This window comes from Neolamprologus brichardi, chromosome 17 (genome assembly GCF_056152115.1).
Source record: "Neolamprologus brichardi isolate AB-2024 chromosome 17, ASM5615211v1, whole genome shotgun sequence".
Classification (NCBI taxonomy): Eukaryota; Metazoa; Chordata; class Actinopteri; order Cichliformes; family Cichlidae; genus Neolamprologus; species Neolamprologus brichardi.
In genome coordinates, this window is record NC_142120.1 from 4612076 (window position 1) to 4754811 (window position 142736).

At 38.9% G+C, this 142736-nt stretch overlaps 5 protein-coding genes across 8 annotated transcripts in view; all 5 read right to left on the bottom strand.

Annotated features, from left to right (window-relative positions):
* Positions 1-893: 893 nt before the first annotated feature.
* Positions 894-34052, bottom strand: LOC102793104 (uncharacterized). Its single transcript, XM_087830865.1, has 45 exons — positions 33817-34052; positions 33503-33544; positions 32966-33191; positions 28219-28348; positions 28067-28130; positions 27783-27865; positions 27358-27553; positions 26340-26465; positions 26101-26221; positions 25860-25995; positions 25685-25762; positions 25525-25594; positions 24293-24424; positions 24070-24219; positions 23782-23876; positions 23539-23671; positions 22960-23203; positions 22839-22879; positions 22426-22514; positions 22169-22323; positions 21945-22083; positions 20529-20633; positions 19670-19864; positions 19356-19428; positions 19100-19269; positions 17846-18002; positions 17386-17496; positions 17071-17212; positions 16898-16926; positions 13347-16634; positions 8067-9908; positions 7751-7951; positions 6886-7127; positions 6553-6739; positions 5299-5518; positions 4745-4917; positions 4524-4593; positions 4281-4390; positions 4152-4183; positions 3900-4053; positions 2334-2371; positions 2116-2223; positions 1753-1792; positions 1441-1549; positions 894-1202 (listed from the first exon to the last, which is right to left on the bottom strand). The coding sequence occupies exons 1-45, from the start codon at positions 33881-33883 to the stop codon at positions 1034-1036; spliced, it is 10482 nt and encodes a 3493-aa protein (XP_087686991.1). The 5' UTR covers positions 33884-34052; the 3' UTR covers positions 894-1033.
* A 3935-nt stretch (positions 34053-37987) lies between these two features.
* On the bottom strand, positions 37988-58601 carry LOC102793699 (mucin-6-like). 4 transcript variants are annotated; one of them, XM_087830861.1, is made up of 45 exons: positions 57995-58601; positions 57877-57921; positions 57477-57702; positions 56854-56983; positions 56700-56763; positions 56007-56089; positions 54337-54532; positions 54085-54210; positions 53869-53989; positions 51934-52069; positions 51765-51842; positions 51603-51672; positions 51373-51510; positions 51149-51298; positions 50624-50718; positions 50403-50532; positions 50045-50288; positions 49920-49960; positions 49254-49342; positions 48093-48247; positions 47864-48002; positions 47651-47755; positions 47292-47486; positions 47081-47153; positions 46806-46975; positions 46546-46702; positions 46144-46254; positions 44627-44768; positions 44475-44503; positions 44127-44265; positions 43675-44069; positions 43370-43570; positions 41932-42173; positions 41631-41817; positions 41335-41557; positions 40932-41104; positions 40723-40792; positions 40483-40592; positions 40327-40358; positions 40089-40236; positions 39764-39801; positions 39533-39640; positions 39295-39334; positions 38408-38516; positions 37988-38300 (listed from the first exon to the last, which is right to left on the bottom strand). In XM_087830861.1, the coding sequence occupies exons 1-45, from the start codon at positions 58176-58178 to the stop codon at positions 38123-38125; spliced, it is 6015 nt and encodes a 2004-aa protein (XP_087686987.1). In that variant the 5' UTR covers positions 58179-58601; the 3' UTR covers positions 37988-38122. The 4 variants fall into 4 exon arrangements, with proteins under 4 accessions (XP_087686987.1, XP_087686986.1, XP_087686990.1 ...); XM_087830860.1 differs by having other exon boundaries at positions 43675-44265; positions 57995-58600; XM_087830864.1 differs by lacking the exons at positions 54337-54532; positions 56007-56089; positions 56700-56763; ... (2 more) ...; positions 57877-57921; positions 57995-58601 and having other exon boundaries at positions 43675-44265; positions 53869-53955.
* Positions 58602-66822: 8221 nt separating this feature from the next.
* LOC102793984 (uncharacterized) lies at positions 66823-88546 on the bottom strand. Its single transcript, XM_087831022.1, has 42 exons — positions 88425-88546; positions 87846-88071; positions 87361-87490; positions 87190-87253; positions 86954-87036; positions 86609-86804; positions 86341-86466; positions 86140-86260; positions 85917-86052; positions 85745-85822; positions 85575-85644; positions 85356-85493; positions 85125-85274; positions 84864-84958; positions 84651-84783; positions 84259-84502; positions 84113-84153; positions 83661-83749; positions 83387-83541; positions 83164-83302; positions 82709-82813; positions 82226-82420; positions 81985-82057; positions 81735-81904; positions 81390-81546; positions 80879-80986; positions 80219-80360; positions 80065-80093; positions 72781-79836; positions 72445-72645; positions 70506-70744; positions 69915-70330; positions 69595-69767; positions 69406-69475; positions 69173-69282; positions 69031-69062; positions 68769-68922; positions 68171-68208; positions 67920-68027; positions 67677-67716; positions 67270-67378; positions 66823-67140 (listed from the first exon to the last, which is right to left on the bottom strand). The coding sequence occupies exons 1-42, from the start codon at positions 88516-88518 to the stop codon at positions 66966-66968; spliced, it is 12408 nt and encodes a 4135-aa protein (XP_087687148.1). The 5' UTR covers positions 88519-88546; the 3' UTR covers positions 66823-66965.
* A 6149-nt stretch (positions 88547-94695) lies between these two features.
* Positions 94696-119735, bottom strand: LOC102794274 (mucin-6-like). The gene is made up of 44 exons (XM_087831038.1): positions 119687-119735; positions 118831-119056; positions 117029-117158; positions 116874-116937; positions 114917-114999; positions 114525-114720; positions 114297-114422; positions 114069-114189; positions 113841-113973; positions 113670-113747; positions 113507-113576; positions 113274-113411; positions 113042-113191; positions 112690-112784; positions 112471-112603; positions 111902-112145; positions 111776-111816; positions 111549-111637; positions 111150-111304; positions 110937-111075; positions 110705-110809; positions 110324-110518; positions 110101-110173; positions 109852-110021; positions 109549-109705; positions 109216-109326; positions 107448-107589; positions 107305-107333; positions 106986-107219; positions 106560-106880; positions 106234-106434; positions 104022-104263; positions 103680-103866; positions 103089-103308; positions 101537-101709; positions 101304-101373; positions 101069-101178; positions 100940-100971; positions 100698-100851; positions 99040-99077; positions 98825-98932; positions 97477-97516; positions 96133-96241; positions 94696-96021 (listed from the first exon to the last, which is right to left on the bottom strand). The coding sequence occupies exons 1-44, from the start codon at positions 119733-119735 to the stop codon at positions 95859-95861; spliced, it is 5844 nt and encodes a 1947-aa protein (XP_087687164.1). The 3' UTR covers positions 94696-95858.
* Positions 119736-125618: 5883 nt separating this feature from the next.
* The window catches only part of muc5e (mucin 5e), a 23352-nt gene continuing 6234 nt past the window's right edge, over positions 125619-142736 (bottom strand). The window contains exons 10-45 of the mRNA XM_087830866.1: positions 142695-142736; positions 142531-142608; positions 142377-142446; positions 142137-142274; positions 140422-140571; positions 140185-140279; positions 139822-139954; positions 139438-139681; positions 139264-139304; positions 139053-139141; positions 138781-138935; positions 138568-138706; positions 138313-138417; positions 137871-138065; positions 137293-137365; positions 137018-137187; positions 136065-136221; positions 135656-135760; positions 135431-135572; positions 135278-135306; positions 133201-134706; positions 133040-133114; positions 132693-132893; positions 132308-132549; positions 132014-132200; positions 131708-131930; positions 130757-130929; positions 130552-130621; positions 129668-129777; positions 129531-129562; positions 129235-129388; positions 126823-126860; positions 126595-126702; positions 126257-126296; positions 126034-126142; positions 125619-125834 (exon numbers count right to left, since the gene is read on the bottom strand). The exon at positions 142695-142736 is cut by the window's right edge and continues 94 nt beyond it. Coding sequence (XP_087686992.1) covers positions 125672-125834; positions 126034-126142; positions 126257-126296; positions 126595-126702; positions 126823-126860; positions 129235-129388; positions 129531-129562; positions 129668-129777; positions 130552-130621; positions 130757-130929; positions 131708-131930; positions 132014-132200; positions 132308-132549; positions 132693-132893; positions 133040-133114; positions 133201-134706; positions 135278-135306; positions 135431-135572; positions 135656-135760; positions 136065-136221; positions 137018-137187; positions 137293-137365; positions 137871-138065; positions 138313-138417; positions 138568-138706; positions 138781-138935; positions 139053-139141; positions 139264-139304; positions 139438-139681; positions 139822-139954; positions 140185-140279; positions 140422-140571; positions 142137-142274; positions 142377-142446; positions 142531-142608; positions 142695-142736 — 5781 coding nt within the window. The 3' untranslated portion in view covers positions 125619-125671. The remainder of the gene's footprint in view (positions 125835-126033; positions 126143-126256; positions 126297-126594; positions 126703-126822; positions 126861-129234; positions 129389-129530; positions 129563-129667; positions 129778-130551; positions 130622-130756; positions 130930-131707; positions 131931-132013; positions 132201-132307; positions 132550-132692; positions 132894-133039; positions 133115-133200; positions 134707-135277; positions 135307-135430; positions 135573-135655; positions 135761-136064; positions 136222-137017; positions 137188-137292; positions 137366-137870; positions 138066-138312; positions 138418-138567; positions 138707-138780; positions 138936-139052; positions 139142-139263; positions 139305-139437; positions 139682-139821; positions 139955-140184; positions 140280-140421; positions 140572-142136; positions 142275-142376; positions 142447-142530; positions 142609-142694) is intronic.

Here is a 142736-nt window from a genome sequence, read left to right on the forward strand (position 1 = left end):
TTTCTTGGTTTCATATTACAGGTTTTTCGTGTTGTTTGTTTTAGTTCTATTTAGGTGTCTTTGTTTTTTATGTTTAAGGAGAAAACCAGTCCAAAGAGTGTTGCTATAATCATCACAATTTAATATATGTGTAAAGGTCACATATATGTAAGTTTCTGTAATAAAATGTTTAATTTAACACTACTTCACTGTGTGCGGTCTTTTGAGAACACAAAGACTAGTTTATACACCCATTCATGTACTCCTTGCTTGCTTTGCCTTTCCTTTAAATAAAGATGGTCCTATTATCACTAGAGAGATGGCTGAGCTGAAAGAGTGGTTACATTTTCCAGTGGCTCCATCTGTTGGCCTTAGCCTGCCTTTCCCTGTTAGCAGTCGGACCACCACCCTAGAAACCCTGCCTGCGTGCCTCACAATCTCTTTTTTCCATGTTTTTTTTGCCCAGCAGAACCTTCTTACACCAGAACAAACAGGAGTAAAGGAAACAATAATTTGTTAACAGTGCTAGCAGAAGCAGGACATTGCCACACAATAGCCAGAAAACCAGGCCACAGCCAACATGACTCTATGCTAAAATTGAAGCCCAGGGATGTTGCAAAAAGAAAGACTGTCTACCCTCCCCAGTATGTGCACATCATATTTTCTTGTATTATATACTATTATATGAAAATATGTATCAAAATATCAGAGACTATATCAGATTGGTATTAGCAATACTGCCCTGTATTTACTTGGTATCAATACCAAAATCGGCAGTATCGCACAGCACTAACTAAAATGTACCTGCAAGGCTAGATACAACTGTTGAGCAACTCTTTTTGTAATTTCCAGGAAATGTTTAATAAATGCAGAAGCAATTAAGGTCAAATCAGAGTCTTTTGGTGATTGTCAGATGTGTTTATTTGGCAGAAAACAGATTCAGTACCTTCTTTAAACACAGAAGAAAACCATCCAGTACTGCTGAATTAGATTTGAATTCTATTTAATCTAATGATTTCAAATGGCTTCATCTTGGTTTTGCTAGCTCTACATTTCAGATCCTGCTGCAAGATTCACACACACAGCTGGTGATGTGCTTGTAAGCGTATTGTCTGGTAGTCAGGTCAGAGCAGTGCAGGGTCATCGATTTCTTCTCTGAGTTCTGCTCCACGCAGCATTTGCGCTCCTGCTGCAACATCAAGTCACCATTTAACACCAGCACCCTGTGGCAGTTGGAGGATGAGAGAATGAAGAGAAAGCGGTGAGGGGGAAGGATTAAAAAGGACAGAGGAAGGTAATGGTATTTTTAATGCATTAATGCATTCAAGTAGATTAAAATCCATCTAAATGTCTACAATTCAAGCTTCACTTACACTTATGCCCTAGTTTTCATTTTCCTTTTATATGATGGCATGCCTGTGAACCTGTATTTTTACTTAAACAGTGAAGATTTCCTCTAACCTCAATTGAGACGAACATTGTCCCTGGCACGCGGGTATCTGTATTACAGTAGAACAGTTTTCTATGGTGATGTTGAAGCTGGACACCCTGGGAGCACAGCCCCTTTTACCTGAAAGTGGCAGAAGTATAACAGAAGATGAAGCACAGTGAGCAAATCCTTTCAAAAATGAATGACATTAAACATTTTGGATGATTATTAGCTATCTTTAGTTACAAGTTTGACTTCTGTAAAAATAAAGGAAGTGAAAGCAGTCTATTAGACAAAGTTCAGAGTTATAAATAACTCATGGTTTTCCTTTTGTCTTCACTTACATGTATAACAGCAGTGTTGGTCATCCCAAATTCTGTCCTCCTGGAAAAAAACAGAAGCTTGTTCTTCCATGCATACTGTACTTTTGTAGTAAAATAACCATTTCGACCATAGTTTTTACCATATTTTAAGACAAAATGGTTGAATATTTAAAACTAGTCTAATTACATATGACATGCATACATTTTATTACAATTTTGAATAGAAGTAAACATTTAAAATATAAGTCTAAGGAGCTTGGAAGGAAAAGTGTCCTAACTTCTTCAGTTCTAAGAGCAAGTTCTAAAATATAAGTTTATTGTTTTAAAATCCATATTCTTAGACACGGGTTACAGTTTCAGGATCACTGTGTAGGTTTTCAGTACCTCGGGGCAGCTTTCTTTGAGACAGACTTTAGTCTCAGTCTGAATCCCTTCTTTGCTGCAGCTAAATGACTTGCAGGGATGGGCAGGATCTGTCCATTTGTCCCCTGCCTACACACATATAAACCAGACAACACAAGATATTTTGTTATCATTTTGTTTCAGTCAAATTCAAACTGATCTCCAAGGAAAAAGAAACACAGAGCACAGACACAACACACCTTGTATGTCTGTTCATTATAGCTGCATGTCTTCTCAACTGAAAAACAAAACAAATGTTCAAAAAAATGAACTTTTTTGAACTTTTTTGATTTTATATATTTTATTGATTAGCATTCAAATATCTCAATGAATAGAGAACAAAGATCTACCACAAAGCAAGAAAGCATGAGACAAGGCTAATCAAAAGGTATTGGCTGAAGCATTTGCTTATTACGCCAACCCTTTTAACAAAAGATCTTTTTGCATGCAGGTCCTGTACACAGGGCTCGAAGCAAAGAATAAAACAAAGCAAAAACAAACAAACAAACAAAACAAAAAAAACCCTTTCCACCTTAGAAAAGTAACTACATCAAAGCAAAACAATCAAGAGTTTCATTATTATTATTTTTGCTCTTTTCATTCTTGATTTATACATTTTTCTAATACTCTATTTTTAAACATGTTTTTAAACAAGGAAAATGAACTACACCTTTATAAATCACTGTCATAACTATTCCACAGGTTAACTCCTCTAACAGAAACACATCTCTGCTTTATATTTGTCCTTATCTTGTTTTTTTTTTTTAAAGAAATCTGTTCCCCTTAAGTCATATTGACTCTCTCTGACTTTAAACAGCTTCTGAGTCCTGGGACAAAGCAAGTTATTTTGTGCTTTATACATTATCTGTGTGTCAATGGAAAATTGTACTTAGTAGTCAGTATAATCTTTTAATGATATAAGTTTGAATATGGTAGAATACTGCATGTAATCATTTGTGTTTAGAAGTATGTAGTTGGTCTCATCTTAGGAAGTCTGTAACATTCCAGGGTGTTCTGGCATTCACCCCCACATCCTAGGAGCATGGGAAAAGGTCGTACCTTGTTTTATTGTTTTATTGTTTTACGGTAGGATTAACGTAGTTATATCTGTTTCCAGTCTAAGTGGTTTTGGTTTGATGAACTGCTGGACTTTGAGTCCAGCAGGTTTAGGGAAGTCATTTATGGGGTCACACTCTGACACACACACACACACACGTACACCTCCACATTCCAATGTAAGGAACAAACGCTCACTGAAGTGTATAAATAAAAGACCAGGGCAGTCCTCAGGGTCAGTCTCTGAGACTCACTCTTGGGATGTGAGTTCTGGGGGCTGCCCTTGCTAGCAAGAAATTCTGTGTGTTTCTTCTCTCTGATTCTCTACTGAAGAAGTGTTTTAGAATATATCTCTTAACACTGTGCCATTATATATTCAACCAAATCATAAAATTTCAGGGAATTCAGATTAATAAACAAAATGTTAGTTGGTTCTACATTACTTGAATATTACTTGAATAATAAGTAAAACAACAGCATTTTTCAGATGACGCACAAACACAGCCAGAGGTACAAAAATTTGAAATTTTCCTAATATATGTGTCACTTAAATCACTTAAAAGTCTCTCAAGTGACTCCAAAATGCAATGGCACTTTGGGATCATGACAATGTGTTGCCATGCAGAAGTGAAAGTAAGTGTGTGTCAAACAGTGTCAAAAATGCATAAAGTAAAAATGGATAAATAAAAATAGGAAGTGCCAGTTCTTACCACAAATCTGATCACCACAGCAAGTTCTGTTTACCAAAACAGCATTGGGTCCACAGACAGGAGCTGGTTCAGGAGGTTTACGAAAACACTCCTCAGTATGCGTCTGGTTGTTACATGTACAAAGGTAACAATTGGACTGCCACACTTCACCGGGCTAAAAGAAGTGCACAGGAAGTTTTTTTTTAGTTTAATAGTCCAAATGAAATTAGAGCAATGAAACCTTTTTTGGAACGAGGAGGGAAAAATACTTACTAGTTTAGGCTCTCCGGTTGGCCCTTTGCAAACTGGGGGAAAAAAAGAAAGATCTCACACATTTCTCTGCATAAGAATTTAAATAAAGTTAAAGGTGTCATTGTAAGCCTTGTAGACAAAATTACTCACAGGAACAGTCAGCCACACAGATGTTTGAGTGATTTCCTGCTCTGAGCAAGTTGCTGGGACAGAAACAACCTGCTGTGTTCTTTTTAAGCGAGTCTCCTGGATATCGCAGTCTGAAGCAAAGGAAAAACACAAATGCTGAAAACAACTTGACAACAAGTCTAAATTGAATGTGGCAGAATGTGAGCACAATAAGTACAAATATTATTTGGTAAAAAAACAAAACAAACAAAAACAAAACAAAACCCTGCATAGCAGAAGTCGTCCGTCTTCTCATAACATTCTCTATAAACCAGTCCACCTGGACATGCCACATCTGAAATACGATCATGGACACTAAAGTTAATTACACAAGATTTAGTTTTATGACAAAATTAACACATTAGGCAACTTATGTCTGCACAATGTAGATAAGTGAGTAATAAATTACTGCTTTATTGACTTTGCTCAAAGAAAATCCCACATACCACAGGTTCCATTGGTTAGTTTTCTCCAGTCAACACAGAAACCAGCATTTCTACACTCTTCTGCAGCTTGCTCCACAGCAGCACAAGAAGCATTTGGGTTAGAGCACGAATCAAACTTACAATTCGTCTTTTGAAGAGTTAGATTCACATACTTGCTGCAATTTGCAAAGACTCTGAAGACACAGAAAAGATTAATTTTTTCAAATTCAGATATTTTCACAGTCAAATAAGACAGGTGGCATAGCAATAGTAAAACATAACACCAGTAAAATAAAAAGAAATACAGCTTGGAAGGCACAAGTGAGCTACATAAGCTGATGACCTTTTATAGTCAGTCAGCTTTCACTGAGAGTAGGCCAGAACTTCACTAGAGAGCATGGGAGTCGTGTCAGAGTATACATAACATCATATCTTATCTTTAAATGATTTTGTGGGCACAAAGCTTTACTTTTATGCTATATCAGAGTGATGGCAGTAGCCATTTATCTACAGGTGCACTTATTATTACAGAATCTGATACCAATGAGGATAGTATGTTAGTGTATGTAGCTTACACGTTGTCTAGAAGCGCACACAGCGGACTTGGAAGACAGGTAGTGATTATTTTACTGATTAGTGAAGCTTGCTCAGCATGACAGGATACATTGTTTGGTGCAGAAAAACAGGCTGGCTTCTGAGGATCTGGATACACCCAGTCAAAGGCTGTCTTATCACAACAGCTGTCATCCTCAATCTGCCCTCTTTTACGAATACACGATGCACCACCACACACACCTGGAGAAGGTAGAGAAAAGTGATGTATATGGATGTAGATTTACGTTAAATGCAATGAGAATATTCTGCATTGCTCTGTATTGTGATGGATAGGTCCTGTTCAGTAGAATTTCCATTTACACTGTTAAAGATACACATAAACATGTATACACTATGCTAGAACAGACTTAAATTACAAAAAGTAACAAATAAAAAAACATGGGACACTGTAAAAGGATTAACAAATCAACACCTGATCTACAAATCTGATTAATGCATATTTTACTCACAGTAGAACATAGAAAATGTTAAATGGTTAAAATGAGAGAATCTACAATTTTTGTAAGACAAAAATAAAGTTATTTTGAATTTGTTATGTGGAACATGACTTAGACAAGTTGTTGCAGGGGAATGTTTACCACTTTGTTCAGCAGGGGTAAATATGGCACAAACCAGAGTTTTAAACGGAGTGCTGATAACAAATCAGATGGTCTCTCTCCTCTCTAATCTCTGAAATTTCCTCTAAAACAAATTTCATTTAATTCACATATGGCTTTTTCCCCCCTTTTGAGCTGTAACCTGCAGTTAATTGTGTTCACAGATATTTATTTCTGAAAGCATTCCTAAGTTCTTCAAATTCTTTGCAATTTTTAATGAGGAAAAAGAATAATTTTTTCTTCTGAGAAACTTTTATACACCAAATTATCCTTCTTATTTGTTGCCAGTTAACCTAGCTGCACAAATATAATATAAAAATATTCCTTCAGCTGTTTCTCTGCACCACTTCCTTTTTCATGACGATTTTTCCCATACCTCACTTTTTAAAGATGTGTTTTGGGCATTAAAGTTCAAGATACAGTGAAATGCCTCAGTTAATAAATTTGACATATTTTTATGTTCTATTGTGAATAAAAGCTGAATTGTTGGACTTGCTTCTATGAGACTTGCTAATCATTGCCTCCTGTTTTTATTTACATTTTATACAGTGCCCCAAAGTTATTTGGAACAGTTTTCAATCACAGATGTGTTCTAGCACTTTTCCCTCCAATACCCACCACATTGTCCCTCGGTGTTGTTGTAGAAATTTTCCATAGCCAGACTGATCAGTAGGTTGTAATACGGGGTGAGGGAAATATAAGAGCGGATATCCGGAAGCTGGATGATAACTTTGTGTTTGACGGTCTGAAATCTCAACCCATGCTCTTCATATGGTGGTTGTATGATCACATTGTTCAGAGTCGCCTAAGGTCAATTAGATCAGTGTCAAACCAATGTCTTAGTCTTACTATTGGCCAGTGTTGGCCTTAAATAAATACAGACTTGAAATAAAGTTATTCTATACTTGTGTAAATAACTGAGATCTGTACTATATTTGTGTTATTACCTACCTGTACTTCAGACAAATGCGGGACAATACTGAGTTTAGCTACATTGCTCTGATATCTCAGGATGATGTCTTTAGCACAAGACTCTTGGAGGCCAGGTACACAATTAAAGTTGTCTACTGCAATGGTTAGATTATGACGTGGTGTACGCTCCTCCACCAAGACGTAGGTGCATTGATTGAGGAAATTAAAAGTTACTCCTTGGAAAGAAATGTAGTGGCTCTGTCCGGACAAGTCACATTGACCTGGGAATGGCACATGAAAAGGTAACTGCAGTAGATACTGGTAGAACATAAATCTATAAAGAAATTCCTACATAAACTAACCTCATTACTTAAGGAAAGTTTCAATGTGTTACTTGAGCCTGTTTCAGTTTATGCATTGTTTTAAATAAATTGCATGCTCAAAAAATGTTTTGTCACACTCATGTTTCTTCTTATTGCACGTTAAAGCTCTACTTGGAACCTTGTTAAACTCCAACCATGCAAAACACAAATTTTGCCATTTTTTAGTTGGTCTTAATCTTTTATTTGGGACTGTATCTAGATCTGAAGATCTACGGTCTAAAAACAGTTATCCTACATGATCCAGTGAAATATTTTTTTTTTAAATTAAGGAAGTATGCCACTTTATCATCTAAGTCTTACATTGACCAGCATTTGATTGAAACATGGTTGGATTTTAAATTGTAGGCATAATTCTTACATTTTTCAAACAATGGCCAAACCAAATAGAATAAGGACAAATAAATGTAACAGCAAATCTTACTGTTAATAAACAAAACAAGATAAAAAAGGATAAAATAGAGAGATAACTTCAGTCTAGAAAAATCCCTGGGAAAAACATGAAAGGAAGAAAATAGACTTACAGTCACATTTCCATGTTTCACAGCATCCATCTGAGACTTTTGTGACCCGACCTCTGGGACACTGGGGAACTGTTGCCTCTGGACATACCAAAGGTGTCAATACAATCTTCCCATTTATGCAGTTCTTGTTCAAGCAATCATCAGTCCACATCTCACCACAAGCCCAGATTTTTGTCTTGTTCAGCTCTTTACACTCACACACTGGTGGTGGGGTAGAAACAATTGTGGGGGACAGTGTCTGGTTTAGTTTAAATAATTTAAAGACTAATTTCTTGAAAAAGAAAATAACGTCCAAAAGAAGATAATAAGCACTCACCCTGGGATGTGGAGTTTTGTATTTGTGGTGTCCTCATTATATTAGTAGATGTTGTGGTGAGTATGCTGGCACTGGCTGTTGTGTTTGTTTCTTCAGGGCTTTCTGAGGTTAGTGGGGCACTTGACCAATTTTCAGTGATTGTTGAGACATTGGTCATAGTTGTCATTGGTACAGAGATTGTAGTAGGAATTTCTGACCAAGCTTGTGCAGAGGTAGACAAAGTAGCTGTACTAGGTTGTGAAAAATTGGTAGGCATTGAGGCATATGTTTCAGTAGCAGATGAAATACTTGTGTTGGTGGCTGTTGTTGACCAGGTTTCAGTGGTTGGTGAAACAGCTGAAGTGTTTTGATTAGAGGTAGTGATGGACACATTTGACACAATTTCTGCAGGAGTTAAAGTGCCTGTAACAGGTGCTATAGAGGTTATACTGTGCACTGGTGATGTTGTTTCAGTGGTTGGTTTAGAGGGGCTGTTTGAATTTAGTGACTGTGTACTAACACCTGAAGCAACTGTAGGTGTTGACAAAGTGGAAGTGGTAGAAGTTGATAATTGTTCAGTGATAGCTGAGGCAGATATAGTTACTGCTGCAGAGGAGGTGATAGATGTAGTTTCCACACTTTTATCAGTACTTGAAGAAGCAGGAGTAATCAGTAGTTGTGGGAAAGTAGTTGTGGGCATTGATGCATAGGCGTCAGTCTTAAATGAAGAATCCGTAGATGCTGATGTAGATTTGGTATTTGGTTTTGTTGACCAGGTTTCAGTGATACTTGACATGTCTCCAGTTGTTGGTGTAGAGGTTGTAACAAGTGTTGTTGACATTATTCCACTGGAAAATAAGGTGGTGTTTGGGTTTAGTGACCATGTTTTAGTAGTAGCTGAAGTAGCTGTAGGTGTCAGTAAGGAGGTAGTGGTAGATGTTGATGATTGTTCAGTGATAGCTGAGGTAGCCGTAATTACTGCTGCAGAGAGGGTAGTGGATAGTGCTTCAAAATTTTTGTCAGTACTTGAAGAAGCAGGAGTCGTCAGTATGAAAGTAGTTGTGGGCATTGATGAATGGGCTCCAGTCATGAATGAAGAATCTGTAGATTCTGATGTAGAGTTGGTGATTGGTTTTGTTGACCAGGTTTCAGTGATACTTGACATTTCTCCAGTTGTTGGTGCAGAGGTAGTAGTGAGTGTTGTTGACAGTGTCCTACTGGAAACTGAGGTAATTGTAGTGTTTGATGCGGGGGTGGTAGTGGTCTTTATTGACTGTGTTTCAGTGTTACCTGAATCAGTTTTTTGGGTTGGTGTGAAAGTGGTGGTCAGCACTGTTTCAGTCATAGTTGTTGTCATTGGTGCAGAGGTACTGATAGGTATTGTTGACCATTTTTCAGTAGTAGATGAAGTACTTGTACGGGTTGTCTTAGAGGTGGTGTTTGGGTTTAGTGACCATGTTTTAGTAGTAGCTGAAGTAGCTGTAGGTGTCAGTAAGGAGGTAGTGGTAGATGTTGATGATTGTTCAGTGATAGCTGAGGTAGCCGTAGTTACTGCTGCAGAGAGGGTAGTGGATAGTGCTTCAAAATTTTTGCCAGTACTTGAAGAAGCAGGAGTCATCATTATGAAAGTAGTTGTGGGCATTGATGAATGGGCTCCAGTCATGAATGAAGAATCTGTAGATTCTGATGTAGAGTTGGTGATTGGTTTTGTTGACCAGGTTTCAGTGATACTTGACATTTCTCCAGTTGTTGGTGCAGAGGTAGTAGTGAGTGTTGTTGACAGTGTCCTACTGGAAACTGAGTTAATTGTAGTGTTTGATGCGGGGGTGGTAGTGGTCTTTATTGACTGTGTTTCAGTGTTACCTGAAGCAGTTTTTTGGGTTGGTGTGAAAGTGGTGGTCAGCACTGTTTCAGTCATAGTTGTTGTCATTGGTGCAGAGGTACTGATAGGTATTGTTGACCATTTTTCAGTAGTAGATGAAGTACTTGTACGGGTTGTCTTAGAGGTGGTGTTTGGGTTTAGTGACCATGTTTTAGTAGTAGCTGAAGTAGCTGTAGGTGTCAGTAAGGAGGTAGTGGTAGATGTTGATGATTGTTCAGTGATAGCTGAGGTAGCCGTAGTTACTGCTGCAGAGAGGGTAGTGGATAGTGCTTCAAAATTTTTGCCAGTACTTGAAGAAGCAGGAGTCGTCATTTTGATCGTAGTTGTGGGCATTGATGAATGGGCTCCAGTCATGAATGAAGAATCTGTAGATTCTGATGTAGAGTTGGTGATTGGTTTTGTTGACCAGGTTTCAGTGATACTTGACATTTCTCCAGTTGTTGGTGCAGAGGTAGTAGTGAGTGTTGTTGACAGTGTTCTACTGGAAACTGAGGTAATTGTAGTGTTTGATGTGGGGGTGGTAGTGGTCTTTATTGACTGTGTTTCAGTGTTACCTGAAGCAGTTTTTTGGGTTTGTGTGAAAGTGGTGGTCAGCACTGTTTCAGTCATAGTTGTTGTCATTGTTGTAGAGGTACTGGTAGGTATTGTTGACCATTTTTCAGTAGTAGATGAAGTACTTGTACGGGTTGTCTTAGAGGTGGTGTTTGGGTTTAGTGACCATGTTTTAGTAGTAGCTGAAGTAGCTGTAGGTGTCAGTAAGGAGGTAGTGGTAGATGTTGATGATTGTTCAGTGATAGCTGAGGTAGCCGTAGTTACTGCTGCAGAGAGGGTAGTGGATAGTGCTTCAAAATTTTTGCCAGTACTTGAAGAAGCAGGAGTCATCATTATGAAAGTAGTTGTGGGCATTGATGAATGGGCTCCAGTCATGAATGAAGAATCTGTAGATTCTGATGTAGAGTTGGTGATTGGTTTTGTTGACCAGGTTTCAGTGATACTTGACATTTCTCCAGTTGTTGGTGCAGAGGTAGTAGTGAGTGTTGTTAACAGTGTCCTACTGGAAACTGAGTTAATTGTAGTGTTTGATGCGGGGATGGTAGTGGTCTTTATTGACTGTGTTTCAGTGTTACCTGAAGCAGTTTTTTGGGTTGGTGTGAAAGTGGTGGTCAGCACTGTTTCAGTCATAGTTGTTGTCATTGGTGCAGAGGTACTGATAGGTATTGTTGACCATTTTTCAGTAGTAGATGAAGTACTTGTACGGGTTGTCTTAGAGGTGGTGTTTGGGTTTAGTGACCATGTTTTAGTAGTAGCTGAAGTAGCTGTAGGTGTCAGTAAGGAGGTAGTGGTAGATGTTGATGATTGTTCAGTGATAGCTGAGGTAGCCGTAGTTACTGCTGCAGAGAGGGTAGTGGATAGTGCTTCAAAATTTTTGCCATTACTTGAAGAAGCAGGAGTCGTCAGTATGAAAGTAGTTGTGGGCATTGATGAATGGGCTCCAGTCATGAATGAAGAATCTGTAGATTCTGATGTAGAGTTGGTGATTTGTTTTGTTGACCAGGTTTCAGTGATACTTGACATTTCTCCAGTTGTTGGTGCAGAGGTAGTAGTGAGTGTTGTTGACAGTGTCCTACTGGAAACTGAGGTAATTGTAGTGTTTGATGCGGGGGTGGTAGTGGTCTTTATTGACTGTGTTTCAGTGTTACCTGAAGCAGTTTTTTGGGTTGGTGTGAAAGTGGTGGTCAGCACTGTTTCAGTCATAGTTGTTGTCATTGGTGCAGAGGTACTGATAGGTATTGTTGACCATTTTTCAGTAGTAGATGAAGTACTTGTACGGGTTGTCTTAGAGGTGGTGTTTGGGTTTAGTGACCATGTTTTAGTAGTAGCTGAAGCAGCTGTAGGTGTCAGTAAGGAGGTAGTGGTAGATGTTGATGATTGTTCAGTGATAGCTGAGGTAGCCGTAGTTACTGCTGCAGAGAGGGTAGTGGATAGTGCTTCAAAATTTTTGTCAGTACTTGAAGAAGCAGGAGTCATCATTTTGATCGTAGTTGTGGGCATTGATGAATGGGCTCCAGTCATGAATGAAGAATCTGTAGATTCTGATGTAGAGTTGGTGATTGGTTTTGTTGACCAGGTTTCAGTGATACTTGACATTTCTCCAGTTGTTGGTGCAGAGGTAGTAGTGAGTGTTGTTGACAGTGTTCTACTGGAAACTGAGGTAATGGTAGTGTTTGATGCGGGGATGGTAGTGGTCTTTATTGACTGTGTTTCAGTGTTACCTGAAGCAGTTTTTTGGGTTGGTGTGAAAGTGGTGGTCAGCACTGTTTCAGTCATAGTTGTTGTCATTGGTGCAGAGGTACTGATAGGTATTGTTGACCATTTTTCAGTAGTAGATGAAGTACTTGTACGGGTTGTCTTAGAGGTGGTGTTTGGGTTTAGTGACCATGTTTTAGTAGTAGCTGAAGCAGCTGTAGGTGTCAGTAAGGAGGTAGTGGTAGATGTTGATGATTGTTCAGTGATAGCTGAGGTAGCCGTAGTTACTGCTGCAGAGAGGGTAGTGGATAGTGCTTCAAAATTTTTGCCAGTACTTGAAGAAGCAGGAGTCGTCAGTATGAAAGTAGTTGTGGGCATTGATGAATGGGCTCCAGTCATGAATGAAGAATCTGTAGATTCTGATGTAGAGTTGGTGATTTGTTTTGTTGACCAGGTTTCAGTGATACTTGACATTTCTCCAGTTGTTGGTGCAGAGGTAGTAGTGAGTGTTGTTGACAGTGTCCTACTGGAAACTGAGGTAATTGTAGTGTTTGATGCGGGGGTGGTAGTGGTCTTTATTGACTGTGTTTCAGTGTTACCTGAAGCAGTTTTTTGGGTTGGTGTGAAAGTGGTGGTCAGCACTGTTTCAGTCATAGTTGTTGTCATTGGTGCAGAGGTACTGATAGGTATTGTTGACCATTTTTCAGTAGTAGATGAAGTACTTGTACGGGTTGTCTTAGAGGTGGTGTTTGGGTTTAGTGACCATGTTTTAGTAGTAGCTGAAGCAGCTGTAGGTGTCAGTAAGGAGGTAGTGGTAGATGTTGATGATTGTTCAGTGATAGCTGAGGTAGCCGTAGTTACTGCTGCAGAGAGGGTAGTGGATAGTGCTTCAAAATTTTTGTCAGTACTTGAAGAAGCAGGAGTCATCATTTTGATCGTAGTTTTGGGCACTGATGAATGGGCTCCAGTCATGAATGAAGAATCTGTAGATTCTGATGTAGAGTTGGTGATTGGTTTTGTTGACCAGGTTTCAGTGATACTTGACATTTCTCCAGTTGTTGGTGCAGAGGTAGTAGTGAGTGTTGTTGACAGTGTTCTACTGGAAACTGAGGTAATGGTAGTGTTTGATGCGGGGATGGTAGTGGTCTTTATTGACTGTGTTTCAGTGTTACCTGAAGCAGTTTTTTGGGTTGGTGTGAAAGTAGTGGTCAGCACTGTTTCAGTTGTACGGGTTGTCATTGGTGCAGAGGTACTGATAGGTATTGTTGACCATTTTTCAGTAGTAGATGAAGTACTTGTACGGGTTGTCTTAGAGGTGGTGTTTGGGTTTAGTGACCATGTTTTAGTAGTAGCTGAAGTAGCTGTAGGTGTCAGTAAGGAGGTAGTGGTAGATGTTGATGATTGTTCAGTGATAGCTGAGGTAGCCGTAGTTACTGCTGCAGAGAGGGTAGTGGATAGTGCTTCAAAATTTTTGCCAGTACTTGAAGAAGCAGGAGTCGTCAGTATGAAAGTAGTTGTGGGCATTGTTGAATGGGCTCCAGTCATGAATGAAGAATCTGTAGATTCTGATGTAGAGTTGGTGATTGGTTTTGTTGACCAGGTTTCAGTGATACTTGACATTTCTCCAGTTGTTGGTGCAGAGGTAGTAGTGAGTGTTGTTGACAGTGTCCTACTGGAAACTGAGGTAATTGTAGTGTTTGATGCGGGGGTGGTAGTGGTCTTTATTGACTGTGTTTCAGTGTTACCTGAATCAGTTTTTTGGGTTGGTGTGAAAGTGGTGGTCAGCACTGTTTCAGTCATAGTTGTTGTCATTGGTGCAGAGGTACTGATAGGTATTGTTGACCATTTTTCAGTAGTAGATGAAGTACTTGTACGGGTTGTCTTAGAGGTGGTGTTTGGGTTTAGTGACCATGTTTTAGTAGTAGCTGAAGTAGCTGTAGGTGTCAGTAAGGAGGTAGTGGTAGATGTTGATGATTGTTCAGTGATAGCTGAGGTAGCCGTAGTTACTGCTGCAGAGAGGGTAGTGGATAGTGCTTCAAAATTTTTGTCAGTACTTGAAGAAGCAGGAGTCGTCATTTTGATCGTAGTTGTGGGCATTGATGAATGGGCTCCAGTCATGAATGAAGAATCTGTAGATTCTGATGTAGAGTTGGTGATTGGTTTTGTTGACCAGGTTTCAGTGATACTTGACATTTCTCCAGTTGTTGGTGCAGAGGTAGTAGTGAGTGTTGTTGACAGTGTTCTACTGGAAACTGAGGTAATGGTAGTGTTTGATGCGGGGGTGGTAGTGGTCTTTATTGACTGTGTTTCAGTGTTACCTGAAGCAGTTTTTTGGGTTGGTGTGAAAGTGGTGGTCAGCACTGTTTCAGTCATAGTTGTTGTCATTGGTGCAGAGGTACTGATAGGTATTGTTGACCATTTTTCAGTAGTAGATGAAGTACTTGTACGGGTTGTCTTAGAGGTGGTGTTTGGGTTTAGTGACCATGTTTTAGTAGTAGCTGAAGTAGCTGTAGGTGTCAGTAAGGAGGTAGTGGTAGATGTTGATGATTGTTCAGTGATAGCTGAGGTAGCCGTAGTTACTGCTGCAGAGAGGGTAGTGGATAGTGCTTCAAAATTTTTGTCAGTACTTGAAGAAGCAGGAGTCGTCATTTTGATCGTAGTTGTGGGCATTGATGAATGGGCTCCAGTCATGAATGAAGAATCTGTAGATTCTGATGTAGAGAAGGTGATTGGTTTTGTTGACCAGGTTTCAGTGATACTTGACATTTCTCCAGTTGTTGGTGCAGAGGTAGTAGTGAGTGTTGTTAACAGTGTCCTACTGGAAACTGAGGTAATTGTAGTGTTTGATGCGGGGGTGGTAGTGGTCTTTATTAACTGTGTTTCAGTGTTACCTGAAGCAGTTTTTTGGGTTGGTGTGAAAGTGGTGGTCAGCACTGTTTCAGTTGTATGGGTTGTCATTGGTGCAGAGGTACTGATAGGTATTGTTGACCATTTTTCAGTAGTATATGAAGTACTTGTACGGGTTGTCTTAGAGGTGGTGTTTGGGTTTAGTGGCCATGTTTTAGTAGTAGCTGAAGTAGCTGTAGGTGTCAGTAAGGAGGAAGTCGTAGATGTTGATGATTGTTCAGTGATAGCTGAGGTAGCCGTAGTTACTGCTGCAGAAGGGTTGCTGGATGTATTTTCCTCAACTTTGGCAGTACTTGAAGAAGCAGCAGTCGTCAATATGAAAGTAGTTGTGGGCATGGATGCATAGGCTTCAGTCATAAATAAAGAATCTGTAGATGCTGATGTGGAGTTGGCGTTTGGTTTTGTTGACCAAGTTTCAGTGATACTTGACATTTCTCCAGTTGTTGGTGTAGAGGTGGTAGCGAGTGTTGTTGACAGTGTTCCAGGGGAAACTGAGGAAATTGTAGTGTTTGATGTGGGAGTGGCAGTGGATTTTACTGACTTTCTTTCATTTGTAGTGGAAGCATTTCCTGTCACTCGTGTGAAGAAGGTGATGGGCATTCTTTCAATTACAGTGGTTTTTGTCGGTGTAGAGGCGCTAGTAGGTTTTTTTGACCAATTTTCAGTTATATCAATTCCTGTAATTATATTATTGGTGGCTAAAATAGCTGAAGGGATGTGGGTAATGGTTGTACTAGGACGGGCATAAAATGTTTCATTTGTAACTGAACCATTTGTTGGGATTGATGTAGAGGCAGAAGTTTTTTTTGTTGACTTAGTTTTAGAAGTAGTTAAAATAGCTGTATTTGTTCGTAATAAGGAAGTACTTGGTATTGCTGACCATGCTTCAGTTGTAGATGAATATGCTGCAGTTGTTAATGTAGAGGTAGGAACTGGTATTCTTGAAAATTTCTTAATTGTAGTTTTAGCTGTAGAGGTGTGTTTAAAGTTTATTGCAGGAGTCTCTGAATGAGAGTCTGTTTCAGTAGTAGCTAAAGTGGTTATAGTGGTTGGTAAAGAGGTAGGAGTTGTTTTTCCTGTCCATGTTTCAGTCGAAGTTGAAACAGCTGTACTTTTGGGCATAGAGATGGTTGTGAATATTTTTGACCATGTTTCAGTTGCAGCTGAAGTACTCGCCCTGGTTATTGAAGAGGTGTTAGTGGTGGGCATCATTGTCAATATTACACTTGTTAATGAAGCAGTTGTACGAAGTGTGTGGGGTGTTTTTGACCATGTGTGAGTGGTAGTTGGGGGCACTGTAGGTGTTATTATTGACTTGTTTGTGTCCACTTTTGACCATGTTTCAGTCAAAGCTGAAGTAGCTGGTGTTGGTGGTGCAGAGGTGGTGTTGAGCATTGTTGACCACAATTCACTGGTAGCTGAGATATCTACACTGATTGTCCTCAGGGTAGTAGAAGTAACAACTACAGTTGTTTCACTGGTAGTTGAAACAGTTTTGGGAGTACTTGTTCTCAAGCTGGCAGATATAGATGTGGGTACAGGTGCTGGATACCCTGTTGGAGTAGATACATTGATAAGTGAAGTTATTTTGAACAGATGTTTTAGAGGTACCTGTAATAAAACAGTATTATAACATTATTCCTTTACCTTTTTTGAATAAAATACTTTTTATATTGTTTTTTCAGATTTCATTTACATTTATAGCTACCTATGATGATATTCATTAGATAACACTCCAATAAAATTCTAGATTCATTCAATGTTCATGCAATTTACCACATATTTAGTGGAAATGCAGTATTAAATGAATACTTACGACAAGTAAGTGTTCCATTTTCACAGGGGCTGAAATACAAAGTGCAAAACATCCACTTGTCAGTATTAGTAGTAATGTAATGTGCAAGTGTTGTGACAGATGAGGATCCAATGTGATGACCCAGAAAGGGAGCAGCCAAAGTAGAAAAAGCAGAAGAAGAAAACTCAACTTACCACTCAAAAGAGTTTATCATGACTATTTCTCCAGGTTGAACCATAGTGTCATTGAAATAGCAAGAGCATTTCCTCAGTGTTGTGCATTCTTCTGTATTTTCATCATAGTATGGTGTCTCCTTTGGACATTTGGGATAACAGCCTTTTCCAAGAAGAAATGTAGTTTGTCATTTAATGTTCTCAGTGTTTAAGCATTTGTAAAAGCAAGGAAGTAATAAAAAGAAACACTCAACATATTTTAAGTATGATGAAAAATTACCAATATTTTCAAAAAACACATCTTTTGGAACAGTATGTTAATCAAGGTTTGGTTACCTTCTAGCTTGTTAGTGAAATAGTGTTCTTTGCCACAGGTTTGGGTCTTACCACAGGCTTCATAATGCCAAATGGTTTGACCAGGCTTGTTGTAGTAGTCACAGTAAATTGCTAAAAATTCAAATACCACAGATTAAATTATTGCAGTCTGAAAAATAGTTTGTTTTTATAATGTTTCAATAATAATAAATATTATTTATTGAATATATTGCATATCTTCAAAATTTCCGATTTTAATAAAATAGCATAGAAAATGCTGAAATACTAAAATCTGATAATTATTTTAAAAAAATGTAAAATAGTAAATAATGCGTTTTACATCTAAATTATCTGTAATTTGGACATATAATTCAGCTTTTACCAATAAATTTGTGTTGCATTACAGTTACATCCTTTTCAACTACCAAAACAAATGCAGCTTTATGGTTTCTATAAAATTTATGTTTGCGTCGTAACTTACGACACAAATCAGGTGTCCTCCAATTAATGCAGACATCTTGATCATTGCAGGCCTCTGCATAAGCTGCCACTGCTGTGCAAAACCCCAGGAACTTCCCTTCAAACTCACAGGAGCACGACTCAAGAAGGCAGGCCTGGTAGTAAGGATTTGGGTCAACCTAGGAATTTGAGAACATGCAAACCAGAGTTTTTATTTTGTCATTTTCAAATGCTGTCATTGGTATATGGTTACATTTGGATGAAAAAGTTCAGTTGTGACAATAAGGGATCATTGATTTGCAATAAATTCGCGATTCACTTCCAAGACGGACAGCAAGTGTATTCTTAAATGCAATTATATTTTCACATATAACTTAACTTATAGCTCATTTATCTACATGTGCTGTTGGTTTCAAGCGAGTGTTACTACCAGAGATTAACTGTAATCTGATTACTTTTTCAAGTAACGAGTAAATTAAGGGATTACTATTGCAAAAAAGGTAATTAGATTACTGTAACTTTCCCGTAAGCATGCTGCGTTACTAAACCGTGATTTCATTTGCGAGAGTGTCTCATGACAATGACATAAGCGAGTGCTACGTTTGTGGCAACAGCTGAATGCAGATAAAAAATGGATAATATAACGAGTGCGGGAGAGAGTATGGGAAATTCACAGAGAAACTCCGCATGCCCAACTCCTGCTAAACAGGTGAAAATAGAGGAGCTGGACCGCTGAGTCTTTGATTTTATTTATTTTCCGCTGTGTTTTACTTGCATCTATTTGAAAGAGTGAGTGTAAACGCAAAAAACAGTTTTATTTTATAAGTTGGAATGTGCAGAAAATAGGTTTTCTTCCAGTCAGAGAATGTTGCATATAATAACATTTTCTGCTTGATGCATAAAGTTTAAAGATTAAAACCAATACAACTAGTTTTAAAAATAGACTTTTTCATTTGATTACATTTTATGTGATAGATTATGCAGAAAATCTGCATTTTTCAATAAAATCTATGTGGCTTTGCGTGGGCCGCATGGATTATTGCATAGATTTTTTTTTATAAATTTTTCTATTAGTACAACTTGCTTTCTGAAGATGAGTTTTAATGTATTTCTATCTATTTGACCTGCTCAGGGACCGCACATGGAAACTAGCTAGTAGCTAAATCTGGTACAACCTGTTAGGTGATTAATGTTTTCTTTTGTTTGTACGTGGTCCTTGACAAATAAAGTGTAAATGAAGTTGTAAATCACTTTTCAAATTCTGAAAAGTGCATACTTTCAAGTGACAGTCTTTGAAAGTGTCTCCTTTAACAATCATACAGCGCCGCTGGGCCCAGGATGAGCAGTAGGAGTTGCGATCACATGGAAATATATCAGTGGTCACATCAGAACAAGGAGGAGTGGCTGCCTTCCAGCTGTTGCCAAAGGCCATTGGACTGGACGCCACTAGAGGGGGAAAAAAACACGATTTATAAAAATTGTTGCATGACTAGAGCATTATTGGATTACAAAAAAAGAATAAACTGATTTACCAGCAGAGCCACTTATCTGCATGTCATTCATTTCATTGGAGTCAAAATTTCCACACAGGCCGCAAACTTTGTACTAGAAGCAAGATTATTGAAAACATATTATTGCACATGCATTTAGTTTATAACTAGCTAGTTTATAACTTAATCAAGGATATTTATAGCTTATATATCAGTTTTTATTTGTATTGTCCTGTGGTTTTATGTTTAATTTAAACACCATATTGGAACTGCATTCCTAATTTCATAGTTTCCTTTGCTTACAGTTACATAAAGTTATTCTAATTCTGATCACTCTTAATATTCCCATTCCTCACCCTCCAGTTTTCATGCAGCTTTATGGTGAGCCGTGTGTGTTTGTCCCAAATGAGAGTTATCCCGCTGCTCGGCACTGACACTATGATATAAAGTCCCACAGTGTCAATACTGTAAAGAGAATGTTCCTGCATTGTAGAGTTTCGTTGTAGCTGTTTGGTCACCTTCATGTCACTTAATGTCAGGATGACTTTTCCCTAATGGATTAAAAAAAGAGCAGTTAGATCCACCAGTATTACTTCTCAAGGTCTTACTGATACTTTCTACTGTGGTCTTCAGAGGTCTGAGTGTCGTAAATTTCATCCTCACACTGTGAGTGCCAACGCCCATGTTGATGTCTGTCTGCCTCCTAATTTTTTGTCACTACATGGCTTGTGCATGCAATACAGACAGCAGACTTCACAGAAGTAAAAGCCTAATAAAAAACTTCACTGAACTCACACTGATAAAAAAAAAAATGTTGCCTTAGCATTTCATTACACATGAGCGATTTAAGTGAATGAAAGATATGGTAAAGTCTAGGGCTGTGCGATATGACAAAAATCTCATATCCCAATATAAGACATTTATCATCCTGACAACGGTATAAATCACAAAAATGTAATATTTTCTGTAAATTCTGTGAATTTACAGAAAATATTGGTTAGTGGTTAGTTGCCTGGATCCAGCCACTCTTACTAGATTGTATCATGTCATCGCAACAAGAACAAATTAAGTTGCTGAATTTCATGCAGATGCTACATGATTTAATTACGTTCACCATAGAAACATGAAATTATTTAGTTCAAATTACAAGTTTGGATCTTCTGCATGTAGCAACCACCCAATTTCATTTTTTTTAGTGTAGATGGAGTCACAAACCTGAAGGTCCAAGACAATGGATCGAGAGCAGGTGAGTACCTCATCACAGCAGGGTATACTTTCCGCTCTGACAGAAAATGTGCCACTTGTATTTCCACAGTAATCCTAAAGTCAACAAAAACGTTGGAGTAAAAGTACTTATATACTAAATAGTACTATTTATAGTACTGTCAACAGTACACAAACATGTATGTATGCTTAATTAAAAAAGGTTCTAATTATTATAATTATTATTATCATTATTATTACAAAGCATGTATTAATTTTGTACATGTAAATGGAGAGTCCTCTTCACACACTAAGATCAGTTATGGAGTTCCACAGGGTTCAGTGCTAGGACCAATTCTGTTTACATTATACATGCTTCCCCTAGTCAGTATTATTAGAAGACATAGCATACATTTTCACTGCTTGCAGATGACACCCAGCTCTATCTGTCCATGACGCCAGATAACACACACCAATTAGTTAAACTGCAGGAATGTCTTAAAGACATAAAGACCTGGATGGCCGCTAACTTTCTGTTTCTTAATTCAGATAAAACTGAGGTTATTGTACTCGGCCCTGAAAATCTTACAAATATGGTATCTAACCAGATTCTTACTCTGGATGGCATTACCTTGGCCTCCAGTAATACTTTGAGGAACCTTGGAGTCATTTTTGACCAGGATATGTCCTTCAACGCACATATTAAACAAATATGTAAGACTGCTTTCTTCCATTTACGCAACATCTCTAAAGTTAGAAATATCCCGTCTCTTAGTGACGCTGAAAAACTAGTTCATGCATTTATTACTTCCAGGCTGGACGACTGTAAGTCAATAGACATAGGCTGCCGGGGATTCCCATGATGCATTGAGTTTTTCCTTTCCAGTCACCTTTCTCACTCAGTATGTATTAACAGACCTCTCTGCATTGAATCATATCTGTTATTAACCTCTGTCTCTCTTCCACAGCATGTCTTTATCCTGTCTTCCTTCTCTCACCCCAACCGGTTGCAGCAGATGGCCCCGCCCCTCCCTGAGCCTGGTTCTGCTGGAGGTTTCTTCCTGTTAAAAGGGAGTTTTTCCTTCCCACTGTCGCCAAAGTGCTGCTCATAGGGGGTCATATGATTGTTGGGTTTTTCTCTGTATCTATGAAGCGCCTTGAGGTGACTTTTGTTGTGATTTGACGCTATATAAATAAAATTGAATTGCATTGAATTGAATTGAATTGAATTGAATTGAATTGAATTGAATTTTGATCACTATACAAAGGTTTTTGTACAGTTGCTTCATATGTTGTTTGGTATGTAGTACAAGACTTTAGCTGACATATATACTGACTCTACAATTGTGTTTCCACGTGTGATATCTATTCATGTTTTCTACATTGTGTCTTATCAATGTTGATTTTTTTTTGTTTGTTTGGTCTCACCTCTACTAGCGTGTACTGGCAGTGTCCACTAAATCGATACCATTTAGAGTCAAAGGTCTGATAATGTCCGTTTCCATAAACTTGGCATGTTCCTTGACATGGTTCATCTTTGCAGTCCCACTGACCCTGACCACAGCCACTGAAAGACAGTCATGACACTATGACAGTTTATGGGTCAATAAAAACTGCGTGAACCATTAAAGTGGCACTTATAAAAGTATTACCATTTTTTACAGCTGGTTCTGACATGCTGTCCTGCACTGAAGACTTTACCACTGTACACGCAGGTGCAATTGTCCCTAGAAACACAGTTTCCATGGTGATCTTCATATTTATCATCTGGGCAGTAACAGCCACTCTCACATGTCATGTTGGCACCCTGCAAATGAAGCAAAACAGAGCTTAACAAAACTGTAATGGTACAACCAACCAAACCTCTTTTGCATTACATCTACAATTCAAAGACTGGGAAATAACTTACCAGTGGTTTGTTGAGACTGTCGCACGTTTTCTGAGCAGTGTTAACCAAATTCTCTGAACAGTGCACACAAACTGTACCATTTTTGCAGCCTGATAAAATTATTGAGAAAAAATAAACCATAATGTTATGTTTTATTTTAACAATATTCTAATTATATACTTGCTAGATGTGTTGTTCTATTTTGTTAATACTTTTCTAAATGTGTTTAAATCACAGTCATTTGGTTAATATATTGTGTGGTGCTATATGTTTATACTACAATGGCAGATACAGTCTGAGTGTGTTGTAATAAAAGAGGATATACTCAACAGAAGTGAAAAATAGTTGAACTAAAATTAACGAATTAGGTTGTAAAAGTGGGTAAAGACTGAATTATTATTTTTGAAATTGACAATAGAAAATTATGAACTTACCGCAATCCTTAGAACACGTCAGTTGGCCATTCTCACAGAGGCTGCAATAAAAAAATTAAGTAAACCAACATTTTTATAAACTATATTGGTACATTTTAAAGGGTCTAAATAATCCACTCACCATTCTCGTCCTTCAATGACAGTGGGACCTGGTAGCGTTATGCCGCCATGATGATGGCACACACAGTCTGCTTTTAGAGTGCAGGTGTTTTCTAGATTCAGGTATGTTCCTTCTGGGCAGCCACAACCCTCCACGGGACCATCGTTCAAGCTGCAGAAAGGATCAGTTCCAGAGAGGGAGCGGCATGTACGATTGCAAGCCCGAATGTCGTAGAAGAACTCTTGGTTTTTTGGACAACTGAGAGCTGTGACACAGAATGAAAACTAATATTTTTACTATTTCTCCTTCAGATTTTAATATTTGTAGACATTTTAATTTGGGAAATGATCATTTATATAAGCTTCCACTTTACATTTACTGCTGAAAACACGTGAGGTCTAAAATGTTATTATAACAATAGTGGAAAATCATATATTTGAGAAAATGATTCAATCCTTACAAACAAGTTTTGTTTTTCAGTTTTGTAATGATTTTTAATTATTTTCAATAATTATGTAATGTCTCTTTTCAGAGAACTATAAACAAAATGGGAAAAGGTAAATAATTCCTCAGTGGTATATTTATAGAAGGTGAACTCACTACAGTTGGTCGCTTTCCTCCAGTCACCAACTAAAACTCCAAGACTCGCACAAGCTTTGGCATAGTTGTCTAGAGCAACGCACAAGCACGTGTTTATATTGCTGCCACAGTTACAGGTTCTTTGGATACAAGCCTGTGAACAAAAGTTATATCCGTTTGATCTTAAGATGGATATTTCAACATCAGTGAACTCCTGAAAAGTCAGAAATTATTAAGGGTTTGGTTTGTGCCTGAAAGACTTACCGCGTGATATTGATCAGGTGGCAAATGACCATGGCACTTAGAAAATGTCCCAGTTGGCTTGTTCAATATAGAGCACTTTTCATCAGCAAATATTTCTAGAAAAAAAATTCAAAAAACTTCTTCATAAAGAATTTTATACTTTTACATACAACTTATATAAAAAGAAAACACATTGTTATATAAATCTATGCAGCATATTGCTCAAAATAAAAAAGAATACTATCTTTCTCATCATCTTCATCATCATGGTCGTTTAGCTTTAGATCAATTTGTATCTTTCATCAGTACCATTGTGAGTGTTGATGCATGTGTTGGGTATGTTCCCTGCACAAGTGCCCAGACTCCACGACAACGCAAAAGGCTCAGCTGAGTTCTCGACGATCCCACCGCTACTGCTGAAGTCGTCTGTGCTGTCACCGTTACTGTTGCCACAAAGACCTGAAGGCCAGACTGACTGATCAAACTGGATCATTCAAGAAATTTCTGAAAATTTCACTGGTGTGTTTCCTACCTGTAATCATGTGATTTGCAGGAGCAGAGATGTAAAGCTGAATTTCAGGAGACATCTGGATTTGGAGCTTAATGTCAGAGGATGTCTTGACTTGAACATACATGGAGGACTGCCAGAAAACCTGGGCGTTATCTAAAGGGTAACAGGTAAGAGTGCTGGTAAATGTGGCAATGCATTACAAGCAGTGCTGGCTGTATGCAATCCGAACTAACGTACAACTGGAATCCCAAAAGGTTGATTCTGTTCATCTGGACGTAGGGTTTCCAGTGGGAGAAATGTTTTGTCACTTGATGATGTACACATCCTGGACAGGCAGGGACGCTGGTTTGAGTGCGGCGTTAAGGAGGCCATTTACGTGAAAAGGGAAAGACCATCTCTGAATCGAGGAGGGGGCCTAAGGGTGCATCTTTCACCATCTTACAATGCTGTGATTGCAGCCACTCCCCAAATCTCCGTGAATGCTACTCATGGCCATTGATCAGTGGTCATGAGAATTTGAATATTAATGACCAAGGAACTGACCTCCCAGCCCATTTTTCCTTCATTGGTGCTAGTTTCAGTCTTTATGTAAATGTACTGTTTATAAGATTGGGGAAACCTGCAGTCAGCCTAGACTGAAGAAGTCACTTGGATGAGTGACGAAATGTTTCTCCCTCTGAAAATGCTACATCCAGATGAACAGAATCAAGATTTGGGGATTTATGTACTTGGATGATTGAGCATGCATCAAGACATACAAATGGAATCACATTACAGTTTTCAGAAATGCAGCAACGTAGCACCCTACTGTTCAGTAGCACGCTATGTTCAATTTCAGTAACTACACAATAGCTACAATTATGTTGTTAGAAAACTAGAAAGCTGGAAAAATTACTGAGTAACAGAGTCACAACCATCTACAAAGATTCTAACTGGCTCATTAGCACACCTGTGCTACAATCAGCAGATCTGAGTTTGTGTGCTGGGTGAAGGAAAATGGTGTTATAGAGCTTTTCAGGAGAGAAGATGTTTACATTACTCTTACATTTATTGCACAAAAAAAATACACGAGTGAGATGTGATTGTCAAGAGTGAAATTCAAACGGCGGTGGACAGAAACAAATGTGTTAAGCTGCTGCAGTAACACAACATCAGGAACCCAGAATCAAGTAAAATAAAGCCGAAAGCATGCTGATGCCAGCCAATCACTGAACTTCAACAGGTAACAAAGGCAACCAACTTCTTCTACTTACCAGACTTATGAAATTCAGTAATCTCTTGGTCTCCAAATGTAACCATGTTGTTTGTAAATGTATAAACTTCCTGCAAACAAGAAGGGTACATTCAGGTAAGTTTCCTCCCCTTGTTTATCATTTAGATAGTTTTGAAGTCAATGTTCAAGACTGACTGGACCTGGAAGTGCTGAAGCACAACTTTTTTCAATGACGCATCCTTTTCAGAATACTGAATTATCACCATCCAGTTAAGGCCCTGCACAAAGTCATAAATAAATTCAGCAGGAGTTAGTAGAAACAACAAAATGAGCACATATGTTCAGGCTACAAGACAGGTGAGGAGGTTAAATTACCTGTAATGCTGCATATGCACATTTACCCGGGACAGTGTATTGCTTGCCATCAAATGTTGTCACAAACTGCCCTTCAATTATACATTTTGTTGGACACAGGTTTTTGGAGCAACGCCACTTCCCACCCTCACATAAACTGAGGACAGATTTAAGATAAAACATATTGTTCTGTGAACCAAATGGATAGGCAGGATCCATCAAATATGTCATAAAGATAAAACCTTTCTTTCTGGCCACTCACCATGACTGACACTTGGTGTTATGTATATGTCCAGTTGAATAGGTCCTCCCAGTGAACACACATGGGCAGCTGGTCAGATTTATGCAGTGGAATCCATCTGATTGATCATTAAGCACTTCTCCTAGACATATTTTCAGATAAGTCTTAACCCATGGTAAAAAAAAAACAAAAAAACAACAACAACCCAAATATAAATGCATTATAATCCCAAATGTCTGTTGAAATCTGGCAGTGCTCACCCTTTGGGCAGACACAGGAGCTGGTAATATCCTGACTGGAAAATTGGGGGTTTGGTTTGGAGCAGCTAGGAACAAAGGCAATACCCCGTTCCTGATAAATGAGGTCTCCAGGACAAGCTGGATAAGCTTCATTCACCCATTAAAGAAAGGACAACAGCATTAAGTGACTAAAGTAATCAAATGATCTCTAAAGTCAAGTCCTTGTTAAAAGAAATAAACATTGAAAAGACACATTTTGACCGAAACTGAACATTTCTACACTGGAATTTATAATTAACATGTATGTCCAGCAGGCCACTCTGTCTTTTAAACAAAGCTTGATGACATAAATGGCAGGAAGGATCTGTCAAGCTGACAGAGCACTAAAGCCAGGTTTAAACAAGTTAATGGAAGGATGCAGGTAGTTAGTGTGTCTGAGCTGGAGGCTAAGGTTAGCAGCCACTGTGACACAATCATGCCAGTGACACAAAAACAAAGAACTAGCTACAGTGACAAGATAGATGTCAGTGAGGAAGTTTGTGATCATGTGAAACTTGTGTCTTTATTTGTGTCCAGCAGTGTATGAGTCTTGACAACTTCCTGACCCTAGAATGGGCGCACTGCATTTACTCTTTTCTATATGTGTGACCCTAATCCATTCATTCATTTTTTGTAGTTTCAAAAGAGGCATCAATAACAACTCATAAAGCTGAAGTCATAGCCTTCTCTTTACTTGCTAGAAACCTAATACTTTTTACAAAACAATGCCACTACCTCACAGACACTTGGACAAGATAACACTGCATGTTGAACTGAAATAAATTAAACACCCTGCTGTGGTGTCCACCTAGAAAATCCATGTTTCCGACGTTCATTGATATTGTGATTATTTTTGTAATACATTTTGTAATTTGTAATACAATGTAGCTACCTCATAGGACCTCAACTCACATTTTTTCTTTTTTTTCTTTTGATTGGTTATTGTTGTTCCTCTCATTGAGTACCTTTGTGTACATTTGAGTAAGAATTGATCACTTACCACACTGGGTTAGAGATCTCCAGTTGTCCCACACAGTACTGTTTTTCCCACATTGCAGAGCAATCTCTTTGAAGAAAGCACAGCCGATGTATTTGCTTTTCTCGTAGTTATAAAGGTTCTTTTGACAGAGTTGGAAGTAATTAGGCCAACTTGACTGCAGACAATCCAAGGTGTATGAGAAGAATAGCTTGCATGTCTGAAAATATCATCAGAAGAACCATCTGAGCATTTCAAACTAGACGCAAGATTCAAACTGTAGTATGGCATCTACAAGATTAAAATTAATAATGCAGAAACATAATATTGACAAATTGATTAACTTTGAAAAATGAAAAACACATTTGTAACTAAATAATTTCACTTTATCACTACTCAGTCACTACTTTATAAGTAGACACAGAGAAAACAAAAAAATGTAAACCTACTGGATTAGGAACAAAGGCAGGATCTTGAATTTGGCATGTGCTGTCAGCTATCACACTCTCTGTAATCAGCTGCTGCTCATTACCTAATTAAAAAAAATATACCCACAAACAACAACCCCCAACATAAAAAAAACCCTTGACATCAAGAAACATTTACCAGTCAAACACGTTATATAATCATCAACAGTAATAAGAGCTATTTATACATAGTTTGTAACCATCAAGACTTTTACTAGTAATAATTATTCAAGTGTACTATGTGAACTGTGAGGTAGCTATCATACCCGTTACATTGTGTTTTCCACACAGTCCAGTCATGTCAGTGCTCAGCTCCTGCTCTAGCTCCACCTTAACAGCAAATGATGCAGAAGCTTCAGGAATTTTTCTTGACTGATTTATGAAAATGTAAGAATGCGCAGTATATAAGAGCTCTCACCCAAAGTGTGTCTATTCCTCCAGGTACACTGTGCCAGGTTACAGACAGAGGAAGCAAGGAGCTCCTTAGTCTAGTGTAGATGCCATACTGGAAAATATGCTGATAGGTGTGGTCATATGGAAGTGAAACACTGTCAACAAACAGACATGCAGAGGCATCTGTTTAGAGGTTGTATATTCCCATATGGAAAAGATATATATAAATCTTATAAAGTTTGTATCTGTCTTGTGTGAAACTTGTATAAAAGGATACAAGAGTGAAAACAGATATAAGATCCCATGAAATATTATATAAATGAAACTTGTATGTTTTGGATACTTACTAAAACAATATATGAAAGTAATGAGAAAGTGGCCACTTTCATGAGTAAATCATATAAGCCTTATATGATTCACTATATGAAGCAAGCCAAATCTGATGCAAGTCTTTTTGTCATGGTCCGCGGCCCGGTGTCCGAGGAGCTGATGGGATGCCCACGCCCACGGGTGTGGCTGTTAACTCCACACCTACATCCCATCTCAGGCAATTATCAGGTGGACTATTTGATCCAGCCCAGCCAGCTGCTCCACGCCAGTCCGTTAGTCGTCTCACAGCGGTAACGTACACCCACGGGAAGGCAGTTGTGAAAACCCTCATTTACCTGAACAAATGCTAATCTTTTCCTTTGCGCTCAGGTAACAGCTCGGTGTGTTTTTGAGCCACTTGCCCGTCTGGAGTTTGGATCGCCTCCGGTACCAATCGCCTCTACTTTCCTGGAGCTCCCCCGCAGATTCTCACCCCTCCCCCCGGCTCCCACGGCCCCGCTTTGACTGTAAGACTGATACTCTCCCCCACGTATGCTGCTATTTCCCCGCTCCCCAGTAACTCTCTTCCTCTTTCTGTTGCAGCCTCCCACAGTCCCGATTACGGCGTTCCTGCGTAACTCATCCCCCGGTCCCTTGGTTTTTCTAGTTTCTCGCGTGTTTTCCTTTGACCCTTCCGGGACACCTTTAGTTGAAATAAAGTTTATTTTTCGTACTCCTGTGTGTATTGTCTCTGCTTCTGGGTCCAGCTTGTGTACTGAACTTCGGTTCATGACACTTTTATAAGTTTTTTCTATTTCTTTTCCATATGGGTTACAGTCACTGAAACAGCTGCCAGAGGTGGTGGCTTAAAAGTAAAAATCAATCACATTTCATTATCAGAAAAATATTTAGGTTCCTCGTTTGTGCACTAAAAAGCAACATCTGTTGTTCAAAAATCTTACTTTCCATTCCAATCCAAAAACCTCCACTAAAATAGGAAAATCCCTTTACAGGGCTTGACAATATAGAGCATTAAAGAACAAATGGCAACTAGATTAAGATCTCTGGAAAATTTTAGTGTAGCTGAAGGGTAATAATAATGATAATAATAATGATAATGATAAATGACTTTTATAATAATATAGGAGCCCATTTAGAGAGAAAGAGCATTTCTGCTAGATTACATGGTCACATGTAAAATGTAAACTAGATCATTATTAAATTCATTAAAACCAACTTTTTCTTTTGTTTTCCTGTTTTTTCACCTGTTGTTTTCCTAAACAGCATGGACTACCACGACTATTTAAATAATCAAAATTGCAATGATGGGCACAACTATATACGTTTTTGAGCAATTCAACATCAATCTTTAATTAATGTGGTGGAGGCCATTTATCATTAATTTATTAAGCTTACATCATTAAATTGCAATCTAAATGCTTATCTGTTTGCAGGCTGCAGGTATTAGCGATTCATTGCCATGTTCTCTGTTCCTGCATTAACTGATGAAACTGAATAGTGTGGCAGGTCTGCCAAGTTTTGCCATGTGTTAATTAAATGCTCTACTTCAGTCATTTGTACTTACACTTTCTATGTAGATTTTATGGTTTGTGAACAACCTTTAAGCAAATATCTAATGTAATTTAAAAGACATGTTTTATATTTATTTATATGTTTTAATTTAAACTTCATTTAACCCTTTCATGCATGAACTATGACAACCTCAATCTGGATTTTCTTTCTTGCGTATTTTTATACATGAAAAAAAGATTTTTGAACTTTTTTTTGTTTTACACGTCCACCTAGGCAGACAACCACTTAGGTAGACAACTGATGGTATGGAGTGACACATCATTGTCCAATGTAGTGGTTTATGTGCAAGTATACCATCAACACTGACAAAAATACAATAAAAGCCTTTGAATAGCTGTCCCCTGTACTGACCACTATGCGTGACAGAGCTTTATGAATAAAGTCGGCTTGGCTTATTGCCCATATATTCTAGTTTTTCTATCACAGCAGGCAAACCTCAAGTTAGCTAATAAAGAATGTCCACTACTCTCCTCCAATATAAATATGTGGAACTGTAAATAGGTCAATGGAAAGCCCCAAGTCTTACTAGTAGAAGAACTGGGAAGTACTCCCCTCATGTTATTAAAACCTAACACAAAAGACAAGGACTGAAAACAGTGACAATGACTAAACATAAAAGTAAGTCTCCAGTTGTTCAAAAGGTTTAGAGAAGCTATTCTATCAGCTGCCAGGGTTGAGTTACCCACAGAAAGTGATCCATGCATAAATGGACTGCCCCAAATACTAAATCCCAGTTACTAAAAGTAATGCGATACGCTAAGTAGCCTACATAGCCAAATGTAAGAACCCACACAAGCACAAAGTAGAAGTTCTTACTGCCCAGCAGAGCACCTATGGCTGGAATTGTCAGCATAAGTGATCCAGATTCCCTAAGACCAAAATTTTGGATTTGACGTACATACTGAGGACGTCAAATCGGACTTTTATGGCATTACGTAGATGAGAATTCAAGCTTTTGTAGACTTTATAGTTATTGTATTATCTCTTTATAAGAGTGCAAAAACAATATTTCTTGGTGTGACCATCACATGTGTCAAAGGGCTGCAGCAACGGACCTCGCACACCCAAACGCAGATGCTCAAGGGAGGTAATGGGTTTAACACACATGCAAAACAAAGGGCAAAAGGCCAAGAACTAAACTAACTAAAACCAAGACTGGGAAAAACTCAACTAAGACCAAAGCACATGAATGTAGGAAAAATCTAAGAGCAGAAACACAGGGAGACGAACAGATGACCTTACAATGGACGACGACACAATGGTCGTGTCCAAATTCATGGGCTGCATCCTCCTGAGGCCGCATTTGTAGACCAATCCGTCACAGCGACGCGCCAAAGGCTGTCCAAAGTCGTAGACTCCTCCAAATGCAGCCGACAAATGCGTCCTCCTTTTCCCCGAATTTGAAGGATGGGTCGGGTGTGTCCTTCGTGGCCTACCATATCCCAGAATTCATAGCGCGGCCCAGCCAAACTCCAGTTTCCAATAATGGCGGCCGCTACTAAGTTTTAAAATTACTCTTACTAATCTTTCTGGGTCACAAAATAAACTTTTAACATATTTTCAGGCGAGAAAGTAGCTGTGTAAACTTCAAATATCTGCTCGGTTAATCAAGATATCGCATATTTGCAAAAGTGCGCCGACGTTTTCGGAGCATCTGCTACCCACCAGCTCGATAGCAAGCCGGCAGCTCGAGGGTCACTGAAGCCGCCGAGAACGGCACAACTCCCGGCACATCATTTTCAGATCACCGCGGAGTTTCGCTACTCAGGTTAAACGTAATATATAAGTCACTTAGACAACGTAAAAATGATATTGTTGGGCTTTTTTCAGTGTTTTATTTATTTCCAGTGTCCAATTTCCCCAGCTGTTTACTTCCAGCCTACCCGACCTTCTGACGACCCGGCCCACGTAGACCGCGAAGGCCGGGTCCTCAGGAGGATGCAGTCCATAAATTTGGACACGACCAATAAATGGAAACAAGAGTAATTAGGGAGAGTCAAAAACACATGGGCACACAGCTGAAACCAATAGACCTAATGACACAGAGGAAGCAAAACTAAACATGCTGCACACAGGACACAATACTGTCAAAGTAAAACAGGAAACACTGACACACGGACTAATTCACACAACTTGACACAGGAGCCAGACTTGGGAGACAACGGGAGTAGACATAGATGAGAAAGCAGAAACAATCAAGAAAAACAATACACAGAAAGAGAGCGAGAGAGGGAGACATGACAGGCTGCGAAGGACACACATGAAAGCACAACACAGGGGAAACACAAGGAGGGGAACATGTAAACAGGAAAGAGAGACGAGACACAACAACACGACACGACATGACAGACTCAGACAAGAAACAGGGAATGACACAGGGACAAGAAAACACAGGCTGTGAATATAATTAACTTGGCAGAAAAAACATGACTAAACTAAAGGATAGAAAACTAAAATATTACAAAGAAACCAGAAAAATATCATAAACTCAAACTGCTGAGTCGAATGACCCAGAACCACGACAGTATGATATTCTGCTGTGAATAAGGTAACCATTGTATTTGAATTAAAGGTAGAATTTACAGTAAAATATAACCTGCGTTGTTCATTTTATGCTTCTTAAATTGTTTACATGTTGATGAGACAGATTTAAAGGATTTCAATACTATAATATGTCATTTTCGGTATTCTAGGAAACAAATAGTTGCCTACTTAAACTTTATGTTATGACATAAAAGTGACTCTGGTCATAATTGTAGCACAGCTGACTCAGATGCTGTGATAATATAAGGCATAAGATACTATTTGGCTTTCTTTACGGCTGTGTTTTCTTTTAATGTACGAGCATCTGGGTGTATTTGGATCCATACCTTTTCTTCTCCACCAGAATGATTCCATTCTGAAGAACAGTGCTGACTTTGTTGACGATGATCTCCACTTGGACCAGCAGCCCGCTGTTCCCTCGTTGTATGGTGATGTCACATTCCACCCGGTTGTGGGTGAAGCGTGTGAGAGTGAAGGGGCAATCGGACCGCACATAAAAACCTGATCCAATGAAAGGCTCGAGGACACCGCTGCCGAATGTCCTGCAAGTGTCTGAATACAACAAAAGTCTGAGCCAAACAACTTTTACTGTATTCAATAATAGAATAGAATCAAACAATTTATTATGGTAGGTTTAAGATTAAACTGTTATCAGTTTAATCAAACCCATTTAATTATTATTTCAGAATTTAGTGACAAAATGACTCTTTACTACTCTTTCAATCTGCCTACATTTCCAAAAGTCAATATTCTATAGTTTAGCAAACATTTATATTCAGTAAAAATACTATTATAATTAATAATGCACATGATTAAGGCATTTAAATTCTAAATAAAAATTAAGTGGAATGCTAAGTACTCACATTTTTGAATTTCACTTGTCACAGTTCCTCCCTTCCCAAAAACTAGGATGAAAATACAATGTTAATTGTAATATAGTCACAGAAAATACATTTTTTAATTTTGTTTCTTATTGCATCTTTTGCTGTTTATAAATTGTTTAACATTTGTTTTGTTTGTTATATTTTAATACCTAGAATAAAGAAGAGATATTCACATATTTTAATATCTGCTCTACTAATATCTACTTTGCACTTTTGTGATTGTTTTTCTCTTTATAATGTTTAAAATGTATACAAATGTAAATAAAAATGATGAATTAAAGGTTGTATGATACCTGAGGCTAGTAACAAGCAGAAAGCTGGTGTCCATCGCTGCAAAGTCATGCCGCCTGATGCTCCCATGCTGCAGTTGCAACCAGGAGGAAGTGCACTGACAGCTCACTACATGCCTTTTATATGCAGTGACAATACACGGCACAAAATAATTACCATGTGCACATACCGCAACGCATGCACACACCAGTTCCCACACAGTTTCCATCACTTCAGGGCATATTGCGTTGACCTACACTGATTCCTTGGAGACCCAGCTTTAACCTTTAGACCAATCTGAAAGCGTGTCTTTGAAAAAATGTAATTACCTTTTGAGGATTAAATGAACTGCTAATCCACTTCTTCTTAGAACAGTAAACAGATATGCCCTGCACTATGCCTCTAACCAGGTCAAAAAAAATATCATCTGATGACCGCCCTATCTGCAGACGTCCCCTCTATCATGTTTTCTGATTGTGGTCTTCCTTATGGCAGAGTAGAGTAAGGAGCAAATTTCTCTTCTTCTTACTGGTTGCATAGCTGAAATCACACAACAGCATGTATGATATGGGTCAATCCACATGAAGAGAAAGAAAGAGCTGATTTTTGTGTACATTAATTTTTAGCCAATAAATTACATTCACGCCAAATTTAGCTACACACCTTAAAAGTACATAGTCTTAACAATTTTGACTTGTTTTTCCTTATGTGTCAAAATAATTTTCTAATATCTATTTTTCACACCGGCACTTCCAATTTCTGCTCTGATAATGATAAGTTCTCATTCTGTCAGTTGTATGTATGATTTCTCTGTTTCTGTTCTCAAACTCTGAACAGCAGTCACATTATCTGCTAATCGTGTATAATGAGGACAAAATAATTATCTAATATAGTCAGTAAAATAATAAAATCCTGACTTTCACAGACCAATTTGTTTGCTGGGTCATATCAACTAAACTTTAATTTGTGAAACATAACCCATGATGGAAACAGTAGCACCTTACCTCCAATCACTTTCTGTCACTGTAACTTTATATAACCTGGACTATATCCCTGGCTGGGTCAAGAAAACAGCTCCCATATTATTCTCTCTCTCCTTTTACCTCTTTTTCCTTTGATGACTCTCTGAAGGCAGAACAAAGAAATATACTCAGGAGCACACCCATCATACACACACACACACCCAGGCATAGACACAAACAGAACACACACTTTCTGTACTTTTTTAGTAAATTAAAGTTAGCTAGATTGTTTTTAAAAAGTAACTATTTCAAAAATATTTGCTTTTCTGTTGTATATTTCTCAGGAGTGAATGCTGTCATCCTCATTCTGGACTTATCTCCTGTATACATTCATCTTCACAATTTTCAAGTCAAGTTAATCTCATCTTTTTTTTTTTTTTGCCTGTCCTGTTTGGTTCTTTTGCCATCAGAATTATTGTTTAAAGGTGAAGAAAGATGCCCAACGGATTTACTTTACCAAATTGACCATCCCAGCCTTGCCGTAATGGTCTATTTGATTCACCTTTTATTGTTTATTTTATTTATTTTTTATTTTACGGGACAGACTTGAATGAGGAAAAGAAAAGGGAGAAAGGAAGAGGGGGGGAAAACAGCGGAGAAGAGGGACGGGGATAAAGGGCAAAAAAACAAAAACCAACTAGATAAGCAGACAAAAAAATAAATAAAAAATACATATATCATAATCTCATCTTTTCTTAACAAAAAAATCTTTCACATTCTCATTTGACTTTTTAAAACATATTTTTATGTTTATGTCTTTGTGATCACAAATGTGGGAGTAATAGTGGAATGCATCTTGAGGTAAACACTGTATTTGCGTTCAGTGATGACGATGCTAAACTTCGACTATAAAATGCTTCCCTCCTCAATAAATAAATCAAATTTATTTATATAGCACTTTTTCAAAATAAAAATCACAAACTGCTTCACAAATACTTCAGTTTTAAGTGTCAGTGGAGCCTGTACAATGTAAACATAGTGGAAGAGAATTTGACAACTTTGGTACTACTGCCTGAAAAGCCTGATTCCCACATGATTTGAACCAAGTGTATGTAGCTAGCTACCAGCAATGGCCAGTGTTGGGAAGGTTACTTTAAAAATGTATTCCATTACAGATTACAGAATACATGCCCCAAAATGTATTCTGTAACGTATTCCGTTACGTTACTCAATGAGAGTAACGTATTCTGAATACTTTGGATTACTTAATATATTATCATGCTGTTTACAACTACGTAAATGTACTATTGCTGTGATTTATTACTGTTACTGAAGGTCCGCGGCTCCGAACCGTAGTAAAGGGACCTCTGGCTAATATAGTGGGTTCTGTGTCGGGCTCGTAGCCGAAAACTAGCTTTACTTTGTTGTCTGGGTCAACTTTGCTAGCGAGAGACAGAGAGAGGCGTTGAAAGGCTGCTCCAACGGAACTTATTGTTTTTGGAGGAAAACAGGAACACAGCGTACAGTCGAGTCTTAATAGCTTACTTACAACTGGGCTCGTCAGGCACTCTTCTTGGCTGCAGTGGTTATTATTATATTTACATGCTTCAGCTCCCGTTTCTGCTCCGTGACAGCGTGTACTTTTCCTTTTTCTCCCTCCCTCGCTCACAGACACATAACGTGTATGGCAGTCCATTCTCCCTGCAGCACGGGCTACACAGCCTATGATGCTACATTCTTTAGAGCTATACCTGTAGCATTCTGCCTATTAGCTTAGCACAACAACAACAGGCGCTCTCTCACCCAGGAAACACGCAGAGAGAGAGCGTCACCCTGTAACCATGGCAACCGTAACGCTGCCGCCTGGAACAACAGAACGTAGCTGTCAAACAAAACCCAAACAGTCCTGACCCGCCACAATATGAAACAGGGAAGTACCGCCGTGTAATCCATTTATTTCAACAAAGTAACTGTATTCTAAATACCACCTTTTTAAACGGTAACTGTAACGGAATACAGTTACTCATATTTTGTATTTTAAATGCGTAACGGCGGTACACGTATTCCATTACTCCCCAACACTGGCAACGGCTGATCAGATGACGTAAGAGCTCAGGAAGAGGAATGAGATTTCAGCAGGCCAGAGACTACAGATGAGCTTGACCATTAGGGCCCTAAAATCTAAAGCAAAGTTTAGGAAAGTCTATAGGACATTCTAAAATTTTCAAACAAATTCTAAAGTTTACCAGCAACCAGTGATGAAATAATGTATCCTCTTTTTAAAGAAAAGAAAGAGGGTGGGGGGTTGTGAACTTGGTGCTTATCCTTTGGTTTTCCATTTTGGGAGCAGGCTCAGTGAGATTAAAGAAGTAAGAGGAGTACATTGGACGTGTTTATAGAGTGAGTGCTCATGAAGCAGTTTAGGAAGACTTTATTATAAGAGATAAAACAGAAACATTGCAGGTACCAGTTGGTTCACGTGTTTAGTGATGAGTTCGTCCTCTTCTCAGTACATCAAAATGTCCAATTTTCACATGTTCTGTGAGAATCTGGACAAAGTCAGGGAGTTCATGACTGGGCTCAGAGTCGCTGCTCATTTTGTGTAACCTGCTTAGCTCAGAGCTTCCTGATGGATTTCCAGACAAAGATCACCTTCACAAGAAAACAGATACTGTTGCAGCATTTAAATCCATAATGGCATCAGTGGCCATGTGTCGCTCCTGTTTTATTGTTTTCAATCTCTGTTTGGTTTCAAGAGAAATAAATTAATCAATTCAGAGTTTTACGTTCAACACATTTCCCATGACAACTGATACTTGTATGATTTGTAATTTTTGGGATTTGTAATCTTTTTGTATTTCCACCATGTTGTCAAAATTCTTATTCACCATTCTTAAACTTTGTTATGAAGGAGAGAGAGCTTGTGGCTACAATTTGATGCCTATTTCAGGTTGATGAGATCATTTTTGAGCCGTTTAGACTTTTCTTCCTGGTTTCATGAAATTTTGAATGCTTCGTCAGATTGAGACTCCAGACTCCAGGTACCAAGTTTACTTTGAACACCAATAAAGTTCATCTTGATCTTGGCCTGGGCCCAGTTTGCCCTTTAACTTCACATTTATTTAATTTTTTCCTTTGGTGGAGGCATCTGCCAACAAAAAAAAAATGTTTTTTACCCATTGACAAAGAAGAAAACTGCATACTTTGGAGGTTATTATAATATTTTCTTTATTTGATAGAAAGCACATTCATCACTTGATTTCTATGAAGAACAAAAAACTATTTTAATTAATAACCCACCATAATTGAACACCAAATGTTTTTGATCTGCAAATCAAACGGATACAAAGCAAAAGTCTGAAAATCTTTAGCTTTCATCTGTGATGCACATTTCTATACCTCTGCACCCACAGCTGGTGATGTGCTTGTAGGTGTGCTGTACAGTAGAGAGGTCAGAACAATGCAGGGTCACTGTTCTCTTCACTGAGCTCTGCTCCACACAGCATGCGCTATGCTGCACTAGCAAGTCACCGTGTAACACCACCCTGTTTCAAGAGACCAAGGGACGTATAGGAGGAGAGTGAGATGGGATGGAGGAGGCAGGAAAGAAAAACTCACAGGTCTTGCTCTTGACAGCTTGATTTAGTCTCACCTTGGCTGAGAGGAACACTGGCCCTGACACAAAGGCATCTGTATGACAGTGCGGCAGTTGTCAATGGTGATGTTGATACTGGACATCTTGGGAGCGCATCTCTGCTCGCCTTGAGGTGGAAGTGATGTCGTACAGGAGGCCATGATAATGAAAATCAAGGAGTACATGGAGACAGAAGGGGAGGAAAAAAAACATTCAGGACACAATTTATCAGGATCATTTTTTGTGGAGCACCCAAACGCTACTTGGTGCACACAAATTGTAACTCATGCTCATGTTGTCATTGTGTGTCTGCAATATACAAAAAGCTTTGTTTAACTCTCAGGACAGCTTGGGCTTTAAGACATGGACTCTTCTAAAATCTTCATGTGTATCGAATTGTAAGACTATGAGTCATGCTAAAATTAGAGATTTATGGTTTTGTAACCCAGATCATAAAGTGTAAAGTTCACAGTCTAAGCCCCAAGGGGTGTGGCTAAGAAGGTCATCCCATCCCCTTGCACTAAATATGTGCATGTAATCCATGAGCATATCACCAAGATTAGGAAGGCAGATTAAAATAGTATTTCTATCATATTAATTTATCCATTTTTAGAGAACCTCAGAAATGTACAAAAAAAAAAAAAAGAGTTTGGTCTCATCAAGAGGAGTCAAATGTCGAATGCTTCCCCTGCAGTGACTTCCTGTTCTGCTGCTGGCTCTTTGTATATTGATCACATGCTAAGAAATCATAGCATGCACAAATTCATTTAATCAAATCAAAGGTGCCCTCTGGAAGGTAGAATGCTTAAATGTGTGTTCAATTTAAAAAAAACTGAAAGGAAAAAAATGTGTTTCAAGTATGTAACAAAGCTAGTTGTTACATTTTTTTCCTTAGCTTTACTTACATGTATAGCAGCAGTGTTGATCATCCCAAATTCTGCCCTCCTGGAAAATAAATTCCAACATTTAAGCTGTTCGCTGAGTTTCTTCTTTCAAACCTTTAACTATGGTCTGACACCAGTGCATCAGATTTTATGGGTGTTTGTAAACACTGCAATATTGCTGTAGTCATTATCACATTATCAAAGTAAATGCCCTTGATGCAGTATTTAGTTTAGGGATCACCGTGTGGATTTTCAATACCTCAGAGCAGCTTTGACTGGGACAGACTTTACTCTCTGTCTGAATGCCCTCTCTGCTGCAAGTAAATGTCATGCAGGGGTGGGCAACATCTGTCCATCTGTCACCCATCTACACAAAGAAAACATAGAAAACGCAGCAAAACAATGTTAACTTGGCTGATCAGATCTGTGAGAAAGAACTCTTTGCTTTGCCGAATAAACAAAGAAAAAGACCAGAAAGAAGATAGCATACCTCGTACATTTGTCCATTATAGTTGCATATCTTCTTGGCTGGAAAACAACAAATAACAACAAGCTCTGAGTTCAGCTTAAGAAAAACAAATATCTGAGTCAGGTAACAGAAAAAAATTCACTTTAGATCAGTGCAAGCATGGATTTCGCTGTTAAAAAAAAAAAGTATAATAACACTTTAACATCTGATAGCTTTGGAGTCTACAGTATGATTTAAAATAGAAAAAATGAAGAAAAACATATGAATGAGAAGGTGCCTTTGATATCTTTTGACCAGCACTGTGACCCTTATACCATACATTAGAATTGAGAAAAGATGTTCTTACCACACAACTGATCACCACAGCAGGAGGTGGTTACTAAAACCTCACTGGGGCCACAGAGAGGAACTGGAGGTTTTGGAAAACACTCCTCAGTCTGAGTCTGGTTGTTACATGTGCACAGGTTGCAGTTGGACTGCCACACTTCACCAGGCTGGGAAGACAAGATCAGGGAATATATTTCTGAATCTACATCCCTATACAGACGAGACTGAATTTTTTTCACTCTTGAAAAGATACTTACAAATTTAGGCTCTCCTCTTGGTCCTTTGCAATCTGTGGGGGAATAAAAAGATCAAAGAAACTCACTTCACTCACTAAATTCCACACTTGTGAGTTTCATGAAGAAATAAAATCTTCTAGCTGTCACTGTAACCCCCCTGTAGTGCAAGTTACTCACAGGCACAGTCAGATACACAGATATGTGAGTGTGGTCCAGCTCTAAACAGGTTGCTGGGGCAGAAACAACCTGCAGTGTTCATTTCAAGGGAGGCTCCTGGATAACGCACTCTGAACAGTCAAACCCAAGAAAATACATAAAGGTGAAAAGCCAACCTACAGTGGTTTTATTCAGACGAGAGTAATTGTTTAATTGTTCTGGAATTATTTATTAAAAGTGCTTTTCTTTTTGTTTTTTTACCCTCTATTGCAAAAATCATCCTGCTTGTCATGACATTCTCTGTAGACCAGCCCATGTGGACAAGGCACATCTGAAAAGTGATGGAGGACACTAAAGTTAATAATACAAGTATTATTTTCAGGAAGAACTTGAGAAACACTGGTCTATTAGACAACTAGAGTTAAGCTGATTCACCAAGATTGTAAGTGTAAGAGATAAAAGTTGCATACCACATGATCCATTAGTCAGTCCTCTCCAGTCAATACAGAAACCTGCATTTTTACATTCTTCAGCAGCTTGTGCCAAAATATTACAAGAACCATTAGGATTCAGGCAGGAATCAAAGTGGCAGTTCTTCTTTTTAAGTTTTAGATCCACATGCTTGCTGCAAGTGTCAAAAACGCTGAGAAAAAATACATTACACCGGTGTTTCATTAAAATATGCTGAGATAAGGCAGCTAAAATTACACATTATTAACATCAAGCCAACAACAAAGAGAACATGCTACAGCTAACTACAGGAAAAGCATCATTCTGTTTCCTGTCTCAGATTTACGCCTTAAACATGTATCAGTGAGCAGTATGTATTCCAGCACAATCTGGCCAGTAGTATGTTAGCGAAGTGCAACTTACGGGTGGAGTAGAAGTTCACATAATGGGCTCAGAGGGCAGGGGGGAACAGGTGGTGTAGGCGGTGCTGAAGTTGGCCCAGAAAGACAGGGTACATCACTTGGTGCAGGATTACAGGCAGGCTTTAGAGGATCTGGATACACCCAGTCATAGGCCGTCTTATCGCAGCATCCGTCATCCTCAATCTGCCCTCCTTTGCGAATACATGATGCTCCACCACACACACCTGGAGGGAGAATTGAGAAAAGTGCAGATAAAACACACACACACACACACACAGCTTTCTATCTAGTACCCACCACATTGTCCCTGAGTGTTGTTGAAGAAGTGCTCCATGGCCAGATTGACCACCAGGTTATGAGACGGGCTGATGGAGACATAAGAACGGATCTTTGGGAGATGAACTGACACCATGTACCCCGTGGTCTCAAATCTTAACCCATGCTCTTCATATGGTGGTTGTATCGTCACATCGTTCAGAGAGGCCTAAGGCACATCAGATCTTTGCTAAAACATCTTGAAATACTTTCTGCAGAAGAATGTAAGCTTAAATAGACACATGTGGCATTTAATGCAAATACGAGTTGTGTTATATTCTACCTTTACTGTAAACAAATGTGGGTCGATACCGAGTATGACGATATTGTTTTGATATCTTAGGATGATGTCTTTAGCACAGGAGCCATTGTTGCCTGGCACGCAATAGGAGTTGTCCACAGCGACAGTAAGATTATGGCGTGGTGAACGCTCCTCCGCCAAGATGTAGGTGCACGGATCCAGGAAATCAAAATAGACTCCTTGAAAAGAAATATAGTGAGGCTCCCCGTACAGCTCACACTGGCCTGGAAATAGAACAGGAAAAGAATAACACGTGATTTGAAAGGTAGGGGCTGAAAATATATCTGTAAAATTATATTTTAGATAAGCAGGATCGCATGTTTGTCATGATTTTCTATCAAGACAAAGGAAGAACATTTAGAAAATGACACAGGGCATATTTTTTGCAGACTGATGACCAGTCATGCATTAAGCATTGAGTCATTGCCCAACTGGGAGCACTGTTCTCTAGTTAACTGATTACACATGCTTTTGCAGGCCTTATTAATATGTTGAGTGCTTATTTTTCTATTAGTCAATTTTCAGTTCATTCCTCTTATATATATATATATATATGTACACCGTGTGCAGAGAAATGGCTGGTTTGTTAGAGGTTATCTCCTGTTACAAGATTTTTAAGTTTTTCTCCCTCACTGTTGCCAAGTGGTGCTTTTAGGAAACACCGGGCTTTCTTTCTGTAGTATTCCAAGTCTTTCAAGTACCTGAAAATAAGTACTTTTTGTGAACTGGTACTATATCAATGGAATCTCCAAAAGTTGATTCTGTTCATCTGGACGTAGCGTATTCTGGGAGAAACGTTTCGTCACTCATCCAAGTGACTTCTTCAGTCTCAGCTGACTGCAGGTTTCCCCAATCTTATAAACAGTACATTTGCATAATGACTGAAACCAGCCCAGCGAAGGAACAATGGGCTGTGAGGTCAGTTCCTTAATCATAATTATGCAAATTCTCATGACCATTGATCAACAACCACTGACCAAAACCCACTGATCAAAGCCCACTGATCATTGGCCATAAGTACCATTCACAGAGAGTTGGGGAATGGCTGCAATCACAGCATTGTAAGATGGCAAAAGATGTACCCTTAGGCCCCCTCCTCGATTCAGAGATGGTCTTTCCCTTTTCACGTAAATGGCCTCCTTGACTCCGCGCTCAAACCAGCGTTCTTCCCTGTCCAGGATGTGGGCTGGTTTCAGTCATTATGCAAATGTACTGTTTATAAGATTGGGGAATCCTGCAGTCAGCTGAGACTGAAGAAGTCACTTGGATGAGTGACGAAATGTTTCTCCCAGAATACACTACGTCCAGATGAACAGAATCAACTTTTGGAGATTTATTTTCCTGGATGATTGAGAATGCATTAAGACATATCAATGGAATGAAAAACAAAACATCAAAAAACAAAAGCAGAATCACTTACAGTCACACTTCCATGTTTCACAGCATCCATCAGAGACCTTTGTGGCCTGGCCTCTTGGACAGTTGGGAATTATAGGCTCTGGACAAGCCACTGATGCCAAAATGATCTTTCCATTTACACAGCTCTTATAGAAGCAGTCTTCTGTCCATGTCTCACCACAAGCCCAGCGTTTTCTATTCTTCAGGTCTACACATTCACACACTGGTGGTATGATTGTAGACATTGAAGACATGGAAAAAACACAGAAATGTAGTTGCATGTACAGAAAGGACATCTAGGACCAATGAAGAACAGAGAAACCTCACCCTGGGATGTGGACCCTTGTGTTTGTGTTGGTCCTGTGCCTACAGTTGTAGACTCTGATGTGGTAATCTGTACCGTGGTGTGTTCACTGACATTTATTTTTGTTGTCAGTTGTGTCGAAACAGCAGTTGTCAGTGAAGAAGTGGAACTCGTTATAGTTGAAAATGAGGTGGTGCGTGACCAGGTAGTTTCTAATGTTTGGTTAGCTTCTGTAGAGGTTATTAAGGTTACTATGGTAGGTGAGGGAGTTGTCAGTGTAGTAACAGGTGAAGTAGGTGTAGGCTGAGAGGTGGTAGTGGGCATTGCTGACCATGTTTCTTTACTAGTGGCAGTATTAGTCGTTACTGACACTGTTGACCATTGAGCAGTGGTAGTTGCTGAAGCTGTTGGTGTAGAGGTGGTGGCCATAGTTGACCATGCATCCGTGGTAGTTGCAGTATTTGCTGGTGTAGAGGTGGACACTGTTGACATTGCTTCAGCAGTAGTTGAGACATTGTTAGTGGTAAATGTTGGTGTAATGACAGTGGTCGAAGCAGTTGTTTTGGGAGTACTTGTTGCAGGTGTGGTAACAGGTGTAGCTGTGGGTGGAGGTGCTGTAATAATAGAAGTGGTAACAGATACAGAAGCCTTAATTGAAGACTTTCTACAGGGCTAAAAAATAATCTTCAGTAGTTACAGTAGTTCACTGCAGTAGATCTTTTTATGTTACCCACATCAAAGCAGTTGCAATTCTAACGTCATTTAAAAATATATTTAGTAACAATGTAATAGTAAAGGAATCCAAATTGTCACTCAAACTTACCACAATAAATTCTTCCATTTTCACACAAGCTGGAAAATACACAGAACATCCAGCAGTGTCACCTCAAATGTAACACTTGATTTGACATTTGATGATTACACTGAAAATGTTGATATTTAGATACCATATATACTATGAATAGGTCAACGTACCACTCAGTAGAGTTGATTTTCACCACTTGTCTAGGTTGTACAATTGTGTCATTGAAGTAACAAGAGCAGTCCTTCAGTGTGGTGCATTCTCCACTATTCTCATCATAGTATGGAGTGTCTTTTGGACATCTGGGGTAACAGCCTTTTCCAAAAATAAACAACAGTAAAGTATTTTACTTTAGAGGATCTAGTGAGTTAAACAGGCTTCACATTAGGGATGCACTGATACCGATACTGGTATCGGGTATCGGGGCCGATACTGTAAAATGTGCGTGTACTCATACTCGTGAAAGTTAACCGATACCATGAACCGATACTAACTTATTTCATTAATCAGAGGGTGGCTTGTCATTTCTGTTGTAGTTTTTAGATTGGCCACTAGGGGGACATCCCGCACTAAACAGGCACTGGGTTAGGCGAGTGAGACTGGCGGCTCCAGATAAAAAAGAGAAACTGGAGGCTGCTGTAGCTAGGCTAAACAAAATGTCAGCAGTGTGGACCGGAACAGCCAACTTTAACTCAGGTTTTGGAAAAGCGATGAAAAATGTCAAGAGAAAATCCACGGGCAGTTAAAATAACAGAGGCTCTGACTCATTTTATCGCTCTGGATGACCAGCCAATGCCGGTCGTGGAAAACAGAGGATTGCACCGTCTTCTCAGCATACTCGAGCTGCAATATGAAATTGCGATAATGGTGCCAAAACTTTCTGAAGAGGTAAAGACAAACAGTGTATGCGCGATGTCAGTCCTTGGTTTAATGGCACAGTCGACTGATGATCCACGGGCAGATGAGGAGTTTGTTCGCCAATGCCAAAAACTTTCGTTATTTTGTTTGTTTGTTTACAATATGGACACTCTGCAACAATTTAAAAGTTTATTTTATTTTCAAATCTAATTTGTATTTATTTTATTCCAAACAGAAGTGTTTATTTATTATTCTGAAAGCTCGAGTTAGTGCCAATAGTTCAGTGATATTTTGTTAAATTACAGTGCAATAATTTAACAAAAGTGCTTATTTTTCACTTGAAATTTTTTTGTGGTCATTTTTAATAAGATGCTATTTATTATCGGCAGAGAATAAAATAAAACATGTCTTCCAATTCATTGCATTTGTGTGTGTGTGTTGTGTGTGTGTGTTAGAAGTATCGGTGTTTGTACTCTGTATCGGCAAGTACTCAGATCCAAGTATCGGTATCGTATTGGTTTGAAAAAATTGGTATCGTTGCATCCCTACTTCACATCTCAGTACATGTCAATAAAATGTGGTTTGATGGCCTTTAGATGGCCCTTAGTTTCCATGGTTTTTTTTTAAAGCTTAAAGTAAATGAGTCACATTAATTTAATATAAATTTATGAATACTCTCCTTCAACTGTGGGGGAAATCCTGAAGTTTAAAAAGTACAGCATCCACGATTGTTAATTTAGAGTGATAATCAAAACAAAGCTCATACCAGTAGCTCACATACTGTATCTTACGTGTATTTCAGTAGTATTTTAGCAGAAGAATATTTGGTTACCTTCCAGTTTGTGACTGAGGTTGTTTCTTTTACCGCAGGTTCTCCTCTTACCACAGGCTTCATAGTGCCAAATACTCTGTCCAGGCTTGTTGTAGTAGTCACAGTAAATTGCTGGTATTTAGAGAGGTGAAATATAACAGATTAATTATATTTTTGACACTTTTAAATTTTTTTCCCATAATGATCATTACATATTGTGACTGATTACCTCTTAATGATAAGCATTAAGAAGTACAAAAATATGTAAACAGGTAATATTTTTAGTTTCTGGAATGTATGTGCCATAAAAATTAAATCTATGTCGAGAAAATGTATCATAGTTCAGCTAAATCTTAGCTAACTAGAAAATAGGTTCGAGGTTATGTAAAACTAACTGCATATGTAAAAAAGGCCCCAACTCACGACACAGGTCAGGTGTTCTCCACTTTACACAGACATCCTGGCCACTGCAGGCCTCTGCATAAGCTGCCACAGCTGTGCAGTAGCCCAGGAACTTCCCTTCAAACTCACAGGAGCAGGACTCAAGCAAGCAAGCCTGATAGTAAGGATTTGGGTCCACCTGGGGATTTGAGAACATCCAAAGGTGTTCTTAACATGTTTTATGTATGGTATGATATTGCAAAAAAGTTGGATAAAACTTTAAAAAAGAAAAAACCACATACTTTCAAGTGACAGTCTTTGAAAGTGTCTCCTTTAATAATCATACAGCGCCGCTGGGCCCAGGCTGAGCAGTAGGAGTTGCGATCACATGGAAATATATCAGCAGTTACATCAGAACAAGGAGGAGTGGCTGCCTTCCAGCTGTTTCCAAAGGCCATCGGACTGGATGCCACTGAAAACAGATTTTTGTAAGTCATTTATTTGTTTATTTATTTTTGCAAAGCTTGACTTTTTGATTTATGACTGTATGATGAAACAAAAAATGAGTTTTACTCACCTGCTGAGCCACTTATCTGCAGGTCGTTCATCTCATTGGTGTCAAAATTCCCACACAGGCCACAAACTTTGCTCTGCAGGCGTTCCACAATACAGAGGTGATTAAAATGTCAACAAAGTATGCATAAAATCTTCATCATTATAACAGCAAATATGCAACTTCCAGCTGAATATTTTGTCAATAGAGAAGTGTGCAGATTTCCATTGCTCACCCTCCAGTTTTCATGCAGCTTTATGGTGAGCCGTGTGTGTTTGTCCCAGATGAGAGTGATCCCGCTGCTCGGCACTGACACTATGACGTAGAGTCCCACAGTGTCGATACTGTAAAGTGAATCCTCCTGCAGGGTCCAGCCTTGCTGTAGGTTTTTGGTCACCTTCATGTCACTCAGAGTCAGCGTGGCTTTGCCCTTGTTGGATCAAAGCAAAAGAATTAAAATCCATATCTTGTAACTGACAAACTAGTATTAAGCATCTTCTACTTTATGACAGCCATTACCATCAAAGTAAAGCTTGAAAATTCAATCATTAATGCCACTTGGTCAGCAAATTCATCGCAGAAAGAGATACAAACCTGCAGGTCCAGGACAATGGAGCGAGAACAGGTGAGTACTTCTTCACAGCAGGGTACGCTCTCCACTCTGACAGAGAAGCTGCCGTTTGGTTTTCCACAGTAATCCTAAAAAAATAAAATAATGATAAGACAGGTAAAGTGATGTGTAACTGTGATGCAAACAATTCTACACACTACTGAGCTTTTTATGTCAGTTTTCGTGCTTGGCCTCACCTCTACAAGTGTGTACTGACAGTGTCCACTAAATTGATACCATTTAGAGTCAAAGGTCTGATAATGTCCATTTCCATAGACTTGACATGTCCCGGGACACGGCTCATCTGTGCAGTCCCACTGACCCCAACCACAGACACTGCAAGACAGAGACACAAAACCATGATAGTTTGAGGATGAACTAAATGTTGTCAGTTAAATAGTAAAGTGCCACTTATGAGTGTGTTACCAGTTTTTACAGTTGGTTTTAACAGTCTCTCCTGCCCTGAAGACTTTACCACTGTACACACAGGTGCAGTTGTCCCTTGATACACAGTTTCCATGGTGATCTTCATATTGATCATGTGGGCAGTAACAACCATTCTCGCAGACTTTATCATCAACCTGAGAATAAACCGAAGAACGTTTTATCACAGCCTAATCATAACTCCAAATCCATCTTAGACAAAGTGGTATACATTCGAGCTGCAATCCAGTGACAGCTATATAAAAACTACAATGAGAAATATTAATAGAACCAGATTTGAATTGTTTGATCAATGGATAATCATCCTGTACTAAAAAAACTGTCACAGTCTGGCGAGGGCAGACTGTAGGGGTTGACAAAAGGACCCAAAACGCAGACTCCAAGGAACAGGGAACAGAACTTGAAATGTTAACAAAAAGCGAGCCGTTTAATATGGCTGGTAAAAAAAGGTACAAACAAAGGGCAAGGCAAACTGAAGCAAAAATAACACAAACCTAAACTGGGAAATCTAAACAAACAATAAGAAAAACCTAGACAAGAAACTTGGAAGCGAAGCGAAGCATAGCATAGCATAGCATAGCATAGCATAGCATAGCATAGCATAGCATAGCATAGCATAGCATAGGAAACATGGCGTGGACAACAGACGACCTGACAATGACACACTGAAAACAGAGGACTTAAATACACAGGAGGTGATTAGGGGAAGTGGGAACACATGGAGGAACAGCTGACTGACATGAGCCTAATGACAGGACAAAGGAAGTGAAACTAAATACAATGAACAAAGTACACACGACTCCTTCAAAATAAAACAGGAAACATGAGACAGACATGATAATACAAACTTGATAACATAAGACACGCAGCATGAAACACAAAGGGTGAGGGAAACTTAAATACAGGGAAAGAAAACACAAGGAGTCTAATAACCAAATGAACTTCGCTAATCTAATGAACTTAAACATAAACAACATCCAAATATACTAAAACTTAAAACGCTGGGTCAACAGACCATGACAAAAACAAATAATAATAATACATGTCAGCCGTCTAAACACAAAAATTATGAAGGAAGAATCCAACAACAACAATAATAATAATAATGATAGAAAGCCATAAAATGATGATCCTTTGACCTACCAGTGGTTTGCTGAGGCTGTCACAAGTTTTCTGAACTGTTTTAATGGGGTTCTCAGAGCAGTGTACACAAACTTTCCCATTTTTGCATCCTGGTCATTAACACAAAACATAATATTGTGCTATGTATTATATGACACGTGGTTGTTTACAATGGCATTTTATGCATATTCACACTATTGACATCACAGAGGATACTAAAACTGTGGATAAATTGATGATTATTATTTGTTATAATTATGTTTCATGTGACATGTGCGCTGCTGTTATTGTGTATATATATATATTTATATTTCTTCATACATTCTTATATATTTCTATACTGTGTATTGTGTATTTTGTTGTACAGTTATTTTATTTTCAACTTTAATTTATATATTTTATCTTATTCTTTCCCAGTTAAATTTACCCTTCATTCTAATTTGTGTTGTACAGTTATTTCATTTTTAACTTATATTAACTTATATTTTATTTTATTCATTCCTAGTTAAATTTACCCTTTTTAATTTTCATATTTATTTCCTATCTTATTCATAGCCTTTTCTTTTTTTCTTTAGGTCACGAGCAGTTGTCTAAGCTTTTCACTGCATATTGTACTGTGTATGACTGTGTATGTGACAAATAAAATTTGAATTTGAATTTGACTACAGCAGAAAAATATGGATTTACCGCAATCCTTAGAACAGGTCAGCTTTCCATTCTTACAGAGGCTGCAACACACCAAAGCAAAATGTTTACATAATTGACATTGTAGCATTTTTAAATGGCTTTATGCATTGAAAGAAACAGCTCACCACTGCCGTCCATTGATTAAAACAGGCCCTGGAGGAGCTATACCACCATGGTGATGGCACACACAGTCTGCCTTTGGAGTGCAGGTGTTTTCTTGGTTCAGGTATGTTCCTTTTGGGCAGCCACAGCCCTCCACAGGAGAGTCATCCACCTCGCAGGCAGGGCTAGGTTCAGACAGGGAGCGGCATGTACGGTTGAAAGGTTGTATGTCATAGAAGAACTCTTGGTTCTTTGGACATTCTGGAGCTGTAATACAACACTATGATTAGCAATCAATTATTCTTCAATAAAGTGTCATCTAAAGAGTGGACAGATTGTGACAAAATGAAGTGAACAGTATAGTGTAGAACATGAACTTACTGCAGCTGGTAGCTTTCCTCCAGTCACCAACTAAAACCCCGATACCGGCACAAGCTTTGGCATAGCTGCCCAGAGCAACGCATAAGCAGCTCTCCACATTCCTGCAGTTACAGGTTCTTTGGATACAAGCCTACAAATAAACATTAGTTTCATCTTGATATTAATCTTTCAACCTCAGTTAACTCTTGACCATTTATCAACAAGGCCAAATTTCTTCTTACTGTGTAGTACTGGTCAGGTGGCACATGTCCATGGCACTTGGCAAATATTCCAGTTGGGTTGTTTAACAGAGAGCACTTTTCATTAGCAAACATTTCTAGAAAAATGAAAATGAATTAGATATAAAAAATAATAATAATTCCCTTATTTGTCAACTTGTTACAAAACCTAAAGGGTTTACCTATAAATAATTATGCCTACTGAAAGCAGTGACACTGGTCTGTTAAATGTAGACAATACATTAGAAATCCAAATCTGACTATAACCTGGAACTTCTTCCAGTATCACAGTATATTATGGGATGTTACCCCAGCCTCTTTGGTTTGTTAGAACCATGTATGTAGTTTCAACTCTGTGTGATATAATATAATATTGGACTAAACATTTTCTAGCAATAAGATTAGACGAATGTAGGAAAAATAAAAAATAAATGGTTGTTGTTAGTATAGACATTAACTGTCAGCTTTGTATTTAAGCTAGATGCCAGTGTGAACAATACAGGATTTATTTGAATCATTAAGTGGTACCATTGTGAGTGTTGATGCAGGTGGTGGGAATATTCACTGCACAAGTGCCCAGACTCCAGGACAGAGCAAAATGTTTAGCAGAGTTCTCGATGATGCCGCTGCTGCTGGTGAAGTCGTCTGTGCTGTCCCCGTTGTTGTTGCCACAGAGACCTGAAGGAAACCCTGAGTGATCAAGCTGGATCATGCCACCAATGGTGCTTTTAATGTAATTTTTTTTCCCCAACCTGACATTGTGCCCTCGTGTTTTGTAGGAGCAGAGATGTAGAGCTGGATTTCTGGAGACAACTGGACTTGGATCTTAATATCAGAGGATGTCTCAACTTGGACGTGCATTGAGGACTGCCAGTAAATTTGAGCATGATCTGAAAAGTAACAGGTATGCAGGCAACCATCAAATGTAGTCACAGGAAAATGAAAAACCTTACAGTTGAGCAGACTGTTTACTTTGCCTTACCAGACTGATAAAATTCACTAATCTCTTGGTTTTCAAAGTGCACCATGTCATTTTTGAACGTATACGTTTCCTGAAAGTCCGAAAAGAAAAGTATTCAAATTTGAGTGGACTCTGCCTGTTTGTCATTTAGATGCCAAGTCAGTGCCCAAACACTTGGCATACCTGATTATGCTGAAGAACAGCTTTTTTCAGTGACACATCCTCATCAGAAAACTGAATCAACACGGTCCAGTTGAGATACTGCAAATGTCATTAATTAAAATACAAAGAATTTATAACCACTCACAAGAACATAGATCCATGTTAGATAAGAGTTGAAAGGGCAGATTACCTGTAATGCCACGAATGCACATTTACCAGGGACCCCATACTGTTTGCCATCAAATGTTGTAACAAATTGTCCTTCAATCAGACATTTTCTTGGGCAGACGTCTTCAGAGCAACGCCACTTTCCACCTTCACACAAACTGGGGGCAGGTTTAAACGTTAGATAAAGAAATTGGTTGATGATCTAAAATGTAAATGAATGATTGGAAAATATGTCTTAGATATAAGATGAAAGAACAACATTTAAAAAAACATATCAATGGAATATTTGCTAACACCTATTCTCTAGACTAGTTTTAGCGCTGTTGCTGCAAGTTTGCTGTTCCAAGTTGTCTTCACTTTGTAAGTTAGCTCAGACTTACAAAGTGAAGCCAACCTTGATGTCTAACTGACCAAGCTTTTTGCTGAGGATCATAGTTTGTAACAAGATCTGTCTCTCTAGCTGCAACCCAGGTGTTTTGTGTTTGATTAAGTTACATTGCTTGGTTTTTTGTTTTCATGGGTTTTTTTGGGTGTTGATGGTTTTCTGTTCATTTTATACTTGTAGTTCTAGCTCCTGGTCTCGGTAAGTGTGTCTCCTCTGTGTTCCTTGTTTCATAACCAGTCATGTCTCAGTGTCTCTGAGTCGGCGTCTTCGCAAATGTCTCAAGCTTCCTGTTTCACTTTGATAGTCCTTATCCTATGTCAGTGTATTCTGGTTTGCTTCCTCCCTGTCTCGTGATGTCTGATTAGCCCCAGCTGTGTGTCCCTCCTGTTTCCCATTCAGTCGTTATCCCTCTGTGTATTATTCCCTGTGACTTCCTCTGTTGCTGGTTTGTCTGCGTCTCCTGTGTATTACCTGCTGAGTTTCTTCATGTTCCTGGTTGTGTTTCTCCCCATCTCAGGCTTTTATGTTTCATGTTTAGGTTTCTAGTCCCAGGCTTTTGTTCCTTTGTGTTATTTTGTAGTTGTTCCCAGTTTAGGTTTTGTTTTAGTTTAGTCTGTGCCATGCTCAGCTTTGTTTCTATTCCATATCCCCGACTGTAAATAAAGCTCACTTTATTTGCATTTCAAATTGACCACAGCCAATCAGAGAGGTCCCACCCCTGACTATCTCTGATTGGTTTAGTCCACGATAGGGGCTTAATGTGTGTGTGTTGTTGACCACACTGAGAGTTGCAGAGATGTTTTTTTTTGTTTGTTTTGTTTTTTGTCACCCGAACAGTAAGATTTCTTTTTTTTTTTGTCGCACCATTGAAAAATTTTGTCGCATTTGCAACCAAATTAGTGGCACTCTAGAGCCCTGACTTGGGTCCTTTCTCTCACCACTTCACGTCTGCCTGTTGCCATGGCTGTAGGTTTAAGAGGTTTTCAGTTAGTTTCTTCCCAATTCACCAGATCTGCCTCCCTGTGCATTTGTCCACTTTAACAAATGAATATCAGTTTGATGAGTTGCACACTGGATTAGATACAGAGAATAGGGGGGACAAACTGGGCCTTCACCTGAGCAACCTGATAATGGCACCACCAGCTAGAAACCCTTCTGAAGATGGTTTTGAGGAAGACTTCAGTCAGACTTAATTTAGGTATGGTTTTTAATTTTTTGTGGGCCAGATACTTTTTTTTTGGTCACACCAAATGGGCAATCGTGGCTCAAGAGTTGGCAGTTTGTCTTGTAATCGGCTCGGACAGCCTCGGTCGTTGTGTCCTTAAGCAAGACACTTCACCTGTTGAACTGGTGGTGGTCAGAGGGCCCGGTGGTGCCAGTGTCCGGCAGCCTCGCCTCTGTCAGTGCGCTCCATGGCAGCTGTGGCTACAATGTAGCACACATCACCAGTGTGTGAATGTGTGTGTGAATGGTAAAGGGATCCTTGGAAACTAAGTAAACCGCTATACAAATACAGGCCATTTACCATTCACCATTTTACCTCATATAAAAACTGTTTTTCAGTCTACTTACCATGACTGACACTTGGTGCTACGTGTCTGTCCAGTTAAGTAGGTCTGGCCAGCAAACACACAGGGGCAACTGGCTGGATTCACACAGCTGAAGCCAGGAAAGTGATCATTAAGCAGCTTGCCTAGACACATGTTTAGTACCGCCTTAAAACACAGTTAACAAAAAATAAAGCCATATAAATTATTCTAGCTGCTGAATGACTGAAGATCTGCTCACCATCCGGGCATACACAGGAGCTAGTCATATCCTGGTTGGTGACCTGTGGGTTGGGATTGGAGCAGCTAGGAACAAAGGGGGCACCTTCTGCTTGATAAACCAGATTTCCAGGACAGGTCGGCTGATCTAATTTCACACAAAAAAAGACAATATTTCATTGCAATTTTCAATTCCCAGTTAAAATAAAGTTAAATTTAACGTAACAAAACTCAACTTTTTTCAAAATGTTAAATCTGATTAAAGATCACCTACCGCATTTGGTTATGGAACTCGTTTTGTTCCAGAAAGATCCCCTTTTTCCAAAAAGCTGACCAATCTCTTTGAAGAAAGCACAGCTGATATATTTGCTGTCTTCGTAGCTGTAAATGTTCTTGTAACACAGCTGAAGGTAATGAAGCCAGCTTAACTGTAGATGACCCGTGATGTGGGAGAAGAATTGATTGCAGACCTGCAAATACCAGAGAAATAATCTAGAACCAACTGACAGAGTCCACGTGTGATGTAAACATTTGACCTAAATTTTATGATTAGGTGTTTGGAAATACAGCTGATTGCATAGACTCCCAAATGTTACGCACTAGGAGATAGCTAGAAGGTCATTTCACTTATAACCTTGCTACATCAGACATCGATCCTCTGAAACGTGTTGGCAAAAACAGTTTTCCCTGTCAGGAAAAGCCACTATCTCCACAGCACCACCAATCAGGGGACATAGATTAGATCATGTGACATCTAAACGGCCCATTTATCACTTTGTTCAGATTGTCTCATAATTGTCTACTAACTTCATGTGTAATTTCATATCTTAACTTAGTCACTAACAGTGTTGGGAAGGTTACTTTTAAAATGTATTCCATTACAGAATACAGAATACATGCCCTAAAATGTATTCTGTAACGTATTCCGTTACCTTACTCAATGAGAGTAATGTATTCTGAATACTTTGGATTACTTAATATATTATCATGCTGTTTACAACTACATGAATGTGCTATTGCCGTGATTTATTACTGTTACTGAAGGTCCGCGGCTCCGAACCGTAGTAAAGGGACCTCTGGCTAATACGGTGGGTTCCATGTCGGGCTCGTAGCCGAAAACTAGCTTTACTTTGTTGTCTGGGTCAACTTTGCTAGCGAGAGACAGAGAGAGGCGTTGAAAGGCTGCTCCAACGGAACTTATTGTTTTTGGAGGAAAACACGAACACGGTGTACAGTCGAGTCTTAATAGCTTACTTACAACTGGGCTCGTCAGGCACTCTTCTTGGCTGCAGTGGTTATTATTATATTTACATGCTTCCAGCTCCCGTTTTTGCTCGATGACAGCTCGTACTTTTCCTGTTTCTCCCTCCCTCGCTCACAGACACATAACAGGTATGGCAGTCCATTCTCCCTGCAGCACGGACTACACTGCCCATGATGCTACATTCTTTAGGGTTGTGCCTGTAGCATTCTGCCTATTAGCTTAGCACAACAACAACAGTCGCTCTCTCACCCAGGAAACACGCAGAGAGAGAGCGTCACCCTGTAACCATGGCAACCGTAACGCTGCCGCCTGGAACAACAGAACGTAGCTGTCAAACAAAACCCAAACAGGCCTGACCCGCCACAATATGAAACAGGGAAGTACCGCCGTGTAATCCATTTATTTCAACAAAGTAACTGTATTCTAAATACCACCTTTTTAAACGGTAACTGTAACGGAATACAGTTACTCATATTTTGTATTTTAAATACGTAACGGCGGTACATGTATTCCGTTACTCCCCAACACTGGTCATTAAATGCCAAGCATGGCATTTAATGACTAGCAATCATTTCATTGGAGATGAAGTGAATTTGTTCATTCTGGACATAGAAACCTGAAAAAAAGTGTTTACATAACAAGGATTTTTCCATCACTTCATACAGATCAGCAGAACTTACTGAATTAGGAGCTGACACAGAATCTCTGGTTTGACACGTGTCATCAGGGAGCACGCTCTCTCTGACCAGCTGCTGCTCATTGTCTGAATGCAGAAAAACACATGTTCTTTTAGGAGACTTTATGTAAACAAATACCACATTTTTAAAAAAGCAAATTTTCTGTAAGAAAGTATTCATTGTAATTATGCACACCTACTTTGCACTAAATTGACACTCCTTTGACTTTTTGAACACATTTTACTAATTTATGGTCAATAATAACCACTATTTATAATAATTTCACAATCATCTACACTGTAACCATTACTCTAGATCAGCGGTTCCCAACCCCCGGGCCTCGGACCGGTACCGGTCCGTGAGTCGTTTGGTACCGGGCCGCGGGAGTTGAGGCTCAGGTGTGAAATGTATGGTTTTCAGGGTTTTTATCGGTTTTCAGCGTTATTTTGTTATCATTTTTATTGTTAACTTGGTTTTCCTGGGTCTTTTCACGTGTGTTATGAATAAATTTTCTGTTTTTCGGTACCGGTACTAGTTTTATTTTGTTGTATTTATCCGCGACACCTTAAAGGCCGGTCCGTGAAAATATTGTCGGGCATAAACCGGTCCGTGTCACAAAAAAAGTTGGAGACCGCTGCTCTAGATAGTACTATTGCCTATTAATTACAATAATAATAAAATTATTAAGATAATTACATGATATACTGTGTTTTCCACACAGTCCAGTCATGTCAGTGCTCAGCTCTTGCCTCAGCTCCACCTTAACAGTAATTTATACAAAAACATTAGATAATGTAGTAATTCAGAGTGTATGTATGTCAGCTTTCCTGGTGTCTATGAGTGCTCTCACCCAAAGAGTGTCTATTCCTCCAGCTACACTGTGCCAGGTGACTGAGAGAGGCAGCAATGAGCTCCTCAGTTTAGTGTAGATGCCGTACTGAAAAATATGCTGGTAGGTGTGATCATATGGAAGAGAAACACTGTAAATAGGCAGAGAGAAGCCTCGGTTCAGGAATTTTACAGTATAGACAGAAGCCAAATATCAAAAACATTTACCTCGTAGTTTTGAACTGTAAAAATATCACATGTCTCAAAGGTTACTCTTGTCTTTACCTCTGGCCTCTGGTGTCCTTGCTTCTTCAACATTGATTTAAAAATAATCTAAAATAGCGAATCATGTTACACGTCCTCCAAAACAGTAAATCATACATTTTAAAAATTCTGTGGCGGTAGTGACCAATCACATCACAATATGGAAACTGCCACTTCTGGCATAATGGCTTTAACTGAATGTAAGCTAAAGAAAATATAGACCAAAAAGCAAGATGACAATTCATAAATTCTATTTTAATTTTTCTTCTTTAAGATAATTTTGAAGGCCGTTACCAGGTAGGATAGAAAACTCAGTGCTGTACGGGGCAGATAATCATTTCTGTGGCTATATATTTTTAATAAATAGTCTAGAGGCCAAACCTTTTGTCCTCCACCAGGATGCTTCCATTCTGAAGGACAGTCCTGACTTTATTGATGATGATCTCGACTTGCACCACCAAGCCACTGTTCCCTCGGCGTATGGAGACGTCGCATTCAACTCGGTTGTGGGTGAATCGAGTGAGGGTGAAGGGACAGTTGGAATGCACATAGAATCCTGAACCTTGGAAAGGCTGAACGACTCCACTGCCGAATGTCCTGCAAGTGTCTGATCACAAGAAAGTTCTGAAAGTGAGTGAATTATAAAATAACTAAAATTTTAAAAAGTGAGTTATAATATTTTAGTATATCAAAATTATTATAATTTCTTGTAGTTCTTGCAAAGTTTTCACTTTCACGTGAAATACCATCAAAGTATAGTAAACAAATGTTGCATACTCACATTTTTGACTTTCACTTGTTGCCATAGATTCACCTGTGCCAAAAGCTAAGATGAAAAAGGAGAGTTAAAGCAGATATGAACGTAAAAATAACACGAACACTTGGGAGATATTTTTTACCTGAACAAAAAAAGCAGAGAGTGAGCATCCATCGCTTTGAGCTCATGATCCCTGACGCTCCCTTGCAACAGCTGTAGCCAGGAAGAAGTCGAAAAATAGCCAACAGACAGCTTATATAGTCTGTGTCAGTACTAACATGTTGCTTGAATGACCACATACATAATGCCATCACTTTAGGGCACATTGCACTGAAGTGCACTCATTTCCTGGAGATCTAATCCTTACCCCAAAGCTTAATGCGAACCTAATCTTACCCTATCTATTAAACCTGTCTTCACCTTAAAGTTATGATGTAATGATTTATTTTATGGGGAATAATTTGTTCCAGCAATGTGGCTATGAGAACAGATTTAACAACAACATTAGCAAGAGACGTACACACACAGAGAAATTAAAAACCCAAATAGATTTGATTTAAAGAAACTGAAATAAGCAGTTTCCATCCAACAAAACCATCTTTCTTTAAATCAAGTTTCAGTATAGGAAGCCGTTTTAGTTTTATGTGTTTGCTGAGGTCAATTAAACATATTAATTTGTTCACTGTGTGATTTAAACTTAGGTTTGGCTGTGAAACTCACTTCCTGTAACTGTAACTGTAACTTAATATCACCAGGACTGTGGTCCGACAAGGTTGAGAAATCCCCAACTCCCCTGTTATTCTTTCACTTTCTAAGGCCCTGTTTTAATCCTTTGACCAGAAGTCTCCTCCAAGACGCTGTCAGCCTGGGGCAGACAAACCAAAATGAGTAAACAAGTTTATAAAACTGGTTTAATAGAACAACTTTCCAATATTGACTCAGAACCTGTAGATGAGTACTATGTAACTAGGCTATACTTAAATGTTTTTATATAACTGAGAATTAATGTGCTATATTATATCTCATGTTTGATGTACACAAAATTTTGCGTCATTTCACATCCTTTCCTGAAAAATTCTAAACACAAATTCATTCAAAGACTTTTGGGGGTTTTTTTTGTTTAAAGTTTTTGGTTTAAAGGTTAAAGTAGATTTGGGGTATGATGGGACATAGTTATAATTTTTTTAACTTGGGGTAAGAGGCTTGAAAGTGCATTAATATTAAAAAGATAGCCAAACATACATTTCTATTTGTGTATGTGTGCCCAGTCATCAGAGCAGGGCTGTCAAACTCATTTTAGTTTACAGGACACTGTAGCTTTTCTCTTTGATACTTTAAGCCCTGTCATTCTCATTATCTGGACATCCAAATGGTAATGAGAAGCAACACATTGGAATATTTACATATCAAGGTTATAGAAAGTCATTAGATTTATCAACAAAATTGCATTGTTAGAAATAGTGAGCTAAACTGAAGCATAATCATGTAAAGAACAAGAGAATCGGGTGCCGAAGCTGAGATGAATTGTATTTCTACAGTTGCATACATGTGGATGATGCTTCCAGCATGTGAGAAAGTTTTTATCAGTGCAAGTTATTATTATGTATTGGGGTGTTGGGTAGGGTGCTAAGCATGTTTTTTTCCCCACACAAAACACATGCTTATACTATAATATTTTAATCACAGTACAAGTAACAGTCTGCAGGTTTGCTGTCAGTAGATTATCCTCCTAAGACCCGAACTCTTCCATGGCATGCATTTTTTTATTTCTCTTTGATATTTGGGCATATTGGGACCCGATGAATGTAAAAACAAAGAATTACCACTTTTTCTTTTTTTTTACATTATTTTATGAAAAATAAGAGCCACATATGAGGATATTTGTTTAAAATTTTGATAGAACAGTAACAGCATAATGTCCTCGTAAGTGGATATCAGACCCTTGTAGAGCAAAATTGAGTATTTTGGTCTAAATAACCCAAAATGTGATGTCCACATATGTGGACGCCAGGTCCTAGGAGGTTAAGTATTTGTATTATGGTCATCAAAATAAATTGATTGTCTTCATAAAAGTGCTCAGGGAAAGTTAGAAACTGACACAGCCTAGCTCAAGGATACAGTGTGATCCAAACCAAACTTGTGAACTGTGAGTCATTCAATAAACAGTTTCACGTCTCCTCCGGTCATCCTCTGTAAGTGTAACTGTAACCTGATATCACCTGGACTACACCCTTGGTTGGTCAAGAAACCCCCAGCTACTCTATTGTGTCCAACTCTTACTCTTGTACCTCTTTCACCACTCATAATTTTCTAAAAGCAGAACAAGGAAACATGGACACATTTATCTGGGCATGCCTGTAGCCGGGTCAAAAAGGCCCAGACCTCTGGAAAAATGAAGTGCAAAGTTAAACAGTGTCATGGTTCAGCCGGTTAGGGCTGGGTTTTGTTTTTCTTGTCCTTTTTCCTTTTCTACTTTCCTCCTTGTAATCATTTTTCTGCTGGGATGGCGGGATGTTTCTGTCCAAGTGCTGTTTGGAAAACTTGATCACCAGTGTTGGTCAAGTTACTTGAAAAAAGTTACTAATTACTGATTACTTCCCCCAAAAAGTAATCCCATTACTTTACTGATGACTTATTTTCAAAAGTAATTAATTACTTAGTTACTTTTTAAAAACACGATTTACAGCCTGAATAGGTGATAAAGTGATAGATCTTTCAGCCCAATTCTACTTTTTCTACATAATCCATCATACAAAATGTAATCAAATGGAAAAGTGTCTTTTTAAAACTTGTTTTATTAGTTTTAATCTTTTAACTTTATGCATCAAGCAAAAATTTAATTATATGCAACATTCTCTGACTGGAAGAAATTTGTTTAATATTTAAACCTATTTTCTGCACATTCCAGCACATAATTTTTTTTTTTGTGTGTGTTTACACTCACTCTTTCAAATAGATGCAAGTAAAACACAGCAGAAAATAAATAAAGTCAAAGACTAGCGGTCCTGTTGCTCTATTTTCACCTGTAAAGCAGGAGCGGGGTAGGCGGAGGTTTACCCTGGTGCAGGTGTGCCGCAGCGGTCAGTGGAAGAATCCGCGAGTTTCTCTGTGAGTTTCCCATTACCCGTAGCGCACTCGGTGCTTGCTTGGAAGTTTAGGGGTTTTTTTCGCTGTAAAAAGAAGTTTTCTTCCCACGCACAATGGACACTAATGTTTTTGTCACTTTTTATGGAATCAAACTTAAAGTAAGGTCAGTACTTCCACGCTTTAAACGCTGCACGCTCATACTCTCTCCCGCACTCGATATATGATCCATTGTTGATCTGCACACAGCTGTTGTCACCAACGTAGCACTCGCTTACGTCACTGTCATGAGACATTCTCGCAAAAAAATCACGGTTATAGTAACACAGTAACGCAGCGTTCCTACAGGAAAGTAACGGTAATCTAATTACCGTTTTTGCAATAGTAATCCCTTACTTTACTCGTTACTTGAAAAAAGTAATCGGATTACAGTAACGCGTTACAAGTAACGCATTACTGCCCATCTCTGTTGATCACTTTCAGACAGGTTGCCTATAACTGCTTATGGAAAGCTACAACTATTTCTCTCGGTCTTTGTCCTGAAGGATAAACTGAGAGGTGGTTTTGCCAGTGCTCAAGTACTGAAACCTGATCCACCGAATTTTAATCAAATAACACATTTCCACTGATGTAAAAGATACAAATTTGCACTTCTGTTGATTTTTTGGGATTCTTTTTGTAGTGATGTCAGAATTGCTGTGAAAATTATAATAAGACAGATTTACCTTCAGGCAGAATGGATTTTTTTTTAAAGAGACAAAGATATAAATAATAAAATGTAGGCAGAATTATTTTGGTAATAGTTTATATCAGTTTTAAAAAACACAGTTCTTTGCAGGTTTTCTGAAGTTCATCCGATCACAATGGCAATTTTATACTGCACACAGTTTGTTCATGCTCAGTCCTCCGTCTAGGTAAGGTTTTTTCTACTTTTTCTTTTCTGACTCGCTTTTTTTTTTTTGACTAATTTTATATGTATTCAATAAGATACTAGGTTGAGTGTATGAGAATCCAGAGTAGAGGATCTAAACTTGACCCCTTTGGGGCTTTACTGTATCAAGGAAAAGGAACGCCTTATCTTAGACAGATTTCCATGCATTAGGAATCACAGAGTTGGCCAAATTAAATAAACAATGTGTAACAGACGATACTTTACCACTACTGAATGTAGAGAAAGTTAGGATCTTAGGCTTAGGGTCTCTAGGAATCGACTAAGGAGCGAATGACACACAGCTAAAAGAACAGTCAACATTTATTCAAAACAAAACCAAAAACAGTTCACAACAGTTCCAATAGTCCATATTTGTCAGTCCGTGTATTCAGTTTTAGAGTTCAGAGTTCAGTGTTCAGAGTTCTTTTCAGTCTTTTCAGTTCAGGTGTGTGAGTGTGTGTGTATAGTGTTAATGTTAGTAGTACTACCCGGGTAGTGTATTGTTCTGAGATCTCATAAGCTTATCTGTCAAGAAGTAACGCAGTTGTCACTTCTAAGTAGGCTGGAAATCTTTCCTGTATCGCAGCTGGGGATCCTGAATCCTGGCTCGCAACTTTAGACTCCAACAAAAAAAACCAACCTGCACAGGGCAGTGAACATATTTTACATGAATATCATATAACAACTTAATCAACACTAGTGACCAAATGTCTCTCACTCTTTGTATATAACAACTTAATGCAATCAATAATAAAATTAATCAAAGAACCTTAAAACAATTTCCACATCATACAAATTTAACTCAAATCTCATATTTTGTGAACAGCAGTCACATCAATCCAATGAATTGAGAGAATGTACATTACTGATGCACGAGGAAAGTGCAAAACGTGGTCGCAGTACTATTTAGCCAAAGACTGCTCATATTTATCATCTCATTACAATAAATAAAACTTACCTACTAGCTTCCAAAGAAATATTTCAGATTGGTTTAAAACATTCACAAGTGAAGAAATAAAAAGATAATACAGCACTTAAAAGGAACACATGAAATTTACATTATACAAAGCTAATGATTAGCTAACGATTAGCTTGCTATGCTAGCACAGTTAGTCAACTCACCGGAAATGAACAAAAACAGAGGTACATCGGCATCAACAAAAAGTGTCCGCATTTCCCAACAATCGGAAGAGTAAAATCCAATTTGTGTCTTCACACATAACCTTTTTCTTGAACAAGGATTTAAGAAAAACTCGGTGAGTAGCTCGCTATTCTCCTTCTCTATAGTTCTCAACTCAAGTTCACAAGCACTAAACAATCTCATAGTGCCACCTACTGACATTCTTTGGTAAAAGCAGTTCATTTTCATGAGGCAAATTTTAGTGGGTTACAAATGCAAGCTAAAGATTGTCATGTCTACAGCTATGCTACTTTGACTGGCAATAAGTGTGAAGTGCGAATCAACTCGTAAAACCACTTATCAAATATGATTTAAGCAATTTTTATGTTGGTATATTGTTATTAGGAACCAGTAACCAGTTGATTTGGATGATTTACAGTAGAGTTTCAAGTTTTAGCTGTATTAAAATGTATTTTATATTTCATTTTACAATATTAAGTCAGTATTGCTCAATATGATGAGGACAACAATGATAATGATGACTACACCAATTCATAATTTAAATAAAGGCTAAAACCTGACCTCTTTTAAATTGTCAAAAATTATTACCTGATGATAAAATCAGTCACGCCAGTCCCTAATACTTGTTTTTTCTGTGATTGGCTAACTGACATTTGTTAGGGTGGTTAAAACACTTTTTTGTTCATATATGTGAGGATTACTCTCATAAACTGTAGGTTATAAAGGGGCATCGATTTTCTGAAAAACTGTATATTCAATTCAGGTTTGCTAAGTGGCTTGAACCTATCCCAGCTGTCACTGGTCAGGGGGTTAAAATGGGGTTTATCTTTTAGGTTGTCAAGCATGATGATATGGTAGTATCACCATGTGGTCAGATACAAAAGTTTAAAAAAAATGTCTCTTTACTACATTTTGTATTAAATCAATGTCAAACAAAATATGTTTGGAAATGGCTCTGTGTAGGTTGTTCTGGTTACACCTTGTGAATAAGGGAGCAACTGAAAACAGCTTCCTAGACTAAAGACGATTTTTGTTGCAAAGCTAACTAACTAGCTAGTGCCATCTAATTTTTTGATAACAAACAATACGAGACAGAATAGTGCATACAAACAAATAAACTGCTTTGTAGCTGAATTTGGGCATACTTTACAAATTCCCTCTGACTATTTCTATAAACAAATGAAGGCCTTCCCATCTTTGAAAATTAAATACATATTTTAAAATGACTACTACTGCTAGTATTTATTTGGCCTAAAGGAAATTTTGTATGTCCCAACTCTGGCATAGGTCAAGCTCGCCAGGCTAATTTGCACACTGTCATCAACAGTCCGTCTGGATCCCCATGGAGGTTGGAAAAAATCAGAATGACCGTACTGGTGTTTGATCATGGGAAAGAACGTTTGGTGCACAAATTAGTAAATGTGCTTTTCATTTGCACAAAAACTGTTGTGTCTCTAAGTCCCTGTGGGACGAGAAGTAGTGGCAGCTGAAGACTTCTTGCACTTAGCAGCACTATCTTTATATAGAGTGCTGCTATAGTCACAACTTTAGTTTCCAGTACTAGCTTACTGCAACTGTGATGGTGTCCATTGATCCATTTTCTTTCAAGGTCTTCCAGGATTAGAGTACTCCAGCTGTCATGGGGCAAAAGGTAGAATACTAAATGGCACTGGCGTAACTTTGTGCTGAACTTTTTTTTTTTTTTTTTTTGGGGGGGGGGGGGGGGTGTCAAGATCTCTGTTTAAATAAATAAATAAATCTGGGTAAATTCCCAGATAATTACACATCCAACTACTGTGCTGGTAATACCTGAAATGAGAAAAGAAAATTAACAGACTATTTATGCAAGATAATTCATCATTTTATTTGGGGGGGTATTTTGGTTGGGTCTGATTATTGGGGGGCTCATAACCCCCCTAACCCCCCTGGAAATTATGCCCCTGCTAAATGGGCACTAGTCTGTCAGAGGGCTAACACAGAAAGACCATCCATACTCACATTCACCTCTATGACTATCTTTGACTTACCAGTTAACCTAACCCACTGGACTGGATTTGTTTGCACAATTTTCATGTACATTTTACTTAAAATGAATGAAGATGGTATTTCAACAAACAATGACTAGTAATTAAGTATAAATTGTGTCAGTGTTATCAATTTGGGAGACCCCAAATTTAAATTTTTGCGATCTGTAATCTCAAAAATGGTCCATATTCCAATATTTGTTGTGCAATTTCAGCTTGTAGTTATATGTATGTGACTGCCTTAATAATCCCTAAGCGGTGTATAGAACCTGATATGAGTACACCTCTGGGAAGCTAAGTTAAAAATCTCCTAATTAATTGTGTAGTGTAGCTAGATAGAGGATCAAGTAATTATTTAATTATTTCAAATTACAAAATCATAGCTAGAGTAAAAAGTGAAGTGGTCTTTACCTGCATCAGGCATGAATATGATCAGAAGTTTTGTGGTTTCTAAATAGTTAACCCTCTCAAGGCAGGCGTTGCTGATTTGCAACAGTTAAAAACAAACAACCTGATTACCCCACATACAGTGTTGGGAAGGTTACTTTTAAAATGTATTCCATTACAGATTACAGAATACATGCCCCAAAATGTATTCTGTATGAGAGTAACGTATTCTGAATACTTTGGATTACTTAATATATTATCATGCTGTTTACAACTACCTGAATGTATTATTGCTGTGATTTATTACTGTTACTGAAGGTCCGCGGCTCCGAACCGTAGTAAAGGGACCTCTGGCTAATACGGTGGGTTCTGTGTCTGGCTCGTAGCCGAAAACTAGCTTTACTTTGTTGTCTGGGTCAACTTTGCTAGCAGAGACAGAGAGAGGCGTCGAAAGGCTGCTCCAACGGAATTTATTGTTTTTGGAGGAAAACACGAACACGGTGTACAGTCGAGTCTTAATAGCTTACTTACAACTGGGCTCGTCAGGCGCTCTTCTTGGCTGCAGTGGTTATTATTATATTTACATGCTTCCAGCTCCCATTTTTGCTCGATGACAGCTCGTACTTTTCCTTTTTCTCCCTCCCTCGCTCACAGACACATAACGGGTATGGCAGTCCATTCTCCCTGCAGCACGGACTACACTGCCTATGAGGCTACATTCTTTAGAGCTATACCTGTAGCATTCTGTCTATTAGCTTAGCACAACAACAACTTTCTCTCCCAAGAAACACGCAGAGAGAGAGCGTCACCCTGTAACCATGGCAACCATAACGCTGCCGCCTGGAACAACAGAACGTAGCTGTCAAACAAAACCCAAACAGGCCTGACCCACCACAATATGAAACAGGGAAGTACCGCTGTGTAATCCATTTATTTCCACAAAGTAACTGTATTCTAAATACCACCTTTTTAAACGGTAACTGTAACGGAATACAGTTACTCATATTTTGTATTTTAAATACGTAACGGCGGTACATGTATTCCGTTACTCCCCAACACTGCCCACATACACATTTTATGAGTTTTTTTTTACTCAGAAGTACCACTGCAGGACTTGGTTATGCATTAGCAACAAAAAGTTTAATTTGAGCCTGAGAGGGTTAATGGTATTTCAGATTGAGTTTGTAAGATGTGTGGTCTTACTGATTCAAAATCAAAAACAGTTGTAGTTTTTCTGAATGGGCACGTTTTAGACAGGGGTGTAATCAAAGGAGGAAATGTGTCATTCATAGGAATAACACTACACCACTGTAATCTCTCACTTTTTTGTAGTTTGGTATCACCATGTTAATGGTTATTCATTTTTTGCATTTTACAAACTGAAAAAAGAAGAATACACCATATTTTTCTGATCAGTAAACTATTTGCTTTATTTGAGAGAAAGTAGATTCAGCATTACATGAAGAACAAAATTAACTTGATTATTAATCCAGACAACAGATTTTAATTTGAAAATCTAATGGATAAAATGTAAACTGATTGATTCTCAGCTATTTTGTTTGATGCACTTTTCAGGGCTACACCCACAGCTGGTGATATGCCTGTAGGTGTACTGCCTGGTAGATTGGTCATGGCACTGCAGAGTCACTGGTCTATTCTCTGAGCTCTGCTCCAGACAGCATACACTCTCCTGCATTAGCAGGGTGCCTTGTAACACCACCCTGTTGCAAGAGACAGATGGGAGGGGAGTGGAGTGAGATTGAGGAAAAGAACAGGATTTCAAATTTAGAAAAAGTATCTAAAATTCACATGTCGAAACTACTGCTCTTGACAGCTTCATTTAGTCTCACCTTGGCTGAGATGCACACTGACCCTGACACACAGGCATCTGTATGACAGTGGTACAGTTGTCAATGGTGATGTTAATGCTGGACATCCTAGCAGCGCATTTCTGAGTACCTGGAGTCGGAATAGACATAAAAGAAGAGTCAGTGTGATGAGTGTGACATTTAAGGGTTAAAATCATGCACTAATATAACCCAAAATACACTTATATGAATTAATATTTGCAGTGTAATTTGCTGTTTATGATGACCAAGACGGCTCGAATAAAAAAAGTCATAAAAGTACAAATGTCTATATAAATGAATGGGAGACAAGGTAAATCTGAAGATTCTAGGGTTGAAATTCTATAAAGAGTAAAAAGGTTCAGTGTAGCAAAGTTAGCATAAATTGCTTCAGTTTTTTCTTCACTTACATGTATAACAGCAGTGCTGGTCATCCCAAATTCTGTCCTCCTGCAAGACAAGAAAATAATACTAATGTTAAGCCACTCTGCTGAGCTTAGTCTTTAAACATTGGAATAAAAAAATAAGTCATAAGACACTCTAATCACACAAGTTAAAATACACTTTTCGTTGCAAGTCATGTACAATAAAGGGTAAATGCAGTAAAATATGTATTTATTATTACTGATTTTGCAGTTGCAGGATAACATTACCTCAGGGCAGCTTTGGTTGGGGCAGACTTTGGACTCAGTCTGAATGCCATCTTTGTTGCAGCTAAATGTCATGCAGGGACGGGCAGCATCTTTCCAGGTGTCTCCCAACTACATGTGCAAAGATAGAAAACATGGGCGGCCACTGTTGTTTACTTGTTGTACTCCAAATTTGAATTGATTTTCAAGGAGGAAAAAGAAATCTTTCTCAAGTAATGAAATGAAAAATTACACAGACTTTAAACACAACATACCTTGTATGTACGTCCATTATAACTGCATGTCTTCTCAACTGAAAAAGAACATTTAACAAATAATTGTTCCGTTAATACTGAATGAGTTAGCATTGGTGACTTCTGGTGGTGTTGTGGTGCACTTCAGGATACACTAACATCATTGCTGTCTATGGCTATAGGTGACACAAGTATCAGAGTAGCAGCAGCACAGCTCAGCTAATCCCTGCCTGTACACAGAAACAACTATGCTACTGTAGCTCACAACAGAAATTATTGTGACTTATTGTCTTTTAACCCTGTTTGAGACATTAATCTATGTCGCATTAAGCTAGTGTTTAGTGTCATTTAACACATTAACGGAAGGCCTGCAAACTTGTTCAGGAGGCAACTAAAGTAGCACCAAGTAATCTGCAGGAGCATGCCTTACTTTCCTGATGTCACATTTTTTGTAATGTTCACCACATATTTCATACGCAATTCTATCAGTTATTGCTTCAGTTCTGGCTGTTCGTAACATACACTAGCTATGAAAACACATATTGCATCATCTGGATCAGATGAAATATAAATTATTTAAACCTGAATAAATTAAAAACAGTGAAGAGTGAGTTCTTACCACACATGTGATCACCACAACAGGAGGTGTTCACCAAAACTTCATTGGGGCCACACAGAGGAACTGGCTTAGGAGGTTTTGGATAACACTGCTCCGTCCGAGTCTGGTTGTTGCATGAACAAAGGTTGCAATTGGACACCCACACCTCACCAGGCTGGAAGAGGGATACAAAATATTTCTAAATCCACGTATAGTCCATCATAGATGAGTTGTTTTGTTTTTTTAAACAGGTTTACATTTTAAACTGGTAAAAGAGACTTACAAATTTGGGTTCTCCGCTTGGTCCTTTGCAATCTGTAGGAGAAAACAAAATCAAAGGAACTCACTTGACTCACTTAATTTCATGTCTAAGAATTTAAACAAAGATCTCGACGTCATTATTGCCAATGTAGATGATTACTCACAGGCACAATCAGACACACAGAAATCTGAGTGAGGTCCACCTCTAGACAGGTTGTTGGGACAGAAACAACCTGCAATGCTCTTTTCAAGGGAAGCTCCGGGATAACGGACTCTGAACACCCAAACCAGAGAAAATATCTAAATAGTGAATATCTAGACAACCTGCACTGGATTGTGTAAGATGTGAAAGACAAGTATAAGAACATTCATTAGCTAAAAGTCAGGGTTTTTTTACCCTCCATGACAGAAGTCATCCTTGTTTTTCTGACATTCTCTATAGACCAGCCCAGACGGACACGGCATATCTGCAATGTGATCGAGGTCAATGAAGTTAGTAAGGTAACTGGAAGAATTTATCTAACACCTTTAATTGCTTGTTTCATGGCTTTACTGTACCAACTGTAAAACAAGAAAAGCTGCATACCACAGGCTCCATTAGTCAGTCCTCTCCAGGGAATACAGAAACCTGCATTTTTACATTCTTCTGCAGCTTGCGCTAAGATATTGCAAGAACCGTTTGAATTCAGGCAACAGTCAAGTTCGCAGTTCTTCTTCTGAAGGCTTAGATTCACATACTTGCTGCAATTTTCAAACACTCTGAAAAAAAAAACAGAATTGTATATTTTAAGCCAATCTTACCATAATATCTTTTTCTTGTCGTTGTTATTGCTGTTTGTTTGTTTTTCTTATCATTTATTACACAAATTCCCTGACCAGGAATGCATGTTAGTGTTTGGAGCTTACGGGTGGAGTAGCAGATTACATAATGGGCTTGGAGGGCAGGTGGTAGTAGGAAGTGGTGTATTAGTGGGTGCAGGAGTTGGCACAGAATAACAGGGGATGTCCTTTGGTTGAGAAATACAGGCTGGCTTCAGAGGATCGTCATACACCCAGTCATAGGCGGTTTTATCACAGCAACTGTCATTCTCCATCTGCTGTCCTTTACGGATACATGATGCTCCACCACATACACCGCAAAGTCCTTGGGTGTTGTTGACAAAATGCTCCATGGCCAGGTTCACCACCAGTGTGTAATACGGAGTGAGGGAGACAAAGGAGCGTAGTCCTGGGAGATGGATGAGCACTTTGTAGCCCCTGGCCTCAAACCTCAACCCATGCTTCTCATATGGTGGCTGTATGATCACATTGTTCATAGTAGCCTAAAGAAGAAGGATCGGTACCAAAATGTTGTTATAGTTACTGTATACAAAAATATACTGTAGGTTTAAATAAAAACAATTTTGAAGTAAAAGTATAATTACTATAATTAAAGTATAATTATCATGTAAGGACTCGTGGTATCACCCAGAGGAAAAAAATAGTTTTATATCCTACCTGTACTGCAAACAATTGGGGTATGATACGCAGTGTGGCTATATTGTTCTGATATCTCAGGATGATAGTTCTAGCACAGGAGCCATTGGTGCCTTGCAGACAGTAGTTGTCCACAGCAATAGTGAGATTATGCCGTAGTGACTGCTCTTCAGCCAGGATGTAAGAGCATTCATCCAGGAAATCAAATGTTACTCCTTGAAAAGAGATGTAGTGGTTTTCTCCATACAGCTCACAGTTACCTGGGAATGGTACAGCAAAGCATAAGAAATTATTTTATAAGATACTGGAGGAACACATTTATAAAACCAGAATTTGAAATAGGATAGCTTTTCTGGTCATGTCACTGCTTCCTATGCACTGTCACAAAATTTCCACAGGATACATTTTAACTGCTAGTTGTGGCAAAAGCTTAAGAGCTGAAGTCACAATTACGATAAGACCTACGTCAACTCTCTAGATGTCAAAGGTTTTTCAGTGATTTCTTCGTGTAATAATTTTCCAAGTGATTCATTGATCTATCCTATAATGCAGGGGTCGGCAACCTTTCTGATGATGAGTGCCATCTAAAATTTCCTCAGAAGTCAATGTGCCATATGATTGCCTTAGCAATAAATTTAATAACGCTCTGTATAATAATAATAATAATAATAATAATAATAATAATAATAATAATAATAATAATAATAATAATTGTTATTTATAAAGCGCCTTTTAAGACACCCAAGGACACTGTACAATAGATAAAACACATAACAGAACAATGACACAATGAAGAACAATAAAACAAAAGCACAAGATAAAATTAACAAACAGTGGGTTCACGGTGAATATGCAGATTTGAATAGATGGGTTTTGAGTTGAGATATTTAAACTGAGGAAGAGAACCAATGTTTCTTATATCTAGGGGTAGACAGTTCCACAGCCTGGGAGCAGAGCAGCTAAAAGCTCTGCTACCCATGGTGGTGAGGCGGAAGGAAGGCACAGAAAGCTGGATCGAAGAAGTAGATCGAAGAAGTAGATCGAAGAAGTAGATCGACGTGAGCGGGCAGAAAAGGTAGTGCTTAACAGGTCAGAAAGGTAAGGAGGTGCAAGGTTATGAATTGCCTTGAAGGTGAGCAGAAGAAGTTTGTATATTGTCCGGAATTTCACTGGGAGCCAGTAAAGTTCCTGAAGAACAGGGGTGATGTGCTGGTAAGAAATAGATAGAACGGGTGAGATTATTGATGTGAGATTTATAGGAAAGCGAACTGTCTAGGATGACACCAAGCTCTTAACTTGAGGAGAAGGGAAAACTGTGGAGTTATCAATATTGAGTGAGAAATGGTTCACCTTCAAAAGGTTGGATTTGGTGCCAACAAGGAGGATTACAGTTTTATCCTCATTGAGCTTTAGAAAATTAGAGCAAAACAACAATTTTAAATCGGATAGACATTCTGTAAGGGAAGAAGGTGGGAGGGAGGAATCAGGTCTGCAGGAGAGATATAACTGGGTGTCATCAGGAAAACAGTGAAAGTGAAGATCAAATATGTGGAAAATGGTGCCTAAAGGTAGGATGTATATTATGAAGAGAAGAGGGCCTAAGACTGAACCTTGGGGTACACCAGAAGTGACCGGGAATAGACGAGAGCGGAATGATTTCAGTTGAATAAACTGGGAGCGGTCAAGGAGATATGATTGAAACCAGCCCAGGGGTGTGTCAGAGATGAACTTGTATTTAGTATTTAGTAAGTATTTATTGTTATTGTTTGAGGTTGTTTGAGGTTGCATTAATAAACAATACATACACTATATATCTGACAAACAGCAGCAAAAAGGTATACCATAAAAATGTGTATGTAGAATTGTATCCCTGATAGATGTGCTAATTTCAGTCAATTCAAAATAAGGAAAAAATAATACTGACAATTGTAGTGGTAAAGAAAGATGAATCACCACTTACAGTCACATTTCCATGTTTCACAGCATCCATCAGAGACCTTTGTGGCACGCCTTCTGGGACAGGTGGGAATTGTAGTCTTTGGACAAGTCACTGGTGTCAAAACAATCTTCCCATTCATACAACTCTTATTGAAGCAGTCTTCTGTCCATGTCTCACCACAAGCCCAGCGTTTTTTATTCTTCAGGTCTCTACACTCACAGACTGCTTGGATTGTAGGCAAAATGTGGGAGACAGTAGAAATAGATCAGACTGAAACTTAGTTGGATAATGAAACAGAGTGACAGCTGGCATTACTGAAGAATAGAGTAACAGCAACACCAAATATGTAAACCTTACCCTGGGATGTGGAAGCTTGTGTTTGTGTTGATCCCGTGACAACAGATGTGAGCACAGTGACAGGAGTTTTAGCTGTAGATGACTGTGATGTGGAAATCTGTTCTGTAGTGGATTCAGTGCCATTGGTAGATGACTTGGTTGTGGATATCGTTTGATTAACATGTGTAGGATTTACTGTACTAATGGGGATGGATGGGGAAGTTGGAACATGTTCAGTAGTTGGTGAGTAACTGGTAATTGTTGTCAGTATTGTAGAAAAGGAGGGGGAAATTGTGGACCATGTTTCAGGGGTGGTTAAAGTAGCAACAGAAATTGGTGTAAAGGTGGTTTGTGGTTGTTCAGTAGAAACTGTGGTAGCAGTAGATGTTGTTGGTGTAAAGGTGGTTCTAGGTGATGTCGGCAATGTTCCACCAGTACCAGGTGTGCTGGACTGCTCAGCGGAGGTGATAGTTATTGTTGACCCTGTTCCAGGAGCACTTGATGTGACCAGTGTTGTTTGTTTAGAGGTCATGGTTGGCCTTGTTGATCCTGTTTCAATAGTGGGTGATGTAGCTGTTGTGGGAGCAGAGGAAGCAGTGGGAATTGTTGTTTTTCCTTCAGTGGTGAGGGAACTCATGGTAGTTTTCCCTGTAGAGGGGGAAGGTGGCGTTGTTTGTGGATTTTCAGTAGAAACTGTGGTAGCAGTAGATGTTGTTGGTGTAAAGGTGGTTCTAGGTGATGTGGGCAATGTTCCACCAGTACCAGGTGTGCTGGACTGCTCAGCGGAAGTGATAGGTATTGTTGACCCTGTTCCAGGAGCAGTTGATGTGACCAGTGTTGTTTTTTGAGAGGTCATGGTTGGACTTGTTGATCCTGTTTTAATAGTGGGTGATGTAGCTGTTGTGGGAGCAGAGGAAGCAGTGGGAATTGTTGTTTTTCCTTCAGTGGTGAGGGAACTCATTGTAGTTTTCCCTGTAGAGGGGGAAGGTGGCGTTGTTTGTGGATTTTCAGTAGAAACTGTGGTAGCAGTAGATGTTGTTGGTGTAAAGGTGGTTCTAGGTGATGTGGGCAATGTTCCACCAGTACCAGGTGTGCTGGACTGCTCAGCGGAAGTGATAGGTATTGTTGACCCTGTTCCAGGAGCAGTTGATGTGACCAGTGTTGTTTTTTGAGAGGTCATGGTTGGACTTGTTGATCCTGTTTTAATAGTGGGTGATGTAGCTGTTGTGGGAGCAGAGGAAGCAGTGGGAATTGTTGTTTTTCCTTCAGTGGTGAGGGGACTCATGGTAGTTTTCCCTGTAGAGGGGGAAGGTGGCGTTGTTTGTGGATTTTCAGTAGAAACTGTGGTAGCAGTAGATGTTGTTGGTGTAAAGGTGGTTCTAGGTGATGTGGGCAATGTTCCACCAGTACCAGGTGTGCTGGACTGCTCAGCGGAAGTGATAGGTATTGTTGACCCTGTTCCAGGAGCAGTTGATGTGAGCAGCGTTGTTTGTTTAGAGGTCATGGGTGGCATTGTTGATCCTGTTTCAATAGTGGGTGATGTAGCTGTTGTCGGAGCAGAGGAAGCAGTGGGAATTGTTGTTTTTCCTTCAGTGGTGAGGGAACTCATGGTAGTTTTCCCTGTAGAGGGGGAAGGTGGCGTTGTTTGTGGATTTTCAGTAGAAACTGTGGTAGCAGTAGATGTTGTTGGTGTAAAGGTGGTTCTAGGTGATGTGGGCAATGTTCCACCAGTACCAGGTGTGCTGGACTGCTCAGCGGAAGTGATAGGTATTGTTGACCCTGTTCCAGGAGCAGTTGATGTGAGCAGCGTTGTTTGTTTAGAGGTCATGGGTGGCATTGTTGATCCTGTTTCAATAGTGGGTGATGTAGCTGTTGTGGGAGCAGAGGAAGCAGTGGGAATTGTTGTTTTTCCTTCAGTGGTGAGGGAACTCATTGTAGTTTTCCCTGTAGAGGGGGAAGGTGGCGTTGTTTGTGGATTTTCAGTAGAAACTGTGGTAGCAGTAGATGTTGTTGGTGTAAAGGTGGTTCTAGGTGATGTGGGCAATGTTCCACCAGTACCAGGTGTGCTGGACTGCTCAGCGGAAGTGATAGGTATTGTTGACCCTGTTCCAGGAGCAGTTGATGTGAGCAGCGTTGTTTGTTTAGAGGTCATGGGTGGCATTGTTGATCCTGTTTCAATAGTGGGTGATGTAGCTGTTGTGGGAGCAGAGGAAGCAGTGGGAATTGTTGTTTTTCCTTCAGTGGTGAGGGAACTCATGGTAGTTTTCCCTGTAGAGGGGGAAGGTGGCGTTGTTTGTGGATTTTCAGTAGAAACTGTGGTAGCAGTAGATGTTGTTGGTGTAAAGGTGGTTCTAGGTGATGTGGGCAATGTTCCACCAGTACCAGGTGTGCTGGACTGCTCAGCGGAAGTGATAGGTATTGTTGACCCTGTTCCAGGAGCAGTTGATGTGAGCAGCGTTGTTTGTTTAGAGGTAATGGGTGGCATTGTTGATCCTGTTTCAATAGTGGGTGATGTAGCTGTTGTGGGAGCAGAGGAAGCAGTGGGAATTGTTGTTTTTCCTTCAGTGGTGAGGGAACTCATGGTAGTTTTCCCTGTAGAGGGGGAAGGTGGCGTTGTTTGTGGATTTTCAGTAGAAACTGTGGTAGCAGTAGATGTTGTTGGTGTAAAGGTGGTTCTAGGTGATGTGGGCAATGTTCCACCAGTACCAGGTGTGCTGGACTGCTCAGCGGAAGTGATAGGTATTGTTGACCCTGTTCCAGGAGCAGTTGATGTGAGCAGCGTTGTTTGTTTAGAGGTCATGGGTGGCATTGTTGATCCTGTTTCAATAGTGGGTGATGTAGCTGTTGTGGGAGCAGAGGAAGCAGTGGGAATTGTTGTTTTTCCTTCAGTGGTGAGGGAACTCATGGTAGTTTTCCCTGTAGAGGGGGAAGGTGGCGTTGTTTGTGGATTTTCAGTAGAAACTGTGGTAGCAGTAGATGTTGTTGGTGTAAAGGTGGTTCTAGGTGATGTGGGCAATGTTCCACCAGTACCAGGTGTGCTGGACTGCTCAGCGGAAGTGATAGGTATTGTTGACCCTGTTCCAGGAGCAGTTGATGTGAGCAGCGTTGTTTGTTTAGAGGTCATGGGTGGCATTGTTGATCCTGTTTCAATAGTGGGTGATGTAGCTGTTGTGGGAGCAGAGGAAGCAGTGGGAATTGTTGTTTTTCCTTCAGTGGTGAGGGAACTCATGGTAGTTTTCCCTGTAGAGGGGGAAGGTGGCGTTGTTTGTGGATTTTCAGTAGAAACTGTGGTAGCAGTAGATGTTGTTGGTGTAAAGGTGGTTCTAGGTGATGTGGGCAATGTTCCACCAGTACCAGGTGTGCTGGACTGCTCAGCGGAAGTGATAGGTATTGTTGACCCTGTTCCAGGAGCAGTTGATGTGAGCAGCGTTGTTTGTTTAGAGGTCATGGGTGGCATTGTTGATCCTGTTTCAATAGTGGGTGATGTAGCTGTTGTCGGAGCAGAGGAAGCAGTTGGAACTGTTGTTTGTCCTTCAGTTGTGAGGGAACTCATGGTAGTTTTCCCTGTAGAGGGGGAAGGTGGCGTTGTTTGTGGATTTTCAGTAGAAACTGTGGTAGCAGTAGATGTTGTTGGTGTAAAGGTGGTTCTAGGTGATGTGGGCAATGTTCCACCAGTACCAGGTGTGCTGGACTGCTCAGCGGAAGTGATAGGTATTGTTGACCCTGTTCCAGGAGCAGTTGATGTGAGCAGCGTTGTTTGTTTAGAGGTCATGGGTGGCATTGTTGATCCTGTTTCAATAGTGGGTGATGTAGCTGTTGTCGGAGCAGAGGAAGCAGTTGGAACTGTTGTTTGTCCTTCAGTTGTGAGGGAACTCATGGTAGTTTTCCCTGTAGAGGGGGAAGGTGGCGTTGTTTGTGGATTTTCAGTAGAAACTGTGGTAGCAGTAGATGTTGTTGGTGTAAAGGTGGTTCTAGGTGATGTGGGCAATGTTCCACCAGTACCAGGTGTGCTGGACTGCTCAGCGGAAGTGATAGGTATTGTTGACCCTGTTCCAGGAGCAGTTGATGTGAGCAGCGTTGTTTGTTTAGAGGTCATGGGTGGCATTGTTGATCCTGTTTCAATAGTGGGTGATGTAGCTGTTGTCGGAGCAGAGGAAGCAGTTGGAACTGTTGTTTGTCCTTCAGTTGTGAGGGAACTCATGGTAGTTTTCCCTGTAGAGGGGGAAGGTGGCGTTGTTTGTGGATTTTCAGTAGAAACTGTGGTAGCAGTAGATGTTGTTGGTGTAAAGGTGGTTCTAGGTGATGTGGGCAATGTTCCACCAGTACCAGGTGTGCTGGACTGCTCAGCGGAAGTGATAGGTATTGTTGACCCTGTTCCAGGAGCAGTTGATGTGAGCAGCGTTGTTTGTTTAGAGGTCATGGGTGGCATTGTTGATCCTGTTTCAATAGTGGGTGATGTAGCTGTTGTCGGAGCAGAGGAAGCAGTTGGAACTGTTGTTTGTCCTTCAGTTGTGAGGGAACTCATGGTAGTTTTCCCTGTAGAGGGGGAAGGTGGCGTTGTTTGTGGATTTTCAGTAGAAACTGTGGTAGCAGTAGATGTTGTTGGTGTAAAGGTGGTTCTAGGTGATGTGGGCAATGTTCCACCAGTACCAGGTGTGCTGGACTGCTCAGCGGAAGTGATAGGTATTGTTGACCCTGTTCCAGGAGCAGTTGATGTGAGCAGCGTTGTTTGTTTAGAGGTAATGGGTGGCATTGTTGATCCTGTTTCAATAGTGGGTGATGTAGCTGTTGTCGGAGCAGAGGAAGCAGTTGGAACTGTTGTTTGTCCTTCAGTTGTGAGGGAACTCGTTGTAGTTTTCCCTGTAGAGGGGGAAGGTGGCGTTGTTTGTGGATTTTCAGTAGAAACTGTGGTAGCAGTAGATGTTGTTGGTGTAAAGGTGGTTCTAGGTGATGTGGGCAATGTTCCACCAGTACCAGGTGTGCTGGATTGCTCAGCCGAAGTGATAGGTATTGTTGACCCTGTTCCAGGAGCAGTTGATGTGACCAGTGTTGTTTTTTGAGAGGTCATGGTTGGACTTGTTGATCCTGTTTTAATAGTGGGTGATGTAGCTGTTGTGGGAGCAGAGGAAGCAGTGGGAATTGTTGTTTTTCCTTCAGTGGTGAGGGAACTCATGGTAGTTTTCCCTGTAGAGGGGGAAGGTGGCGTTGTTTGTGGATTTTCAGTAGAAACTGTGGTAGCAGTAGATGTTGTTGGTGTAAAGGTGGTTCTAGGTGATGTGGGCAATGTTCCACCAGTACCAGGTGTGCTGGACTGCTCAGCGGAAGTGATAGGTATTGTTGACCCTGTTCCAGGAGCAGTTGATGTGAGCAGCGTTGTTTGTTTAGAAGTCATGGGTGGCATTGTTGATCCTGTTTCAATAGTGGGTGGTGTAGCTGTTGCCGGAGCAGAGGAAGCAGTTGGAACTGTTGTTTTTCCTTCAGTTGTGAGGGAACTCGTTGCAGTTTTCCCTGTAGAGAGGGACGTTGTTGATGTTGGTCGTGTTGTTTCAGTAGAGTCTGTGGTAGCAGTAGGCGTTTTTGTAAAACCAGGTGTCGTAATTTGTGTAGAGGTACTTGTGAATGTTGTTGGACCTTTTGTAGTGGTAGTGATAGCTGACATATTTCCAGTTGTCGTCACAAATACAGTTGAAAGCATAGTATCTTCTCTCGTAGTTGAAGATGTTGGTTTGAGAGTTGTCGTAGCAGGTTCTGTCGTTGTTAGAGGCGGAGGAGGTGTGAGGTAACTCGTTGTAGTTTTCCCTGTAGAGGGGGACGTTGTTGATGTTGGTCGTGTTGTTTCAGTAGAGACTGTGGTAGCAGTAGGTGTTTTTGTAAGACCAGGTGTCGTAATTTTTGTAGCTGAAGATGTTGGTTTGAGAGTTGTTGTAGCAGGTTCTGTCGTTGTTAGAGGTGGAGGAGGTGTGAGGTAACTCGTTGTAGTTTTCCCTGTAGAGGGGGACGTTGTTGATGTTGGTCGTGTTGTTTCAGTAGAGACTGTGGTAGCAGTAGGTGTTTTTGTAAGACCAGGTGTCGTAATTTTTGTAGATGAAGATGTTGGTTTGAGAGTTGTTGTAGCAGGTTCTGTCGTTGTTAGAGGTGGAGGAGGTGTGAGGTAACTCGTTGTAGTTTTCCCTGTAGAGGGGGACGTTGTTGATGTTGGTCGTGTTGTTTCAGTAGAGACTGTGGTAGCAGTAGGTGTTTTTGTAAGACCAGGTGTCGTAATTTTTGTAGATGAAGATGTTGGTTTGAGAGTTGTTGTAGCAGGTTCTGTCGTTGTTAGAGGTGGAGGAGGTGTGAGGTAACTCGTTGTAGTTTTCCCTGTAGAGGGGGACGTTGTTGATGTTGGTCGTGTTGTTTCAGTAGAGACTGTGGTAGCAGTAGGTGTTTTTGTAAGACCAGGTGTCGTAATTTTTGTAGATGAAGATGTTGGTTTGAGAGTTGTTGTAGCAGGTTCTGTCGTTGTTAGAGGCGGAGGAGGTGTGAGGTAACTCGTTGTAGTTTTCCCTGTAGAGGGGGACGTTGTTGATGTTGGTCGTGTTGTTTCAGTAGAGACTGTGGTAGCAGTAGGTGTTTTTGTAAGACCAGGTGTCGTAATTTTTGTAGATGAAGATGTTGGTTTGAGAGTTGTTGTAGCAGGTTCTGTCGTTGTTAGAGGTGGAGGAGGTGTGAGGTAACTCGTTGTAGTTTTCCCTGTAGAGGGGGACGTTGTTGATGTTGGTCGTGTTGTTTCAGTAGAGACTGTGGTAGCAGTAGGTGTTTTTGTAAGACCAGGTGTCGTAATTTTTGTAGATGAAGATGTTGGTTTGAGAGTTGTTGTAGCAGGTTCTGTCGTTGTTAGAGGCGGAGGAGGTGTGAGGTAACTCGTTGTAGTTTTCCCTGTAGAGGGGGACGTTGTTGATGTTGGTCGTGTTGTTTCAGTAGAGACTGTGGTAGCAGTAGGTGTTTTTGTAAGACCAGGTGTCGTAATTTTTGTAGATGAAGATGTTGGTTTGAGAGTTGTTGTAGCAGGTTCTGTCGTTGTTAGAGGCGGAGGAGGTCCTGTTAAACATAGCTGATAGTAAGTACTTCTGCTTTCAAGCAGTTCAGAAAGGCATAGTTAATCTGAAATACTATCAATTACTTGTAAACAAGCTGTAACCAAATATCATTCAATATTTCACAAAAGGATTTTAATTTCTATTCTGAAATTACTTTCATATTTGTACAATATAAATCAGCATTCATTTTATTAATAGTTTATTTATATTGAATGTATCTCATACTTACCACAACTGAATGTCCCATTTTTACAGGAGCTGTTTAAAACAAAAGAGTAAATAAGAATAACCAATTGTTAATAAAGCTTTACATGTAGTAAATTAAATATATACCAGTGTTTGTGTGTGTGTTTGTGTGTGTGTGTGTGTTGTGTTCAACTTACCACTGAAAAGAGTTTATCAACACCACTTCTCCTGGTTGAACAACAGTGTTATTGAAATAACAAGAGCAGCCCATAATTGTGGTGCATCCACCTACATTCTCATCATAGTATGGTCTCTCCTTTGGACATCTCGGGTAACAACCTGTTTTATTAAGAAATGTGTTCCTATATTATCAATTGTTTTTGTACACATTATTCAAATCAAACAATATTTAAAATCTTTAAAAGTTTGATTATTTAGTCATTGTTCAAAAATACAAGAATATTAAAAATTGATTTATGCCAAGCAACTACGGTGGCAGAAAATGTATGTGAACCATTGAAATTTTACACTATACCTTAAAACAACAAAGTAACAAAATAAAAGACTGCCGAGCATTATTTTGTCTTTGATAATTGAAATTTTCTATCTCTCAATTAGACTATTAGAACGTTATTGAAAAATTAAAAAATTATAAAGTAGCATTTGGATATTCATTCAGATATTCATTTTGATTTAGTACCATGATTATGCTCCCAAGAGGTAAGCCTCCAGTTTTTATATCTGCTAAAATATATTGGAAATTCAGAGTGGATCTTTCAAATCCCACAATTCTAAAAGGTTTAAATAGTGTTTATTGTTGTTTAATGTATTTGAACATAACTGAGAAGTTTGCTTACCTTCAAGCTTGTGTCTAAGGATTCCTTTGCCACAGGTTCTCATCTTACCACAGGCGTCATAGTGCCAGATACTTTGGCCTGGTTTGTTGTAGTAATCACAGTAAATGGCTGAAGATTTAAGTTGAACAGTTTATTGAGAGAATAAGTGAACAATAATTATAGACTAAGTTATATTTTCTGTTTACAATTTCAATAATTATCTAATCTTGTATGAATCGGATTCTTCATTATATTCAGTGATTTTGTTTTTATTAAGTACATAGGCCACACTGCCTTCCAGGTGTCATTAAGACCAAGTGTATTTAAAAATAAGAATAAATTGACTTAAAATATAACCATTGCACATATAATGTAAACCAAGCGTGTAAAACAATTAGAATTAAAATTAAGCACATACATTGTAAGGTATGTGTCACAATAATCAACTCTTTAATCAGAAAGTTATGTCAAAAAAAAAAACTTCCCTGCTGATAGCTACAGAATTATATCTAGAAGAAGACTCCTAACTTACGACACAGGTCAGGTGTTCTCCACTTTACACAGACATCCTGGCCACTGCAGGCCTCTGCATAAGCTGCCACAGCTGTGCAGTAGCCCAGGAACTTCCCTTCAAACTCACAGGAGCAGGACTCAAGTAAGCAAGCCTGATAGTAAGGATTTGGGTCCACCTGGGGATTTGAGAACATCCAGAATAGATGTTTTATTGGCATGTTTGAAAACTCTCTGCAAATGCTGATTACAACCAGTAGTTGTGAGGTAGAATATTGCACTAGAACTGGATAAAAATATTTGTGACAATTCATGTGGTTTATTTTCCTTAGCGGTTAATGGTATGTAGAACATGTAAACCACATACTTTCAGATGACAGTCTTTGAAAGTGTCTCCTTTAATAATCATACAGCGCCGCTGGGCCCAGGCTGAGCAGTAGGAGTTGCGATCACATGGAAATATATCAGCAGTTACATCAGAACAAGGAGGAGTGGCTGCCTTCCAGCTGTTTCCAAAGGTCATCGGACTGGATCCCACTGAAAACAGATTTAGGTTTGTTACATACCATGACTATCTAGTATCAACGTATTATAAATGAGAGAGAAAGCTAATTCACCTGTTGAGCTTCTTATCTGTAGGTCGTTCATCTCATTGGAGTCAAAATTCCCACAAAGTCCACACACTTTATTCTGCAGGTAAGAGTTTTTAAGTATTCAGTAATGAGATGTAAGTATGTATTTTATGATACAATTTGATATTGTAGAAAACATGCATGTCAAAATTCTGATATTGCCAAATGCACTACACAGACAAATATTTTTAAAATCACGGAGCAAAATAAGATTCCCATTCCTCACCCTCCAGTTTTCATGCAGCTTTATGGTGAGCCGTGTGTGTTTGTCCCAGATGAGAGTGATCCCGCTGCTCGGCACTGACACTATGATATAGAGTCCCACAGTGTCGATACTGTAAAGTGAATCTTCCTGCAGAGTCCAGCCTTGCTGCAGACGTTTAGTCACCTTCATGTCACTCAGAGTCAGGGTTACTTTGCCCTTGATGGAGCAAGTAGAAGAGTTACAATTCATAGTATTTCATTATTTAAAATTGTCATTAGCAATTTCATGAAACGAAATGAATGATAGAATTAACATCTTCATGTATTAATGACTCTTCTTCAATTCAGTCTCATTCCCATCAGACAGAATGTGCAATGAAACTTAACATTGCAAATGAGTGCGTTGATTACAAATAATTAAAAATAGAGTTTATCAAATCAATCAAAGGAGAGAGTACTTTCAAATCAATAACCTGACAAATTTATCACAGTAATTGTCACAAACCTGCAAGTCCAGGACAATGACGCGAGAGCAGGTCAGCACCTCTTCACAGCAGGGTACACTCTCCACTCTGACAGAAAATGTGCCCTTTCTATTTCCACAGTAATCCTGAAGTAAAATAAATCAATATAAAAGCAGAGTTACACTGAATAATGCTTTTATGCGAAATGCATTTGGTTAATGTGCGATCTCAGGGAGAGTTCTGTAAGGTACGATAATGGTAGTTTAAATGGAACATGTAAGAAATAGAATAAATGAAAGAAACACACATTTTTTACTTTAATTATATTAAATTCTAATCATGAAAAGTTTACATGTTTGAATTCAAACATCCAAACCAGGGTTTGAGTTGGTGTAATTCCCTGACATCTGGTAAAGTTGATCAGATTTTAAATGCTTATTTGGCCCATAGAATGAATAGAATGTCATGTAAACTACGTTGCAATGTGTTGTCTCACCTCTACAAGTGTGTACTGACAGTGTCCACTGAAGCGATACCATTTAGAGTCAAAGGTCTGATAATGTCCATTTCCATAGACTTGACATGTCCCGGGACACGGTTCATTTTTGCAGCGCCACTGACCCTGACCACAGACACTGTAAGACAGGTAACCATAAGAGTTTAAGGATGAACTAAATGTTGTCAGTTAAATAGTAAAGTGCCACTTATGAGTGTGTTACCATTTTTTACAGTTGGATTTTACAGTCTCTCCTGCCCTGAAGACTTTACCACTGTACACACAGGTGCAGTTGTTCCTTGATACACAGTTTCCATAGTGATCTTCATACTGATTACGTGGGCAGTAACAGCCACTCTCACAATCCTTTTTGGCAAACTGAAAATCACATGCAATAATCTTTGACTCATTAAAACCCAATAATTTCAACCAATAAACACTTTCTTAACATAGATAAGCAGATAATGATGTCTACATATGAACATGTGTTGACTCACAAGTGGTTTGCTGAGGCTGCCACAAGTTTTCTGAGCTGTCTTAATCGGGTTTTCTGAGCAGTGCACACAAACTTTGCCTTTCTTGCAGCCTGATAAAATCATTATTAAAATTATTAAGACAAAATTACAACAATGTAACACTTTTCCATTTTAAGTCCTAGATCCACCATCTAGCAAATCATCAAATTTAATAACTTTAAACTTTACGGAGGTTGTAATTTTTCCTTTTTTTGATACATTTGTAGTGCTGTTTTCATTAAAATGCAACATACAATCATTTTGTATGATTGGGTTTGTGGTGTTGTTAAATTATACACAATCACGTCATCTTTTTAAAGAAAAATATACACATAACACTTATAATCCATAAAAATAAATAAATTAGGTTTAAAGGGTGTAGCAAGCAAAAAGTATTATTTTAGGATGGTTAAAATAGAAAAATATAGACTCACCACAATCCTTAGAACATTTCAGTTTTCCATTTTTACAGAGGCTGAAACAGACAAAATATTTGTAAAGAAAAATGTATGTTAATTTAATATAAATGACATCATAGACATCACATCAATATAGTAAAATATTCAAATGTGCAGCTCACCACTGTCGCCCATCTATAGCAACTGGACCTGGAGGTGTTATACCACCCGTGTGGTGGCATACACACTCTGACTTTGGGGTGCAGGTGTTTTCTTGATTCAGATATGTTCCTTTGGGGCAGCCACATCCCTCCACGGGAAAATCATCCACTTTACAGCAAAAACCACGGCCAGACAGGGAGCGGCATGTACTGTTGCAAGCACGTAAGTTGTAGGAGAATTCTTGGTTCTTTGGACATGTCAGAGCTGTGACACGACATTGGGGATAGCAGTGTTATCAGGTATCTAAATGAATGTCTTAATCTTGTCTCTTTTTAAGAAAAGGTCTAAACTAAAATGTTTGAAGATATTAAAAGAATAAGTGAACATGTTTATGTAGTATATGAACCCTTACTGCATTTGGTAGTCTTCCTCCAGTTACCAACAAAAAACCCCAGACTTGCACAAGCTTTTGCGTAGCTGGCTAAAGCAATGCACAAGCACCTCTGCACATTGCTGCCACAATTACAGGTTCTTTGAATACAGGCCTGCCAACAAAAGTCATCTTAACATTAATAAGTCAAATAAACTTATGGAAACATGCTTATAACTCAATAGTTATGCTTACTGTGTGGTACTGATCAGGTGGTAAGTGGCGATGGCACTTAGCAAATATTCCAGTTGGGTCAGTCAGCACAGAGCACTTTTCGTCAGCAAATATTTCTGAAAGAACAAAACAAACGATTTATATTGTCTCTATCTATCTATGAAATCAAGGGTCAACGTCATGATCCAGCCAGATGTCAAGGTGAATTTATAATTCAGTATTATCCTATCTCTGTACTGCAGTCTTTTCAGTTTTTGTCATAGTTAAAATAGAAAGTGGTACCATTGTGAGTGTTGATGCAGGTGCTGGGTATGTTCACTGCACAAGCGCCCAGACTCCAGGACAGAGCAAAAGGCTGAGCCGAATTCTCAATGATCCCACCGCTGCTGGTGAAGTCATCTGTGCTGTCACTGTTGTCGTTGCCACAAAGACCTGAACGACAGACTGACTGGTAAAAGCGGAACATGCCAGCAACGATAGTGTTAAATGGATTTTGGGCATTTTGTTTCTAACCTGAAATGATGTCTTTGTGTTTTGTAGGAGCAGCGATGTAGAGCTGGATTTCAGGTGACATCTGGACTTGGATCTTAATATCTGACAATGTTACGACTAGTACATACATGGAGGACTGCCAAAACACCTCTGCATAATCTGAAAGTGATAAGTAAGAGCCTTTGTAATTGAGTTAACAAATGGCTTATGGAATGTATGAATTACAAGGTTTCTATTTACCAGTCTTCTGAGATTCTGTAATTTCTTGGTCTCCAAATGTAACCACACCGTCTTTGAATGTATACTTTTCCTGAAAATAAAAAAGGGGCATTTATAGTTAAGTTTTCACATCTTTTATGTTATTTAAATGTCAAGTTGTTTTGAAATCATTGATCAAAGACAAGCTGTACCTGATAACCCTGGAGAACAATGTTTTTCAATGATGCATCCTTTTCAGAAAACTGAATAACTACTGTCCAGTTGAAACCCTGCATGTTGCAATAAATAAATTACACAGCAGTCAGTATTGCACAACAGGCAAAGTAAGGTATATGTTGCATAATATGGAGGAGGGCAAATTACCTGAAATGCTAAGTATGTACATTTACCAGGCACAACATATTGCTTGCCATCAAATGTTGTCACAAACTGGCCTTCAATTAAACATTTTGATGGACAGAAGTTCTCAGAGCAACGCCACCGTCCACCTTCACACAAGCTAGGGATAGGTTTAAAGAAAAAATGAAATCTTGTGATGCACAATGGAAACTATGAAACCACGCACACTATATATAGAAATACTTACCATGACTGACATTTGGTGCTACGTGTTTCTCCGGTTGAATAGGTTTTCCCAGCAAATACACAGGGGCATTGGGACAGACTCACACAGCGGTAGCCATCCAAGTGATTGTTAAGTACCTTGCCTACATGCACGTTAAGTATAGCCTTAATATGCAGGTAAATTATAAAGCCACATAAATTAATTCTCCTATTCAGTGCTCACCCTCTGGGCAGACACAGGAGCCGGTGATATCCTGGCTGGTCAGTTGGGATTTAGGGTTGGAGCAGCTGGGTAGAAAGGCAGTACCTTCTTCGTTATAAACCAAGTCTCCAGGGCAAGTTGGCTTAGCTGCAGGCAGCCACAAAGACAAACAATTACATCTACTCATAACTGAAGGAAATATAAGCTGAGTCAAGGTAATTCACTTTTTAAAGAAGAATTTATTTTTAATAGCTGATCTGATAATGAAAAAAATACAAAAATCACCTACCACATTTGGTTACGGTTGTCCATTTGCTCCAAAAATCATTTGTTTTCCCACAAAGTGAAGCAATCTCTTTGAAGAAAGAACAACGGACGTGTTCATTTTTTTCATAGCTGTAAAGGCTCTTGTAGCAGAGCTGAAGGTAACGAGGCCATCTTGATTGCAGGGAGTCTTTGATGTTGGAAAATATTTCATTGCATACCTGCAAATATCATCAGAGCAACCATCTGAGCATATGCACCAGTTGAAGCATACAATGATTAAACACAGTCAGGAGTGTCAACTGATTTATTTCTTCTGCTTTTTTTCCAGGTTTAGCAGGTGACAAAAATGCAAAGCAGCAGAACTTACTGAATTAGGAGCTGGGATCGAATCTTTGGTTTGACACGTGTCGTCAGGGAGCACGCTCTCTCTGATCAACTCCTGCTCATCACCTTAATTCACAAAAAGATACATTCTTAATCAAGCAGATGTGCAAATAAACCATCTGTTACTGATACCAATTATTTATACTATCCATAATGCTTTTGTAAACATCACAGCTTCCTTTAGCCTTATTTAAATTACAAAAAAACCCATCTATTTACCAGTTACATTGTATTTTCCACACAGTCCACTCATGTCGGTGCTCAGCTCTTGCTCCAGCTCAACCTGAAGAGGAGATCATTGAGCAACTTTAGGTGTAATAAAGATTTTTATTGTTTAAATCCATGTACCTGCATTTAGGATTTCTCCTGCAGTAATATGAATGCTCTCACCCAAAGAGTGTCTATTCCTCCAGGTACGCTGCGCCAGGTTATGGAAAGAGGCAGCAATGAGCTCCTCAGTTTAGTGTAGATGCCGTACCGAAAAATATGCTGGTAGGTCTGATCGTATGGAAGGGAGACACTGTAAAGATACAGGGGCATCAATTTTGCAGCCTGTGAAAATTCAGCCATCACATTTGCTACCTTTATTCCTTCGGACATAAAAATCAGTTGGATACTTTTATCATGAGGGAAAAAAACCTGAGAGGTTCGTCCGAGAAAACATATTCTTGTCTCAGACAGCAGATAAGAAACAATGCAAAAAGCAGATAATAACAGCTTTAAACTGAGGTTTAACACTGACACTTGCAGATGATTATATTTAAATGGACACAAAATCATATTATGAATGAACACATCAGGCATGAGTTCTTTTTTTGCCTTCTGTGTAGCCACGATTTCTCACACACACGCAATGTCTAGATCCGGGTCCAAACCTTTTGTTCTCAACCAGGATGCTTCCATTCTGCAGAATAGTCGTGACTTTGTTGATGATGATCTCGACTTGCACCACTAGGCCGTCGTTCCCTCGACGTATAGAGATGTCACATTCAACTCGATTCTGGGTGAACCGAGTCAGGGTGAAGGGACAATTGGAATGCACATAGAATCCTGAACCTTGGAAAGGTTTGACGACTCCACTGCTGTATGTCCTGCAAATGTCTGATCACAAGAAAGGTGTGAATTTACTGAAGCTCAATAATAAAGCAATAAATCACTTCACTCATTTTATTATGCCAAAAAATATGAATTTAAAAAGTAGCACCACTGTTATGCTTGACAAAATTGTGATTTGCAATACTACCCTACCTACAAATACTGACATTCTTCAGAGATTACCACCTCTGCAATTTCTCTGCACTAGAAAACCCAACCGTGTTTCCTTTTTTATCATATAGTATATTAGAGGATGTCACAAACATCATCATCACCTAACTATGTCAGTAGTTTGCATCAATTAAAAAGCTATAGATTAATCAAGATCTAGCACTTGTATACAAATTTTGCATGCTTACATTTCTGAGTTTCACGTGTCACAGAGCCACTGGTCCCCAAAACCAATGAAACTACGGAAAGGCAGAGAGCCAGCAACCATCTCTGTAAGGTCATGCTTGCTGCCTGTTGCTCCCAAGCTGCAGGTGCAACCAGGAAGGCATGCACAGTCAGCCTGGGACAGGGCTTATATATGCTGTGTCTACACTCATACACTGCCTGAGGGACCACACACTCACTATAATACACTCACACGTTTCCATCACTCAAGGGCACGTTACTTTGACTTACAATCATTTCCTGGAGATCGCAGCTGACCTTAATCGTAAGTATTAATTGCTCTACTCTCCATGTGCTGTTTTCAAAATGTAATACATAAAATAAAATGTAATGATTTATTTAATTTACTTGTCCCCAAATCATTTTTGTAGATAGATTTGTCTTCCCTTAAAATTGGCAAAACTACCCACACAGCATTTTTTGATGAAAAAATATAGAACAATTAAATGCAATTAATAAAGAAAAAACAAATCTTTAAACAGTGGGAGAAAAAATTAAAACAGGGATCCTGGAAAGTGCGATTGTTTTCAAACTGTACACCTCATTTTTTGTTTGTTGTGAATATGGAGCAACCTAATTCTTTTTATACTGATTTCATTTGGAATAGTTCACACTCTCCACGTAAAAGTAACCACTGACTTTACACATAAACAGATGTATGTCTCCTCCAATCACTTCCTGTAACTGTAACCTCTTTTCACCTGGGCTACACCCTTGACCACGTCAAGAAAAGCCAAACTATCTTATTGTTCTCTCGCTTACCCTATTACGTCTTTTTCCCAGTGAAGACTCGCTGACCTCTGAGTTGAAGTTTCCTCTACTATGTTGTCTGCCTGGGGCAGGTGGAAGAAACTCTACCCACAGCAGCAAAGCAAGATTGCTTGATTTATAAGGACTGAGTGAGAAATCCCAAACCTATTGCTATAAATAACATCTGCTGTCATCAAGTAAACTACAGAATTGCCTTGCTAGCATTTATCCAGAGAACATGTTTGCACACTGTATGCAAGCTAGCTTTAGCAGAAATTGTCACAAGAAATTGTCACTGTTATGCTGCACCTTTGTTTTCTCCATCGTGCATGAGACACTAGCATATATTTCTTACACCAAAGTATTAGTATAATAGCAACAATGTAAGTTAGCCATGAGAAAGCTAAGAAGAAATTCTGCATATCAAAGCTACAATTCAGCCGCTAACTGCTCCTGCTGTCCATTGCTCCCGCTATTGCCATAGTAAGCAATTTTCAGTTATATCCCTTTGCTGTGCAATTATATATAATTTAGTGTCAAGGGTTACATTTGCAAGTAAAGAAATTTGGCAGGTTAGCAAATTAATATTTATAGTCATTAGTGATTTTGCTAGCAATTATATTAGCGTTGAGTTAGCCAGCTTACTGCATGATGATAGCTGATAAAATGCAATGCACATAGAAAACAGGCATTCAAAAATGTGACGTTCCTGTCAGTTTTTTGTAGGTGAAATAATTTATTGGGTAATTAGTACTTGCTAACAAAATCCAGCAAATGTTAATGATCAGGTTTCCCCAGTGCACGCAAACACTTTTCAAACACAATAGGAAGGTTGCAGTTTCTTGATGGACAGTCATGGAGCTCAGCTAAAAGATACCAAACACCTGCAAAAACTGACACATTTATAGTCATCACTTTCAGTTAGGGAATTTACCTAAAGAAATTAGAGATTGGCAAAGCCTTTACTACACTCATTGCCCTGGGGCCTGTTGTTTCACAAGTCTAGCCTTGCATTGTCGTTGTGTATCTGAAATATGGATATTATTGTATTTCTTGCACATCCAAAAGTGAATGTTCTGACAAATACCCATAAGATGCACACTTGGTCTTATGCTAGATGTATGCATTTGTAAAATTGTGATTTTAAAGTCCTTGAATAAAAAAAGTAAAAGAAATGTGAAGTGTCCAAGGATTGATTTGTTTATTGTGACATTTAAACTGGGCTTGTACGTAAATGGTTGCAGCTATACTTCAGTAATCCTAACCCTTTCAACTAGACTACACCCCTACTTGGGTCAAGAACATTTCTAGCAGTTACTGCTTCCTTCTTTGAGAGTTGAGTACATCCACGTAGATTTGAGCATCCACGTAGACCCCCTTGACCTTTAGTTGAATACATTTAAATTAAAGATGTTATGTCCTTCTTTTACAAACTTTTATGAAGTTTCGGCAATCTGACATTTGCTGAAAAATTGGTTGAGTCACTTTAAAATAAGTTGATGCATAACATGTCTTGAATACCTAGTAATTACATCAAAAATGATACCAAAATTTCTCCAAAACTGTGTGTGTGTGTGTGTGTGTGTGTGTGTGTGTGTGTGTGTGTGTGTGTGTGTGTGTGTGTGTAAAGTAAATTAAGTACTGTAATCATACTGTCTCACAAAAGAATATTTCATCAACATTTTTACTTTTTCCAAGAGTTTTATTCATGTTGCTTAAAATTAAAACAAACAGGAAGAACCAAAGAAGTAAATTGAGTTTATTGATTCTTATTATGTTTTATTTTTTAGATGGGGGAGGGGTGCTGCCTTATGTGTAACATGCTGGATAATCAATAAATAATAATCACAGCAACATTATTATTATTATTATTATTATTATTATTATTATTATTATTATTATTGATAATGAGACATTGAAAAAATAACAGTAATACGACATCCACTATCACTACTACTAATACTGTTTCTACTAGTGCTGATAGTAATAAAGAAATAAATAGTGATAAATAATGATGACTGCTAGGGTTGGAATTTGGAAAAAAAATATATAACTCTAGACACTAGGTAAGGCAAAGAGTGATACCAATTGGGTATACGATTGGGTTTTGGAGTATAATACCTATCCTATTATAAATAAATCCATATAGATAATATAAATAAGTAGAAAGCAATGACAACACTGAAAGGAGTACATGTATATGTATGTTATTTATATGTATCCTTAAATCATATTGGAATATAAAATGAGTGGTGTAATACATATTTATTTTGAAGTTTTTTTGTATATGCAACTCCTTATTATGTTATTCCCTTTGTGTTTCCTGGACTGTCCATAGTTTCCATTGGCTGTTTCTCTTGTTAGCTACAAAAATGCAAGTAAAAAGTTGATTTGTTTTTACAAAAAAATGTTTTTTAGTTGTTGTTGTTTTGCTGTTTTATCAGACATGGAGAAAATACGACTAAGTACAACTTTTCTAATGAGTAACTGTAAGTGGAGTTGCTGTTCATTAATTCAATACTACCCCTAAGAATCTGCATAATTTGCAAACACTGAATAGCGTGCCTGATCTCACACTTGCAAAAGAAGAGCAATGTGAGTATGATGCATGTCTGCATTATATTCACAAACAATCCAAAAATCAATCTGATGATGTTTGTGGCACCCCAGATATATTGTATTAAATGCCCAATGAAACACCCATCATTCTGGTGATCACCAAACCTTTTAAGATAAGATAAGATAAGATAACCTTTATTAGTCCCACGCTTGGGGAATTTGTTTTGTTACAGCAGTGGACAGTGCAAAGTTGCATAGAAAAATTAGAGAAAAACACTGGAGTAAGATATCAATAATTCTTATTCTAATTCTAATAATTCTCCACAATATTTCTTGTGTGCGTGTTACTTTTTCTGGCTTAAACAGCTTTTCTGTGCATGGAAAAGTATAAGGACCAGACTCGCACAGAATTTGCACTAAACTAGCATCAGACTAAGTTGCCACATCTGATCTATTACATGGAAATATTGTGAACCTAAAAGCATTTATTTTTCTAATTTACTGAACACATTTATGTTCCATGAGTTGGCATCCTAATGCATAATTTCTAGGAAATTTCTGACCAGATTTTAATCCTCATAGGAAGAGAAACATTTGCCTATTTGAAATTTTAGCTTAAATAAATCCATACAATGCATAAGTGCTGTTGTGTGGATTATGGCGTGATATGCATGCCCTCTGCTGGCTGTCTCTTGTAGTGTAAAGGCCATCAAATTGTCTCCTCCTGCAGATGAATACCGTTTCTCTGGTATTTTTAAAGTACAGATATATATATATATATATATATATATATATATATATATATATATATATATATATATATATATATATTAGGGGTGCAACGATACTCGTATCGATATCGAACCGTTCGATACAGTGCTTTCGGTTCGGTACGCATATGTATCGAACAATACAACATTTTTAATTTATTTTATCAATTTTCCTTCTGACGATGCTGTCTGTGTTGAGCGCTCAGTGGATCTGCGCTCGACAGTGCAGCCTAGGCGGAGTAGTCGAACACAGATTCACTGAGCGCAGGGCAAGCTAGCTAGACAGAAGTTAAGCTCGTTGCAACATGGCAAATTGAACCTCCCCCACCCTCATTCAGATCTGGCGTTTGGAACTATTTTGGTTTTCATGTGATGTATGACCCTGAAGGTAAGCGTGTCATGGACAAAAGTAAAACAGTATGTTGGATGTGCCAGCAATGCTCAATTGGTGGGAACTAGTGTGTTAGCGCAGTTAGCTCGTTAATGTGTTGACGTCTTGCAGCCCCACTCATGAGGCGATCCGCGGTAGCTCGTTAACGGAGATTTGCCGTGTTGTGACCTTAACGTCATTTCAGATTAACGCTGACAGCACTAGTGGGAACACAACCAATATGACTGCACATTTACTCCGACATCATCCTAGTGCAAAGACAAGTGGAAGCAGACAAAAACAAGCACGCATGCTACAAACTTTACCCGAGTCATTTAGACAGCCGTTAGCACATGATTCTCCTTATGGGGACCTGATATGTTTAATGTGCTGCTGAGAATATAGCCCAGAAGAAGCGTATAGTATAGCTTTTATTTTGGAAAGAGACATTTCTCCATAATAAACTCTCTTTTCCAAAGATGAGTGATTCCTCAATCAGATACAGGGCTCGCAAAATCGCTAGCCCGACGTCCTGGGGCTTTTTTCCAGTCGGGCTACCAAAATCTATCTCTGCCCTGCCCGTCGGCCTATCGTAGGAAGGAAAAATATATGTCAATGCTTTTGCATTCTTTCGGAAATGTAGCTGGGTAATTATGTCATTGGCATCGGCCACTGTCAATATGTGACATACTGAAATCGCGTTTGAATTTGCGCTTGTTTTTTGCTTTCACTTTGCAATCGCGTGAACTGTGTATAGAAAGCGACAGTACTGATTGGTGAGTGATGATAATTTGCGCACCAATTCCTCTGACATCGTCTTATCAATCGTTAGCTTACTATGCAAACATGACAAGTGAAATCTCCTGCAGCTTAAACATGTGAGAGGTTGATCGCGCAGAGAATCGCTGAGCGTTATGTTAGTGCGTGTGTAAAAGCAGCAGGATATATATTTTAGTTCTGCTGAGCCAAATAAGACAGGTCAGGGTGAAGAAGTGACGAAACGGAAAGGTTATGACAAATCAGACTATAAGGCAAAAAGAAAGTGCAGCTTTATAGTTTCATGGACAAAAGAATTTCTGTGGCTGCAATATGACGAGCTAAATAACCAGGGCTGCACATAAGTGGTCCGCAGGTGCGCATTCACTGTCAAAATAAAAACCCGCACAAGATAAGAAGTTGCAACGCGTGTTTGCGTACATAAGATTTTCAGGAGGAGGACAGACATTTGTTTAGAACTCTTAAAGATGTCGAAGAAGCTCCTTTAAGCAATTACTGTGATGTTCCTCCACCTCCAAAGAAATGTCAGAAGGAGTCCGAACCACAAAAGAAGCGCGTATTCTCGGAAAAGTGGTTGCAGGAGGTGAGCTGGCTTCAAACAAATGATGAACGCACAGAGATGTGGTGCAGAATGTGCCGTGAAAATTTAATAAATGACAAATTAATAAAAAGGCATGAACATTTTTTTTGTATCGAAAAAATATCGAACCGTGACACCAAAGTATCGAACCGAACCGTGAATTTTGTGTATCGTTGCACCCCTAATATATATATATATATATATACATACATATATATATATATATATACATACATATATATATATATATATATATATATACATATATATATATATACATATACATATATATATCTGTATCTATATGTATGAAAAATTCAAGGCTTTTTAATTCAGTTATACAGATCTGTAGATAGACTCTGACGTATGTATTAACCCAATTCCCCCCCAAAAAAGCAATGACATTCAAATCTTGAACCCATATTTTATTTTCAATAGAGCACAACAACCATGTTGACACAGAGTCATTTTACTATTTAATGAATATGTATATATATAAAATACATAATTGGATGGAAGCAACACATCTCCAAAGCTGCCACAGGCAACAAAAGGCTGAAAAAGTAATTAGTACTCAAAAGAAGCAGCTACAGGCACATTTTTCAAACTAATAAATAACATGATAGGGTTTTTTTTAAGCATCTGAGAAAGTTTCTCAAGTAAAGATGGATCTACATCTACAATTTGTGTAACAATTTCAGAATTATGTTGGAAATGTAAAGAACAAGTGAAAATTACTGCATATATAATCTGAAGCAAGGCTTGTGATTGGCCACCATTACTATATAGGTTGCATCATCACCCGTTGCTTTGGCCAGAACTTGATGTAGACTCAGAAAGGCTTATGTACAAGGATAATTGGAGTCTCATATGAAAACCTGTCTTCAGTCAGACTTCCACCAAAAACAATTACTAATTATTTCTGCCACTTAATGGCTACTTTGTCAGTGTTGGGTTTTAACTATTTTATATAATAGCAGACAAGCTTTTCCATTTTTTTGTTTTTAGACTCCATCAGTTATTTTATTGCCATGTAAACTTTGGTATTTGATAATGAGGAGGTGCCAAACGAATTTCAAGTTGGTGGGATTGCTGTTTTTAAGTTTCTCATTTGGCTGGTTGTGTATTGTAACAGCTTAGTTTGGTTGTGCTGCAACCAAACCAAACTAAACTTGGTTGCATTACGTTGATGCTTTACAAAACTGTTTTTATCAGGGCGATAAATGAGGAAATCCTGCGTAATGTTGATCTAACTGAACATTTCTCAGGGCTGTATCCATTACATTAACAGTCTATAGATATCAGGTTTAAAAAGAGTATGGTTCATTTTCATGAAAGACTCACACAGTCCAAGTTTGTATTGGACTGAAAGACTGGTGCATGATGGTTATCTGAACTGACACATTTCTAATGGTGCACTGTGTTTTAATGGAAAAAGGGAAGAAAACTAGACAGGTTAAAGATCATGCATAATTCAACTTGACAGACAACTGATTTAACAGTTGTTTACATCAATGATTTTTAATTGATGCCTTTGATTTTTGATGGTGAATCTATAGGTTTCAGCTTTATTTGTTGCTGCATTTTTCAGCTATTTGCTACAAATTCTGCACACACAACTAGTGACATGATTGTAGGTGTAATATCTGGCAGTAAGGTCAAAGCAACGCAGGGTCAGTGATCTCCATTCTGAGAGGTCTTCCTGACAGCATCTGCTCTCCTGCTGGACTAGCAGGTCACCCTGTAACACAACTCTGTGGGGAAAGGCGAAAAATGGGAGAAGAGGAGAGTAAATTGGATTTATGATGACAGAAAATACAGGAGGGGACTTTTGAGTCCTCATTATGGACACTAAACAGTCTCACCTTGGCTGAGATGTACACTGTCCCTGACAGACAGGCATCTGTATGACTGTGGTACAGTTATCAATGGTGATGTTGACACTGGAGACCCTGGGAATGCATGTTTGGTTGCCTGGGGTGGAAAGACATAGTGGACGAAATAATTACTTGATCAGCTGCTGAATTTGAAAGTTTCCTGACTTTCTCTGGTTTTTATGGTAATTTGATTCTAATTGAGAGAGAAAAAAATATCAGAAAAACAGCATTTCATAGAAGTTGTAAACTGAGATGCATGTCATTAAGTGAAATAGTAATTTGATATCCTACAACGCCACAGATTGGCTGTGTGTCCATGTGACACACAGATTACAATCAATCAATTAAAGAAGCTTCTGGATTGGAACAATGGAAGAAACAAAAATGAAGCCTATGTGGCAGTGCCTAAAACTGCATTCTATCTGAAAGCCACTAGATGGCTGCAAAGGGACTTGCAAGGCTATAAAGGTCTATGGAAAAACAGCTTTCTCTATTGACTTTTGTAAAAACGTTCCTCCTGAGCTCAGCTTGTTATGTGTAGAAAGCATATCTGGCCACAGAATAACGTTCTTCTATTCAAACCTCTTCACCACCACGGGCAAGACCAAAGAGATGTACCTGGGGGCAAATGCACAGCCCCATCTTCTGTTTGCCAGTAAACAAATAAATGTGTTAGGGAAGGCTTGGAAGTAAGTGTTGCTGTGTTTGGAGGAAGGGAAATGCTGAGTGTGACTCAAAGAACAGCATCCCCACAGCCAAGCATGGAGGTTGAAACATTATGCTTTTGGGCTGGTTTTCTGCTTGACGGTAGAAGATGATTCCCAATGGACCAATGGACAGGTCCATGTAAATCTTGGACACAAGAACCTCCTTCCTTCAGCCAGAACACTGACAATGGGTCATGTATGGATCTTGCAGCATGACAATGACAAAAAACAAAAAAAAACAACATACCACCAGGGCAACAAAGAAGTGCTTCCAGCCCCCTGTCCTATGGAAAAAGCAGCCAAGCAGTGGCCATGAAATCTAAGGGATTTGGAGCATTTCTGTACAGAGGAGTGGTCCAAAATGCCTCCTGAGATGTGTATTAAATAAAATTAAAGAAATAATTATTTTACTCTGCGACATGCAGACCAAGCAAAACTTTTATGTAATACTTTTTTTTCCAAATTTCTGGTTGATATTCTGTCTCTCTCAATTAAAATGAATTTGCCATAAAAATTATGTTTGATTCTTTGTAAGTTAGCAAACTCACAAATGCACAATAGTGTTTTTTGCAAATATAGCAATTACAAATAACTACTCTATTTTGTTACTTCTGACTTTTCTTACATGTAAAGCAGCAATGTTTGTCATCCCAAATTCTGTCCTCCTAGAGAAGAAAAAAATCAATTGGCATGGTTAAATCTTTTCCTTTTTTCTAGACGATTAATAGACATTTGTAACAGGTCATCATGTGTGTGTATTTTGTCTCCCTCTTCTGTTCCCATCTTCCCCCAGGAATGTGTTTCATTCCTTGTCTTCTCTGTCATGTGCATCCGTGTCTTTTTCTTCCCCGACCCCAGTGTCAAGCCGTGTGTCTATGTCTTAATGTGCTTGCTGTTTTATTTTGACAGTCTTGCGTCCTGTTTTCAGTGTGTTTAGTTTTGCTTCCCCCATTTCTCGTCACATCTAATTTGTTCCTGACATAGATAGTCTCAAATGTGAATAAAGTTTCTGGGTTAAGAAAACATTGATTTAAATCGGCTTTCTATCTGAAGGCCACCAGATGGCAATAGTGCTATAGAAGTCTATGGAAAAACAGCTTTCTTTCTTGACTTTTGTCAACACTTTGCTGTTGAGTTTCTGGGCTCAGTCACTTGTTTTTGGTCATACTGAATAAAAGGTGAAGTCTTTTTTTTGTAAAACTGCCAGAAAATGTTTAAAAATTAAAGATTATTGCTAGTATGTAATTGGTAAATGGTAAATGGACTGGTTCTTATATAGCGCTTTTCTACTCTGTCCGAGCACTCAAAGCGCTTTATACAGCTTTATACAGCTAATTCATTCACCCAATCACACCCATTCACACAAGCACTTCTAAGCTTAAGTGCTAAGTATCTAACATTCATACACATTCACACTCCGATGGACGCATTGGAGAGCAACATGGGGTTAGTATCCCATGGTTAGTGGGTGATCCGCTCTGCCACCTGAGCTACAGCCACCCCGCAATTGAATGCTCATTGGCTAATGAGCTGTCAATCACAATCATTAGCTAGTTAGCATGTTGTTTCTTAGTCACAAGCAGACTTCGCAACCAAGATGTTAGTGGTGGAAATGTTTAACTGAAGGTTTCAAAACAGGAAACCAATGGGAGATGTGACAGTAGCTATGCCCATAATGTCTGCGGTTTCTCTGTTGGCCCTGTATTACCTCTTTGCTACATCAGATCAACTGCAAAATAAATTGAAATGTGCCATAAAGCTTTTTTGTGATAAGAGGCACTACCATCAGGATAAAGAACTTTAGAAGAAAAGATATATATATATATATATATATATATATATATATATATATATATATATATATATATATATATATATATATATATATATATATATATATATATAAAGCAAAAACACTTTTGGAAAAAAAATCATATGAAAACTGCAAGCTTTTTGATTGTGAGTGTTTCTACCTCAGGACAGCTTTCATCCAGACAGACTTTAGTCTCAGTCAGAACACCCTCCTTGCTGCAACTGAATGACATGCAGGGATGGGCAGCATCTGTCCATGTGTCCCCCACCTACACACACAGCACGGAAAACATGACATAAAACTGCTCATTTATTTTTTCCAAATCAAATTCTCACCTGTGTGTAAGGGAGAGGCAAGTAAATAGACACAACATACCTTGTATGTCTGGTCATTATAAGTGCACGTCTTCTCAACTGAAAAATAAAACGCCAACTTTTACATCCAGTTAGGTTGAGCCAAACTGACATAGAAAGGTTGAAAACTACTGTAAATTACTAACTACTGAGATGTTCAAGTCACTGCAAAGAAGTCTTTTAAGGCCACTTGCACAACAGTGGTTTCCAAGAGACAGGACAGTGCACCAGAAGAGGAGCACAGCCAAAAGAAGGCACATTTTTGTTTTATTCACAGCATTGTTTTCAACCTCCAGGGTCAGACTGTCACCAAGGAGTTTTACTTGAGCGTCTCAGAGACAACCATTCAGCCAATGCAACCTGAACTGTGGTGTTTGATACTCTATACCCCTGCAAATTCATCACCCACTGTAATTTGCCTCCCCATGACGAGGGATAGGTATTGATAAGATTTTCACGATTCCGATTCGATTCTTTATCGGTTCTCTTATCGATTCTAAGGTCGATTAGCTTAGAACTTTGTTTTATATCTTCTCTTTGAACAAGATAGAAATTTAGGAGTAACATGGCCTTACAAACCCAACAGTGAGATCTTTAGAGATCCACAGCCTACGGCTCTTCAATGGGGTGTCACAGGGTCCCCAGGAAAAAAAAATTGTAAATATAAAATAATAAAATAAATATTCTTCTGTAGCAATAATTACAATTACAGAAGAATATCCAGTAATGTCCCTGCCTACAATTAAACACATTCACTTACTGAAAATCGGGGGCATCTGCTGTGGCAAATGGGTTCAAGCCTTTTACCACAAACTTAGTCACTGCTCGGTGACATTCGTCTATCCCGGCCTGAAAGGAGACGCTACCGGTAGACTGCAGCGAGAACTGCCAGCATCTGAGCCAGACTCTGTCTCTCTCATCATGATCACCTAAACGCACAGTAATGGCAGGTTTTGTAATAAGGCAGATCGCGCTAACATAATATGCACTGTTAGTTGGTTATTTACCTGCCGCATTAACGGGAGAGGACGTGCAAACGTTACCGCTGCTGCTGGGTTGAGATTCACGAGTCCGGAGTGGAATTAAAAACACGACATTCATTTAAGGTCATCGTGTGTTTTGTGAGCAAATGCTTTTGCATATTCGTAGTGTTTCCTCCCTTAAATTAAATATCTACTATCTAAGTTGCCCTGTCGTCATCCGTTCTCGTAAAGTATAATCAAACTTTTGAGCGTTTGAGCCGCTTAGGCGCCGTGTTTCCTGCCAGGTAAGCGACGCTCCGCAACGTGGTGACGTCATTCGTGGCGACTGGAATCGATAAGGGAATCGTTTGCAAAAATGGCAAACAATTCCAAGGGATTGAAACAGTGGGAACCGGTTCTCAGCAACAACCGGGTTTTGATACCCATCCCTACCCATGACTTTACTGTTCGCCAATATATGGAAACATCTCACAAGACTAGTGGAGAGCATTTTGAGCTTTTGGCAAAGAAAGAATCCTAAAGGTGTATAAAAAAAATTAAAACATGTTCGTCTTTGTTCAATCTTTTTTCACAACATAATTTTATGTTGTTCACTCCATATACCAGAATTTTAAAAAAGCTATTGCATAAACTGGATTGAATGAAATGGAAACTACTTAAACATGATGGTGAAAAATGATGAAATGCTCATTCTTACCACACATCTGATCACCACAGCACGAGGTGGTTACCAAAACTTCGCTGGGGCCGCACAGAGGAACTGGCTTAGGAGGTTTTGGAAAACACTCCTCAGTCCGAGTCTGGTTATTACATGTACACAGGTTGCAGTTGGACACCCACACCTCACCGGGCTGGAAGAGGGGTACATACATACATTTGAATCTCAAATCTAATCTAGAGTCAGAAGTAGTCTGTTTTTTATGAGGAAAATGTGCCCACTAGTTTAGGCTCTCCTCTTGGTCCTTTGCAGTCTGTAAAGGAAAAAAAAATTCACTTATTTCCACTTCAAACATACCTAAACTAAAATCATCTCATCTCATTATCACTCTTGTAGACCATTTTACTCACAGGCACAGTCAGCCACACATATGTGTGAATGAGTTCCAGCTCTAAACAGGTTTCTGGGACAGAAACAACCCCCAGTGTTCATTTCAAGGGAAGTCCCTGGATGAGGCACTCTGAGCAGCCAAACCGAAACAGCAATAGGAAAAGTGAAACTTTTAGTAACTTACAAACCAACACTGGATTAGGTATGGTGTTAATAAAAATAAGTGTATCATTAGAAAAAGTAAAGCCTTCAAACCCTCCATAGCAGAAGTCATCATGCTTGTTATGACATTCTCTGTAAACCAGTCCGCCTGGACATGGCACAGCTGAAACATCAATTTCAAGAAAAAAAAATGAAGCAAAAACCACTACAGTCAAGTCAGATAGACACAGAATAAAAAAAATGTGCAAACTCCTCAAAGACATTATTTTATTACTGGTTTGGTGACTTTGTTGTAGAAAGTGAATGCTAAGAACAATGCTACATACCACAGCTTCCATTAGTTAGTCTTCTCCAGTCAACGCAGAAACCAGCGTGTTTACACTCCTCAGCAGTTTGTTCGAGAGCAGAGCAAGAAGCATTTGGGTTTCCGCATGAATCAAACTCACAGTTCTTCTTTTTAAAGGTTAGATTTACGTACTTGCTGCAAGTTTCAAAGACTCTGAAGAAACAGAATTGATTGCATCTTAATTGTAAGCTGTTTGATGAAGAACACACTATCGTGGAACCTACTGCAGTGTTTCCCGGCCACTGTGCTGCCGTGAGAAATGATCAGGTGTGTCGTGGAAGATTATCTGTTTCCGCCTGATTAGTACTTTAAGCGATTCGCGTGAGTAACTGGCAGAACAATTACATTCTCTTCCACTAGAGGGCAGTAAAACTACCTGCTCTAATTAAATGGCTTGCCAGCTGCCAGTAAAACAGGAGAAGACAAAAAGAAATTACATTATAGTCATTCTGTGAGCGAGACAACGCCGGGCATAATGGCAATAGATAAATATTTTACAAGAAAAAGTGTGTTTGATGGTGTGCCGTGTGATTTTCCTCATGTAAAATATGTGCCGTGGCTCCAAAAGGTTGGGAAACACTGAACTACTGTATGTCTGTGAAGGTTCTCAGTCATCCAGGTCATCGTAGTCAAAGGAGCTTGCAAAGAAAAGCGTCTGGACTTCTTTAAGTTACTTGAAGACGTTTCACCTCTCATCCGAGAAGCCTCTTCAGTTCTAAGGTCAAATGGTGGAGAGTCCCAGATTTAAACCTAGTGGGAGTTTCCCCCCACAGAGGGACAAAAGGACCCCCTGATGATCCTCTAATCGCCTGAGCCAAGGTGTGGAACTGGGTGTGGGTCCCAATCAGCCAGAGTTTCGGGTGAGCTCATTGTGAAACCTGGCCCCACCTTATCATGTTTTCCTGAGGTCAGATGGCCCAGGGTGTGAGTGGGCGTTAAGGCGTCTGGGGAGGGATCTCAAAACTGGATTATAGATGGCAGAGAGTTGGTGTCATAAACCACCGCCTCTAGTTCAAAGATGGTCGCTCACAGTGGACATAGATGGGGGGATACTCCCACTAGGTTTATATCTGGGACTCTCCACCATTTGACCTTAGAACTGAAGAAGCTTCTCGGATGAGAGGTTAAACGTCTTCAAGCAACTTAAAGAAATCCAGACGCTTTTCTTTGCAAGCTCCTTTGACTGAACTACTGTACAGCAGCTGAAAACAAGTGAAAAAAGTGCACTATTACAATTTAAATAAATGAATTCATGTACCATAGGAATTGTACCTAATTTTGTTAACTTTGCCTTTCTGCACAAAGGCTCAGTGGTGGAGGAAGTATTTATGTTTTATATCCTATCAAGTATATTCAGTTGTAACGTTATACAAATTCTCTTTTTGGACATCACTATGCTACTCTTTGTGACTATTTTAGTCTAAAAAATCAACTGCTGTCTGCTGTATTGTGGGTAATTCAAGCTCACGTTTTAATTTAAGTTTTAAAACCAACTCCCTGGCTGGAAGTGTATATTATTTTAAGTAGCTTACGCATCATGTAGGAGCTCACATAGTGGGCTCGGAAAGCAGGTGGGTGGTCTGTTAGTGGGTACGAAAGTCTGCTTAGAATGACAGGGGACATCCCTTGGTGCAAAAACATCTGCTGGCTTCAGAGGATCCGGATACACCCAGTCATAGCTCGTCTTATCACAGCAGCTGTCCTCCTCTATCTGCCCTCCTTTACGAATACACGATGCTCCACCACACACACCTGGAGGGGCAATTAAGACGTGAGCATGAAGATGTGACAGGAGACTTCTAATAGACACTCATACACTGCAGATGATATTTGTTGTCCCTTGTAGGCTTGTGCTGAGAACAGCTTGAGTCCTTATTGGGCAACATGTTTGTTTTCTTTGCCACTGTGAAAAAAATAAGCTTTAAATTGAGACTGTCTGATAGGTCACGCTACACACATGCATGCACGTGCACAAACACAAACACAAAACACTTAATAATGCCACACTAGACCAGGGGTGTCAAGGCCAGAGGGCCTCTCCAATGGCCATTTATATCACATTAATTATTTAACAGAAAAACAATTAAATGACAGAAAATTTACAGTATTTTCATTATACTCACCACATTGCCCCTGGGTGTTTTGGAGGAAGTGTTCCATGGCCAGACTGACCACCAGGGTGTAAAATGGAGTGAGGGAGACAAAAGAGCGGATCTCTGGGAGGTGAATAACCATCTTGTACCATGTGGTTTCGAACCTGAAACCATGCTCTTCATACGGTGGCTGTATGATCACGTTGTTTAGCGTGGCCTAAGCCAGATTGGATCAGGGTCAAACAATAAAACTAGAACAAAACAACTTGAAAACAGTCATACAGATAACTTCTGATTATCAGCAGCAGTAATAAATATGAGGATTCATGGCGGCAACAAGTATAAATAAAAGAGCACTGTAATATATCCTACTTGTACTGAAAACAAATGTGGAACGATAGTCAGTGTAGCCACATTGTTCTGATATTTCAGGATGATGCCTTTAACACAGGAGCCATAGAAACCCGGCACGCAATGGAAGTTGTCCACAACAATGGTCAGATTATGGCGTGGTGACTGCTCCTCCATCAATATATAGGTGCCTTGATTCAGGAAATCAAAGTCTACTCCTTGGAAAGAGATGTAGTGGGGATCCCCATACAGCTCACATTGGCCTGGAATTAATACAGGAAAAAATACGATTTTAGTCCATCTATGCATGGAACATGTGGAGATTAGAATATTACTTTACTGTTACTATTCATAACCATTATCATTACTGTTGTATTACTTATCATTTATCATTATCATTTCATCAGAGCATTTATTGAAGCTGTTGATGTTACATTAAAGTTTGTATTTCAGGTGTGAGCATAATTACATAATAATCTTTCATTGCAGGTGCAACTGTAATCATGTTATACACATATTGCATTTTTGTGCTAATTAACCTCTTAAACCCCAAGCCTAACTGATCTCCTGCCTTTTGCCCCCGTATCAGGGGGCGTTGGGGCTTAAGAGGTTAAAGGGTTGTAGCTCGGTCAGTTAATTGATAATGGTCTGAAGCTTTGGTCAGCGCGACGTCTGGCCGATCAATTGGAAAATCTATCGAGCTAATGAAAGGATTGCATACATGCTTACAATACAATACACCACATATAACCTGTAAACAGAATAGAGGCCTGTGTGCACTCAGCAGCCTGCTGCATTGGAGTCTGCCTGGTAACAGATGACTCAAACGGAGTCAGGAAGTATACTTCTAGAATGTCTTTGGTTGTATCCCAATTCAGGGTCTGCAGCGTTAAAGTACGCAGCCTCAACGATCCTCAAGGGCCGCGTACTTAAAGACCGCTAAGGCCGGAAGTGCGAGGCTTGTGAAATGAGACGGTCTAGCCTCCGTTGCGCTGCCCAGGTTGCCTAGCAACCATGATACTAACAGCTGGAAACATTTCATACAGCATTGTTTGACAGAATATTTTAAAGTAAAGGCTTTAAAACCAAGTTAGTACAAACGTCACTAATGTCTCATAACTTTGCCGACATGTGGCCAGCAGTAATGTTTTAATGTTCTTTGTTATTAAACATTTGCACATAAATAAGTGACATAATATTCAGTACTTACTTAAAGTTTACTTTTCGGGCGCCCCTCATCCGCCGTTTTTTTCGGCAAAATTATCCACACCCACCACCACGCTATGCATTCTGGGATATGTTGGGCCACGAAGTCTACACCGCCACGTCCTTAAAATTCAGGGAAACGAAGGACGCATTTGAGGGCCGCATTTCGAGCAGCCTTCGAATTGGGACAGCCTTCGTCGCGTCGCGGTGACGTAATCGGCCTTAAAATGCGGCCTTTAAGGCTGCAGACCCTGAATTGGGATACAGCCTTTGTTTGTCGAGTGAGGTCATGCACTGAGGTCAAGACACATAGGTTGCCTGTATATACACAGTATCTAGACTTGTTTTGCTCGAAACTGCGAAGTTGTTTTACCTGCATACGTGACAGTTTAGTTCCACAGATAAGTGAAGTGCAGTAAATGAAATAAGAGGAAGCATCTGGCGGTGGCGGAGGAACAGAGGAAGGAACTGTTTTTTTTTTAATGTGTCCAAGCTTGGGATTACTGGAACTGATGCATTTTATCTATCTGCTTCGACGCACAAGGGGCGTTATATTTCCTGATACCCTGATGTTATAAATACGACTGCTCGTTTATTGTTCTGAGAAGATCGATGCTATTTGGGTGATCGTGCTCGGCTTCCCACATATATGTGTTTAAATAAATGGACCTCAAGTCGTTTGTCTTTCACCTCAAATCACGAATCAGGACGAACACATATAAGCCACTTTGGATAGATTGAAACTACTACTGTGATGATCACTGAATGTTTCCTCTAGTACCATCATCTGGTCAAATATGTAAGACCAAAGAGGTCTGAATGTTGATGTTAACAAGAGCCAATCAATGAAAGAGCTCCTATGTGGGTGGTTGTATACTATTAATAGTATCCAGCAGATACCTCAGCTTGAAATGATCCACTACACTGAGCACACTGATTCAGTAAGACGTCCTGATGTTTTGCAAAGAAGCAGACTAAACAATAAAAAAGTAATCATAGTTATAACGACAGACTAAGATACACTTACAGTCACACTTCCATGTTTCACAGCATCCTTCAGAGACCTTTGTGATCTGGTCTCTGGGACAGGTGGGAATTTTGGGCTCTGGACAAGTTACTGGGGTCAATACAATCTTCCCACTGACACAAGTCTTATGGTAGCAGTCCTCTGTCCATGTCTCACTGCAAGCCCAGCGTTTATTCTTCTTGAAGTCTACACATTCACACACTGGTAACGTGTAGACACAGTTGGAGAAGAAAGCAAACAGAGAACACTTTGAAAATTAGCTTCAATCACTTAGGGAAGCGACAGTTTGAATCGCCGAAAAGTTAAAACATGAGCTGAAAAGTTACCCTGCGATGTGGAGCTTTTTGTTTGTGTTGATCCTGCGCCAACAGTGGTTGGTCCTTTTGAACTCCTGGAGTCTGTGGTAGCTGCTGCCACTGAAGACGTGGAGCTCATTCTAGTTGTAGATGATGTGATTCGGGAGCTTGTAGTGGCTGTTGTGTTGGTTTCTTTTGGAAGTTCTGACGTTGAAGTTGCAGCTGAGGTGATCATTGGCACAGTGGTCGTGGAAGACATTGTTGATACGTTTTCAGTGGTCGTCAAGCTTGTAGGGGTGGTAGTTGGCAAAGTTGAGCGGGTTTTAGTAGCTGAAGTAGTGTTAGTTGTCACTGTGGAGTTTGTAGTGGGCATTGTTAACAACTTTTTGGTAGTAGGTGAAATAGCTGAAGTCAGTGGTACAAAGGTGGAAATTGTTGACCATGTTTTAGTGGTACCTCTCTCTGTTCCAGTTGCTGGAGATAGAGGAGTTAGAGAGGTCGCTGCACCTGTTGTAGCAGTGAGTGTGAAGGTGATGGTGGACCATGTTTCAGTGGTAACTGGAAAATTGTTAGTGGGTATCACTGGTGTGGTTGTCTTTAAATGCACGGATGTTTCACTGGTGATTAAAGCCGTTGTTTTCACATTTGTAGATGTGTTGGCAGGTGTATTTGTAGAGGGAGGTGGTCTGTCTGTGTGGAAAACGTAATTTAGGATAGTCAGAAAAAAATTAATTAATTTAGTAACAAGTTATGCACGAATAAAATTCTTACTTACGACAATTAATCGCTCCATTTTCGCAGCGGCTGGATAAAATAAAAGACTGAAGTTACCAGGTGTCAATGTAATTGTTAATGTAATGTCTGGCAAAGCAGTTGTGTGTCTAGTCACACTAAAATGTACACAATGTGTACACTCACCATGCAGAAGAGTTCAGCATGACCAACTGTCCTGGGTGAACAACGGTGGCATTGAAATAACAAGAGCAGTTGCTCACTGTAGTGCATTCACCAGTATTATGATCATAGTATGGCGCTTCATTTGGACATCTAGGATAACAGCCTTTGCCAATAGGAGAAAGAAAAAATAATTAGCTTACACCTAAATGCTATAGAACATAGAGTGCTGTTGTTGTGGTATTGTTTTTCTTGTTCTTGTTTTTAACAGGTGGACTGATAAATTTAATCTAGTAAATTAGTCAATCACTGGTTTGTTTGAGGAGTGACCTTGAGCCACGTAAGATCTCTTTATTAGTCGACTGGAGAGACCTGGGAGCTGAATGTAAATAAATAAGACTGCTAATATAAGCTGAGGTCTGCCCATTAGGAGCCTTTAAACTGTCAGGAAAATCTTAAACTGACTTCTAAAAGGAACAAGATGCCAGGAATCAAGTGACAGGCTCATGTTTGTTAGCACCAGTCCGCACTGTCACATGCTAACAGAAGGGAAGATAAATAGGATTAGGGAGTTAGAATTATCCAGACATTAATTAATAAAGGCATAAATGAGTTTTCCCACATTATGGAAAGAAAAAAATGATTGGATTTTGGTTCTTACCCGATAGTGGCTCATTTTGACCACAGAATTAATTTGTCAAAGCAAAGCTAATAAACTAAATTACCAGCAAAAACACTTTGGATGCACCAAAAATGGTAACCTCAGTTTATCCTTTAATTGGAGGAAGTTATTTGGTATTTGACATTAAACATCTTCAACACAACCCAAGAGAGTTTGTAGGGAATCCTGGAATTTTAGTAGGTAGGTGTAGCTGTAAGTCATCAACATAGAAATGAAAGGAGATGTTGTCATGTACTGTGTGGCAGGCAGGACACAATGTGCAAACTCCAGGAGACAAAAAAGTGCACTCAACACCACTTTATTGCTGAACACACTATAACTAAACAGGCTGGCAGACAGAACACACAGGGTAGGATGAGGAAGATCACAACACAGACTAAGGAAAACACAGAGGGAGCAATCGGGAAACGGGAGACAGGAGGGAAACACAGCTGGGACAAATCAGACCTAACGAGACAAGGGAAGCAAACCAGACACACACTAAGGCTATGTTCACACTGCAGGTCTTAATGCTCAATTCCGATTTTTTGATCAAATCCGATTTTTTTGTCTGCTCGTTCACACTACAAATAAAATGCGACAGCAAACGTGCTCCAGTACCACATACGAAAGTGACCCAGATCGGATTTGAAAATATCGGATTTGTGCCGTTCACACTGTCACACCAAGATCGGATATGGGTCGCATAGGGTCAAAAAAATTGGATTTGATGCACTTTCGCCTGCAGTGTGAACGTAGCCTAAGTCACAGCATATAAACAAACAAAATCAACACCACTGGGTCACTAGACCCAAGTACCCTAACAGATGTTATGCATTGTAATAATATTACCAAGTGAACAGAAGAGAGTTGGAAACCTGATGGATCCCACAACAAACAGCAGAGAAACCTTTTATCTGTCAATACTGTGCTGTCCACGGAAAGACATGCATTTCCCTCTGATACAAAATCAGCTTGTATCAGATTTCGTCTTAAACTCATTTCTGAGCCTGTACATCAATACCAGTCACAACCAAACCCAGCTGCTCACCATCATTTGAAGATCCACTACTGCATACCATGTATAATTCCCAAACATGCTTTTTATTGACATATGTTACGTCACGTTACCTTCAAGCTTGTAAGCGATGTCATTTCTTTTGCCGCAACTTCTCATTTTACCACAGACTTCATAATGCCACACATTCTGTCCCGGCTTGTTATAGTAGTCGCAGTAAATTGCTAATATGTCACAGTAAAAGAATAATAACATAAGTTATTGCATAACACAACACATATTATATAATATTATATACTTTTTAATTGTTAATTGGAATAGATGCGCTATAATATTCATTCTTTACAAACGAAGTCTTACAGCTGTCTCTCAAGTAATGACATAAAAATGCAGCTTTAACTGTTATTTAGACATACAATAAGTAAAGAAAAATGGTCCTAACTTACGACACAGGTCAGGTGTTCTCCACTTTACACAGACATCCTGGTCACTGCAGGCCTCTGCATAAGCTGCCACAGCTGTGCAGTAGCCCAGGAACTTCCCTTCAAACTCACAGGAGCAGGACTCAAGCAAGCAAGCCTGATAGTAAGGATCTGGGTTCACCTGGGGATTTGAGAACATCAACAGTGGGGTTTTTAATGGGCAAATTCTAATAAATGACCCATAAGATCTAAGTTCTTTAACTTTATACCAATGCATTTTGCAGGATGTTGATGTTATAGAAATTCTATTTTTAAAAAAATGCATACTTTTATGTGGCAGTCTTTGAAAGTGTCTCCTTTAATAATCATACAGCGCCGCTGGGCCCAGGCTGAGCAGTAGGAGTTGCGATCACATGGAAATATATCAGCAGTTACATCAGAACAAGGAGGAGTGGCTGCCTTCCAGCTGTTTCCAAAGGCCATCGGACTGGATCCCACTGAAAACAGATTTTTTAAAAATGTATTTATTTTTATTTTATTTTATTTATGATAAAAACAGAGAGAAAACTGATTTACCTGCTGAGCCACTTATCTGCAGGTCGTTCATCTCATTGGAGTCAAAATTCCCACACAGGCCGCAAACTTTGCTCTGCAGGTGAGGTTTTTTTCTTCAGTTTTAATAATTATAAGTATGGGTTTTATGATAATAGAATGTGAAATTGTATAAAATCTGCTTTTAAAAAAGCACTTTCCAGCATTTTTCCATTGTACGAATATAAATCTTATAATAATTCCTCACCCTCCAGTTTTCATGCAGCTTTATGGTGAGCCGTGTGTGTTTGTCCCAGATGAGAGTGATCCCGCTGCTCGGCACTGACACTATGATGTAGAGTCCCACAGTGTCGATACTGTAAAGTGAATTTTCCTGCATTGTAGAGTCTTGTTGTAGGTTTTTGGTCACCTTCATGTCACTCAAAGTCACGGTGACTTTGCCCTTGTTGGGTCAAAGCAAACGAATTACAATCCATATTATTTGACTGTGTAAAATGATCACTATTACTGCCTCTACTGAAGGTCGTCTTTACAGTTAATAGAAGATGGATTTGATCAAATTAGTAAAAGATAAGGAGGCAAATAAATAAACTGACATTATAACATGGTTAGATAATAATTCATTCACCTGCAGGACCAGGACAATGGAGTGAGAGCAGGTGAGCACCTTTTCACAGCAGGGTACGCGCTCCACTCTGACAGAAAACGTGCCCTTTGTATTTCCACAGTAATCCTGACATAAGAGCCAAATTACAGTAAATAGCACAGCTATAAAGAGATCCATATTACATTCAAGCTTTCTGCACTCTGTCACTTTCTATTGTATTTTTATGTCACTTTTTTGGTGGGGAGGGTCTCACCTCTACAAGTGTATACTGACAGTGTCCACTAAATCGATACCATTTAGCGTCAAAAGTCTGATAATGTCCATTTCCATAGACTTGACATGTCCCAGGACACGGCTCGTCTTTGCAGTCCCACTGACCCTGACCACAGACACTGTAAGATAAAGTCATAACACTGAGTTTACAGAAAAACAAAACTTTGCGACTGAACCGGTAAAGTAGCGTTACCATTTTTTACAGTTGGTTTTAACAGTCTCTCCTGCCCTGAAGACTTTCCCACTGTACACACAGGTGCAGTCGTCCCGTGATACACAGTTTCCATGGTGATCTTCATATTGATCATGTGGGCAGTAACAGCCACTCTCACAAGCTATGATGGCAAACTGGACATGAAAGCAGAAAATGACTAATTAGCAATTCGCAACTAATTAAACTGGTTTTTGTTGTGTTAGAGCTCCAATTTAGCCACAGAATAACTACACAAAAGTTAAAATAAGTAGTAGTTGTAACTGCTCTGGAGTGTATCACCAAAAAATATGTCTCACGCTATAAAATAATATGAATCTTTTTTGATGGTAAATGAATAACACAGGTAGCTATTCATAAAATCATCACCCTTAGACTTACCAGTGGTTTGCTGAGACTCGCACATGTTTTCTGAGCCGTCTGAATCGGGTGCTCTGAGCAGTGCACGCAAACCTTCCCATTCCTGCATCCTAATGAAATCATTCAAGACACATTGGGCAAGTGTACAGTCCAGAAAATGTTCAAATCAAAACAGTTTTGAAACCTTTACTGTATTCACATCAATTCGTACTTATTTTTTATTTTTGGTTGGACCAAAATAGATTTACCACAATCCGTGGAACAGGTCAGTTCTCCATTTTCACACAGGCTGCAATTTGACAAGTAAAATGTTGATAAATGATACTGTATCATTTTAAATACCTATAAATACTGTGTTTAGAGGGTCATCTCACCAATGATGTCCATCGATAACAACCGGCCCTGGTGGACTTACACCACCACGATGGTGGCATTCACAGTCTGCCTTTGGAGTGCAGGTGTTTCCTTGGTTTTGGTATGTTCCTTCTGGGCAGCCACAGCCCTCCACAGAAGCATCATCCACTCCACATCGAGGGTCAGACTCAGTAATGGAGCGGCATGTACTGTTACAAGCTCGGATGTTGTAGAAGAACTCTTGGTTCTTTGGACATGTCGGAGCTGTGAGACAACAATGTGATGAGCACGAATGGCACTTTTTTAAAAGTCATTTGTCACATTTTCTGCTGCGCAAAGTTCCACAATATTTGCTTCTTTCAAAAATTCAAACACTTCAGACAGACTTTTACATTTGTAGTGTACACAAGTTCTTGAAAACATGAAAAACATTGATTTCATCTTTTCTGATTAGTTATTTTTGAATTAAAAAAAATCTCAGTACTGGCTCTTCTCCACAAAGTCTAAACCTAATGTGTCTGGTATTAACATTATTAATATATTCAATATATTATGTAACCCTTTGGTATGTGAACTAAAGCTTACTTACTGCAGTTGGCAGCTTTCCTCCAGTCACCGATCAAAACCCCAAGACTCGCACAAGCTTTGGCGTAGCTGTCTAATGCAATGCACAAGCACCTCTGCACATCGTTGCCACAATTACAGGTTCTTTGAATACAGGCCTGCCAGCAAATACAATTTTCACCTTAATATTGATAAGTCAAATTAACTTATACAAAGTTGCTGTTTGCTCATAATGCGTGCTTACTGCGTAGTATTGATCCGGTGGCAAATGGACATGGCACTTAGCAAATATGGCAGTCGCGTTGATCAGCACAGAGCACTTTTCATCAGCAAATATTTCTAGAAAATGAAATTTTAGTTTGTAAACATATCTTGTGGGGATTTTTTTTTTTTACTGTATCACAGGCAAGCATGCAAACTACCAATAAAAATCTATGCTGCCTTATAGTTCACACTACAATAATTATTGATATGAAAACCAAAATGTCAATTTTGTTGTCAAGCTGAACTCCACTATAATTCCAGTTGTGCATTGCAGTGTTTGAATGTATACATGCCTTTTCAGTCTTTGTTACAGTTATAATATTAACTGGTACCATTGTGAGTGTTGATGCATGTACTGGGTATGTTCACAGTGCAAGCGCCCAGACTCCAGGACAGAGCAAAAGGTTCAGCTGTGAGCTCGATGATGCCGCTGCTGCTGGTGAAGTCGTCTGTGCTGTCACTGTTGCCGTTGCCACAAAGACCTGAACGACAGACTGACTGATCAAAGTGGATCGTGCCAACCAATGATGCTGTTTAATGTGTTATCACCAGCGTGTTTCCAACCTGAAATGATGCCCTTGTGTTTCCTAGGAGCAGAGATGTAAAGTTGGATTTCAGGTGACATCTGGAGTTGGAGCTTAATATCAGAGGATGTCAAGACTTGAATGTACATAGAGGACTGCCAGAAAACCTGGGCCCTATCTAAAAGGTAATCGGTAAGATAATATAATGTTAGTAATTAAGGCATTAAGGCATGCATCTATTACAAGGTTGCTAGACAATTTATATGAAATTACCAGCCTGATACAATTCACTAATCTCTTGGTCTCCAACTTTAGCCTTGTTGTTTGTGAATGTATATGTTTCCTGAAAATAAAAACCAGTATTCAAGGTTACTTTTTATGCTTGCTAGTTAGATGTTCAATGGTTTTAATTTCAGTGCTGAAAGACTGTCTTTACCTGCAAATGCTGGAGGAAAACAGCTTGTATTGATGGATCCTTTTTAGAAAATGTAATTATTACTGTCCAGTTGAAGCCCTGCATGTGTCCATAAACGATTAAACCAGCAGTTATTAGCACAGGCAACTTGAGAAGATTCATATTAATGAAAAGGGGAGGAGGACAAATTACCTGTAATGCTAGGTATGTACATTTACCAGGGACAGTGTACTGTTTGCCATCAAATGTTGACACAAACTGACCTTCAATCTGACATTTAATTGGGCAGTTTTCAGAGCAACGCCACTTCCCACCTTCACACAAACTGGAGACAGGGTTGATGAAGAGGTTTAAATAATTTCAATTCATTATTCACAAAAAAATCCTCATAAATATAAATCCCTTTATCTGGGTCCTTACCATGACTGACACTTGGTGCTACGTTTCTGTCCAGTTAAATAGGTCCTGCCAGCGAACACACAGGTGCAGTTTGACACATTCACACAGTGGAAGCCATCCAAGTGATCATTAAGCACTTTGCCTACGCACATGTTCAGTACAGCCTTAAAATGTGGCAAGCCAGCAAACAACAACAAGAACAAAACACATCAATGATTTATACCCTGGGGAAATTCTGGCAAGGCTCACCCTCTGGGCAGACGCAGGAACTGGTGATATCCTGGCTGGAAAAATGGGGGTTTGGGTTGGAGCAGGTAGGAACAAATGCAGCACCCTCTTCTTCATAAAGCAGTGCTCCCGGACAAGTTGGTCGAGCTACATTCATCCACCAAAACAGGGACAGCTACATCAAATTATGGTGAGTACAGGATATGCCACTTATCGTTATTAATATTAGTATTTTAAACAATTAGTTACCACACTGGGTCACAGATCTCCATTTCTCCCACACATTACTGCTTTTTCCACAGTGCAGAACAATCTCTTTAAAGAAAGCACAGCCGATGTGTTCACTGTTTTCATATCCGTAAATGTTTTTGTGACACAGCTGGAAGTAATGAAGCCGACTTGATTGCAGACAGCCCAAAGTGTAGGAGAAGAATTGTTCACATACCTGGTAGTTTAAAAGACATACTTACATTTTATTTGAAAACTGTAAATACAGTTGTCTCAGAAATTCAGATTCATAACGACGGCATAACTGACCCGTTATAATGTGTTAGTGAATCATCTGTCTATTTTTCAAATTTGTATACAGAAACAAAATTACAAACAAAAAAAACAAGTTAATGTAAACCACGTGAACCTACTGGATTAGGAACAGAGACAGGATCCCTTGTTTGGCACGTGTCATCTGTAAGCGCGCTCTCTCTGATCAGCTGCTGCTCATTGCCTAGATTCATGAAAAGGTGCATTCTTTGAGCAAAGTGTCTGTAAACAACTGTTATCATTTGCAAACAAAACCTAAAATATTCCTATAAAGTGTCACGGTTCTGGGTCAGTTTGACCCAGTGTAACGGAGTTAAAAATACATCAGAAAAACGTGCACTTACCTGTTCTTAATTATTATTTTAAGTGTGAATTTTATCATTTTTTTTATTGTATTTTATTTTGAAAACCCAGAAACCGGATCTCACTCTAACGTTTAGAAGCTGCTAAGGCTTCCGCTCCTCACACCGCGCGCTTGCACTGTGAGGGTAAGTTCTGTAATGAAAGGCTCTGGCATTTTTATGGTTTCTGGTGTGAATGTTGTTACATAAGTTGTACTTGTCGATGTATATAGGTTCATATTGATATTAGAAAGTTTCTGTGTAACCGAAACAAAGGCTGGTTGCTGTTAAACAGTGTTTCTGCCGTCTTTATGCTCTTTGGCAGTAAGCTTTTGTCAGCCCCCTAGTGGTTGCTGCGCATAGCAGGAAATGTGTTTGATTTACTGTTTTTCTGTGCTTTTTGTGATGTTGTTTTACATTGTAGGAGCTACAATTGCTAGTACCATCAGAAGACACCTGTTGAGTGTGTTTTATGTCTTCTGCAGGTACGTGAGCTTGTTAACAGTCATTTTGTCTGTAAAGCACAAGCAAGTGGAAATGTAATGCGCTACTGTTAAGTTGTCCACTAGAGGAAAATGTTTAGCCGGTGATACTTCTGTTATCCTGTTATTTTGTTTTATACGATTGTGAAATGTATTTTATTAGTCATAAGATTTATTTTTTGTATACAAGTTCAGTGTGACAGACTGAAAAATGGGAGAAATTATTATTTTCCATCTTTTCTGTATTAAAAAGTTAATTGTAAGTCTGTTGAGACAGCGCGCGCTTGCACTGTGAGGGAGCTACAATTGCTAGTACCATCAGAAAACACCTGTTGAGTGTGTTTTATGTCTTCTGCAGGAATAAATCGTGAAAAGCCAACCTTTCTGAGCGTCTGTGATTTTTGAAGAGCTGGAAGCGTTACACCAGTATTTTGAGTTGTTATGTTTTGGTTTGTTTTTGCATTTTGGATTCTTTGCTTATTATTATGCTGATTATTATGAATCTATGTTTCAGTTATTCTTGTTTAGGGATTAGTTCGTAGGTTTTGTGTCCTCATGTTTATTGCAGGTTTAGTTCAGTATCTAGTCTGTCTCTGTGTCGTGTCTGCGTTTTTGTTTAGTGGTGTCTTGTTTCCTGTTTTACTCTGAAGGTTCATGTTCCTGTCTTATGTCAGTGTTTCTAGCTTTGTTCCCCCTGTCTCATTAGGTCTTATTCCTCCCAGCTGTGTTCCCCTTCTGTCTCTAATTCCTTGATGACTTCCTCAGTGTATTTTAGCCCAGTGTGTCTTCGTGTCAGTGTCGCGTCGTCTGTTCATACACATTATTATATCTAGCTGCACGTCATGATTCTAGTCTGCAAGATTCGGTATTGGACATGTTCATAGTCACTTTCTCCAGTCATGTTTCCCTGCACCTTCATGTGCCAGTACCGGGATCTCGTTCACAGTTTTTCATGTCGTGTTCATAGTCTGTCCACAGTACTTCGTCATAGTTCAGTCCTGGTCTTCGTTCATAGCCTTAGTTACTCCCAGTTTAGGTTTTTAGTTTTGTCATTCCCATAGTTTATGGTTTGTTATTTTGCCTTCTGTATCAGCCCTGATTAAAGGCTCGCTTTGAGCTTAGCACAAGTTTTGCCTCCAGCGTCTGTGTCCGAACCTGGGTCCACCAAACACACTCTCCACACGGTCTGCCCTTGCGGGCCGTGACATAGTTTCTGGTTATCATTTAGGTCACACCTGTTACGTTGCATTTTCCACACAGTCCAGTCATGTCAGTGCTCAGCTCCTGCTCCAGCTCAACCTTGACAGCAGATCAAATAGTAATTTTAGGAGTTGCACTTATTGATTTAAAATGCATATATGTGTGTGACTGTGGTTAAGTTTTCCCTCACCTTGAGAGTGTCTATTCCTCCAGCTACACTGTGCCAGGTGACTGAGAGAGGCAGCAATGAGCTCCTCAGTTTAGTGTAGATGCCGTACTGAAAAATATGCTGGTAGGTGTGATCATATGGAAAGGAAACACTGTAAATAGATTAATACACAGAAACATGTGAGGTTGCCTTAACAATGCAAATTATTAATTACTGCACTGGACTATCACAGATATTATCTTTCCCAATATGTAACTTAGGTGTAACTTAGTAAACTACCATTACTGATTACGTTGTAATACAGCTATCCAGGGTGAAATACAGCTTTGACAAGTGAATAAAGTCAATTGGCCCAGTGTTTTGATTTTTGTATCATTAGTATTATTATTATTATTGATTTAATGATTTCATCATGGGTTATGTCCACTAATGCTTTGGTTTCTGTTTTGTACTCTAGCCCTCCAATTCTTCGTGGCTTGTGAATTCTAGTTCTTGGGTTTTGTTCTCGTGCCCTCGTGTTTAGTGTAGGTTTAGTTCAGTCTCCATGTTTATTATCTTGTTCCCCCCAGTCATTTGTGTCTCTCGTCCTTCCTGTCCACGTGTTCCTTGTTCCCTCTGTTCTGTATTAAGTATGTGCCTGTCATGTGTTTCCTGTTTTATTTTGATAGTCCATGCCCTGTGTCCAGTGTGTCTGGGTTTGCTTCCTCGTTAGGTGTGATTTGACCCAGCTTTGTTACCACCTGTTCCCCATCCTTTCATTGTCCTGCCTGTGTATTTAAGTCCTGTGTTTCTCTCTGTCAGTGTCGTGTCATACCCTCACTGTGCTGTGACTTATTTCTCCTCCGTGCTCCTCAAAGTTTTCTAGCTCTGGTTCTTAGTTTCGTTTTCTAGCTTCCCAGTGTCTTCATTCCTTCCTTCCTTAGGATTTTTGTTTTTAGTAGTTTTTTGTTACAACACAATAAAGCTACCTCTGTAAGTTTTTATTCTGTGTACTGTGAGCCCGGCAATTAAGTCCTTTATCCTGCCTGCCACACAGCGAACCATGGCAAAACTGAACATTTTTTAATATTAATAATTTGCATGACTAACTGCATCTAATATTTTCTCTTTTTTGTTTATTATTCGTTCATTTAAAAATTCTTTCTTTTCTCTGATGTTTAACAATCTCAACTGACTTTACTTGATTTTACCCAACTTAGACCGAATTAATCCAACCTGGCGGTAGAGATTATTCTGACTTCACCTACATACGTCTACATAAAATTCAAATACTTTGTTTGTTATTTATGATTCTGTCATTATCATCTGAGATATTAAAAAGCAGAGATCAATTTTGTAGGAATGCCACCATCATTGCCATCACTTTTGGCTAATAAAATGTGGTTTCACATTACTTTACATTGTTTGGATTTGGACAAAGAGGTTGGATATTTTCTGTTAAACATCATTTTCGCTCTTTTTTTTTTTTTTTTTTTTTCTGCCCTGTTATTACATTTTTTTTAAAAATAAATAAAAATACAAACATAATAAACAGTGTACCTTAAAATTACAGAACATAGTTGCATTGACCTTTTGACCTGCTGTTAGCAAAATACCATGCATGAATCACTCATGAGATTTCTGTATGCTACATTGGTCCAAGCATGAAAATACCAGTTTGTTGCTGTAACACTGCACACTATGCCATGTGGCAAATATTGAGGAGAAAATTTTAAATACACAGACTAATAATACATGAGATATTTATGTAAACCAGAATTTGGATTACTGTACAGCTATTTTTGTATCAATGATGAACTATCTGAGTGGAGTTTGGACCAAACCTTTTGTCCTCTACCAGTATACGTCCATTCTGCAGAACAGTCCTGACTTTGTTTATGATTATCTCCACTTGGACCAGCAGCCCGCTGTTCCCTCGACGTATGGTGATGTCACATTCAACTCGGTTGTGGATGAAGTGGGTGAGAGTAAACGGGCAATTGGACCGCACATAAAAAGCTGAATCTTTAAATGGCTCGACAACACCACTACCAAATGTCCTGCAAGTGTCTGATCACAAAAACAGTCAGTTTAATAAGGCTTCCTAAGAGTGGACCTCGAATGGATTTAACAATAAAGCAATGCATATGTGAATCATTTACTGTGTAAGACTAATAGTTTTCAAATGTTATCTGATTTTGTAATTCTTTCCAATGCTGTAGTTACCAATGCTATTTGTTTATTTATTAAATCAGAATTAATTACAAAATCTAAAATCTAGTCCTTTACTAGCCTTGAATCATGTCAATTTATAGAACAATATATGATTTTAAATAAATCAATCAAACATTAAACAAGATAAAAAAAAAAAATAGAAAATAATCAATAACAACATCATGAAGAAAAACTGCATACTTACATTTCTGAATTTCACTTGTCACAGATTCAAATGTCCTAGAAACTAAAACAAAAATTTATTTTCATGATTTATTTAAACATGTCCAGTAAGACAATATTTAGACTATAGCAGCCAGAAAAAAGGCTACTTTTAAGAAATATGGCAAGAAGTTAAACTGTAAAAAAAGAAAAGGCCAAATTAAAATTTGTTGGATTGGCATTTTACTAATTTTTCTCTTTCTTTTTTTTTTTGTCAGCGGACAAAATAAAATGAAAATGTTAAATTAAAAGAATGTGCCGTACCTGAGGACAGTATAAAGCAGACGGTCACTATCCATCGCAGTGAGCTCATGCTGCCTGATGTCCCCTCGCTAAACATACAACCATAAACGAGCAGCTCAGTAAACGGCTAACATTCAGCGTTCAGTTACATACAGAGCAAACTTATTTGCTTATTTGACGCAAAAACATTTAGTAAAAACTACAAACAACATGGCTTCTATTAATTTCAGCCTTCACTGATACACCTACACCTGTATGGAACCTCAGTCTAATCTTAAAATATATCTTCACCTTAAAATACAAGATTTTACATAAATTGACTTATTTGGACACATTTTTGTGACTGTGTACACAGATTTATGTCATCACATTGGTAATAAATACAAACACACACACTAGATTCAACAAATGAATCTACAACCTGAAAATAAAATTAGAGAAAACCATCTTACTTTCAAGCACAGGTCCAATATTAGGCTTGGTAGGTGACCACGGGCAAAACTATTCACGAAATATCTACAAAGTTTTAGAGATGCACATATGTGTGTGGTTCAAACTAAACTTACTGGGAAACAGATGCTATTGCATAAACAGTCCCACCTCTCCTTTATTCACTTCCTGTAACTGTACCTTGATATCACTTGGACTACGCCCATGACCAGGTCAAGAAGGCCCCAACACCCCTATTGTTCTCTCTTGTACTTTCTTACATCCACTGTGTTTCTTCCCAGGGCAAATGCACAAAACGCTTTTCTTGCAACTGTGAGAGCTTGTCTATAATCCCAGTTACTTAGGGACACACTTGTGACAGAGGCCGCACATGTTCTTTTTTGTACCAGTGAGAACGGGACAGAAGGGAAAATTGAGTAAAATCCAGAAGCAGAGTAGCATTTAATCGTACCATGCTCGGATCGGATGTGTAAAATTTAAATAAAAACAAAATGCAGTGATTTTAAATCATTATTCACTATATCACGATGAAATGTTACAAATGATTGTAGGTGCTATGTCAGCAGCAATATTTAGGGTACTTTGAACCCAGGCTTCAGGAGTCATGAGGCTAAAGGTTCAGCTGAGATACAGGAGTCAAGACTCAACATCACATACCCTTTTTAATATTAACTCAAAGGGTTTAACAGAAGGTTTACACAAACTGCTTTGAAATTACAGATATTTTCATACATCAGTCTCAAAAGTAATTACACAGTTGACTAATGAGCTGGAGTCCTGGCAAGGCCAGATGAGATTTCTTAGTAAAACATGACAGTGCATGTGAATTTTTAGGCTGAAAAACAAAACTAACCAGAAGCAGAAAGATTTCTAAAAGTTTGTAACACCAAAAGGCTGAGAATACCATAGAAACACCCAAAGTGGATGATCAAAAAATGTTCCCTTGGTTAAGAAAAAATACCTTACAGCACCTAGCTGGGTCATTTTCAGGGAGGCTGGTGTAATATTGTCTATATACAGAGTTTCTGTCATAAATGTAAATACAGAGGATAAAAAAAAAAAAAAGCAAACTACTGGTTACACAAAAACAGAAAGACCACATAAGACTTTGCTGGAACACCAATCAAAACTGCCTCTACAGCAGCGGTCTCCAACCTTTTTTGCGCCACGGACCAGTTTATGCCCGACAATATTTTCATGGACCGGCCTTTAAGGTGTCGCGGATAAATACAACAAAATAAAACTAGTACCGGTACCGAAAAAAAGAAGATTTATTCATAATACACGTGAAAAGACCCAGGAAAACCGAGTTAACGATAAAAACGATAACAAAATAACGCTGAAAACCGATAAAAACCCTGAAAACTATACATTTCACACCTGAGCCTCAACTCTCGCGGCCTGGTACCAAACGACTCACGTACCGGTCCGAGGCCCGGGGGTTGGGGACCGCTGCTCTACAGCTCTTGAAATTAAATGCAGGAACGTGACTTAAAATTGGGGAGCACAACAGTGTTCAGCAGTCAGCAGTTAACACCTCAAAGTGAGAGTGCCCTTAGGCTGAATTCACCAGTTGCCTGAGGCCTTTATTTAGGGAGTTTGTAATATTATCTCTCTTCCCCTAAAGGGGTACTTCTGTTTTTCCCACAGTCCAAAGACATGCACGTTAGGTTAATTGGAGATTGGTAAGTATAAATGCAACAGTGAGTTACGAAGAATGGATAGACAGATGAAACAAAGATTAACTAATTAACAGCTTCTCTGAAGCATACCAGTGTTTATCGATTATATGATAATGACCCAAGGCATACTGGAAAAGCAACACAAGGGCTTCTCAACGCAAAGAAAGGGGATATTCTTCAAAGGCCAACTCAGCCACCTGATATCAACCCGACAGAGCAGCTTTTCAGTTTCTGAAGACAAAACTGGAGGCAGAAAGTGGCTGCAGTAAAGGCCTAGTATCTCAAGAAAGGAAACACAACATCTGGTGACTGCAGAGGATTTTTATCATTCTTCCAAAATACTGTTTTAGGGGATGTATAAACACTAAGAGTAAAAACCCCAGAATAAGATTTAATATGTACAAAACTAAGCTAAAAGATACAAAACATCTACAAAGACATGAACGTGTAAGAAAAACAACAACACAATCTTAGTCCGGGGATCTACCTTGGAGATGAAAGAGTGCTAACCTTATTCCTCATCTATACCCAGAGGCCTGTTGTTTGGGGATTTTGGCTTGTGTTGCTAGTTTGACTTGCTTAACTGAGATAGTTGTTGTTAACAAAACCCCAAATGTAACAAACTTAGCAAAGTCATATATGGTCTACATGTATATATACAATTGCGCTGAGACAAAGGGATAAATTGAAAAGAAACAGTTATACCTCTTCTCCAATCACGTTCTGAAAGTGAAATCTGATCTAACCTGGACTACACCCCGGGTCAAGACAACCACAGCTCCAGTTTTGTTCTAAATCTTATCCTCTTACCACCTCCTTTTCCGATGCTTCCCTCAAGACGTAACAAAGAAAGTGAATTCAATTTAGCTAGATTATATATTGTGTGTTTTGCTTTAAGAAAAGAAAGAAAAGAACATTTGTTATTGTATAAGAGTGAAACCTGCTAATCTCTGCAATTCAGAAAGGCACAGTCCAGTCTTCAAACATCACTACCAATTACTATTATCATGTTATTTGTGTTATTTAATTTAAATGACATCAAACTGATCAAAAAATATGTAGCTTGCAGCCAGTTGTAGATGTTTTGATGGAAAAGTATACAAATCTTTCAGAAATAAAATAAAGATTCAAATGTCCTAGAAACTCTTCTTTTCAAAGACATGACTCATTTCCTAAATATAAAAATAGGCTATTAATTTGATTAGATCTTTGTTTTGTGTCATATCTTTTAGCTTATAAAATAGTTTAACTTTTACCAAAAAAAAAAAAATGACTAACTACGGAGCCCCGCAGGGGACATGGGAGAAAAACAAACTCGGGATCTCGCAAAAGTTTTGCGAGATCTTGCAAAAGTTTTAGCCGCATTCTTCGGAGGCCGCCAGCTCGAAGCCGACCGGGAGGTCGAGGCACGATGTGCCGGGAAAGTGGTGTTCCTCCCGGCTGTAGTAGGTCTTGACCTCCCGTTAGCTTCGAGCTAGTGGGTGTCAGATCTCCGAAAACATCGGAGCACTTTTGCAAATATGTGATGTCTTGCAAAACTTTTGCAAGATCTCGCAAAAGTCCGTCTTAATTTTTTTTCTCCCATGTCCCCTGCGGGGCTCCGTAACTAACAGCAAATTTGGTAGCATTAAATATTCTGTTGGTCACCAAAATTTTCAAATTTGACATACAGCTAATTTCACTGACATGATCAGACACAAACACATTGTTTTCAACTAAAAAAGAACCAAAACAATTTCCATTAAATTATTATAACAGCATGCTGGGAGTGCATGTATATCATACAGCTTGATAGTTGGTGATTGGTGGTTTCCTTTAAGGAGGATACTCTTACCATGCAAATTAGTGACACTAGCTGTCATTTAGACTACACTATATATTTTTTTTTAGAAAGGACTGACTGTGTCATTCATTACATATCATGAAACAATGAATGAAAAAGAAAGATGACACAGGACTGTTGTGCAGCTAGAATCCTACATCTGGTGAGAATGGGAGAAAACTGCTCTTTGAAAGGTCTAGAAACTCATTTCCCCCGAATCCATTTGTTTATGGACTGTTGTTAAAAGAAGAGGGGAAGCTACAAAGTGGTAAACATGGAGATGCGTACGTTTTTCTCAGTTTATAAATTTAATGTTTTCTTTTGAATAAACTATAAGCTTTTGAGATTTGTGAATGATTACTATATGTCTTAACATTTTCACAATTTGTCATTTGTAATTTAAAAGGTATACTGAGTTGTGCTCTACTAATCAAAAGTTCAAAGCTTTTTCTACTTTCTAACCGACATTTTAAATGTAGGCGTGTAAAAATGTGTTTTTGATGTCTCAAATTAAAAAGAATATTCTACTTATCAAATACACAATTTTGTTTTCAGCAGGTACCTTTAAATCATGGCAATTTCAAAATTCTCTGACCCTACCCATAGCCAGAGGGCGTTGACCTACAATCTCCTTGTCTGAAGATTTCTAAACAGCTCTAATCCATGTAGTAAATGATGAACTAGACCGACTCCTTACTCTGCAGGACAACAATCTTTGGAATTCCACTTGACCACTTAATGATAAATGATTTTGTTCATTCAGTCTGACCTTGATAACTTAAGGTAAAGGTTTTCCACTGAAGACCTGATGGGAGGTCAACGGTTGCTTTGTGTGTTTGAGTAAGTATAACTCAGGCACGATGGAGGTATTTTTTATTGACATTAAGAAGTACCATACTCCAATCTCTGTAAAGTAGGTAAAAACAAGCATGTACTCAAACACGGGTCATCCATGACTAAAGGCTGGCAACTGGACAAAGAGATGCGTTGAAACATTCAGAGTATTGCCAACACCAAATGCTGGATATTAATAAAGGCTTTAAAGCAAGACCTGGTAGCAATATTAAGACATACTTTTGCACTTTTTCTCAACGGGTTATTATCTGTGGGTAAACTTCATTTCTTATTCATTAAAAAATTGCAAAATGTGAACATGTCTAAATACCTTCTACGGAAACCTTTTGTGAAACATTTAAACTATAACTAACATGTACATAATTAACTCGTTCAAAATCTTCTCGTTCTCTTAACTGGGACTAGTAGGTTTGAGTCTATTACTTCAGTTCTTTCCGACCTGCACTGGCTCCCCATTAAATATCATATTGATTTTAAAATCTTATTGCTCGCTTTTAAAATCATAAATAATACCGCACCCAGCTGTCTTACTGATCTCCTCAGCTTAGATCAGCAGGCCAAATGCTCCTGGGGCGACCTAGATCTCGGCTTAAGACCAAAGGTGACTGCGCGTTCGCCTCTGTTGCACCCTACCTCTGGAATAATCTCCCTCAAGCTATTTGCGCGTCTGATTCGTCTGAATCTTTTAAATCTCGATTAAAAATTTATTTATTTAGCCTTTAGGCTTCCTAGAGCTCGCATTTGTAAGTGTGCTGTAATTTATCTTTTTACTCTGATTAATCTTTATAATGATTTAATTTCATTGCCTTTTGGCTTGTGCCTACTGTGCCTGGTGTATTATTGGTTAGTTAGGTCTCCCTCCTGTCAATATATTTGTATCTTTTATTGCTTTTAATTGATTCTGTGAAGCACTTTGGCATACCTCTGGTTTTTAAATGTGCTATATAAATAAAATTGTATAATTTAAAAAAAAAAATACACTGAGACAAACGGGTAGGAATCGTGATGAAGTTTATTATGGGGTTTTTACATTCAAGAAAACAGAAGAATACATGCCTTCATAATAGCAAATCATTCACTTTATTTGATATAAAACTGATTCAGCATTTACTTTATATAAGGAACAACATTTTAATACGTTTAGTTTTCATGTGACAATCTAATGGATAATTCTTTCTTTCATCTGAGTTTTATTTTTCAGCTTGAGCCAGAAGATCTACAAGCACAGCTGGTGATGTGCTTGTAGTAGTATTGTCTCGTACTGAGGTCAGAGCAAAGCAGAGTCACTGGTCTCCTCTCTGATATCCAGTCCAGACAGTATGTGTTGCGCTGCTCCAACAGATCACCATCTAACTCCACCCTGTTGCAGAGGAGAATGGGAGCGGGTGAAAGTGGGATAGAAGAGAGAAACAAAAAATCTAAATTTCAGAAAAATATCCAAAGTTCGCACAGAATTCATACAACGAATCTAGATGCACTTTTCTTTGGTTAGTGATTATGAAGTGAATAACAAGGGCCTCAAATGCATTAATTTGCATCATCACTATTGCTCATCTCACCTTGGCTGAGATTCACATTTCCCCTGACACACAGGCATCTGCATGACAGTGGTGCAGTTATCTACGGTGATGTTGAGGGTGGACATCCTAGCAGCACAGCCCTGGTTACCTGAAGTTTGAAGTAACAAAGTAGAGGTGGAACAATGTAAAGAGTGTGAAATTAAAATAAATAAATTATAGCTTTCATTTCTATGTGAAATGTTAGATTTAGGGTCTGACTTACATGTAAAGCAGCAGTGTTGGTCATCCCAGATTCTGTCCTCCTAGAGAAAAAGCCCCACAAGTTGTAAACTTTAATTCTTGCGCTTGTTCACACGGTATTTAATTGTAGTTTCTAAGCATCTTTTAAAGATAAGTCTTTCTTTCTCACAGTGCTTGTTCTGACAGTGTTATTCTATTGTTATTATGTGACATTTAAATATTGAATATAAATAAATTCTAACACTTTAGCTTTAAAAAGCTCTGCAAATAAATGTAAGTACTGTGTAAAGCTTTACTGATATGAGCTTATTATTGTAGAAAATCAATCTAAGATTTTACAGTTTACTTGAACATTTTTACCTCAGAGCAGCTTTCATTGGAGCAGACTTTGGTCTCAGTCTGAATGCCTTCTTTACTGCACTTCAGTGACCTGCAGGGATGGGCAGGATCTGTCCACCGATCTCCCACCTACATGCACAAAGAACATTTTTAATTGAAAATGAAGAATCAGACAATGGTTGACAATGATTAACAATTTCAATCAATTTAATACAAAGAGACATTACAATAAAATTCAATGCAGCATACCTTGTATATCTTCTCATTATAACTGCAGGTCTTGTCAACTGAAAAAAAAGACACGTTTTGTGTGTGTGTTTGACTTTGCTATGTTTTTAACAGCAGACATTTCGATATGAAACACAATGTTATTAAAAATTAACCTAACATTAGTTAATGTGATTTGCAATAAATGTGTGTGCCTAATATTTCATGTCAAAATGTTTCCTAAATTATTAATTAATTAAGAAGAGGCCACTTTAGGCTTCTCCCTCAATACGAGGGGTCACCACAGCAGGTAGCTGCGTTTGAGTTTATGCTGGATCCTCAAATGGGATTTGTGTCTCCAGCTGGATGTGAACTACAAACCTTTTACATTCAAATGCATAAATCATTACAATATGGAGCCACCTATTAAACAAATCACCCAAGCAAACAAATTAAAAAACAACAACAAGTAACTGACTCTTCAAATATATTTGGGGTCACTAACAACATCAAAGATGCAGCTTCGCACAACTAAAATATATCTGCTAATAGATATAAGGTGTTGTTCTACATGCATTTGTGTATTTGTTACTTGCTCTTCTGCGATGCATTATCACATAATTGCCAGTTGAGATTTGGAGGTATGAACATGTATGCCAAGATATCAGCAGGAATCTCTTATAAGATATATAATATATATGATATTTTTGAAGTATTACCAACAACAAAGTTTGTGAAAACTACTCCAGAACTACTTCTTAATGAATAATGATAGCCATAGGTATGGAAACTGGTATTGGTGGAATCATTCTACCATGCCTATTTTTTTTAAACTGGTAAACTGGTAAAAATGAAGCTTTGGCTTCTAGTTTGGAGTAATCATTGCTAAGAACTACAGAACTCACTTGTTGAGATTAGACTGTATTTTAAGTCAGGGTTAGTTTGTCTATGCAAATTTTTCCCTTTCACTGTCATATTTTCATCATTTTGTGCAACAAATTCCAACTAATTAAAAGCTGAATATTGTGCTGACATTTTGTCCTCGCTTGGAGATAATTTTAAAAAATGGCAATTTATGAAAAAAATCAACATTTGCAGTCTTGTTTGACCTTATAGTTATGGAATATAATAATTAATTGTTTGTTTTGTGGGGGGGTTTGCAATCATACACTGCAAAATATCCAGTGTTAAATTGACACTAGAAAGTGTCTATATGTGTCCACTCTTTTGAGTGTTAAATTAACACTTTTGACAGTGTTATATTTCTAACAGGAAGCTAGTCAGTGTTGAAGATTAACAATGGCTAACACTGAGCAGTGCTGATTTGCTGATTTGGAAAATAACTAAAAATGCTAGTAATATTTCAGTGTTAGAAAAACACCACTGTTAGTCATTGTTAATCTTTAACACTGACTAGGTTACTGTTAGAAATATAACACTGTCAAAAGTGTTAATTTAACACTCAAAAGAGTGGACACATATAGACACTTTCTTGTGTCAATTTAACACTGGAGATTTTGCAGTGTAAATGGTAAATGGTCTGTATTCATATAGCGCTTTACTAGTCCCTAAGGACCCCAAAGCACTTTACATATCCAGTCATCCACCCATTCACACACACATTTACACACTGGTAATGGCAGCTACATTGTAGCCACAACCACCCTGGGGCGCACTGACAGAGGCGAGGCTGCCGGACACTGGCGCCACCAGGCCCTCTGACCACCACCAGTAGGCAGCGGGTGAAGTGTCTTGCCCAAGGACACAATGACCGAGACTGTCCAAGAAGCCGGGACTCGAACCGGCAACCTTCCGATTACAAGGCGAACTCCCAACTCTTGAGCCACGATCGCCCCAGTGTACTTCAAATATAACTTCCAAATTGAGTGTACAGGAAAGGAAAATACCTGTAAGTTAGACAATGTTAAGCCAGTTCATAATATACCCAACCCCTGAAAAGTAAGTTTACTTACCAGGTAATATTGGAAAATATTGTTTGTTTTTCTACAAAATTACCAAGAAATTATGCAGTGCTTTAAATTACTTATGAAGTACTTAAATTGACTTATAATACAATCATTTGTTTTCTGTAAAAATCTGATTTGTTACCCTCTTGTTCCACTTTACCTACTTTTAAGTATTTGTACTTTATTTAAATATATTGTCATTTTTTAAAAGACATTGAAAATCTGATTAATTACAGGTGAATTACACCTTTAATCATGGGCCATATTAAAGATTGTTACCCAACATACTTATTTGATAAGTACGGCTAATGTGATTACCAATTTTAGGAACAGCGCATTACCTTACTTTGTTGCAAATACATTTGACTAAAGCACATGTCATTACACAAAAAAAAAATTACAGAAATTCTATAATTCTAAAAGATACTGAAAACTTAAAAAAATCAATCATTAACTGAACTAGAAAATGTGAAACACCTTTACTTACCACAAATCGCATCACCACAGCAGGAAGTGTTTATCAAAACTGCATTGGGGCCACAGAGGGGAGCTGGCTTAGGAGGTGGTGGAAAGCACTCTTCAGTCATAGTCTGGTTGTTACATGTACACAGTTTGCAGTTGGACTGCCAGACTTCACCAGGCTGAAACACACATACAGAAATATTTGTAAATCTACACTCAGAGGTAATACTAATACGCTTAAATTATTTAAGCTAAACTGTTGATTACAGAATGTGTCACATAACAGCAGCATCCCTGTGGAAATTTATAGCTTTTACTTACAAGTTTAGGTTCTCCACTTGGTCCTTTGCAATCTTTAGGGAAAAAAGAAAGAAAATCCTTTATTTATCTTCCTGTAAAAGACTTCAAACAAAAATTGTCTAGGTGTCATTGTCATCATCTTAGGCAATACAACTTACAGGAACAAACAGGCAAACAGATGTTCGAGTGATTTCCTGCTCTGGCCAGGTTGCTGGGACAGAAACAACCTGTGCTTTTTTTTTCAAGCAAAGCTCCGGGATAGCGCACGCTAAAAAGCCAGAGAAAAGCATGAAAATGGTGTAAATCTTCAGAATAGTATATGAAGGAAAGACATATGGAAATTACAAGGTGCAATCAGAAAACAGCTTCCCCAATAAAAATCTAAACATATCTAATTTCAGTGTGGCCAGTAATTTCTTTGAGCAGTAATGTACTACTTCCTGATAGCGTTGGTTCTTAGACAGCTGAGTGGGAGTAACAATATGACCAGTTGCACTGGATTTGCTCTATTGGTGACCATTTAGCTTGAACTTTATTTTGGTGGAAGAGGATGAAGACATAAGGAGTCTAATCTTAAAGAAGAGGGTGGTTGTTGAGTGAAGATTGTGTTGGGATGGCCAACAAACACATTGTTTCAATGCACCAGACGTGAAGCTGCCAGACACACCAAATTTCAGAAGGTATCCTTTAAATGAGATTCCTCAGAAAATTATAGTAAAACTCAGCCTTGAAAATCTTACGCTGATTAAATTCATGGTGCGAAACTCCACTGATTGTCAAACAAGACAGTGAGGTCACATTCAGAACCCAGTGCATTTAAGCATTTACACTGTAGACTCTTAAAAAGTGCTGTTTGGCTCCTTGACATAAAAGCTATTCCAGTTTGACACAGAAGTTAATGCAAGTGGTAAAACTAGTCTAAACCTAGCCCCCCAGGAGGCTTTCCTGATGTGCCTTGGAGAAGACCACAAAGAGATCAGTCTTATATGACCAAGCTGATTAACTTTTTATCTGCATCACACCAAAAGTAAAGTTTCCTAACCCTCCATAGCAGAAGTCATCCAACTTTGTGCTGCATTCTCTGTAAACCAATCCTTCTGGACATGGCACATCTGAAATACGAAGTTAATAATACATCAATTTAAATTAGAACTCGCAAAGAAAGCAAATTTATTCATAAATCACTTAATTTCTAGCTTTACTGGTTTGCCATGTTAATTGTGAGACAAAAAAAAGACGATGCATACCACAGGTTCCATTAGTCAGTCCTCTCCAGTCAATACAGAAACCAAAGCTTTTACATTCTCCTGCAGCTTGCTCCAGAGATGAGCAAGAACCATTTAGGTTCCTGCATGAATCAAACTCACAGTTCTTCTTTTTAAGGTTTAGATCCACGTAGTTGCTGCAGTTTTCAAAGACGCTGGAGAAATGGAAACAAAGTGAATTTAAGAATATTTGCTGAAATCATACACAAAGAGACAGAGAGCCACACACTATTACAATTAATAATCAAAATAAAGCAGTATATAACATGTACATTTATCATGAAGTACACTTGAAGCAGTTTTAACACAAACTTGTAAAATGTCTGTGAAGGTTCTCAGTCATCCAGGTCATCGTAGTCAAAGGAGCTTGCAAAGAAAAGCGTCTGGACTTCTCTTTCGAGGATGCCAATGTTCACATTTTGGACAGAGAGGACAGATGGTTTGAAAGAGGAGTGAAAGAAGCCATCTATGTCCACTGTGAGCGGCCATCTTTGAACAGAGGCGGTGGTTTACGACACCAACTCTCTGCCATCTATAATCCAGTTTTGAGATCCCTTCCCAGACGCCTTAACGCCCACTCACATCCTGGGCCATCTGACCTCAGGAATTCGCATGATAAGGTGGGGCTAGGTTTCACAATGAACTCACCCGAAACTCTGGCTGATTGGGACCCACACCCAGTTTCACACCTTGGCTCAGGCGATTAGAGGATCATCAGGGGGTCCTTTTGTCCCTCTGTGGGGGGATACTCCCACTAGGTTTATATCTGGGACTCTCCACCTTTTGACCTTAGAACTGAAGAAGCTTCTTGGATGAGAGGTGAAACGTCTTCAAGTAACTTAAAGAAGTCCAGACGCTTTTCTTTGCAAGCTCCTTTGACAAACTTGTAAACAAATCCCTGATTAGTAGGCTACATTCATGTGTTGACCTTACGGGTGGAGTAGAAGTTCACATAATGGGTTTGGAGGGCAGGGAGGCGGAGGTGGGGGAGGAGGTGCTGAGGTTGGCCCAGGAAGACAGGGTACATCCCTTGGTGCAGAATTACAGGCAGGCTTCAGAGGATCTGGATACACCCAGTCATAGGCCGTCTTATCACAGCAGCTGTCATCCTCAATCTGCCCTCCTTTACGAATACATGATGCTCCACCACACACACCTGGAGGGAGAATTGAGAAGTGAGCTCTGATAAGCTTATATATATACTTCTAACACACTTCTAGCACTCCATCCAGTACTCACCGCATTGTCCCTGGGTGTTATTGAGGAAATGCTCCATGGCCAGGTTCACAACCAGGGTATAGAATGGAGTGAGGGAGACATAAGAACGAATCTCTGGGAGATGAATTGACACCATGTACCCCGTGGTCTCAAATCTAAAACCATTCTCTTCATATGGTGGTTGGACTGTCACATTGTTCAGTGTAGCCTAAAGTATAATAACATTATCATCAAAATTAGCTGTCTTTCCAGTGAGTATTCTCAGTTGCAAACTGCTGTATAATTACTGAATATGGATGCATGATGAAATCCTACCTGTACTACAAACAATTGTGTGTTGATGTTGAGTGCAGCTACATTGTTTTGATATTTCAGAATGAGTCCTTTGGCACAGGAGCCTTGCAGGCCAGGTACGCAATAAAAGTTGTCCACAGCAATGGTCAGATTATGACGTGGTGACTGCTCCTCCACCAAGATGTAGGAGCACTGATCCAAGAAATCAAAGGGTATTCCTTGGAAAGAAACATAGTGGGGATCCCCAAACAGCTCACAGTGACCTGGGAATGGGATACCAGAAAGAATAAAAACACAATTTGGATTTCAGCTGAAAATAAGAATCTGTCAAAATGCCAACCTGAGCCAGCTGCACAACTCTAATAATGACATTCTGGGTTAGTCAGTCAGTGGTATGGTCACTTACAGTCACATTTCCATGTTTCACAGCATCCATCCGAGACCTTTATGGCCCGTTCTCTGGGACAGGACAGAGCTGTAGACTTTGGGCAAACCACTGGGGTCAACTCTATCTTTCCACCAACACAGCGCTTATCAAAGCAGTCCTCTGTCCATGTCTCCCCACAAATCCAGCTTTTTTTACTCTTCAGGTCTACACATCTACAGACTGGTGCAAAAATACAGAAACATTGATTAGGTTATTCTCGTGAATGACTACTATGATCATAAATGAAAATGTCTGGTTGGTAGTTAGTTAGGTGGTTGTAGACATAGTAAATATTGTGGGAGCTTCTGTGCTGGTAGCAGTCATACCTGGCGTTACTGCAGTTGTTGCATTGGTTGCAAACGTGCTTGTCGGCTGAAGTGTTCCAAATGTTGTGGGAAATACTGACAGAGATATAATATCGTTTAGGTTACTCACATAAACGACTGCTATGATAATGAACAGTGCAAAACAGATACATAAGATTTACCTTGGGAGTTGTTCTGAGGTGGTGTTGTTGTGATTGGGGGTCCTGTGTTAATTTCGGGTGTGGATTCTGTATTAATAGATGAAAATGTTGTGGTGCCTACTGAAGTGCTATGGGTTCCCATTGTTGTAGCAGCTGTTTCTGTTATTTCTGTTTGTCCAGATGTTGTCACAGTATTAGTTATCAGTGGCGACGTAGATTTAGATGTTGTTGATTCAGAGTGGGAGGTAGTAGGTTGGGTGGTTGTAGTAAATACAGTGGGAACTTCTGTGCTTATTGCTGTCAGATCTGAGGTTACAGCAGATGTAGAATTGGTTGCAAAGGTGCTGGTGGACTGAAGTGTAGTGACTGTTGGCTGCGTATGTTTTGTCGATGGTGGAGGTGTTGAGACATATGTTGGTATAACTGTGTTTGTCGGCTCTGATTCTGTGGCCCATGTTGTTGAAGCATTAAGGAATGAAGTACTTGTAGGTAGGTAAGAGGTTGAAAGTACAGTACTAGCAGATTCAGTGGGAGTCTCTGTTGTAAACTCTGTTACTGTTGTAGGGTGTGTCGAGTGAGTTACGGATGTTGAAGAAGTTGACAGTGATGTGGAGAGTGTGCTGATAGTGGCTGTAGTTGTGTTAGCTTCTGTAGGGGCTATTGAGGTAATGGTGGTAGGTAAAGTAGTTGTTGGTTTAGTGGTGGAAAGTTCAGCAGTGGTGCTGGACCCTGTGGTTCCAGTTGTAGTTTTAGTAGTTGCTGCAGATGTAGTAGTGGGCATTGTTGACCATGTTTCACTGGTACCCGAAGTAGTTGTAGTGTTTGGTTCAGAGGTGGTGGGGGACCATGTTACAGTAGTAGTTGAAGTAGCTGTAGTTGTTGGCACAGGAGTTGTTGATATAGCAGAAGTGTAGGGCATTGTTGACCATGTTTCGCTGGTACCCGAAGTAGTTGTAGTGTTTGGTTCAGAGGTGGTGGGGGACCATGTTACAGTAGTAGTTGAGGTAGCTGTAGTTGTTGGCACAGGAGTTGTTGATATAGCAGAAGTGTAGGGCATTGTTGACCATGTTTCGCTGGTACCCGAAGTAGTTGTAGTGTTTGGTTCAGAGGTGGTGGGGGACCATGTTACAGTAGTAGTTGAGGTAGCTGTAGTTGTTGGCACAGGAGTTGTTGATATAGCAGAAGTGTAGGGCATTGTTGACCATGTTTCACTGGTACCCAAAGTAGTTGTAGTGTTTGGTTCAGAGGTGGTGGGGGACCATGTTACAGTAGTAGTTGAAGTAGCTGTAGTTGTTGGCACAGGAGTTGTTGATATAGCAGAAGTGTAGGGCATTGTTGACCATGTTTTACTAGTAGATGAAGTTAGTAGAGAGGTAGCAGTGGGTGTCGACCATGTTTCAGGGGTGGTTGAGACTGTGGTAGTGGTATTTACTGGTGTAGTAGTAGAAAGCAGAGTTGTTTCACTTGTAGTTGAAGCAGTTGTTTTGAGAGATGTTATTAGTGTGGTGGTAGTTGTGGGCGGAAGTGCTGTTGAAGTAAAATTGATAATAAGTGCAATTATTAAAAGAAGGATCCATAAAAGCACATATAATTTAAAAAAAAATGCAATAATATTTCCTTGTATTCTCAATTATTGCATTACATATGTTTGCCCTCACTAACGTTTTTAACCCATTATCACTCCCAACTCCTCACACGTGGACACAATTGATCCCATACACATCACATTTTAACATGCTAGGTATTACTTTATATTTCAGCATAGAGGATAATTTGATAGATTTAAATAGTAGTCGCACAATGTCTGAAATAGAGACAAATTTTCTCTGCTGGTTTGTAATGTAATGTCACTCATGGTTACCAAGGAAATGGTGACAAATCTAGTTGAAGATGAAAATCGAAATTCTCTTTTCAAAATGTGGATAACATGTTTTTCTACAACTAGCCAACGTATGTTGCTCCCTATGCTTTTACTATCTCTTAGCCCTGATTGGTCAGGAGTCCTGAACAAGCACCAATATGTTGTGAGTTAGAATTGAAAATGAATTGCTTTATCGGCCACGTATAGTACACACATGAATGTATTTTTTATACTTACAGCATTTAATTGTTCCATTTTCACAAGAGCTGAATAAAATAGGAGAGTAAGAAATAACCAGCCGTCAGTGTAACTAACAACACAACTTCATGACGATTGCATGGAAAATATAGATATTTGCATGCCATATATATTGTGAATGTGTCAACTTACCATTCAAAAGAGTTTATTTTCACCACTTGTCCAGGTTGTACAGTCGTGTCATTAAAATAACAAGAGCAGTTCCTCAATGTGGTACAATCACCAGTATTCTCATCATAGTATGGCTTTTCCTTTGGACATCTGGGGTAGCAGCCTTTTCCAAAAAGTAAATATACTCAGTGGTTTGTGCAAGCTGAACTTTAACATGTTAGACTATAACTGAGAAACATTGGTTACCTTCCAGCTTCTGAGTGAAGTCTTTGCCACAGGTCAGAATCCTACCACAGGCTTCATAATGCCAGCTACACTGGCCCTTTTCATTGTAGTAGTCACAGTAGACGGCTAAGATGTAAATGATCACAGTTTATGTTTTATGTTTGTTGTATTCAGTGTTTTGTAACCTTCAAAAAACATTGATCTCATCATGCAGATTGTTGTATATATCCTTTGATAGTGCCATATCTATTGTCGCTCATGAGTATATTGACAATAGCTAAAATACAATAAAATATAACTAAATTTAACATTAAGCAATGCAGGGTGTGTGTTGTCAAGAACTGAAGCACAGAAAAGAATTTATATAAGCTGGACTGATGATTGGCTGACGACATGCACACCTTATGTGGGGTAAAAACTTAAAACTTACGGCACATATCAGGTGTCCTCCAATCTATGCAGACGTCCTGGTCACTGCAGGCCTCTGCATAAGCTGCCACAGCTGTGCAGAAACCCAGGAATTTCCCTTCAAACTCACAAGAGCAGGATTCCTGCACACAGGCATGGTAGTAGGGCTCTGGATCCACCTGAGGATCAGTAAACATCAGAGTTGGGAAGTACCTGACTGCAAGTTGTACTTCAATCACAACAAAAATGCAGATGTAATGTTTAGCTTTTACTGGCATTAACATTAGCACAAAAACTTATATCACGTGGCTTTCCATGGTTGTTGTAATGTGTGGGTGGCTCAGAACCTTTATTCACAAAGTATATTATAAATTCTCGTGAAAAGTTTATGTGCATAATAACATGCCTTTTTAAGGGGCATGTTTTGGAACAAATTTCAATGCAACACCATCAAAGGCTGGATGCTGATGCCTTAAAGGTCTAGACAAGCTCCTTTTTGTTCACAGTTTGTTGATGTTGAGCATTGTTTTTTAATTTGTGCTCCCTTTCATCTACTAGTTTTCATTGCCCTAAGCAGTGCTTCTGGACATCCATGTGCACAAAAGTGTTTTCCTTGCTGCACCTAGAAATGCCTTTTAAGTCTAGGAACTCAAAAATGATTATAATGTTTGCATTACAATTGTTATCAAAAAGCTGTGGAGGAGGGTTTTTTCTCTTTTTTTGCCCAGTTTAAAAATATTTGTTAGGAAAGTAAAAGCAAGAAATGTTATTACTTCAATAGGTTAATCAAAATAGCTGCAATGCTTATTGAATTTAAAAGAGAAACTGTAATCTAATACATTTTGACAGCAACACTGGTATCAAATTTTCACCGTATACAAAATAAAAGTCCCAATCCTCTCTTTGCGACTCTGCTTAAAAAGTAGTTATTTTTAAGCAAGCACAAGCAACTTGTGTGCAATGTGAATAACATACTTTCAAGTGACAGTCTTTGAAGGTGCCTCCTTTAAGGATCATACAGCGCCTCTGGGCCCAGGCCGAGCAGTAGGAATTGCGTTCACATGGAAATATCTCAGTGGTCACATCAGTACAAGGGGGAGTTGCTGCCTTCCAGCTGTTGCCAAAGGCCATTGGACTAGAAACCACTAAGAACAGAGTTTTGTTTTTAGTTTGAGTGTCACAGGTAAAGTTGGTGTCACTGCAAAGACACCACGCCTAGCAAAAAAAGGAGAAAAAACTGACTGGTTTACCTGCTGAGCCACTTATCTGCAAGTCATTCAGCTCATTGGAGTCAAAATTCCCACAGAGGCCACACACTCTGTTCTGCAGGGGAGACGGTTTGAAAAAGAAAATAAGTATTAAAAAGTACACAGTGGATATGTTATTAATTCAGTTCTGCATCTTTGAATTCTACTTCTCTCCTTTTCAAGCTTTATAGTGAGGATAACAGTATTCTACTACAGCGGTCTCCAACCTTTTTTGCGCCACGGATCGGTTTATGCCCTACAATATTTTCATGGACCGGCCTTTAAGGTGTCGCGGATAAATACAACAAAATAAAACTACCAAAAAAAAGAAAATTTATTCATAACACACGTGAAAAGACCAAGGAAAACCGAGTAAACGATAAAAACGATAACAAAATAACGCTGAAAACCGATAAAAACCCTGAAAACTATACATTTCACACCTGAGCCTCAACTCTCGCGGCCCGGTACCAAATGACTCACGGACCGGTACCGGTCCGAGGCCCGGGGGTTGGGGACCGCTGTTCTACTACACAAGAATGGTCCTGTTTAAAATCCTTCTTAGCATTTTTATTACTCACCCTCCAGTCTGGATGAAGTTCTACGGTGATCCGGGTGTGTTTGTCCCATATTAGAGTTAGACCTTTGCTGGGCACTGAGATTATGATATAGAGTCCCACTGTGTGTATTGTGTAAAGTGGATCTTGCTGCAAAGTCCAGCCTTTTTGGATTTGCTTGGTCACTCTCATGTCATTCAGGATAAGGGTGACTTTGCTCTGGAAGAGCAAGATAGAATAACAAGATAAGGGATTAGTTTACTGGTATATGGGCAGCTACCTCATAATGCACGCCATTAATTCTGCAGCATCTTATGTTCCATGATTCATGAACGACTTGAGTAAATAACCATCCTTTGACTGAGTTTGATCATTTCTAAGTAAGACCAAAAATACACTAATAAAGATTAGCATAACATGACCACCAAATAAAGGTCAAGGAATATTTAGGGATAGAGCCACTTACCTGCAAGTCCAGTATGATGGAGCGTGAACAGGTGAGTGCCTCATCACAGCAGGGCACACTCTCCACTCGGAGAGAAAAGGTGCCGTTTTGACTTCTGCAGTAATCCTGAAATCGAAAAGCATGGTTAAAACTTTCTTATTGTATATCAAAAATCATGCATTTTGTTGTAGTTATAATGTAGTTATCTACATTATATATAAATTTTATATCATGCATGTGAACATATTCATGATTTTTGATTTTTCTGGCTCTCACCTCTACAAGTGTATACTGGCAGTGACCACCAAATTGATACCATTTAGCGTCAAAGGTCTGATAATGTCCATTTCCATAGACTTGACATGTCCCGGGACACGGCTCGTCTGTGCAGTCCCACTGACCCTGACCACAGACACTGTAAGATAAAGTCATAACACTGAGTTTACAGAAAAACAAAACTTGGCGACTGAACCGGTAAAGTAGCGTTACCATTTTTTACAGTTGGTTTTAACAGTCTCTCCTGCCCTGAAGACTTTCCCACTGTACACACAGGTGCAGTTGTCCCGTGATACACAGTTTCCATGGTGATCTTCATATTGATCATGTGGGCAGTAACAGCCACTCTCACAAGTCACACTGGCAACCTGAAAATCACACCAACCTGAAAATTACACCTTTGTGAGGAGCTCACGTGTTTATTCTAATAACTAAAGATGAAGCCACATTTAAATACAAATGGTAATAATTATAAATATACATACCAGTGGTTTGCTGAGACTGTCGCAAGTTTTCTGAGCTGTGTTAACTGGGTATTCTGAGCAGTGCACGCACACCTTTCCATTCCTGCAGCCTGATGCGAACAAATTCATGCATTAAATATATTTCTGAAAGTTTGATATAATAATATGTTTACTGCCGTGACTCTTGCTCATATAGCAATGTATGTCTAGTACAAAAATATAATATATTTACCACAGTCCTTGGAGCACTGCAGCTCTCCATTCTTACAGTTGCTTTTGAAAACACAACATAAGATTAATAAAACTGGAACCATTGTATTTATCATACACCATCAGTTTCATGCTAATACAAAATGTATTAGATCAATTTGAAATTCCTTAAAAAAATCTTTAATGATCAACTCACCACTGTCGTCCATCGATAACAACAGGCCCTGGTGCCGTTATACCGCCGTGATGATGGCAATCACATTCAGTCTTCGTTGTACAGATTTGTCCTTGGTTCAGGTGGGTTCCTTCTGGGCAGCCACAGCCCTCCACGGGAGCGTCTTCCTGCCCACAGCGAGGATCAGGAGCAGACAGGGAGCGGCATGTATGGTTGCAAGCTCGCACATTGTAGGAGAACTCTTGGTTCTTTTCACATGTCAGTGCTGTGACAAAAATATTTTGATTCGCATTTAATAATCTGCTTATACAATGCATCCTGCAAAAACAAGGCAGAAACTGCCTACATAAGACTATAAGTCGTGTGCAGTAAAAGGAAAACATATTTGCATTTTTAAATGCTTACAGCAGTTGGTAGCCTTCCTCCAGTCACCAAGTTCAACTCCAAGACTGGCACATGCTTTGGCATAGTTGCCCAGAGCAACACACAAGCACTGGACCAAATTGGTACCGCAGTTACAAGTTCTTAGGATGCAAGCCTGTAAAAATATAGTCGAAGAGTAGAGTAGAAATATATGCACCGGGGTAATGAGTCAAACAAAAATGTATGCATCTGTATGATCAGCATGTTCGCCTTAAACTGGTTTAATTTTATATGCATAATGCAGGTTTAAGTTTTCAACTTGTTATAAAGTTTTAAATCAATATGTCAGCAAGAGTTAGCTTCAGCAGTTTCTTCAGATTTGGTTGAGTAGTAAAACAATCTTACCGTATGGAACTGATCAGTTGGGATGTAGCCATGGCACTTTACAAATATCCCAGCTGGGTTGTTCAAAACCGAACACTTTTCATCAGCAAATATTTCTGCAGAAATACATCAAATGCTAAAATAAGTAATGATTTTGCAAAACAATTTAGTATAAATTGTGTGTTAAAGACAAAAGATAAAAGCATCTTCTCATCTGTGAATTTATAGGACAGTCTACTTTATATGACTGATTGATACCGTTGTCGGTATTAATGCAGGTTGGCGGTATGTTCGGCGTACAACGGCCCACGCTCCAGGACAGCGCAAAAGGTTCAGGTGAGTTCTCGATGATCCCGCTGCTGCTGGTGAAGTCATCTGTGGTGTCTTTGTTGTTGTTGCCACAGAGACCTGAAAGACAGACTTATTATTTTGTCTCAGATTTTTAGAACATTTCCTGCTCGGCAGCCTCCAGTTTGCATAAATAAAATTTTATGGTAGAAAATTTGAACATTTATAATGTTTGCTGTGAAAACTGCACATATTTAACAACTTGTAATTTAAGTGCCATTTCTAGAATTCTGTTATATTTGGGTTTTTGTGGTACGATATTTAAGTGAAAATAGCATTTTCTTTACTTTTGTGACTAAGAATTAAAAAGTATTCTGTATGTCAAAATTTCTGCTGTGAAATCTTTACGCAAATTGGAAGAACTGAGCAGAAGGCTCGGTTGTTTCAAGACAGAATAAAACGCTTGTTAAGCTACAAAAGTCACATAAAGTTTAAAGTTTGAACTAGAACATTTTTCTGTTTTACCAATAATTTGACAGTTCATAAAATAAATCAAATCAAATCAAATCAATTTATTTATATAGCACTTTTCACAGAATAAAAACCACAAAGTGCTTCACAGTAATATAAAACAGAAATACATAAAATACATTGATAATAAAACACAGCACAAATCTAGTTAAAAGCCAATCTAAATAAATGAGTCTTAAGTTGCTTTTTAAAAGAATAAATACAATCAAGGCAACGTAATGATGGAGGGAGAGCATTCCACAACCTGGGGGCCACCGCTCTAAAAGATCTGTCGCCTCTGGTCTTAAAACGAGTTCGTGGGACTACCAACAGCCTTTGATTAGAAGATCTCAGGCTGCGAGAGGGAGCGTGGGGTTCTAAAAGATCAGAAATGTAAGCAGGGGCATCACAATTCAAAGTTTTAAAAGTCAGTACCAAGATTTTAAAATGAATTCTGAAATGTACTGGAAGCCAGTGTAATGAACGTAACACTGGTGTAATGTGCTCTCTTTTTCGTGTCTTAGTTAAAAGCCTTGCAGCAGCATTCTGGACTAACTGGAGATGGTCAAGATTCCTTTTGCTCAAACAAAGAAAAAGGCTGTTACAATAATCTAAGTGAGAAGAAATAAAAGCATAAATAACCATTTCTAACTCAGACTTAGACAGCAAAGTTCACAGTTTGGAGATGTTTCTTAGCTGAAAAAGGCAGTTCCTAATTAACTGGCGAGAGTGTTGTTCTCGGGACATGGCAGAATCAAACATCACACCAAGGTACCTGAGGCTCAGGTGAACAGATGAGCCAAGAGAACCAAGATGCTGTTTGATTAGAGATATCTGGTTGTCAGGGGCAATAATTAATGTTTCTGACTTCTCAGAGTTCAACTGTAAGTAGTTGTCACCAAGCCACTGTTCAATGGAAGCTAAACATTTAATTAAAGAGGACAGTTTATGGACTTCCATCAGCTTAAAAGAACAATAGAGCTGAATATCATCATCATAGAAGTGATAAGACACCTCAGGGAACTGCCTAATTATAAGTCCTAGAGGTAACATGTACAAAAGAAAAAGAATAGGACCCAGAACTGAACCCTGCGGTACCCCACATCTCAGATCAGAATAAAGCATGATAAAAGTAATTCCAGGTTTAGTATGTATTTGTAGACTAATGTACTAACCTGAAATCGTGCCTGTGTGGTTTCCTGGTGGTGTAATGTAAAGTTGGATTTCAGGAGACACCTGGACTTGGATCTTCATACCAAAGGATGTATGGACTTCAACATACATAGAGGACTGCCAGAAAACCAGGGCATGATCTAAAAAGTGAGAGAAATTAGTAAGAGATTTGGTGTTTATGTATCAAAACCATTCAGTATATATTATGAGGCTAGCAGTCTAACTAGCATTCTTTTACCTACCAGACTGATGAAGTTCAGTAATTTCTTGGTCTCCAAATTTAACCATGCTGCGTGTGAATGTGTACATTTCCTGCAAATTCCAAATGACGTGCATAATCAGGCTCATCTCACTACTAATTGATTTGATAGTTTGTATAGTGTGTGGGATATATACCTGGAAAATCTGGAGAACGACTGTTTGTATAGATGCATGCTTCCCAGAAAATTCAACATTTATTGTCCAGTTTAAGCCCTGCATGTGGTCATGAAAACAACTTAGCATCACAATCATACACAGTTGTCCTAATATCACATATTTGTGCTGTAGGCTGTGTTTACCTGTGAGGCCACATATGTGCATTTACCAGGAACAACATATTT

Excerpts from the sequence above, each read along its gene's own strand:
- LOC102793104 (XM_087830865.1), bottom strand. The coding sequence starts at position 33,883 with ATGGGAGCATCAGGCGGCATGACTTTGCAGCGATGGACACCAGCTTTC. Across the intron at positions 16,927-17,070 it reads ATGATAAACTCTTTTGAGTG|CCCCTGTGAAAATGGAACAC; the intron begins GTAAGTTGAGTT and ends TTTGTATTTCAG. Across the intron at positions 4,391-4,523 it reads GACGACTTCTGCTATGCAGG|ACTGCGATATCCAGGAGACT; the intron begins GTTTTGTTTTGT and ends CCTTTGCTTCAG.
- LOC102793699 (XM_087830860.1), bottom strand. The coding sequence starts at position 58,178 with ATGTGCCCTAAAGTGATGGCATTATGTATGTGGTCATTCAAGCAACAT. Across the intron at positions 43,571-43,674 it reads ACAAGGGTCCACATCCCAGG|TGTGTGAATGTGTAGACCTG; the intron begins GTGAGGTTTCTC and ends TCATACCACCAG. Across the intron at positions 41,558-41,630 it reads CAACACTCAGGGACAATGTG|GTGTGTGTGGTGGAGCATCA; the intron begins GTGGGTACTAGA and ends TTCTCCCTCCAG.
- LOC102793984 (XM_087831022.1), bottom strand. The coding sequence starts at position 88,518 with ATGACCTTACAGAGATGGTTGCTGGCTCTCTGCCTTTCCGTAGTTTCA. Across the intron at positions 87,037-87,189 it reads TGGAAAATACAATGTAACTG|GTGATGAGCAGGAGTTGATC; the intron begins GTAAATAGATGG and ends TTGTGAATTAAG. Across the intron at positions 68,028-68,170 it reads ATAATGGACGTACATACAAG|TTGGGAGACACCTGGAAAGA; the intron begins GTATGTTGTGTT and ends TTGCACATGTAG.
- LOC102794274 (XM_087831038.1), bottom strand. The coding sequence starts at position 119,735 with ATGAGCTCACTGCGATGGATAGTGACCGTCTGCTTTATACTGTCCTCA. Across the intron at positions 112,604-112,689 it reads CACCGGATCAATACTACGCA|GCCTGTATTCAAAGAACCTG; the intron begins GTAAGCACGCAT and ends ATTTGCTGGCAG. Across the intron at positions 112,146-112,470 it reads GAGGAAAGCTGCCAACTGCA|CTCCGACATGTCCAAAGAAC; the intron begins GTAAGTAAGCTT and ends GTTGTCTCACAG.